Source organism: Harmonia axyridis, chromosome 2 (assembly GCF_914767665.1).
Source record: "Harmonia axyridis chromosome 2, icHarAxyr1.1, whole genome shotgun sequence".
Taxonomy (NCBI): domain Eukaryota; kingdom Metazoa; phylum Arthropoda; class Insecta; order Coleoptera; family Coccinellidae; genus Harmonia; species Harmonia axyridis.
Genome location: NC_059502.1, coordinates 28,988,480 through 29,132,658, shown reverse-complemented (window position 1 = coordinate 29,132,658; position 144,179 = coordinate 28,988,480). Strand labels below are relative to the sequence as shown.

At 32.9% G+C, this 144,179-nt stretch overlaps 9 protein-coding genes and 9 long non-coding RNA genes across 24 annotated transcripts; 14 read left to right on the top strand and 4 right to left on the bottom strand.

The window, feature by feature from the left end:
* Nucleotides 1-5,931: 5,931 nt before the first annotated feature.
* LOC123674206 lies at nt 5,932-6,979 on the bottom strand. Its single transcript, XM_045609121.1, has one exon. The coding sequence runs from the start codon at nt 6,921-6,923 to the stop codon at nt 6,315-6,317; it is 609 nt and encodes a 202-aa protein (XP_045465077.1). The 5' UTR covers nt 6,924-6,979; the 3' UTR covers nt 5,932-6,314.
* Nucleotides 6,980-23,997: 17,018 nt separating this feature from the next.
* Nucleotides 23,998-25,328, top strand: LOC123674205. Its single transcript, XR_006746608.1, has 2 exons — nt 23,998-24,356; nt 25,083-25,328. It is a non-coding gene; the product is annotated as an uncharacterized LOC123674205 (long non-coding RNA).
* A 16,689-nt stretch (nt 25,329-42,017) lies between these two features.
* Nucleotides 42,018-63,375, top strand: LOC123674201 (protein transport protein SEC9-like). 6 transcript variants are annotated; one of them, XM_045609112.1, is made up of 3 exons: nt 42,100-42,180; nt 49,179-49,229; nt 49,391-49,776. In XM_045609112.1, the coding sequence occupies exons 1-3, from the start codon at nt 42,115-42,117 to the stop codon at nt 49,739-49,741; spliced, it is 468 nt and encodes a 155-aa protein (XP_045465068.1). In that variant the 5' UTR covers nt 42,100-42,114; the 3' UTR covers nt 49,742-49,776. The 6 variants fall into 6 exon arrangements, with proteins under 6 accessions (XP_045465069.1, XP_045465070.1, XP_045465068.1 ...); XM_045609113.1 differs by lacking the exons at nt 49,179-49,229; nt 49,391-49,776 and adding an exon at nt 58,124-58,547 and having other exon boundaries at nt 42,018-42,180; XM_045609114.1 differs by lacking the exon at nt 49,179-49,229 and having other exon boundaries at nt 42,052-42,180.
* Nucleotides 53,668-54,322, top strand: LOC123674204. Its single transcript, XM_045609119.1, has 2 exons — nt 53,668-53,786; nt 53,937-54,322. Exons 1-2 carry the CDS (start codon nt 53,775-53,777, stop codon nt 54,285-54,287), a joined length of 363 nt encoding a protein of 120 aa, XP_045465075.1. The 5' UTR covers nt 53,668-53,774; the 3' UTR covers nt 54,288-54,322.
* Nucleotides 60,711-61,293, bottom strand: LOC123674203 (protein transport protein SEC9-like). The gene is made up of 2 exons (XM_045609118.1): nt 61,198-61,293; nt 60,711-61,134 (listed from the first exon to the last, which is right to left on the bottom strand). The coding sequence occupies exons 1-2, from the start codon at nt 61,207-61,209 to the stop codon at nt 60,745-60,747; spliced, it is 402 nt and encodes a 133-aa protein (XP_045465074.1). The 5' UTR covers nt 61,210-61,293; the 3' UTR covers nt 60,711-60,744.
* Nucleotides 63,376-68,545: 5,170 nt separating the features above from the next.
* LOC123674199 lies at nt 68,546-69,105 on the top strand. Its single transcript, XM_045609111.1, has 2 exons — nt 68,546-68,628; nt 68,695-69,105. The coding sequence occupies exons 1-2, from the start codon at nt 68,617-68,619 to the stop codon at nt 69,067-69,069; spliced, it is 387 nt and encodes a 128-aa protein (XP_045465067.1). The 5' UTR covers nt 68,546-68,616; the 3' UTR covers nt 69,070-69,105.
* Nucleotides 69,106-70,311: 1,206 nt separating this feature from the next.
* LOC123674200 lies at nt 70,312-73,726 on the top strand. Its single transcript, XR_006746607.1, has 2 exons — nt 70,312-70,432; nt 73,565-73,726. It is a non-coding gene; the product is annotated as an uncharacterized LOC123674200 (long non-coding RNA).
* A 1,072-nt stretch (nt 73,727-74,798) lies between these two features.
* Nucleotides 74,799-75,253, top strand: LOC123673256 (protein transport protein SEC9-like). The gene is made up of 2 exons (XM_045607729.1): nt 74,799-74,810; nt 74,879-75,253. Exons 1-2 carry the CDS (start codon nt 74,799-74,801, stop codon nt 75,251-75,253), a joined length of 387 nt encoding a protein of 128 aa, XP_045463685.1.
* Nucleotides 75,254-80,725: 5,472 nt separating this feature from the next.
* On the top strand, nt 80,726-81,337 carry LOC123674198 (velvet complex subunit B-like). Its single transcript, XM_045609110.1, has 2 exons — nt 80,726-80,858; nt 80,927-81,337. The coding sequence occupies exons 1-2, from the start codon at nt 80,847-80,849 to the stop codon at nt 81,299-81,301; spliced, it is 387 nt and encodes a 128-aa protein (XP_045465066.1). The 5' UTR covers nt 80,726-80,846; the 3' UTR covers nt 81,302-81,337.
* Nucleotides 81,338-87,483: 6,146 nt separating this feature from the next.
* On the top strand, nt 87,484-91,064 carry LOC123674197. Its single transcript, XR_006746606.1, has 2 exons — nt 87,484-88,193; nt 90,787-91,064. It is a non-coding gene; the product is annotated as an uncharacterized LOC123674197 (long non-coding RNA).
* A 3,748-nt stretch (nt 91,065-94,812) lies between these two features.
* LOC123674196 lies at nt 94,813-95,878 on the top strand. The gene is made up of 3 exons (XR_006746605.1): nt 94,813-94,827; nt 95,098-95,302; nt 95,579-95,878. It is a non-coding gene; the product is annotated as an uncharacterized LOC123674196 (long non-coding RNA).
* A 1,745-nt stretch (nt 95,879-97,623) lies between these two features.
* On the top strand, nt 97,624-98,884 carry LOC123674195. Its single transcript, XM_045609108.1, has 2 exons — nt 97,624-97,774; nt 98,567-98,884. The coding sequence occupies exons 1-2, from the start codon at nt 97,763-97,765 to the stop codon at nt 98,783-98,785; spliced, it is 231 nt and encodes a 76-aa protein (XP_045465064.1). The 5' UTR covers nt 97,624-97,762; the 3' UTR covers nt 98,786-98,884.
* Nucleotides 98,885-102,058: 3,174 nt separating this feature from the next.
* On the top strand, nt 102,059-102,898 carry LOC123674194. Its single transcript, XR_006746604.1, has 2 exons — nt 102,059-102,449; nt 102,606-102,898. It is a non-coding gene; the product is annotated as an uncharacterized LOC123674194 (long non-coding RNA).
* A 2,974-nt stretch (nt 102,899-105,872) lies between these two features.
* Nucleotides 105,873-106,589, bottom strand: LOC123674193. Its single transcript, XR_006746603.1, has 2 exons — nt 106,294-106,589; nt 105,873-106,165 (listed from the first exon to the last, which is right to left on the bottom strand). It is a non-coding gene; the product is annotated as an uncharacterized LOC123674193 (long non-coding RNA).
* A 1,612-nt stretch (nt 106,590-108,201) lies between these two features.
* Nucleotides 108,202-109,185, top strand: LOC123674190. The gene is made up of 2 exons (XR_006746601.1): nt 108,202-108,530; nt 108,880-109,185. It is a non-coding gene; the product is annotated as an uncharacterized LOC123674190 (long non-coding RNA).
* Nucleotides 109,186-112,060: 2,875 nt separating this feature from the next.
* LOC123674191 lies at nt 112,061-113,663 on the top strand. The gene is made up of 2 exons (XR_006746602.1): nt 112,061-112,318; nt 113,368-113,663. It is a non-coding gene; the product is annotated as an uncharacterized LOC123674191 (long non-coding RNA).
* Nucleotides 113,664-118,110: 4,447 nt separating this feature from the next.
* LOC123674189 lies at nt 118,111-119,424 on the top strand. Of its 2 annotated transcripts, XR_006746600.1 has the most exons (3): nt 118,111-118,125; nt 118,518-118,732; nt 119,121-119,424. It is a non-coding gene; the product is annotated as an uncharacterized LOC123674189 (long non-coding RNA). The 2 variants fall into 2 exon arrangements; XR_006746599.1 differs by lacking the exon at nt 118,111-118,125 and having other exon boundaries at nt 118,146-118,732.
* Nucleotides 119,425-132,858: 13,434 nt separating this feature from the next.
* LOC123674188 (ice-structuring protein 4-like) lies at nt 132,859-133,667 on the bottom strand. Its single transcript, XM_045609107.1, has 2 exons — nt 133,331-133,667; nt 132,859-133,200 (listed from the first exon to the last, which is right to left on the bottom strand). The coding sequence occupies exons 1-2, from the start codon at nt 133,340-133,342 to the stop codon at nt 132,892-132,894; spliced, it is 321 nt and encodes a 106-aa protein (XP_045465063.1). The 5' UTR covers nt 133,343-133,667; the 3' UTR covers nt 132,859-132,891.
* Nucleotides 133,668-144,179: the final 10,512 nt, after the last annotated feature.

Sequence of the window (144,179 nt, the reverse complement as noted above, 5' to 3'; positions counted from 1 at the left end):
TGTTTTGATTTTTTTATTTATAGTTTGGGAGAATTTTTCATATAACTTGAGAAAAAATTGCAATTCATTTTTTTCAAGTTTGTAAAAAGGGCTTAATAAAAATGGGGTTTTTCATACACCGTTGCAAAGAGGCTGCCAAGATCTTTCAAATGAAGTGTAACTCAACCCCTCTCTCATTTAATTTTGAGGGGTTGAAGCGCCCCCTCTTAGGGGGTTGCTCGTTCAAAGCCTCAAAAATACGTCAAAAGATGTCCCCAAACAAAATTATTCGAGAAATTATTTTGAGAAATTTTCCAATCACTATGTGATAAGAAATATACGGGAAGCTCCTCTGAGATGGAACACTCTGTATAAATAAATGTAAGGTCTGTAAGGATCGCTGTAAGGTAAACCATAAAGCATATTAATACATTTCCGGCTTATAATCGGTATAGTACAAACATATGAACAAAATTATAGCACCACGTATCCTAAAACAAAAGTCTAAAATTAAAAATGTTCAAACATTTTCTTTTCTATCTGGGTGCTGGGTGAGAAGCCCTATCATATTCGGTAGAATAATAATCGGGCATCTGATTGAGGGTTGAAACTGAAGCTTCCAGCAGGAATCTAAACGAGCGTTTCTTTGAACACGTGTAAAGAAATGAGGTGTGTCATAACACGAACGTGCTTATTCTGTTTACTGTATAGAAATAAATCCAGGAACATGTGTTTTTTCAAACGGAAGAGTTCGAGAAATAAGAGAGACTAGAAGCTACAATCGGAAACATTTCAAGTTCAATTTTTTTCATATTATTACCCAGAAAGAACTATTATTATATGATGAAATAATTGGCATCAATTATTTTAATTTTCTGGTTCATAAGCGAAAAAAGTTATTGATTTAATTATTTAATCTTCAGAATGATTTTCACTCAAATAAATAATTCTAATTTTGTACAATTTGCGAATAATAATTGTACAATAATATAATTCAATTAATCTTGAAAATACACCGGGTGATTTTTGAGTTAAATCATACAAAAATCTGGAAAAGGAGAGATCCTACTGAAAAATGTTTCGAATAAAAGTTTGATGGTTTTGAGGCAGGAAATCCACTTAAGCCAAAACGACTTCCATTCAATTCTTCTTCGGGGCCAACTTTGAAATTTCAAACGGGCAACTTGTTTTTTATTGCAGATTCGTATTCTACGGAAAAAAGTAACAGTTTTGTATTCGGTTTTGTACGAACAAGTTTTCACGAAACGTCTCAGATGGCTCTGTATTCGAATTTGAATTTTTCATCTGTTACATCAATCATTCATTTCATTTCATTAATCATTCATTTAAGTGTCAAAAAATTTCGATTATTGAAAGTAGTTTTATTCTGAATTCGATACGTTTGAGAAGCATATTGAAAAAAATGAAATTTCACAAATCCATTGCAAATCAAGGATTTTCTAAAAGAAACTTATTTTGTGAAGATTGCGGAAAAAAGGTCCTTCTGATTGTTCTATTGATTGTCAAAAAAAAAAAAGGTTTTTAATTAATCTTTATCTATGAAGTTTTCCAACTAATTATTAAACTCTATATGATAAAATCGCTACACGTCAAAATTGTTCTCTTCACAAGATCAAGGAAGCATTCTCCAAGGAGAACAATCCAGAAATTAATTTGACAATATCTGAAAACAAAATCATTTTTATCAATCAGAGTTATATACATATTCTTGAACGTTTGCCAAGTTTTCAGATTACCACTAAACTTGACAAGTTGCAATTTTGATAATCTCACATGGTGGTGCGAATCAGACGACACACTAAAAAAGTTTCGAGAATTTAACAATACCGGCAAAAGTTTTTTAAACTTAGAATTGCGAAAGTTGAACTACATTTTATGAAGTTGCGAGAGTAAAAACGAACGACTTCGCTAGAATTATCAATAAAGCAGGGAAATTAGTCCTTTTGAAGCTGTGAAGTTAATATTTAAGTTTGAATATCGATTATCGAGAGAAAGGATTTCTTTCAGAATACTGAGGGAGAGAAGGAATTTTATATTTTACGAACACTTGTGTTTTGTGCATGTGACTTTCAGCTTCAAAGAAGAAGGAAGACAGAGAAAGATATACGACAACTGGTATATATACGACAAATAATTTTAGGGCGCAAGTAGTAAATGTAAAGATGCCTCCGATGATTCTATGCATATGAATAGTGACTGTCGTCGTCTGAGAATATTTTGGAAGATGTTCCGCTATGGAGATAGAGGTGTATATGGCAGGGAACACTGAGTGCCATACTGAAGATTTCATCAGTATTACCTGGATGAAACACTGTAAATTTTATGTCGATCGCTTCATTGAAATGAGAGAAAATTCAAGTAGACCGAAAAATTTTACCAAATTTTTTCGTTACCACGAAACTGACGGAGTGAGGATTCTGAATGCATAATGAAATAAAAATTTCAAGCTTTTTCAAAATTTCGACATAATCACATAAATAGAATAAGACGGATTCAAGTAGGTAAAAGATTCGAAAAGAAATACCCAATATAATTTAAAAAAAAACTTGTCAGGAATGTGGACAATGCTTCATTTTTCTCACAAGTTTACTTTTGCCAACGTTTCGGAGGCGATGTCCTCGTTCTTCAGGGCTAAAAAACAAAGAGACATTTAACGAACAATAACAGGACAGCTCCTGAAACTAACCTCAAGAATATCAAGTTTTCGAGAAAACAACAATTTAGCAATATTTCACAAAATATCTAAAATATAAAATTTCAGGAGCTGTCCTTCTTATTGTTTGTTAAATGTCCTTCTGTTTTTAAGCCCCGAAGAAGGAGGAAATCGCCTCCGAAACGTTGGCAAAAGTAAACTTCTGAGAAAAATAAATCATTGGCCACATTCCTGACAAGGTTTTTTTTATATTATATTGTTTATCATGGACGAATACCAAACTGAAGTACCCAATATTTTCGTGTAATATTCGATTGTGTTTTTTCGAAAATAATAAGGAAAGCAGATAAAAAAAGGGGAACCTTGGAGTGCTCGCTCATTTATGCGCTAATTGCACATAATTAAAATACGTATCGGGTGTCCCAAATTCGTTGTCTAGTGAGGAGATCTCAGAACCCCATTGAGCTAGAAAAAAATTAATGCCACATTTACAGGCTCGATTTTTGAGTAAATTAATTCGGTGACAACCACAAATCCATAAAATTAACTGTTTTCAAGCTATAAGAGAAAATTGTTAAATGTCATGAAATGAAAAGTTCTGATAACTTCTTTCATATTGGTGCTATTAACATGGAACCAGAAAAATTGGTGTTATAATTTATTTTATTGCCATTAGATTTGAAGTTATAATACAAACTTGTGTTTTTTTAAATGTAAACCATAACAATTTCTATAACAGATAGAATTGTTAAATTTTTTCCTATTCAAAAATGTATAACATGATATATGATTTTTTTATCAAACTATAAAAATCATCAAAAGTTTCAGTTTCAGACAGTAAATCAACCAAGTGTCTATTTATAATAATCTGTTAACTTCAGATAATTAAATATTTGGTGACCACCCAGATCTCCGGATTTAATATCGTTAGATTTTTTCCTTTGGTCACATTCAAAGAACCAACATTCATCTATTCAAAAATGTTGAAATGTTGGAAAAATCTAACGGTCTTTAATCCGGAGACCTTGGTGGCCACCGAATATATAAATTATATGAAGTTCACAGCTTATTAAAGATTGGCACTTGGTTGATTCGCGGTGTAAAATTGAAACTTTTGAAGATTTTTATAGTTTGATGAGAAATTTATATATCATTTTATATATTTTTCAAAAGGGAAAAAAGCGAATTCGTTTGCTATAGAAATTATTATGGTTCACATCCAAAATGTTTGTATTATAACTTCAAAAATAATGGCAATAAAAAATAAATGATTACACCAATAGATGTTTTGTTGCATGTTGATCAAACCATGATAAAGAAATTATGAGAACATTTCACGCCATTTTGCAATTTTCCCCATTAGCTTGAAATCAGTTCAATTTTTATGAGGTTGCGGTTTCCACCAAATTAATTATCCCAAAAATAGAGACCGAAAATGTGATTCATTTTTTTCTCTAATTCTGTGGTTATTCCGTTCATTCTTCCACATCTTGTAGAACAAAATCGTGCGAGAATATATCAGAAACGCACATTTTTCATGGTAATATTTTATTATTCTATGTTGGTACTCCGAACTTTCCGCCACGGCTTTATCTGTCAATTCATCAATTTGCCTTAAAGAAATCAGTTCTGCCAACCAACATTTTTCAATGCAAAAATCACTAAAATATATTTATGGAAATATTTCATTAATTTCAATGAAAATGCAATGAATTAGAGAAAATAATGTATAATACTCGTACAGAAGGCTCATTCTACCACTCGTTCATTCCAAAACTCGCCACTTCGTGGCTCGTTTTTGAATTTTGAACTCGTGGAAGAATATCAATGCCTTCTGCACTTGTATTATAAATAACTATTCTAGCTCAAAGGAATTTCGAGATCCCCTCACTAGACAACGAATTTGGGACATCCCATACAGTGGTGGGTTGGAAACTTCTGACGGGGAAGTCCTATTTCTATACTAGATAGGCGAAAACTGATGTCGGTGTCTGAAGAAAAATTTTCATGGGAAACTCATTGATGAAAATCGCAACTCCATAGCTTTTACCGTTACATAGTTACCGGGCGTTTTTCGATAATGCTAATTTTCGAGATATTGCTGCAATTTTTCTTTTGTTAAATTGTTTTTATTTTTGTAAAAACATTCGTGTTGCAATTTTTTATGTAGAATTCAAGGTCATCAATTGAATTTCCAGCAAACTTTTTATAAGATATCGCTATGAAATTTTTTTTTCAAATGGTAAACCCCGTATATTTCTACATATTTCGATAGAGCTTAAAATAACCATTCCAAAAATATAGCATACTCGATATTTTTTTAAAGTCATGTTTAACGTCCCAATAGGTGGCCGGCTAGATCGTCTGACCTAACGTCTATGGACTTTCACCTTTGGAGAATATTAAAAGATATAATTAATAAGAAGCCGAAAAACTCTATAGAAGTACTGGAAATGGCAGTAGTTGATGATTTTGATCCTCATATTTCCTTTGAACTCATCAATTCAGAAAATGACCGTAACTAAGGGTTTCTTCATAATATTAATTGTTTGAATCTAAATTTGACAGGCAATAATCAATGTTCGCATTATTTTATTCCACTGCCGCACAGTCCGAAGCCTACTTATCCAAGAGGTAAAATTTGAAAATTTAATAACTTGAGCGAAACTTCAGAATAATATTAAGTATGCTATATTTTTGAAATTTTAAGCAATTTTAAGCTCTATTGAAATATGTTGAAATATATAGTTTTCATAGCGATATCGTATAAAATATTAGCTTGCGGAAAAACTAATTCACGTCATTGAAAGTTACGTAAAAAGTTGATGCAAGAATTTTTTTACAAAAATTCAAAAATTTCAACTGAAGAAAAGTTACAACAATATTTCGAAAATGAATAAAAAAGAAACACCCGATAACTATGTAACTGTGATAGCTATAGAGTTGCGGTTTTCGCCAATGAGTTTTATATGAAAATTGGCTCTCAGACACAGATATCAGTTTTCGACTATATCTGATATATAAATAAAACTTCCCCTTCAGAAGTTTCCATTGGCCCACCCTATAAATGTTTAGGATCCTTTTTCAACCATTGATAATTTCTATCTTATATTAGTTTATAGAGTTCATCATCAATTTTGAACCGAAGGAAAATATTTTTCATTATACTTGAATGAATCTTTAACGTGAAGAGCAGGAATGAAGAGTTTTTCAATTGAAGAAATGAGTATTTAGTTTATTTATGTTTATTTCAATAGGATATTTTCTACAAGGCACTAATTCAAAATTTCCGTTATAAACTTTCCATGTGCAGTCATTTTGTGAAATCAGTTTGTGAAAGATGAAGCCTTTAAATACTTTTCAATTGGAACTTTGAATTCGACTATTGAGAATGAGTGCTTTAAATGGAACCTTACGTCTAGTTTATAACAAAGAATCTTTATAATGTATTTTATTTACGTATAACAAATGGACATACTTTGAAGTATAGTCAGTATAAAAATGTTAATCTATATACAATGTTGATTTGAAAATTTTTTGTACAAATTTTAATATTCTAATATTATATACAAACTCATCCCCGATTCAAGAGAATTTGAATGAGATATTGCCAGTCTTATAATTCCATGAATCAATTTGATGTTATCAGTACCAAATATGATTATCTATTCAGTCCCATATAAGAAGTATTACATCCACATGTATAATAATTACTCATACACCTCTTAGGTACTCTTTGTGTTGGTAATCCTGATAGTCCTCTCACATAAGTGTAAGCAACAGGAGATCTGAGAATTTTTTTAGGGGTTGTCTTCTTTGTTGCCTTTCTTTTTACATCTTTCGAATTGCAGCTTTGCGACCTAGTGCTGAGATCCAAATTTTGAAATATATGTCGGATACTCTCTGCAGATGAAGAATGATGATGTCGATGTCTGGTTTGTTGAAAATCGCTACCAGTGTCACTAGAACTGCTGGATATGTGATTAGAAGTAACATATCGATATCCTGATGCATCTTTTTCTTGTTTTCTTGAGCATCTTCTCTCACTGGAGGTCATAGAACATGAATCTGTGCTGGATGATCTGCTGTCATCTTCGTAGTAATTCATATTCTCGTTGGAAAGTTTTCCAAGTTTGCGGCTGATTGCTCGAAAGAGCTTTATCCCTCGTGTTTCCTTGAAAAGTGTAGGAGTTACAGGTGATATGCTGCGACTGTCATCAGAGCGAACACTAAGGGTTGTCATCATGATGTTGTGGTCCGCGCAAGGCATCGTGTCACTGTTCTGATATGATTTCACTGTTATTCGCAAATCGCACAAGACCGATGTGGAAAATCTGGATGCGTTAACGATAACTGCCTGTCGCAAGCCAGCATTCGCTTTTATAGGCGCTGTTATATCTGAATGACGCGTTGGCGCAAGTCTAGGGGTTGGAATATACACGTGAAGAAATGCATAAGGCACGAATGCAATCAGGTGTCTCAATGAGATGTGAAAAACGTAAACGAGTGGAAAATTAACTCTGAGTTGGTGTAGCAGCGTCATTCACGTTTCTCTTTGTGGGGAAGATATGTTGAATTTCCATTGATGTTTGATTCTTTGTAGATTGTATTCACAACAGGAAATGATATAGATAATACTATTTCTATAATAATAAAGAATCCCAATAATCTTTCGAAAATTACTTCTTTAGCTTTTCTGTGAGGTCAATTCTCTTCGTCTAAAATTCGACTTAAGGCGAATAAAAAGTTCCACTAGTCTTTGTTCTACAATAGTCTGTGAAATTCAACATTACCGACGAAACATTGCGAAATAGTTATTCGTGCAATTAGTTTTTGTTCCATGAGCGTAGGGCGAATACGACAATTACATGAATAAAAGAAGAATTTCTCACACGTGTAACATAGGTACAATCTTTTTTTTTGGAATAATAATAACATACAGTATGTTTCGTTGGTAAATTTTTCATAACTTTCGAACCACCCATCAGTATACTCGATTGATATTTGGAACATATGATTCACTCCATTAGGTCCATCGATTAATCTTAAAACTAATTGAAAAAATCAAGTCCGTATTAGAAAAATATGGAAATTTTCACAAGCTGAGATTCAACGTATATGAGATTCAGGGTAGGTATAGAAGAGTATTGGAATTTGGTGAAAATATTCGGAAAGAGCAGAAAATTTTCAATGGGAATCAGTAGATTGAACGTTATTTAACTCATCGAAAATTTCGGCCAAAAATTTAGTTCAATAGTAGAATTTCATTAACTTCTCAGAAAAATCGTACATTGCGATTAAATTTGAATTATTTCTTGGAAAATTGTTTGAATGGAAGCATGATGGACTTCTTTTCTAATAACAGCTGAAAATGGATCGAAAGTCAATATGACAATAATTTGATAATATATGGAATATTTCATCAGGAAAACAACAATAAAAAGCAGAAAAAAAATTCTCAAGGATAAAATATGAATTCCTCGAAACATTTTTTGTTGTCATTTTCTATTCTGGAAACATGCTGACAATTGAAATTAGAGATTTTAACTACTGATTGGTTGTGTTACATTTTACTATAAAATTTTGGAATTATTAAAATCATCAAAATGTTCGTGGCTTCGTGTATTTCTTATGCGTGTAAGGGAAAGGGACGAGGCTTAGTTCACCAAAGATGGTGTGTTTAATAGGTACTCAGATTTCTGACGGTCGCTTGGCAAGTTCGGTTCATCTTGACTTCTTACAAAATATTCAACCCGGCATGCTATAAGGCATTATTACAGGAATATACTTTCAACATGATGAGGCTGGTCGTTATCTTGATTTAGAAGTGAGAAATTATCTTGATAATATTTACCCGTATAAATGATTATGTCGAGGAGGGCCCATTTCATTGTCTTCTCAATTTCCAGATCTTAACCAACTTGATTATTTCTTTTGAGGAGAATTGATAAATATGGCTAATGCTGAACATATCCATTCAAAAGACTAGTTAATTAAAATTATTGACTGTTGTGATATATTAAGAAATAAGTAAATGGTTTTCAATTCGAACAACTCTGCAAATAACTTTTACGGAGTTACAATAGAAAGAATTCTTTTTTTTTTTAAATATTTTTATGACTTATTACTGGAATTCGATGTTTTTCATTTTGTTGTTCTTTCATTATTGAATGAGTTTATTGAAGCTTCTGACCTTCTTTCATGATTTATCATGAAGAATTTTTACGTTTCATGTTCAATCACGAGGTATCTCAGTCCTGTTTATGTGAATAAATCAAATTTTTCGAACAATGTTCAATTATAAAAATTCATAGAAAAGAATTTTAGATGTGACAACTTTGAGTGATACCGCGTATTGAAACTGAATTTATGTTTTTTGCAGAAATATAAACAATCATTTATTTTCGAAATTCAAAGTGATATTTCTAACCTGAATATTTTAAATCTAAATGCGAAATAATGAGCTGATCCTGGAATATTGAAAAAATTAATGTCTTTCTGACTCGACCTCGCCATGTGTCAATCCCAAGTTTCGGTTAATTCCGCTGATAAAATTGGTTCTGATAATGGTTTCATTATTTCCATTAATATGCAAACTCACCCTGTAGCTTTTCTGAGGAGTGAGGAAAGACGGAAATAAATTTTTTGCAGTCAATCCTACCCTAACTCTCGTGAAATTATGTACATTTACTCCCGGGACACCTTGATAGCATTTCACAAAAGGATATTGTAATCCGAAGATTAGTGTGGGATCACAGAAAAGATGTCTCATGTTGCTATCTGTGCCTTTTGCCTATTCTATCCTTACTCTATTTTTAGGTATACCCGAATCTACGTTCGAAGATAGTTGAAATTTTCAAACACCTCAAGGCCTCTTTCATTTATTTTATTCGGAGGAGTTTCGCGCGATTTGCTTATAACCATTTATTTGGTCTTCTCAATTTTTATTTGGAGGCCTAGTCTTTCTCCTGTTTAAAAATGGCTTGTTTAATAATCGTTGTAGTGCTTCCGGGCTCTCTGCAATGATAACTATATCATCCGCATATCGCAGGTTGTTGATAAATTTGTCCGCTTGCCATAATACCATCATTTTCGTCATGTAGGTCCAACCTTTCCGATGTGGTGAGCTACTTTGGAAATTTGAAAAGAGACGGCGAGCTATTAGGTACCTCCACTGAGCGCTTAAAGAAAACGGAACGTTTTGGACATATTTTTCTTTTCTTTCCTATACTTAGTGGAAATGATTCTTCAAAATGCGAACAGTTTCTTGTTATTTCTTCATATTTTCCTTTTTTGACAACAGAGACAGAAGTATTGAACAGCAAATACACCTACATTTTCCGTTCAACTTCTGCGGAGAGAATTATTCTTTCCATTCTAAATAGAAATGTTTTCACCTTCTCATGACTGCTTGCCATAATAATAATTTTCTTCACAATTCTTCAGAGTCGAGTCATCTTAGTAGTTCATCTCGTAATTTGAGATACCCAGCTATAAACTTGTATTTCGACATCCTCAAAACTTATCCATGGTGGGTCAACCGTGGTCTACGCGAATGCGACTATCAAAATCTAAGGTCAAGGGTGATAATAGTAATTTACGTAACAAGTCCGGAAAATAGGGTTTTTTTGGACGAATAGACAAAATTCCAGGACGAGCGTAAGCGAGTCCTGGAAGTCTGTGAGTCCCAAAAAACCATTTTCGGGCGTGTTGCGTACAATATTTTTTCGGCAACCATGTAAAATAACACTATCGCTGCTGCTTTCCATATTATATTGCGATTGCGATAAAAAAACATGCAAATTTTTGACAACTAATTTCATATGAACTGTCAGCCGTTATCTCGGTTGCTATACAGTCTAATACGATTATGACTCAGAAAGACAAGGAAATTGCCGTGAATAACAGAGCAGTGGCGGAGACGAATGGAAGAATCAAAAATGATGTCTCTTCCGAGAGTTCCCAGTGGACTCTGGTCACATCTGGCAAGAAAAAGAAACGCAACCATCCCATTGGACCAGCTAGTCATACTACTGCTTTGGTATCCAAGAATGTTGCATCATCCAGAAGAGTATTGAAGCCAATAGTGGGTACATCAACATCTAGTAACCTAAAAGTGGTCCCTAAAGAACATGTTGCACATTTACACGTCTCGCGTCTCAGTCCTTCAACTACCAATGATGAATTGAAGGATTTCTTTGGTGAACTTATACCTAATGTGACATGTGAAAAATTAATTTCTAGAAGACCCGAGATTTACTCGTCATTCAAAGTCACTTTACCAGCTGAGCTTCTTCAAAAGGTCTTGGATCCTAACTTTTGGCCAGAAGGCGTTGCTGTAAATAAGTTTTTTATGAAGCGTCGTCAATCCAGCATAGCCCCTTAGGGAATAATTTAAAATATGTAAAGGTTCCTGAGGGTAATCCTTCACTCGACAATTTAATAATTGTTCAGTTGAATGCTCAGGGTATTTCTAATAAAATCAACCAACTCGAAGTCTTCAATGATCTCGAGAAACCTGATATTTTGTCCATTGCTGAACATTGGTGTGATAAAATAGAGATTGCTTTCATGAACCTTGAAAATTATGTTTTGGCTGCCTCATATTGTCGTCCTACAAGAATGCATGGGGGAACGGTAATTTACTTAAAAAATACACAACAATTTAAGAATATTCCTCAAATTGAAGAATTCTCGCTAGAGATGCATTGCGAGTTTTGTGCAATCAATTTAAAATATATGTCTAAAAGCATTTGTGTGGTAAGTGTCTATAGGCCTCCTACTGGTGATATTGAATTATTCTGTAAAATGTTTACTTATGTTCTTAATTATTGTTACACAGGGTCAATATCAGTTTTTATTTGTGGAGATCTTAATATCGATTACTTCAAATCCCACAAACATTTAGATTGCCTTCTCTTGGAATTTGGTCTGAGTATCAGTTCCTTGGAAGCCACTAGGATATTCACCAATATTCACGGAATAACGTCATCTTCCAAAATCGATTATATCCTGACGAATATTGATAGGGAGCTTTTGACTGATAGGGTTGTTGATGCTGGTATTGGAGATCACAAGGCTGTAATTGTGTCTGTCATCACGGACACCATGAGGGTTCCCACTACGGGCGAGATTCGCACATTCAGGTTACTTTCAGGTAATAATCTTTTTAATCTCGCCTCTATGGCCTCTTCTACGTCATTTGAAGACGTATATGATACATCTGATCCTAACGACGGTTTCAAGCGGTTCTTCGATGTTCTGGAGTTTCTGTTGAACTCAGCTTGTCCTATCAAAAAGAAAAAAATTTTGAACAACCGGAAAGCACTGTGGATAACTGAAGAGGTAAGAGTGGCAAATCGTGAATTGAAAAATTATCATTGGCTATTTCAACAATTGAAATCTGAAAGGGCTAGAGAACTTTACCTTTCAAAAAAGAGGGAGTACAAAAATTTGCTGAACCAAACCAAATTAAATTTTCATAAAGATCTTGTAGAGTGTTCTAGCAACAAAGTTAAAACAATATGGAATCTTGTTCGGAAGGAGACTGCCAGCAAGAGCTGCCATAGTAACATCAATTTAAATGTAAACGGGAGAAATTATTGTGATGAACGAGAGGTAGCTGATATTTTCGGTGAATATTTTTCCAATATTTGTTCTTCGAGTTTGAGTCAGCATTTTCAAGATAGTTTGTCTGGCTCCTGTACAACTGAGCCACTATCAGCTCGAAATTTCTTTTTTTTTCCGGTGGTTGCCGATGAAGTTTATGCCGTTATAAATAACTTTAAGAATAAAAATAGCTGCGGATTCGATATGATTTCGATTAAAGTTTTGAAAGTTCTTTCACCTCAGATCTCGGAGCATCTCGCCCACCTGATTAACTTGTCGATCACTTCGGGTAAATTTCCTAGTGTCTTGAAAATCGCGAAGGTTATCCCCGTACACAAGAAGAATGCTGTTAACGACATTTCAAATTATCGTCCCATATCTCTTTTGAGCACTTTATCGAAAGTCATAGAGAAATTGGTATTCAATAGAATGTTGGATTATTTGAACAGGTTTTCATTAATTACTGAAAGCCAACACGGCTTCCGACTCAACCGATCGACCAATACAGCTGCTTGTGATTTACTTAGTTTTGTTTACGACTGCCTTGATGGCGGATCCTATGTTGCAGGGCTCTTTTTCGATGAATCAAGAGCATTTGACTGCCTTAATTTTGAGTTCATTCTGGCTAAGTTATACAGCCTTGGATTCAGGGGTGTTTTTCTTGAGTGGGTCAAAGATTTTTTGAATAGTAGGTATTTCTATGTCCGCATAGGACAACAGGAATCTTCCAGATATCCAGTTGAATTGGGGGTCCCGCAGGGTTCTGTATTGGGACCTCTATTATTCATTCTGTTTGTCAATGATCTTCCTCTTCACGTCATGATGTATTCAGCAATGTTGGCCCATATCAAGATAGTTTTGTTTGCTGACGATACATCCTTTATAATTTCCGCATCAAGTCTGATTGAACTCACAGCCAGGTGTGAACTTTTGGTGCGCTGTTTCACTGATTGGTGTTTTCGTAACTCGATAATTCTGAATGTCAATAAAACCGATCTTTTGTACTTTCAGTCGCGGGATATGGGTCGCCAGTTAATCTTGGAGCTTCCGTCGGGTGAGTTGAAGTGTTCCGAATGTGTGAGGTTTCTTGGACTGCAGGTTGACGGTGTCCTGAGTTGGAGGAACCACGTTGACTCAGTATGTTCGAGATTGAGTAGTGCATTTTTCGCAATTAGACGTCTCAAGCAAGTCCTTTCGGAGGAATCTCTAATTTGCGTCTATTATTCTTTGGCCTACTCTCACCTTAACTACAACATCGTGTTATGGGGAGGATCCTCCTCGAGTCATCGTGCATTCATCGTACAGAAAAAAATCATGCGGCTCATTTTCGGTCTTTCACCAGTGGAGTCCTGTAGACCCTACTTCATTTCCAACAGATTGTTGAGTTTTCCCTGCGTTTTCATATTAAATTGTTTATTGCATATCAAAAAGAACTCAAGGTTGCTGAAAAAATGCTCTGATTACCATGATTACGATACAAGACATAAAGATATTCTCTGTATTCCAAAACATAGAACAACAAAATTTCAGCACTCGCCAACCTACTATGGTATCAGATTGTTCAATCATCTTCCGGAGAGACTGAAAGTTTTGGAGTACAGAAAATTTAAGAATGACATTAAGGAATTGTTGTTGATGAACTGTTTTTATAGTGTCAGCGAATACTTGGATTACTCTTTTGTTTGAGGAATTTGAATCTTTTGTAGATCAAATTTTCTGTTTCAGTTACTAATTTCTTTCTTTTTTCGTATTATTATTATTATTGTATGCATATTCATTTTGACGTTTTCTATACAGTGTACTCTGTCTTAAGGAAATAAAGAAATATTATTATTATTATTATTATTATTATGGATTCTATGATTCTTTTCCGGCCTAGTCCGGGAAGTACGTACTTTCCGGACTAGGCCGGGAAATGCTACTTTCTCAGAGAAAAAGCGTCCGGAAAGTGAGCACTTCCCGGACGGTTGCCGAAAAAATATATTTTTTTGCACATTGTTTGCAAATATCGCCTTTCCTATGAGTTTTTCGCTATTTGTATTTATTTGGGTTGGCAACTTGAGCGGCCTTGCGCAACTTTCTGTGCAGCCTGTCAAATAATTTCAGGAAGAAATGTATTTCTTTAATTTCAATTTATATTATAGAAGTGAAAACTCTAACTGAAATATGAGACTGAGCCGACTTTTTTTCTTCCAATTGTTTTTTCTCCGAATTGAAATTAATGGTGGGTTTATACACCATTCCTGAGAACTAAGACTAAACCTAAGAACTAAGAATTGAACGCTAACAAATCAATGAGGGCGTTTATACACTTTACCGAAGAACTAACACTAGCACTAGAAAGTTGACCAACTTTCAACTAACCGTTGCGGAGCGTGCGGTGTAAGGTGTAAACGGTTGATAGGTTACGTGACCACGGAGCAATAGGTGCGTACTTGATTTGCCGAACGATGACGGAGCTAACGGAGCTGATATCGAAGAATTTTTGAATGTGTTTTGTGAAAAGAAAAAAAACAATTTCGTCGATTGAAGTTATTGGAGACGGCCAGACTAGGTCTAATTTGTCTCCTCGTGATATCAGGATGTATTCTACATAATGTGTTCATCTTGAAAGAGTTGAAAGGAGATAATCCTGAGGATATTGTTGATGAACCACTTAATGAATAAGTTGGAAATTTTGTAGACATCGAAAATATGTATCATCAATCAGGGAACCAATTAGAAGAGAGTAAAAGGAATTTTATAATCTATTCTTTGAACATGGATGAATGATTTCTTCGCTGAGATACAATTATGTACTTCGTAAAATAAACCTTTATTTTTAATAATAATATTTGTTTCCTAAATGCCTTTAACATTTACAAACATAAGAAAACCTCTAAATATATAAAGAGATTTTGCATAATAAGCTTATAATTTATGAATATTGTATTTCCAAAATTCTCAGATTCGTGCATGATGTTCAAAGACAACCAATGCATGTACCTATTTTCAACCAATCCTTAATTTCTAATTTTTAGGTTCAAAGCTTAATACGATCTACCGGATTTCAAAAGAAAATTAATATAATCAAAAAAGGCTTCAATTGTAATATTTGTAATGCCCGGTTTAGTCTCCTCTACAAAAATAAATTTATTTCTTATTGTGAAGCCTCCAATTTTCATTTGTATTGTACTGAATATAAAACTTATTTGTGTTCAATATAACCTGTTGAAATCAAAAATTCCTATCCCACAGAATTTGGCGTACTTCTTTTCTTCATTTTGATGTTAATATTATTGTAATCTATGGTCCACAGTTTGCACCCTTTTCTCCGTCTACCTAGGCGGTGCGAAAGGTTAAGCACCGGTTCATTCGGTTGACATTTACCGAACGCAGAAAAGTGCAGACGGTGCGAAAGGTGTGATTTGCCGAACGCTTAGGCAGGTTACGGGGGGAATGGTGTGACATATACCGAACGCAGTACAAGAGAGTGCATAAGCGCCACTGAATTCTTAGGTTTAGTTCTTAGTTCGTAGTTCTTAGTCCTTAGTTCTTAGGAATGGTGCATAAACCCACCATAACATAGCAGTGAAATTTTTCCGTGAAGATAATGGAATAATTAACATATTTAATTTTATTAATTTATTTTCAAACTCTTATTCAATGGAAATATGACATCCAAGAAAAGTGTTGTCTAGCAAAAAGTTTCACATATTTTCAATAATAAGGTAACGCGTGAATTCTTTGGATAGTAATATTTTTACCCCTCATACATTTGATTCGAGAGTTCAGATATCTGAAACTGATTTTGAAGAGAAATCTCTATTCAAAGAGCAACCTAGAGTTTCAATACAATAGAGACTTCTTTATAGCTTATGCTTCTATTCAATACACTCACGTGCTCCTACATGAGATTGCTTATCTGAATAAATTATATTTCAATTTTCATCGTTCAGCTCATTGGAAATACACTGAAATTTTCATAAAGCTCCGAGATGAGAGGTGGTTACTAGTTGCAAAACGAATATCAAATTTTCATACCTGCATTATAATAAGATATTATGAAGGTGATGTTTATTTATTATTTAATTGAAACAAAAACGTATTGCAAGAAGTGCTTCAATCAATCAATTATAAAATCAGTATGACATTGTGTTAAAATATGATACTAAATGAAAACATTTCAAATAGTTAACTAAAGCAGATCAAACCTGAAGCAGTATTAAAAAAAAAGGACCCAAAACCAACAAAGTAACTCATTCGACTCTAGATCATATTCATCTAGAATTATATTAACATATAATTGATTAATGATGAATATAATAATTATTATATTATTACTTTCATCTAGAATTGAATAGGTGAAACTTTTTTTATATTAATGGCTCTTGATATATTTATGAATTTTGATTTGCGAATGAATTAAGTTATCTTAAAGGTTCAATAATATAATAATTGAGTGGTATATTGAATTTTTTTTCTCTAATATACTCACCGTCAAAAAAACTCGGCCACCTAGAGTTCGTTGTCCAAGAACTTTCGGAAATTTTCACCGATTTCTTTGGCTTCCATGCTAAATTCAAGATAAATTTTTTGGTATTGAAACAATCTCCATAAAAGTTTTCCAAAAATATTGATAGCTTGTTTATATAGAGTGAAAAAACCATGTGATTGTAAACCATTTTTTCAACACCCTGTGGAAGTTTGGGAAAGCTGTAGTGTTTATAACTGATTGAAAGGACCATCCTTTTCGCCATATTTTTTTATGTCACCTTGATATCTCAATTTATTTTGAAGATACACGTATTCAAATAAAAGCTTGGAATTTTATAAGGCGCCAAGCAAGACTGCATGTAGCAAATATTGTTAACCACTATTTGGATAAGGTTGCTATCTAACGATTAGAATTACCTGCTTGTGACCCGGATCTGAATCCGATCGAACATCTCTGGGATGAAATGCGTTTTTTTGCGTTGCAATCTCAATATGGCGCAATTCCTCAAGATCGAATTATTCGTCTTATCAATTCGATATCTCGGCGAATACAGTTAGGCCCGGTGCACACATCCGACTTTTGCAGCTACGACACCCGTTGCGGTGTCGTACCTATTCAATGCACACTACATACTACACCAGCGTGGTTGCGGAGCCGGATCAATTCAATGTGCACTAGTTTCCCATTCATCATCGTGAATGTAATACTTTCTGGACTTATTTGATTGATTATTTGATTTGATTTTGATTTGATTGATTTGATTATAATCAAATAAGTCCAGAAAGTATTACATTCACGATGCTGAATGGGAAACTAGTGCGCATTGTATTTGTTGGATCATAAAAATTTAAAACTTTTTCAGTTTTTCATGATTTCTACGAAACTGTCACTCATATGATCTTGAAATCTCTAGCTGTTTCAAAAATTGAATTTAAATTTTTATCAATAAGAGTTTGAATAAGACACTTTATTAATTTCGCAATAACTATAGACAATGATAAAATCGTTCGGAAGAAAATATATAGGCTACCAGCGGACTCACCGATCATGAGAAATAGAGATGAATTGTTGAAAATCCTATTGTTCGAAGAATTGATGAGAACAACATACTACTACCCAATAAATTTTTCTGATGACATCATCTCATTTTAGTTTCTTCAATGAAGAAATCGATATCCAATTCCCTCTCTGCCATTGTGCGAACTCACGACAAAAGTCGTATGTGTGCACAAGCCAATATAGAAAAGAGTACTGAGAGATCGCATGTACGACTGCGGCCCAGTTGCGGCCTAGAGGGACATGCTACGAAAAAACGATCGTATGCTGGCAGTTACGACGTCGCAACTGCACGGCGGGTAGTGTGCCGCAAGTACGACACATCAACGGTGTCGTAACTGCAAAAGTCGGATGTGTGCACCGGGCCTTATTTTCACTTTATTTACAAGAAAGGACGAAAGGTACTAACTGTCCAGTGACGGCTCGTCAGGGTCGGCAGGGTCGGCCGGGCCGACCCAAAAATTATCGGGAAATAGAAAATAATTCTAGATATTCAATTCATTCAAACTCAATCGGAGTTATCGATTTCGATATCCAAATTCCCTCGGTAATGAATATTTCCACTCAGAACAGGAAAATATAACTTATACCGGCCAATATTTTCTTTCGGACCCACCTAATATTCGATTTCCAAAGCATCCAGCGTTGTTATTCCCTTTCATAAATTGTAACAAACCACAATCGTAAATGGTTACTTTTCGTAACATCACCCCAAACAGGTTATTCCAGAATTGTACGTAACACCGTAACATTAGGTCTGAAATGTAACACAAATGTTACAATTATACAATTGCAACCCCTGGAATGTTACTGAAAGCATCTCATCACGTTAGGTCGGCCAAGAGCCGATGGCGGAACCAGCGCTACCGAGAGCGCTACGTAAAGGAAAAGATACTACGACATACGCCCAGAATACGACCACTCAATAGAACGGCACAACAACTCGATGTAAGGTCGCTTCCCAATACTCAGGGTCGGCTGGCCGGTTATCCTATTGCAGAGCGTCAAGCAGCAACTTTTCACAGTTTATTTCAAATATTTGATAATTAAATGAATGGTTAATTTATGTATTTATTTATATTTTTATTAAATTATGAGACATTATGTCTTAATCAGAAAAGAACTTATTTATGCCGTTCAATAGTAGATATTGATTTTCAGATCATGAAAATATAATTAATATATTCAAATGAATGGTTAATTATGGGATATTACGTCTTAATCAGAAAAGAACTTATTTATGCCGTTCGATAGTAGTTAGGTATTGATTGTCTGATCATGAAAATATAATTAATATATTCCTAACTTTGAAAACATCCTGATTTCAAAAGTTCTGTAATTTCGAGAGAGAAAATTCGCGAGGAAATAAATAATTCTGCGTGCTTTTCTTGGGAAATAGACGAAACAACGGATGTTAAATATTTTTGTCAGATGTCAGTTATTTTCCGCTTCGTTCGAGAAGGTAAAATATCCGAACGATTTTGGGGTTTTTTCGATGTTAGTAAAGGTCGAACCGCGAATGATATTTTCAATACCTTGTTGGACAATTTTAAAGATTTCAATTTAGCGACTAAATTAGTAGGTCAAACATATGACGGGGCAGCTGTGATGGCGGGGGAAATTAATGGGTTACAAGCGCGAATAAAAACAATTGCTCCTCAAGCACTATTCACGCACTGTTATGCACATAAATTGAGTTTAGTGTTATAAGATTCGACCAAGAAAATCAATGAGTGTCGCGTGTTTTTTTCGAATCTATCAGGATTTTCGTCGTTTTTCACTAAATCAAGTAAACGCACTAATATTCTAGACGAAATTTGCAAAAAAAGATTACCCTCTAGCTCGGAAACTCGTTGGAATTTCAAATCTCGCGCTGTAAAAATAATATTCGATAAAAGAGAAGAATTAATTGAAGTTTTTGATCATATCAGCGACAATTTAGATGAATGGGATGATATTACAATACGTGAAGCTACCGGTCTGAAGAAAATGTTGAATGATTTCGAATTTTTGTTCATTCTCCACTCTTTTAATTTGATTTTTACATACACAGATCCCGTTTTTTCTATAATCCAGCATAAGTTATCAGATATAACTTATTGCAACGCCAGAATCACTTCTTTATTATCGACTCTGAAAAAATTTCGCACAGAAGATGAGTATTTCATTCGCTTATATTCAGAAGTAGAAAAACTCCCAGTGGTGGGATTCTGTAACGGCAAAGCGAAGCGAAAACGTGACGAAACGACAGTTTTGCTCGGTTCGGTATTCTGTAAAGGGATTCGGCAATAGTCGTGTTTGCCGAAGCAAAGAACGACCTCATGACGATAACGAAACATTTTAGGTTTCGTTGTCATTACGAAAAGTCCGACGACGTTTTTGATTGGTTTACTTTTACCACGTGACCAAGTCTTAAGCGTCTTATTATGACACTTGAATGATTTCGAGGTTATAATTTTGAATGTTTTGCTTCACAATATCACAATTCTTAATATTAAGTTAAGTTCCTTTTTAATTTCGAAATATCTTCAAGTGCTTTTCTCTGTTGAACAAGGTTCCAGTCAGATTTTCTTTTTTTTTTCAACTGCACATTAATTGAGTGATATCCTTTTCTGTTCAAAAAGGAATGCTCTTCTTCTGATGGCTTCAAGATTTTTATGTGTGTACAGTCGACTGCTCCAATTATTCCTGGTATTCCACATTTTCCAAAAAAATTCCCTTTATTTTGGGTCTTCTCAGAATCATTAGGGAATTTAATTCTTCCTTGGAATACATGGTTAATCAATTTAGTCACTTCACTAACACAACGACTGACCATGGGTTGACTTACTGCTAGCAAATATTCTTGTCCAATACCGCGTTGGTAATTTCCACTGGCAAAAAATCTCAGAGTTATCAATATTCGCTGTTCAAATAGCGTTCTCGTGTTCCACCAATAATTATTCATAAATGGTTTCAATTCATCGAATAGAACGTGAACTAAATGTTTCGACAAATGGAAAACGTCTATGAATCTCTCATCCGTTAAGTTAAATGGATCACTTCTATCTCGAAGAAATCTATTCTCCTCTCTTGTAAGAGTTAGACGAACTCTTCTTGAAATTTCCTCGTCGATGATCTGAATCATTGAAAACATGATGTATATTTCTTTATACCTATACACACTATTAGTTGACTCCCCGAACTTATTTTGTAGTATGGGTAGGTTTTGTAACTGGAATAAGAATGAAGGTTTTAAATTATAATCCACTGAACGAGGTTCCCTTTCGAATTTCTTCCAGTGCTCAAATAAGACTTTTTGTAATACTCAATATTTGCATTCAGGTGCTGTATTCAATTAGCTAATTCATTCTTAATGATAAACTAAACAGTTTAAAATGGTATGAAACTCTTTGTTAAGTAACTTCCAATGCGAGTCATAAATCAAAATATAATTTCTCTAATTCTGTGGTTATTCCGTTCATTCTTCCACATCTTGTAGAACAAAATCGTGCGAGAATATATCAGAAACGCACAGTTTTCATGGTTATATTCTATTATTCTATGTTGGCACTCCGAACTTTCCGCTACGGCTTCATCTGTCAATTCATCAAATTGCCTTAAAGAAATCAGTTCTGCCAACCAACATTTTTCAATGCAAAAATCACTACATTATATTTATGGAAATATTTCATTAATTTCAATGAAAATGCAATGAATTAGAGAAAATAATGTATAATACTCGTACAGAAGGCTCATTCTACCACTCGTTCATTCCAAAACTCGCCACTTCGTGGCTCGTTTTTGAATTTTGAACTCGTGGAAGAATATCAATGCCTTCTGCACTTGTATTATAAATAACTATTCTGACAATACTCAAGTTAAATACTGTGTATTATTCAAAGGACATTACAGCTAGAGTCCATAAAAGGGACTCTTATCTCATTGCACTTATTAGGGATTATCTCAGGTACCTCATAGGTCAAAACCTGCAGAATCCTACAGTAGCTTAAATATCTACTTATTTGCAACGTTGCCAATGTTCCTTCGTGTAAAGTCGGTAAGCTCCGACAACGAAACTAAAAGCGTAAAGATAACGAAACGATAACGAAAAAGACGCTTACAGAATACCGCATTCGATTCGCTTAGCTTCGCTTCGTAACGTTATCGCTTTCGTTTGCTATGATAACGAAAGTTACAGAATCCTACCCCAGAAGTAATGCCACCGAGTGCTAGACGTCGAAAACGTAAAATAGATTCCGAAATTCAGCTCACGGATAATTCCTCAATGCAACGGCTTTTTTGTGAAATTCTGGATTTAATTATACCTCAAATTGAAATAAGGTTTAAAGACATTTCATCACTTCATTTTTTGGAACTAATGAATTTTAATAAATTTGATATATACGTTCGTAATTTTCCGGAGTGTGGCCGACCCACATCTCGAGGGCACGAGCCGTCACTGTAACTGTCTATCATCAACTAATCTGTTACCAACTGTCTATTATCAACTAATCTGTTACGAACTGGTTAAAAAAACAATGCATCTGAGTATTTATAACATTTCTTATATCTAATGCAAAAAGTGGTGTGATCCTAAGCGTCACACAAAGAATAGCTAAAAGAGCAAAAATGCATTGTAAGAACAAAGGATGTATTATAGTTACAATGGGTATTCATTCCACCCACATCATCTCGTGTTGAAATTGATGAGTTAACAATTTGTCTATCATGAAATATAAAATAACATATGAAGATTCGAAAATATGTCGTATGATCAGAATGGGGTCGTATTATGTTATTATATACAGGGTGATTACGGAGGAGATCGTCAGATTTCAGGAGAAGTCACTAGTCAAGGCAGTTTCGAAACAATGTTTGGTTTATGGTTCCCCAACCATAAACCAAACATTGTTTCGAGAATATTAAATAAATAATCTGTTACAAGAAGTGTATTTCAACATGACCCAATTATTTACTCATGCGGAATATGCAGATTTGATTTTTGTTTATGGTTTTTGTAACGGAAATGGAAATGAATTCATTTCCAAAATGCCAAATGGAAATAACAAATGAAAATGCCAAAATGGAATACCAAAGACGATTCCCCAACCGACGTCAACCCAATAAAGGTACTTTTGGACAAGTATTCCATTATTCTAAAGAACATGGGTAATATCCTAGTAAGCACATTGATAAGCCTACTCAAAATGAAATGTCCAATCAAATTGTTGAACGGGTGAAGGAGGAACCGTCTATTAGTACTCGTCAAATTAATCCCGAATTAGGAATTTTGGGGTTGAAATTAGAAGAAGAGAACACCTAGAATTTTCGAGGAATGTAATATCTCAAAGCAAAATTTATCCCTCATCGGAAGGTCAATTGGAAATTTAATAAAAAGGTCGTGAATATGTATTCAAAAAAGAGGAAATCATTTCGACCATTCTATGTAAATTTTGTGTTAATACTTAGTTTTGCTTTAAAAAATATGTTTCGAATGTTTATTCTGTATTAGTTGTTGTAGATTTTTTGGTTTACGTAGGTACGTATAAAAATATTTTCTGGATTAAATGATTTTATACATCAGAATATGAGTGATTAAGAACGAATTTCGAATTTGGAAAAACTACTTTAGAACTCAGGAAGAGCTTTGTGTCATCCGACGATACAGCTTTACTATCGAGTTCAGAATATTCTCACTGTCTTGAAGCGAAATAACGATATTGTTTATCTTTAAAATTTTTTTTCCATGGAAACTGGACGTGTGCCAAAAAAAATAAAATCGCTTCAGTAATGTACACTTATAGTAGAATCTTGAACAGGTAGTGAATTTTTGAAAACGGAATGTACAGGGTGTTTTTTCAACCTGCAAATTTAATTTGAACTTATCACAATTCCCACCCTGTATTTTTGAGGAAGTGTTGGAATTATTGAAAGTAGACAATCATATTGTTCGAGCAATACCAAAGTTATGAATAAAAGAAAAATCGGTCGAATCGGACAAATCACCCTGTAGACTCTCAATAAAGGCCCCCAACCATAAACCAAACATTGTTTCGAAACTGCCTTGACTAGTGTAAACTTCTCCTGAAATCTGACGGTCCCCTCCGGAATCACCCTGTATATACATAGAGTCTTTGAGAATTCGACGTGATCCTCAATTTAGATGTCGCACTAGAGATCATTTGCAACAAATAAGGATCAGTCCACTAGAGGGGTCGAAACATAGACAAATAAAGAGAAGACTGACGACTGCGTAGAGTCGTTTGAAATGTTGATGCTAGCGACCCGAGGGACAGGGTTAGGAACTAATGTATCGCTATTTCACACAAAAACATATTTCATCCTTCATCCTGTAAATGATGAAATGTTTTCGGCGTAAATTCCAACCTCTCTTTTGTGTTTCAGTTCTCTCCTGATTCTTATTTTCTTGCAGGTTCAAGTTTGTTAATAATAATAATAACAATCTTTATTTCAGAAGGTTCTCATTTACAAAAAAAGAACAAAGAAACAATGTCAAAAACTTTTTACTTAAAAAATCCTAAATTTTAGTGGGTTCCAGTTGAATTAAATGATCATGAGGTATGTATTTTTCGTATTTTTTGAAATTTTCCTCCGTTTGAATATTTGCTGGCAACGCATTGAAGAATCTTAGGCATATATCTTCTAGTTTTTCGTATGTATGATAATTATAAATATAAAGCACCTTTTGTCATAACTGATCAGCATTTTATCATATCATATCATGTTGCATCCAAAATTGTCAGGGGTTCAACCACGAACAAGCACTATTTTAGACCTCCAACTAGAATTTTTGAATGGGATAAAGCAATTGAAGCTGTTCTATCCAGCAAATATTAATATGAGTATGAGTAAAATATGTGGGGACCATATCAGTGTCGACAATTTTTTCAATACACCTAAAACAAGACTTTTACCTTCATCCCTGCCAGATTTTCCAAATTATGCACTGCTTTAAGATCAGAATAATTTAATTAATTGTGTGCCGAGTACTAGTTTAACAGATTCAAGTTCAGATAGGATCAGAAATAACCAACCGAATACTGATAATGTTTTCGTTTTTGTGAAGAAAAGACCAGGCATTTTAAATCAAATTAATATCAAGAAAAAGAGTAATTTAACAAAGAGAAATTTTTTTTATTAGTAGCTAATTGTCTAAGGGAGCAGTTGTGACGATTTAAGAAAACGGAGCTATATTTTCACTTCATATTGTTCTATTGCTATCACCTTATATACTTTCAATAAAAGTCTCTTCAGGATCACCATAAATTTTTCACTTTGTTCCAGGTTTCAAAAGGCTTACGTTGGAGTTTTGCCAAAGAATTGAAGATTCCATTCAATCCTTCGATTTCCTGGATATTTGTCAGTAATCACAAAAATAGTTATTTTATTGTCAATCTTCAAATGAAATGTTTCCTTCTTTAATATTTAAGTGGTACAATACGATATATATATTTTGATTCAATTATTTCATTAATTTCTGTTCACAAATTTCAATTTGTATAATTATGTGCAATAAATAGTATGTCAAAATTCGTTGAGTATTATTAATTAAGTAAAAATTAAGTTGGATGCAAAACCTCACCGAAATATTGAAAAAACTGTAATTGATATTACAGTGTTTTCACAATTTTCGGTGCAGGTTTTCATTCAAATTGTGAGTTATTTCTAATTATGAAATAATAAGGCGCCAAATGCGCAGAATCAACATCATTAGTTTCAATCCCTGCCCATAAGGTCGCCACAATCACGCTTATTTATTTTACCGCTGAGTCGTCACTCTTTTCCTCCTTTCTCTATGGGTCGAAAATGAATATTTACTGAGCTATACCTAGTGGTTTTCCGCTTTCTCAGGGAATCTCTGAGTTGTTTTGGAAAATAATTAATTGTGTAAGAACTAAGATTTCATAAATTCAATGAGGTTTTTATTTGAATACGTGTATCTTCGAAAGAAATTAAGATATCAAGATGAAATAAAAACTGAAAGATGGCGAAAGGTCTGAAAAACTGAGCGTAAACTCTACAACTTTCCCACAGCGTGTTAAGAAATTGGATTACAAATACATGTTTTTTTTCACCCTGTATAAATAAGCTACCAACATTTATGGAAAACTTTTCTGGAGTTTGCTTTAATACCAAAGAAATTATCTTCAATTTGGCGCAGAAACAATTGAAATTGATGAAAAATTACTAAAGTTCTTGGTTAACGAACTTCAGCAAAATTTTAAGCAGACGTGTTTTTTTGCTGGTTAGTATATTTTTCTCCATGAATTGCTTAAAACACTTATCACTGAAAACTGAAAATATCCTTCAATATATATATAATAATGAATTTTAAAAACATCCCAAAGAACAGGTAGATGGGAACCCTGGGTTCATCGCGATAATATTCGTTTTTTCAGATTAGGGTTCAACTATCGGAGTTCATACCGAAATACTCATTTCTTGCACACGAAAGTTCATTCTTCCATTACTTTGGAGTTCGTGTACTTCAGGAATCGAAATATAGATTTCACGTGGTGGACGAACAATGAACTTGCATCGATATAGTGGATTCAACAGCTACTCATGACTCGTAGTGCCTCTTAGCGTATTATTTTGCCCTCAAGATCGCCTTCCACACGTGAGTAATGTCGGGATCTTTATGCTGTCACAGGATTGTAGGTATTATCGTTGATAGAGATGAATTCAATGAACTTCTAGAAACAATCAAGTCAGGTGTCATTACTGGACGGGTTGAGTGAACGGTAAAAAGATCACTATCAATTTATATTAGATTTGAGTATAAAGAAATAATTGAAATATTCTTAAAATGAAGCCCACTCGTGAGTTACTCATTATTGAAAATTTGAAGATATTAAGTAATACATCTCGTTAGGTAGGTACCGGGTTTTTCACCATAATTTAATCCTCCCTTTAACTTTGTTACTAAAAGATGTACAAAAAATATTTTTTACAAAAGTTTCACGAAATCGACTAGTGTTTTTTAAAATGATTTCTCAAAAAGAAATATATACAGAGTGGGCAACATATTGATAGCAACTTCATTTTTTTAAATGGAACACCCTGTATATTTTTCTATATTTGAATAGCTCTTTCTCCCCTGATTTCAAATATATAACATATGTTTGGCCTATCTTTATTATTCTGAGTACCACAGAGTTTCAAATTTTAAGAACCACCTGGCAAGCTAAGTAATCTGTTTTCAATTGGACGGCTGCGATAATTCAGAAAGACCTTTTTTGAGTTATCTCGTCGGCTAGGATGACATGGGTAGTGCATTGCGTTCAATGATTTTACGCCTTATTCACGAGCGACGAAACGACGTATATTCGTATCGCCATAACCTATTTGGCAAATTTATGTTGTTTCTTCGTCGGCACAAAGGGATGCCGACCAGCCCTGATGACTGCACATGTCTTTCTGCGTCAATCTAGATATTTATGACTATGATGCGGCTCCTTTTTAATGGGAATTAACTTTGTCGGTATTTCTGCCTGTTGTTCATGACCGAATTAAATCTCATTCCGAATTTCTAAACATATGATTTCTGTTGATCAATCGCAAAACGTTTGTGGCTCTATTTTCATAGGACTTTTTTCATCCAAGGAATCTCACATTTTCGTTTTCTCTTGCCGTTAATATTTTCACAAAAGTTTTTGTCTGAGAATATTTTTATATAGTTAGGCTATATGCAGGGTATCTCGGGAAGAATGCGACAAATGGATACATAAATGGAGGTCATCATGGAGGACTCATATCAAGATCGCCATTTGCTTTATACAGGGTGATGTTAACCTTATAAGTGAAATTTCATAGATCGATAACTCTTTAACTAATCAACCGAATAATTTCAAATTTTGAAGTGTAGTCACTCTACTATCGCCTTCCTTCAATATTTCTGAAATCGCGAACAAATCAGGTCCGGACGTTTTCTATTTTCGGAAATATTGGATCACCACAAATAATTAATTCATAGAGAAAATTCAAAAATCATTATAGGCACTGTCATACAGGGTGATCAATAAACATGCCTTATGAGCAGAATTTCATTGTGCGATAAACTTACCAGTAGAATTGCATTCAAAATTTGCAGATCGCAATTCCTGACGTCAAAAGAAATATTTTTTTTCCTTTACCATTTTTTCCGAATCGGCTCGGTTGAAAAGATATGGGCTGTTGAAAATCCATAACAAAAATGTAATTTTTAGTTATACCTATCTCGCAAATGGAATGGAATCGGACATGTACAAGTAAAGACTCACCCTGTATAGTTGGGCTATATATTTCAGCTGACTGATGTCTGTCAGATTTTCAAACAATTTACTGATTTCCATTATTTGAAGAAAAATTAGAGAGTTATTTCTGAAAATCTGACCAGAACGAGGATACTGCACAAATGTAGCAAAAATATCTGAAGCAATTTTGGCCGAAGAAAAATGAAGGTGCACGACTAACTTTCTTCAATTTTTTTTACGGAAATGTCAGGGGCACAACTTCCCATAAGGGCAACACAAAATCGAAATACAGATGTGCTGGGATGAGTTTTTTTTTCTAAATTTTGAGTATTCCTGTGAAACCCAAAAAATTCATGACATAGGTGCTGGCCTGGCTTTTAATTGAATTTTGTGATATTTAGTACATGTACTAAACATTTATTTCATCCGTTGAAACCCAATAAACATTTTGGGAAATTTTTTCAAAGTCATATGTTACAAAAAAAAATTTTACAAAGTATCACAAACCTAGTACAGCACAATTCAGTGAAAAAAAATCTTCTTCCACTATGGTCGCTCAAAGACCACGAAACACGTTAAATATCTAACATGTTTGATATCCCATTTTACGTTCGTGACGCCTTCGAAACCGTCCGTTTCGAGAATAGTTTCACAACTCCTCCGTTGACACGAGTCGATCTCCACACATAACTAACCTCGCTTGTGCTTCACTACCCATGTCAACTAGGATAAATCGTTCATTTCGTGAATATTCGCTCGACTTTTCCTTTGACACGGGTCGTTTTCCATGTATTCTTGAACCACAGCTGTAAGCCACTAGCCATGTCAACCTAGCTTTAGGCTATCCAGCGATCTCTGCCTAAGACACTTCTCACACCATTCATTGAAGAAATTTCTTCATGAAATCGCATTCAAAACTCTTGGGAAAGTGAAAAAACACACCAACATATTAGTCAGAGAATCCCTCAACTACGACTAATTTTACACCAGATAGAAGCGCCCAAAGCTTGCACTTCAAATCGAATCTTTCGATGACTGTCAGTAAATGGTCCACTGTATCTATCACTCAATTTTTCAACTGTTAATTCTAGCCTTTCTGAACAAAAAACCAATTTCCTGTCAAATTGAAACTAACGAGTTGGTTATTGAATAGTCTGGAAATGATATTCATAAAAACCATATCAAAATGTAATAATATGCTTCTTGGTCTCCCTATAAAAATGAAATTTCCAATTGTTCTCTTCTCCTCATTTCTGATTATAATAAAATGTTATTATGGACTGTAGCCATTGTCATATTTTATTTTCGATTTATTTCAACGATAACGTGAAATTCAGTTAAAAATCGAAACATTCATACCTACGAATTGAAATCGGGGTTCAGAAACCCCGAGAAGGGTAACTCATTTTGAGTTATCTCCCATATCGTTGTGAATCGTTGCTATCTGTAGCGGTGAAATTAACAGATTCGATTGAACCGTGAAATAACGTAATTGACGAAACCTTTGAGTAGCATCTCAAAGTAATATGAAGCACTCATGGATATTCTTATGATCTCGTGTTACCATAAACAGTTCTTTGATCTTGGGAGGTGAACGACCAATAAAATGAATGAAATGCATGGATCCTGACAACTGATTCGCACTTGTGGAACAGTATAATATGCAATGACTATTGAAGTGAAACAAGGGTACTTACATAAATTCTTGTTTGATTCGATACAAATAACAATGCTGACTTCGGAAATGAGAATAACGTTGCTCAACTGCATAAAATTATGGCAATCAATTCTGATAACAGATAATTTATTATTCATTCGACATGATTTATGAAGGACCGCCGCCAGACATTTTGGCGCCCCGGAAAAATAAAATTTCGCCACCCTAATTCCCTAATTGTCAACCTTCATTGACTGCTATTAAATTGATATGTTTTGTTATTTTCCAGAAAAACAACTATTTTCGGCAGCTGAGGACACTGTAGAACAACCATTCATTACTAAATATTTTTCGATCTAATGTAGAGTTCTCAAAGATAATTATCTTTCACAGGCCAACAAAATGAAAAAAAAAATTTGGTGCCAGAAATCTAACATCTGATTTTAGATGTTTTTAATGTGCTGATTCCAAAAATGCCACCAGATTTTTTCTATCAGCTCTAGTTTATGAGATACACGTTACAGGTTAAATGATATATAATCTTATAAGAGACCTGAATCTCTCAAAGGAATCCGCTGAATTACTTGCATCCAGATTAAAAGAAAAAAATCTACTTTGTCGAGGTACTAATATTACATTTTATCGTAACAGAGATAAGGATCTGCTGCCTTTTTTCACTCAGGAAAATGACTTGGTATTCTGTAACAATATAAAAGGGCTCTTAGAAAAAATGGGTTTGCCTGAATACACTCCAGATGATTGGCGCCTTTTTATTGACAGTTCAAAACGTAGTTTAAAAAGTGTTCTTTTATATAACGGTAACAAATATGGCTCAATTCCTATTGGTCATTCTACTACCATGAAGGAAGAATATGAAACAATAGCATTAGTTTTGAGAAAAATTAAATACGAAGAACATCAGTGGTCATTTTGTGTTGATTTAAAAATGGTTAACTTCCTCCTTGGACAGCAGAGTGGTTATACAAAATATCCTTGTTTTTTGTGCCTTTGGGACAGCAGAGCTAAAAATGAGCACTGGGTTAACAAAAATTGGCCTTCAAGAGATGTCATGATTCAAGGAATACAAAACGTGATCAACGAACCTTTGGTTTCAAGAGAAAAAATCTTACTTCCGCCCTTGCATATCAAGCTAGGCCTAATGAAGCAATTTGTGAAGGCCTTAAATCGAGATGGAAATTGTTTTGTGTATTTGTCACGTAAATTTCCTGGCATTAGCACGGAAAAACTAAAAGCTGGTATATTTGATGGTCCTCAAATAAGGCAACTTGTTAAAGATCCACAATTCACCACATCAATGAACGAGACTGAATCTAACGCTTGAAGTTCATTTGTTCAAGTAGTACAAAATTTTCTTGGCAATCATAAAGCAGAGAATTACGTAGAATTAGTGGAAACTATGCTTTCAAATTTTAATATTCTCGGCTGTAACATGAGTATAAAAGTTCACTACCTCCACAGCCACCTAGATCGTTTTCCAGAAAACTTAGGTGATTGTAGGGAAGAACAGGGGGAAAGATTCCACCAGGATATTAAAGCTATGGAAGATCGTTATCAAGGACGATGGGATAGCCACATGATGGTGGACTACTGCTGGAGCCTTCAGCGAGACTGCCCTAGTAAACTCCATTCTAGAAAATCGTATAAAAGAAAATTTTTATGTGATTAGTGACTAATGTAATTATGTAAATTAAGTTTTTGCAATAAATACTTAAATCCATGTGTCTTTGTTTTTTTTAACTGTCAATAGTAATATTATATATTATAACAGTTATAACGTAAATTATATACACAATTTTTTGAAAAATCTCAAAAACTAGATCTGATAGACAAAATCTGAGAACTTTTTTTACATTCTGCATCCAAAAATTACTCAGGAGCAGTTAAAAAATCGCAGGCACCAAAATGTGTGTTGGCCTGTGAATTAAAGAGTCATCGGTACTTAGCTCCGTTCTTCTAGTACTCATTTTCAAAATCTCATTCAAATAAATGGGTTCAAAGTTATTGGGTTTTCCAAAGACACTTCAATTTATGAAAAATCTGAAAATATTAGGTTTGCATATGAAACTTCGAACAAAATTGGACTCATTCACTCCATTCCATCTGAAAATACAATTAAAAAGATGGTGTTTCCTAAGAAAAATTATGGTCATTACCACTTTTTTAGTACAATTTGCGTATTTCCAAACAATTTGATAATGTAGCTCTAATGAAGCCTCATGGTACTGTGTCGAAAAATAAAATTCGAGAATTTCAGCCCTTTTTGAACTCAAAACCCCTTTACAAATTTATCAAAGGATTTTTGTCGATTTCATCGAAAACTCTCTTAATTGTTCGAAAGTAGGATGCTAGTAAAAGTAGGATGATAGTAAAAAGACTTCCTTCCTTCCTAAAGGTGCATTTTAGTATCTATTTATTTGTATTTTCATATCTAGTTTAGAACGCCTATTCGATTTCTTCAATTAAATTGGCGCTAGGCAATTTTTATATATTACTACAAATAGTAGTATCACTGAGAAAACATTTTTGTGTACAAAATTATGTATTGTGTTGTTAACTGATTTTGCGCCCCTATAATTTGGTGCCCCGGCAAAATGGCCGATATGCCGCTCCTGGCGGCGGCCCTAAATCGACCTACCTATAAATGTTTTTATCTTTAGAGTATCTGTTCTGTTTCTGAGCGCTCGTACATGAAATGTCAAATTCAGTTATCAAAACATCGAATTGGAATTTTAGTTGTTTTCTGTATTTTTCGCATTTTACAGACTATGTACTCCACAGGATCAGAAATTGCTTTATTCCTTTTTTCCCGATAACTCTTGAAGTTTTCATTTTAGGTATAAGGGTTTGCTTAAGTAAGCCCCTGTTTTTATACATAGAATTATCTGAAAGAATACAAAATATAGGTTGTAATTGGAGATTCTTGAGTTTGGATGAATTTAAGTTGTCCAAGTTAAGGATCTTCTCATAACCACCCTATACATTTTTGGTCGAAACTGCAAGAGTCTTATTAAACTTTGTATTGGAGGGATCGGAAATTGAAAAGGTTTTTTTCTGCAGAAATATTTAAAAAAATAACACTTATTTCATGAGAATCCTATTAACTCATGAACCATTACCCGAGTTATGGCACATATTTCTGAAATCATCATCAAATAAGCTATTTAATGATGTAATAATATACTGGATGTGTCATTTTAAATAAGAGAGTAGTGGTCTGTTTCCGTTCTAGAGATCTGTAGGATGAAATATAATTTTCTCAAACCCCAACATACTGATTTTCAGCATAAAAGTATGATTAGTTTTCTATAAACGTCTAATAAGCCATCATGGTCAATCACCCTGTAGCGTGCTACATTTCAAATTTTATATATTCAACTGAGTCAGACAGTTGATGGAAATCTGGGCGTACGCCAATGCGTATCTTCGTGCATATGTACTCGATACTTCGAAATTATGATATCATTTTCTTTTCTAGTTTCTTCGAACGTACATATATCGATAATTATCGCTGCAAAATAGTTATAATTGTTTTTCTCTAGTTCATTCATAAAACCCTGAAAAAAGGGGTAAGTTGTATATTTTTCTTATCGTCATTATTTGATTGTTGTATACGTAATATATATGAAAATTTTTGATATTCAGATTTAATTTGATAAAGGAATGCATCCGCCATTTTAACATTTCATCATTTTACGTGAAATGAAAATTTTTATTCTTTATTTAAATATAATTTATTATAATCAAATATTTTTTAATACCTATTATTGATGTTTAAATGTAACTTCGTTTTAACTATCGTGAATTTTTATCTTAAATGAAGCATAATAAGTTATAACTCAGTTTATGAGTATTTTCACAAAACTTTTATGTAGAGGATGTTTTTCGTATCTATTATTTTTTACATTTTTCGTTTGTTACATTTTTGAAAGAGATCTTTTCTGGAACAATCTACATATGATTGCCTTGAGATCATCCTTTTAGTTTCTTATCTCATTTGGCAGTCATTTTGTTCAAGCGATAAAATAAGTACATGAGTATTAATATCTTTTATGTAAACTTTGGTTGTTTCAGAAACAGAAAAGCCATCACCTTAATTTGGCTTCTTATTAATTTCTGTTCTCTGATTTTCAGTTTTTTTTGGTATATTTTCTTTGCTGAATTCCTGATTGGTTCTTGATAAACGTTGAAAGTTGGATAATTACATTGAGAGTTCTTCGTCTAAAGACAGCCCATCATTGTCAATTGTCAACTTACAAGTCAAATTATTTACTCTCCTTACAATTGAAGAACTGCCAGACCTAAGTTCTTATCAACTTCGGTGGAGGAAGATTGGCTCAGTATAGAGCTAGGACTTTTACCTCTTCAGGAAAGTAATTTAGGATCTTAGAAAATTTCATTCTTTTTTTATACAATTATAAATTTCGGATTCACTTGTATATATTTTCATTTTATAAATATTGTATGTAAATTTTTCTGGTACCAGATATTTTAAAGATTCGGATTGTGAAATACTTATGTAATTATAAGAGGTGTTTGATCGACCTGGGTTTTTGTCCCTTCCATTTGGTAGATTCGGGGATCTGAACCACGACTCAAACAAACGACTGTTCTCGGGCATTTTGAGTTGTAACGAAGAGGTTACAACTCTTGACCCTGTATACAGGGTGTTTACCTTTCGAGATACAGGGCGGTTTTCAAAATAAATCGTTTATTATTAATATCTGCAGAACCACTTCAGATATTTTAATGAAACTTGTCATACATGAACAGTTAAGAGGCATTTTTTTAATGTATCACTTTTTTTTCCACCAGTGGCGTTCTTACGTGATTTGACCTGCCTATTTTGGCAGACATTGATGGTACGCCACAGATTTTTCCTGAAAAAAAAATTATTTTTGAAATTCATTTCTTACCGAAGTTGATCACTTGACTTTTTTTTTCAATCTGATGCACGGTTTCCGCTTAAAAAAATAAAAACCGTTTCTCTGCATAAAAATAATATGTCGTTAATACATAGGTACTTATGACAAAATCACCATGCAGAGACGTACGAAGATTTTATTTTTTTAGATGAATTCCGTGCGTCGGACTTAAAAAAATCAAGAGATCGAATTTGCTCATACCTTTTGAGATACAGGGTGGTAAAGTTTTCAAAAATAAAAACAAAATGAAATCTTATTCAATAATAAGATTTCATTTTGTTTTTATTTTTGAAAACTTTACCACCCTGTATCTCAAAAGGTAAGTCATTTAGGACATATGTTCATATGAAGTTTTGTTCTTAAAATGGGCCCAAAAATGATCCCCCTAAATATTGACATTCGATTAGGAAACACCCTGTATATGCTTATACACAGTTGTCACCAATGGCGCAATTGACAAATGAATGATTAGCGCTTAAAAGCACATCATGGCTTTCCTCATTTTTTTCTAATAATGTTAAATGAGGTGGATATGTTTGCATTGAAAAATCCTGTGGTTGCTCTTTTTATTTCAGTTATGTATTTCAATTCTTTTCTTCAACTCGCTTGAAATTATACCTGTGTAATCTATAATTTCCACCTAATTCGTGCATAGTTACATTTCAAGATACGTTTCTGAACTTATGGTCTGCAAAAAATATACTAGTGAAAAAAATTGAAAGATCAAAATAAAATTAGAAATTTTTAGCGGTTTTTCAAATGGCTGTATTTTTGATAACAATAGTCGTATCTCAATTTGAAAAAAAACTTTTCGAAGCTTGAAGTTTATACATAGTTTAGAGATCTCATGATGAAAAAATTTTTCGAGCAACGTGTACCGCTCAATCCTAATGAATACAGTATCTAAATTTTTTTTTTTCATTTTTGGCATACACACTTGGAAATTTTTTTGACAACTTAACCACTATATGGATGATATAACTTGTTCATTCAGCTTCAATATCCGTTATCCAACATTTCGATGCGAGCACTTCTCGCTGAAATATCGAACTTTGAATAGAAAAGGAACTTTTTGTCTTTAACCATCAATATCTCACCAATCAATGATTGCACAGAAAATTTAAGGGATGTTTTGAGATCTCGAATGAATTTTCTAAAATACAGCCATTTGAAAAACCGCTGAAATTTTCAAATTTTATTTTGATACTCTTTGTTTGAGGATTCTGACATTTCCTTCACTTTTTATTTATGAGTGCCTTAAGTATGTTCATGTAAACAAAAATACCTTCAACTGCAATATAGATTTTCATGATCACAATACTAGAAGAGCTAATGATATAAGATCCGATTATGTGAGACTGAAGAAGTCGCACGTCGGCCCAGCTTTCTTAGGCCATAAACTTTTCAATAAATTATCGTCGTCAACTCGAAATCTACCTGAAAAGATGTTTCTGAGAACTACCAGAGAATTCTTGATTGAGGAAGCCTTTTATAGCATAGAATCATTTCTTTCTGCCACTATTGAGCTGTGAATTCTGACTTTTATCTAACACATGACATATGTATATATATATTTTTTGTATGTTTGTCGTATAATTATGTTGTTGTAGTTTTCAATCACTTTTTTGTCATTTGTTATTTTGCTATTTTATTTTGACGTGTGTAATATACCTGTAGAGTATAAAAGGCACGAAATAAATTACTTACTTACTTACTTACTACTTACTTACTTATTTATTCCACTAGTGTATATGAATTGAATGAATATCATTCTTGGAATGCAATGTTATAATTCCAAAAAAGAATATTGAATGTCAGTAGTTATATAAGTAAAGAGAAAATAACGTAATAAAAATATTGCAGTGTCAATATGTCTATCTGAAGACTAAAAACTATTATCGCGTAAGAGACAAATGTGAAAAAGGGGTTCAACGTAATTGATCATCTATCTAAAAAACAAACGAGCTAATGTGAATGACACAATCCGTAGCAATGTCTTGAACTTATTAACTGATTTCGATCGAAGAAAGTGAAAATGACCTGAAGATAGAATCCTTGAACCTCTGATATCAAAAGAAGTGATCTGTATTTACCCCCATTCAATAAACGTCGCGTTTCACATCGAATTACGACTTGTTTCAGGGGATGACTCTCTCAGGAATACAAATGAGGTCGTCAATACATAAGATTCTTGTATCTGTCGAATGCAATGAAGTTCACTCACCCTATTCGTAATCATACCGTATCTCAATATCCTGTGAAGATGTTCATTGGGGATTTTCTTGTCCTACAACGAATTTTTTTGAGGCTAAAACTATTGTAGGCACGTTAAGCTCTATTTAGATGATTAAAAATGAGGACAGCACTAACATGGAGTCAGGAGATTTTCAGCAGCTCATTTGCCAATTACACTTTTTGAAGACCACAAAACTGAGCCTGGTATAGCCTGGAATATACACTGTGTCCGTAAAGTATGGAACAAATTCATTTTTAGCTAAACAGACCATTTCAAGAAATAATCCTGAAATACGTCGATTTTTTATTTTAATTTACCGTATTTTAAAATAATAATCTAATATACAGGGTGAATTACGAGTAATGACGTCACCGTCATTTATTTTGAATGAAACACCCCCATTTTGTCTCAATTTTCCGATTACGCTAGCTGAGCTGATGTATAACATTTTGATTCCAATTGGTACAGGGTGGACAAAAATACAATAGTTCTGTGTGTGCTCATAAAGTAACGCGTAACATTCTTTATTAGTTAAATTAACAATCTAACATTATCAAAAATACTTATTGTCTAGCGGCAATTGGTTTGAATTGAACACCCTGTAGTTTGTTACATTTTTAGATTAATAAAAATGAGCTATTTGGTCTTGTGGTCTAGCAGACAGAATATGAAAGAAATTATTTCTTATCGATTAAAAAAAAAACCTTTAGTCGTCTAGTTTTTTGTGAAATGTAATAATTTGTTCAGTAATTTATTGGTGTTCAATGTCAGTTTAGTACTACAATATTTTTGGCATTCGTGAATGTTTTAATTTTTGTTTAGAGTTAATTTATTATTTTTGTCCACCCTGTACCAATTGGAATTAACATGTGATACATTTTTGGAATCAGCTCAGGTAGAGTAATCGGAAAATTGAGACAAAATGGAGGTGTTCCATTTAAAAAAAAATTCTGTGACGTCATTACTCGAAAGTTATTCACCCTGTATATTAGATTATTATTTTAAAATAAGGTAAGTTGAAATAAAAAATCGACGTGTTTCAGGATTATTTCTTGAAATGGTGTGTTTAACTAAAAATGAATTTGTTTCATACTTTACGGACACAGTGTATATATATTATATAATATATTTGGCAGAGAACATCTCCAACTAAAAAATTCGAGAAGAAAATCGAATAGCAAAAGAGGGAAGTTATCAAAATAATGTGCGTTCATTTAAATTCGTGGTCAAGAGTGCTGAAGATTCTGTGATTACAAGTAGCTCTTAGCTTGTACCATATCACTAACGTTTGTTCACTTACTTCGAATCTGTAAACTATAGAGTACAAGCTTAAGAACTACTGGTAATTACAGAAAATCAACTCATATTTCGTCACAGCACTGTTGACCACGAATTTAAATAAATGCATGTTACTACGAAATGGCGAATGCGCTGGTAATGCGGACCAAATGAACGAAATAAAAAGAGTCTGAGTTTTTTCGTTTTATTCATGGATAAATAAACTGAACGATAGCATTTTCAGACATTTTTTTTGCCAAATGTTGTCAAGCACTTGTACTTTGGATAAACATAGAACCGTGTTTTACATCCGTAAACTAAAGGAATCAACTAATTGATTGTTGTGTTTCGTCCTAATAAAAATAAATGGGAGAAAATTTGATCGAGAAAGTTTGAACAATGTCGTCGGAATATGCTGGGATTTGAAAAGTTCTAACACGTAACTTTGAAATAGAGAATTTGAGTGTCAAAACTTCGAATTAACGAGTGCATTGACCATTTCATAGTAAGTAAGTAAGTTTATTCATGCTTTACAATCAATTGCTTGCACACGTCATATAAAATTCAAATAATTTAACGAATAGATTATTTATAAAATTATATATCATACATATACATATAAAACATTCAATAAATTTAATATCACACCCCACAAGGCTGAAGTCTAAAAATTCCTCGATACTATAGAATGTATTCTTTGCTAAACATTTTTAATTCTTTTCTTGAAACTATTTACAGGCAAGTTCTTTGTTTGAAACTGATTTTATTATATAGTTCAATCGACATATGAAATGGTCCTTTTTGAGATGAAGTTAATCTGCTGAAATTTGCCCTGATGAGATCCCTTCCCCTAGTAGGATACACATGGTAACTTCCATTCTGATTATAATTATTTAAAAGACAATTGAATTGTCTGATAGAAAATTGATATTGATTTTTTTTTCTGCCGACGGCGATTCCATTCAACTTATTATTATTTGATAATTTTTCTATATTACTCACACCTGTAATTGGGCATGTGCCTGTTGGATGTACTACATTTAAATAAATAAATAATTATTCTGAGGACTTTCAGTGAGTGAAAAAAGATATTTAGCAAACTTAGACGGCATATTTTAAGGGTCGACATATAAGATATTATAAAAAATTAGTTCAAAAAATCATGGTGACAAACTTTGGCACAGGTTTTGCACTTCACGATGTTTCTCATTATAGATCGTTTACGCCATTCAGGAATTGATATAGCAAGTCGATAATAGAGATTCGGTAATTCACACTTTCTTGCTCAACGACATATTGATGAAATATTAATATTATTGACGTTTCACAAAATTGTGAAACGTCAATTCAAGTGTTTTATTTTATTTTCTTTTATTAATATTGAAATTATGTTTCACCAAGCGTTATACGAGGAATCAATTTCGATTATTGATGAAATATTTGAAATAGTTTGCCAATAAACATATTCCTGCTGTTTTTTTCATCCCTTGATGGGTGAAAAATTAACAGATATGTGCCTGGATGTGCAAAGTCCTTTGGAGTAACCTTGTTTCAAAGAATGGAGGTCGACTGTTTGACCGAATTTCTTTTATTTTCGAATTTCAACTGAAAATGGTCTCAAACTATCGGATTTTGAATCACTGATTGAGTACTTCTGGTCGGTTAACGATATCTCTCGAAAGGAAGGTGCTAGAGTCTAGAAATTGTCAAGGTAGCGTCTGAATGTTTTGCGAGACTTCGTTAACGTTAGATGGTTTCGGAGTTACACTACACTTATATCTTATATAATTTTTTAATATACATACATAGTTTATTGTACTTCGATCAGATAGATCATTAGCACATTCAATATTTTCTTATATTGTTTTCTTAATGATTGATAAAAAATATTCATCGGTTCAAACTGAATTTTGGAAATAAAATTAGTCACAATTAGTTAAACGAATGTTTATGCATAATTAGTATCTTTGAATATTTTTTTGTTTAATTCTAGTATCTCAGAATCTATCCGTTAAATTTTTGTGGGAAGAGTTCTTTGAATAATATCGAATAATATTGAATCTATTTGTTGATAGTACTCTGTACCTACTCACAATAACCGTTTGGAAGACGAAATGATTAGTTTCGAAGTTTTTTTTGGTTTCAAGAAATGTCAAGATAGTAGAAGAATAGAAAATTCAGCAAATATGGCATTTTAGTCTTGTTTATGCCAAAAAAAAAACTACACTATTCGGTTTGAAGAATCAAACCTTCCAAGCGAGCATTAGATAATTATTTTATATGATTTTCAATTTACTCATGAAATTTTTTTCAAAATTCAAAAATGTGATAAATTACACAGTCTTGAAAGTATTGTACAGGGTGATCCATTTGAAAAGATCCACTGAAATAACTCATTTCAAGAGCCTCTGGACCAAAAAATATTTCAAATGAAGTTTCTTAATCTTCAGGGTGATTTCGTATCCAGACACCAATGTGACCTTGTTGTTTGGTTTAGAGGTCATTTCAAGGTCAAGTTGATTTTTTGAATATACATATTTTGTCGCAGAATATCATTCTAGTGAAAAACAAAGAAAATTTTGCTTCCTCAGTTTTTTCCATAAAATTAATTCCTTTGGAATAATAAATTGTGTCATGTTTGAGGCCGTGTGAAGTATTTCAAAATTTTTTTTCACAGAATAATTTGATTCTTCATTTCGTATGAACATCTCATCTCATTCTGAATTGCTATCACTGCAAACAGATACATCAGAACATTATTGTAAATTTTAGATTGTACGTAATTTCAGACAATTTTCTTCAGTAATATTCTTTTCTTTATAATTCATTTCTTTTATTATGTTTTCTCCTTAACTGAAGTTTTTATAAACCGTTTGAATTAATGCACAGAGAATAGTACTTCGCAGTGTTAATCATGTGGAAACTTTTGAACATTCAATTAGGTGAAATGTGCTATTAATTAAATTTTTGTTTTTATCTTTTAATTGAAAACTTAATTTTTTGATGTGTCTCTTCATGAATACTTCTTCGTCGAATATGCTCAGTAGTTTGAGTGTAGAAGATTCTCATCATAACCATTCTAAGCATAAAACATTTCATATTCCCAATAATTTCATCGAAAAAAGAGTATCGAATATTTCTAGAAGGATAAGATTGACCTTGGAAATCAAACTCCAAAGATACATAGCATAGAAATGAATAGTGTAGAAGATTCTCATCATAACCATTCTAAGCATAAAACACTACATATCCCCAATAATTACATCGAAAAAATAGTATCAAATATTTCTAGAAGGATAAGATCGACCTTGAAATCAAACTCCAAAGATACATAGAATATCGTGCGATGTTCCCCTGAAGAAAACGAAGTTTACATTTGAAAAATTGTTAAATTATTATTTCAGTGGATCTTAAAAAAATAGGTCTCCATGTCTATTGATTTAAGCAAAAATATTTTACTTCATTGAAAATTGAAATTTCATATTATTACGAATTTTAACAAGTGCATAAAAGCTCCTGACTTATGTCAGTGCTTTTCTAATGTTTGGATGATGATTTTCTTTGAATACAAATTCATTATGCTGACCTAATGATTTGGAACTGAAATGAGTCATTAAAAAATGTTTTTGTGAAATTTGTGATGTATATTTGTCAGTTTAGGGAAAAAACACAAAACTTGTCAGAAATACTTGATATTAGAATCAGCGAGATTCAATGATGCAATATTTTCGACTATTGAATTTCTTTTCCAGCTATCATACACCTAAAAGATGGTGTAATTCTGTAAAATATTACAATACGAATATAGGATTCTTCTAGATTTTGAGTTATTTCTGTTCTAGTATCGGTGCGTGCATATCAGTATTTCTCGTGTTAGTTTCTAATAATGTGTAATTATGAAATAACTTTTCGGAATATCGACATACAGTGGAAGTGAGAGTGAATATTGAAATTCTATCAGTTCGGAATGTTCATTTTTGAAAGTGAAGTTGATGTGAAATTTGGCATGGAATATAATATAGTGTTACATTGGGTGAGTTTTTAGAATTTTATATGTTTTGAAATCCTCCAAATGGATGTAGAATATACGCATTTCCATATTACATATTATTATTTAGGGAAATATTAAGAACTAAGATAAAATCCTCCAGTTGGTCGCATTTTCAAAAAACTTATTTCAAAAATATTTCAACAACAACAAATCCAACAATATCAACTGTCCTTGAATCTAAACCTGATGAAAGGTAGATCAATGGAACAACCTTCTGTCGAATGCCTTATTTTTCTAGCAGGATTGATTAACAATTTTCATGACACTGCTTGGGCGGCGTTCGAAAACTGGATCTCAATATACTAGTTTTAGTTGTCCTTGATCTATAACAAAGACTCGTAGGATGAAATAATTGGAATCGATAATAATCTGAGAGTTCTTAACCGGTTGATGTCCCTTGCTGAACAGCTTCCAGGATATTTTTTCATTCAGCTTTGTTCGACTGCGAGGTAATGTTATAGCAATTTTTTTCAAACTGTAACTTGATTCCTTGGGAACATACATGTTTAATGCTGTCCTTTGTTTCTTATTGTGGTATATGCAGTGCCGATAAAAAAAAATCAAAGTAAGCTTATATCCAGAAAATCCTGTGGCATGAATCGTTGAGAGACAAGAATGCTTGCGAACACTTAGATGTTGCCTCATCTTTTCTGAATATTTTTTTTTTTTAGAAATAGCGATATCTTAATTTTCAGAGAAATTACTGCACTGTGAATCGTTTCAATACACTGAAAAAAATTGTTCATTGTATTAAAGAATGCCAATCATCAAGTGGATATTAGAATTCTATATTAAGTTTGAATATTGACTATCGTTATGCTGTACTATGTAATATTACAGATCAAGTACAGGCTCACGCCTCCGTGATTAGTGTTTATACCTGTAGTTTACAGAATAAACTATATTATTATTATTATTATTATTTGTCTATTCCCATCAAATCAATCTTTTTATTGGAATGTATAAACTGTTTGTGAATAAATGTTACGTTTTCTGCCATTAATTTCTTGCATTTTAGCATTTCTACGACTCAGTGGCGACGCCAGTTTTCATAAACAGGAGTAGCCTAGGGGCTCCCGTTTTTTTTTTTAGGGGGGGGGTGCTAAAGTAAAGCGAAATTATATCTTGTAATTATTTTAGCCTTAGTATGTCAAATTTTAGGGGGGCCAGTGAAATTTTGGGGGGGGGGACCAAAAAAAATTCGGAGCCAACCAGTTTTGGGGTTCGCAGGGTATCAGATCTGAAATAATATCTAATATTTTCATGAAATTTCCAATGACCTTTCGGTGCTTTCACAATATTCCACCCGGAATGGGAGTTATCAAATAAATTACTCCAGAGTCTAGAGTCTAGATCAAATATAGAAAGTACACTAAAAATTTGATATCTAGTATATTACAATCGGGAATAATATGAATTTATTCATTATACGATAAATGAAAATTAAAATATTATCAAATGTTTGATGAATTTGATTCATTCGAATATAATTTTGAGAATTTGTCTGATCAATTATGGCTCCAAATTGAAAATTATGTGAATAAAAATAAAATTGAGCATTCAATTCTGCATTCCAAATTCTCAAGATATTAGAATCAAACTGTTGTTATTGTTCACACAAAATATATAAAACGATTTCATTGATAGTGAATCTATCTCACGCTCTTGTTAAATCAATCAGGAGCTCTAGTTAATTTAGAGTTATCGATAATCCAATCATGACTCTTAACCCTGATTGTTCAGCTAGCTCAACGATAATAAGGTATAAATAATTATCATGATTTCAGATTTATTACCTTTAATTCTATTCATAAAAAGTTCTAAAAAAAATCCACTCTTGATTGAACTTGTTTCATAAGTGTGTCTTTGATTTCATAGCTGCTTGCTTGGAAAAAAGCAACTCAGTTTCGTTATTACTGCTGAAAATACATATACATATTCAATAATTTTTATTTTTTATTTCATTTATAATAAATAGGAATACATACATGATAGTCCCAGAAACTGTATTCGCTCAAATAATATTCCATATCATGCAAAAAACAACCCCAAAACCTCAAATAACATTAAAAAAAAAGACACAATATAGGTTATCAACATAAATATCAATTCGAAAGTCAACAACAAGAGCACAAGAAAATCAAGTCATAATTAATTCACTAATTCATGAGAGATTCCTCTTGAGCACCCTTCTGAGCGTCGAGAAAAAATATTGAAAAAGGTCCAAGCCATCAAAAAATGATGGATTATACGATTCAGAGGAGAATTTTGTGAGTACCTACCGCAACTTTGCGTCGGCTTGAAAGCAACAAAAGTCCAAAATTTTTCCTTATCTGCAAGTAATCGTGATCAAGTATCGTAATAGAATTCATTTTATGATCATTCTTGAAGAATATCTTACTTACTTACTATTACCGCACATAAAAAAAGCCAAAGCTTTCGAAACGAAATGAACACTTATTCATAGACTTCTATAAAGAATGTTGTCTTATTCAGAACACTACGGTCTACGGATATAGATTAACACTAAAAATATAGAAATTTGAAAACTTCGTATAACACTTTTTGGTTTTAATTAATAGCCAAAGCACTATGATAGTTTCTGTGACCGGGCAATTTTAAATTGTGTAGAACCGAATAATTTGTACTTCTTCTGAACCAATAAATCAAAAATTTAATTTTTTTCATAGGACCCCTAATTTTCGGGTAAACTGTAATATTTGTCACATAATAATCTCCTTCGTTGTTTTATTCATATACATTATTTAAATGCTATTATTGGTAGACTTATGAGATATTTCAAAGATTTATTATCGTTATCGAAAATAATAATAAAATGGGCTTTGGGAAATACCAAAAAATTGTAGTCCTCCTCAGATTCGAACTTGAAACTTTTTTTTTTCGGTTGTTAGACTGTTTAGATTATATTGGGAGAATATTATTCAAGAATTAATAGTTCCCAACTTTGAGGACTTGGATCCTGGATCCTAGATACACATTTGAAATACATGATTCTGTGTATTCATTTGTCAATGACAATTATTTCGTAATATTTAGATCCAGAACAATCGATCTATTATGAAAATAATATGGGATACCACATTATATCTTTCACGATTAACATAAGAATCAATTTGCATTTTCAAAACAGGTAATATAAAATTTATGATTTTCAACGCAAAATAATCTACATAAAATACGAATAATGAAAATATCAACACAAAATTTGGGATAATATGTTTGATATTCGGCCAAGAACTGGAAATTACTGATTACACTAGATTTATGCAAAAATAAACAAGTTCCTCTCAAAATTTGATATTCAAATCTTCTAACGACTAATCAAAATTCATTGTGGTGAAGGAGAATTAGATACTTCTGATTTTACCGTACCCTAGATTATGATTGGTTTCAATTTTGACAGTTTTAAAATATTGAACGGATTATCAACATTGCCTCCAAAATTCATGAGAAATATTCTAACAATTAAATTTGACTCTTTTTAGGGTTGTATTATAAATTTACATCTCAACTATTCTTTTGTTATCTATGTAAAACATTTTTTTGGTGAATAAACTTATTATTATTATTATTATTAAATACTACTCCACTCACTGAATGGAATATTAAAAGTGAGTTTATAATGGTTTTTATAATATAGTAGATCATTTTGAACAATAATTACATTAATGGTATATGTTATGGTTGGAAAACTTAAGTGTGCAGGTTTCGAAGGGCGGCATAGTTCATTATGAAAATTTAAATTGGCTATATATTTTCATCAAGGCCGAATCGGAAAATATTCTAAAAGAAGAAAGTGTTCATTTTGACCTCAAGAATATAAATATATGTAGGAGTCGAAGACTCACCATGTATCATTTTACACAAGAATCGAAATAATTAAATATTGAGAGAAATATTGTTCTGAAAATGAATAATTATATATCTGTGTAACTATGGCAGAATTAGAATTTCTGTAATCAGTTTTGAACAATTTTTTCAAGAAAAATGGCAGTATGAATTTAGTTGAAAGTGAATATACTTTCAGTAGAACTGACATATTTAATATGTTTTATTATGTTTCTCCATCCAGACATTTTTACGAAATGATGAAGCGATCTTCTCGAGTAAAGACCGTTCAAAAACAAACGGGTACTTATTCAATGAAAACAAAAAGCAACAACCTTCTCCTACAATTGATGTTGTTAAATAAATTGAAATTCACAAGAAGATAATGTGAATAATTTGAATTTGTAACCTGATGTATGGATACCGATTACGAATTTTTTTTCTGAAAAAACCAACTTATATTTTGAAATGTCCACATATTCTAGTAGCAGGACCACCATTGCTGAGTTACAGATAACATTTTATTGAGATCAATGGTAAAACTTCATCCGAATCTTATATTTTTTTCGATATAAAACAAAATAACCAATTTTATTTGCGAACATTTGGGCATTTCTATCTATTCTATAAACATGGATTATTTTTGCTTTGTTGACATTCTTCTATATTGAATTTAAGAAATAAAGAATCATTATCATTATTAAACGGATCCATTGTGACAAAAATATGTCATCCAGAAATATATATCCATCAAATATCTATCACTGAAAATTTCTGATATGTTCAGTTCGAATGTTAGACTAATAATTTTTGATGATTAATGTTCCCTATTGAACACTTTGGAATTATTCATGACCGTCTCTAGATGAAACAAATTAATAAATACCTTTATATTTGTGGTCGATTATTTGACGAATTTATGGGACAAACTATACTTTCGCGTATGTTTATGCAAAAATCTGGTTGGAATTTTGTGATCGCCCAAGTTTTTTTTAATTTATAGTCGTGGAACATATGAGTTACATAACTCAAACAGGATCTCAAGGTATATCAAGAATGACAATATTTATAGATTCTATAGATACGTTTCTTTAGGTGATTAGCGAATAATCACAATTCTATATTTTACATATCTAAATCCTAATAGTTTTCAAATTGAAGAGTACAAATTATTGTGACCTGTAGGTCACGAGGTCGCAAGTATAAAAATATAGTTTGCTCCGGATACTCAACAATTTGAGCATCTTCTGCAGAAACTTGATTCTCATTCAAAGTTATTACTGACCAATTGTAATCACAATTAGGTTGAATCTTATCTCTTGTTTGTGCCTTTCCAAATTAAATTGTTGGGTTTATTAATAAATGCGTTCATTTCATATGCTATTTGAAATTGATTGGTATCGGGTGTTTTTTTAGAGTGTTAGCCATATTGTTTGGACATTTCTCTTCAGTAAGCATTGACAAATTATCATAGAAAGATACACACCGCAATATCGTTTATAAATTGTTGAAATTTATTTTCAAAATCAGTGTTCTAGTCGCCAAACTTTTTATCGAAAAATTGTGTTTAGTGATGAAGCTCATTTCTGGTTGAACGGCTACGTAAACAAGCAAAATTGCCATATGGAGTGAAAACAATCCACAAGAAGTTGTGCAGGTTCCATCGCATCCTGAAAAATGCTCTGTATGGTGTGGTTTACACGCTGGAGGCATCATCGGTCTATAATTCTTTAAAAAAGATGATGGCGCTAATGTTACAGTGAATGGTGCTCGTTACAGATCGATGATTAATGATTATTTGTTTCAAAATTTGAATGGTATCGAGCCAGAAGTGTTTTGGTTTCAACAAGATAGTGCTACACCTCATACTGCTACCGTAACAATTGATTTATAGAAAGAAAGATTTGGCGATAAGTTTATTTCGAGAAATGGTCCAATTAATTGGCCTCCCAGATCATGCGACATAACTCCACTGGATTATTTTCTTTGGGATTATGTCAAGTCATTGGTTTATGTCGATAAACCAGAAACAATAGACGCTTTGGAAGCCATCATAACTCGTGTTATTAGTGAAATAAAGCCTGAATTACTTGAAAAAGTGGTCCAAAATTGGTCTGGTCGAATGCGGTTCCTCAGAGCTAGTCGTGATGGACATATGCCGGAAATTATTTTCAAAACATAACTGTCATAAAATTATCTTTCAAATGAAAAAAAAATTGGAGGAATTGAGCTTCATAAAAAATGGCACAAAAATCTAGTATTCCTATTTGAAAAACCATAACTTTGGGTCATAGCTTCGTAATCAAGAACACTGTTAAAAAGACGAACACGCCACTGGATTCTACATAATAAAGTGCTTCTATGTTATTTTAATTTCAGAGCTCTATCATTAGTATTAGCGGAGATATACATTTTTTTCGTTTAAAAGTTGTAGTGCTAAAACATCGATATTTGCCCACCCTGTATATATTAATGAAGAAAATATTACAAAATAAAATAAAAAATATTCCGTCGAATTCACCTTTCTGGACCAATTCAACAACATAAACTAATGTTTTTTAACATACATCCTGTATATCAACGAATGCAATTGTCATTGCAATATCAAGCAATACAATTATTGATTTTATGTAGGTATCTTAGGAGGAAATGTGAAATAACCGCAAATAATGTAGATGTCTACAATCCCCCATTTATTTTTGTTAGCAGCAATATCTAATATTTTGTTTGTTTACTTTGAGTTACTCTTATATTTGCGCTTTTTTAACGTAATAGTTCATAAAAAGAGCTTAATAATTATTCGTTAAATTATGAGTTAAAAAAAGTAAAAAGCAGGAATCGTGGATTATTTTTTATCCAATCGAATTGATAAAACATTAAAAGGTAGGTACAATATTCATTTCAATGAAATCTATATATTCATGAAAAATTTGCTAGTATTGAGAACCAAATCCTTCATTAATTGAAGAAAAAATATGAAAGATGGTAGTGATGAACTCTCAACTTTTGACAATGAATAAAATTGACGAAAAAATCCAACAAATCATTTGAAACGCATAAATTGATCTTGTTCCTTCTCATTTGTAATTCAGATCAACCAGCTGCTCTACTATAAATACGATTTTTTTCAGCAACACCAACAGAAACGAATTCGTTCAAGATTCATCATCATGTGCAAATTGGTAATTATTTCTTCCTCTACACTATATTGATTGTACTCACATCAACTGCCATTTGTTTAATTTGTTGTAAATAATTTCTACAATTATTTGTGGAAATTATTTTGTTTTATTTTATTTGATAATGAATTTTTATTAAATATGAACCGAATCCATTGTTGTAGGTTTGGTTCTTCGCTCTCTTGGCTGTTGCCTTTGCTGAACCTGCTCCTAAAGCAGGGCTCATTGCCTCAGCTCCAGCAGTAGCAGCAGTGGTACCACATACTGCAGCTTATGTTGCTCCATACGCTAGTACCTACGCAGGACCATACGCCACTGCCTACGCTGGACCTTATGCTACTGCCTACTCCGGAGCTCTTAACTATGGATACAACTCCATCTACAACCACCCCTACAATGCTGTTCACAGTTATGCTCCTTATGCTAACTACTACAACTCCATGTACAGATCTGCTTTCGACTACCCTCACATCGCCTCCACCTATGCTGCACATCCATACAATTATGTATATTAAAATCTTAGTGAATAATAAAGTAAATTTTTAATTAATTTGTGCCTTTCATTTTGAGTAATATAAAATGCCATCCTGAAAATTCTGAATGAATTTTGATATTATGTGAGCTACTATCACTCTTCTACGTGAAAAATATAAATAAAATCTGTTTTCATGTTGGTAACTTATTTTGTTCAGGGAATAAAATGAAACATATTTTTCCTCTTCATGATTTATTCTGTTTAGGTATAAACGATCGCTGTAACATATTCTTAAAGCAATAAATTTTGATATTCATAACGCTATTCTGGGATCACATCAGACATCCCACGCATATGTATCTGAACCAAATGCCATGGTTTTTCAGCATCTTCATTGCAGTATTGATGGAAGTCTTAATAAGAAAGCACTTCCCATTTCTAAAGTTAACAATGCAGTGTAGTGGTTTTCCTCATATTCTCTAATTGGATTTGAACCATTCAAAAAAAAATAATTCAATATTTTGAAGTGTCTGTTGTTTACTAAATTATTCAGGAGTTCTTCAAGGATCATGTCGAGTATCTCCTGTTTTGTTTATCTCGTAAATGAAATATTCTCAATGTTCGCATTTCGATGATCTGAAGTTTTTCCGAATTTAATCTATAGTATTAAAGGCAGTTATTGATTGTTGGACAGTGTGTACGAAACGAAATTGAAATTAATGTCAATGAGCATCGTATTATGCGCTTTTTCCGAATTGAGGGACATTATGCAATATGATGGTTGTATAAACACTATTTTATGCTGTACTTACATGCTATCAAGCCGTTGAAATGAGCAAATTGTTGATGTGGATAATATTAACAGTATTGGGTATTCTGAATATCTCGTATATAAAAATATTCAAAACAGATTGTTATTTAGCTCTCTTGAATTATATATTTATCTTTTTACATCCAGCAGGCAAATGGCCTTATGACAGTTGTAAACATATAACAAATACATACATTTAGGTACATATACGTATGTATGACAATGCCTCTAGCCGTTGTCAGCTGAGGTTATTTAGCCAACTAAGCAAAAAACAGTTAGTTCCTAATCAACAAATTCAACTTTTTCTAAAACTGACCAATTCAACGAAAAAATACATCAACTGAGGGTAAATCGTGAAAGCTTCTACAGATGGATGCCACCGGACTGTGAAGATGGTGTTGAGTATTGCAGATGCAGACACTGATTATCTGTAACGACTGTTAAATTTGTTATTGATAAAATAAGAGCAAAGTTATATTGAATCGGCTTGACCATTAACCAATCTGTGAAAAAATATTGTAATATTTAATTTAATTTAATTTATCTATCATGTTGATCGATCAAACAAAACTATAAAAAATTCGAACAGTATAACAAAAAAAAAACTACCGAATACGACGGGGTTTACACTTTGGGATTTTTTAAGACATATTGAATTAAAGCTCCGTGCGAAAGTTCAAGTTGAACATAACCAGAGAAAATTTAAAAAAAATCTTGCAAAATGAATATCAGATATTTTTCGATCGGGTTCAGATTTTTCCTGTAATATATCATTTCGAACCAAGTGCTTAATATTTAAGTTGAAAGAGTAATCAGAACTATTGAGACCTCAAGCAGAATATCGAAAAATCCTAATATTTCAAAGGTTTTTGATTTTTCGAATTCATTTTTCTAATGAGATACCTAATATCTGAATATTTTTCGGGATTTAATTCATTTTGCATATATCAAGTCAAATATGGGGTGACCCATCTTAAAAACAGCATCCTCCTCTGTTATGAGCATCGTATTATATAGGGATTACTAAAAAAAAACTTTTTTGAATTTCTCGAATATTTCAAACAGATTCCATGATATAGCGAAATATTTAAAACAGTCAGTTCCAGGAACATCCTGTTTTCAGTTCTGTGAAAACACTCTTGTACCAACTTTTCAAATAGACTACGGATTTTCTTCATACTATTAACTGTTTGAATCGAACTTTGACAGCCATCAATCAATGTTCGCAATATGTTATTATCACCACTGCACAGTTTGAGGATTACTTATTCAAGAGATAAAGTTTCTAAGAGATGAAGTTTAAAAATTCAATAACTTGAACATAATCTCGGAAAAATATCAAGTATGCTATATTTTTGGAATGGTTATTTTCAGCTCGAAATATGTAGGAATATACGGGGTATCCCATTTGAAAGATATAATTTCATAGTAAAAGTTCATAACATTATCAGTTTGCGGAAAATTGAATTAACGTATTTGATTTGAATTCTACATAAAAACGAATGTTTTTACAAAAATGCAAAATTTTCAACAGAATAAAAGTTACAGCAATATTTTGAAAATGACCATTTTCGAAAAACACCCGGTAACAATGTAACGGTGATAGCTATGGAGTTGCGGTTTTCGCCAATGAGTTTCTCATGAAAACTGGTCCTTGGACACCGACATCAGTTTTTGTCTATTATAGATATAGGACTTCAAAAGTGTCCAATTTGGCCCACCCTGTACACGATGACACTCGAAATTAATGTACTGAATACTTTGTCAGAGTATCTCCAGGGTTCAAATGTATCGTTACATATTAGCAAATTTCGCATCATGGTTTTGAAGTTATACTCATAGGAAATTTTCTTTATCTTATGTGATAATCTTCTTAACAACATAATATCTTTCAGAGAATGGATTTATTTGTTTGGAATGTACTTATTCATTTGCAAGGAACGTAAAACTAATGTCTATACCTATACGAGGGATTCTAAACTTAAATAGATTTTGATAAAATTATGGTAGTATGGTGTACCTACCATACTCTGAAATTTGTAGTAAATCCTGTTAATAATAACACACTGAAAATGCTAACTCGAGTGTATAATATGTTGATATACAGGGTGTAATACAAAATTTAAAAAGGTTTCTAGGAATCGATGAAATGTTTTAAATTATGTTTAGTTGCACCTGAGGTACATAACATGATTTATTATAAACTAATATAATTTTTGATAATATGATATCTATTTTTATTATTGAAAATTTAATTGCTTGTTTTTGAAATTTGAATCAGACTTGGTTTCTAATCACGATAAAAATGTTGGAATTCAAACTTGGCATTATATATTTTTTTGTTAATGAAATAATAATTTAACTCATCTTCTAATAGTTTAAACTTTCCTTGAATTTTTTTTGAGTTACAGTATATTTCGATGAATCATTCAATCTATTCTCTCCACCAAATCGAATCACCTGAGTTGTACTTTTTGTACCTGGATCACCAAAACTCACCAATTTTCTTTTATATCATCTAATGGAAACCCTTTGCTCCAGCAATATTATCCAGAAACTGATTGAATATTTTGTAGTCTATCATTTTTTCTTCAGTTTCCTAATTCAATACCACTTTCAGTGGTTCAATTCTAGAGCTTGTTTTAGACACTCATCAACTAATATATTTTTCTCTATTTTGCTTTTTGCAAATTTCTATTACTATTGTAGGTACCTCAAATGTAATTGTAAAATATTCTTAAAAACTATTGATGCCTACACCTACAAACACTCTTTTATTTTATATTAAGAAGGTAATTGTTGTCTTGGTAGCAGTTATATCTAATATTTTGTTTGTTTATATTGAGTTACTTCTATATTTCCGCCTTTCTTACGTAATAGTTAAATTAAATAGTTTAAAACATAAAATTTTATTCGTTAAATTACAAGTTAACGAAAAGTAAATAGCAGGGATTGTGAATTATTTCTGATTCGATACGATTGATGAGAAATACAATATTCATTCGAATGAAATTTATGGAAAATTTGCGATGATTGAGAACCAACCTTCTATTGATAGAAGAAAGATTTGAAATACTGTAGTGGTGAACTCTCAACTTTTGACGATGAATTAAATTGACGAGAAAAGTCAACACATCTCTTAAAACGCATAAATTGATCTTGTTCTTTCTCATTTGAAATTCAGATCAACCGGCTGCTTAACTATAAATGCGATTTTTTTGAGCAACATCAACAGAAACGAATTCGTTTGAGATTCATCAAGATGTGTAAATTGGTAAGTATTTCTTAACTATATTTGTTCCTCATATATTAATTGTAATGTGATGACGTTGTTGTAAATAACATAGATTTTCATAATTATTTGGTTTTATCATGTGATATTGAATTTTTATCACAAACGAATCCATTGAATACTTTGTTATAGGTTTGGTTCTTCGCTCTCTTGGCTGTTGCCGTTGCTGAACCTGCTCCTAAAGCAGGGCTCATTGCCACAGCTCCAGCAGTAGCAGCAGTGGTACCACATACTGCAGCTTATGTTGCTCCATACGCTAGTACCTACGCAGGACCATACGCCACTGCATACGCTGGACCTTATGCTACTGCCTACTCCGGAGCTCTTAACTATGGATACAACTCCATCTACAACCACCCCTACAATGCTGTTCACAGTTATGCTCCTTATGCTAACTACTACAACTCCATGTACAGATCTGCTTTCGACTACCCTCACATCGCCTCCACCTATGCCGCACATCCATACAATTATGTATATTAAAATTTTAGTGAATAATAAAGTTAATTTTTAATTAATTCGTGCTTTTCATTTTGAGTATTATAAAATGCCATCCTGAAAATTCTGAATGAATTTTGATGTTATGTGAGCTACTATCACTCTTCTACGTGAAAAATATAAATAAAATTTGTTTTCATGTTGGAAGGAAGAATTTGAGTTGTCCAAATACATGATCCCTGATGGACACCCTGTGCTCAAGTACCTTGAGCTTGACTTGATATCAACTCAAGTTCAAGTCGAGTAGTAGTTTTTCAATGTCGAGTCAAGTATTCATTTATTAAGTACTTGACTTAACATTGAAAAACTACTACTCGATTTGAACTTGAGTTGATTTCAAGTCAAGCTCAAACTACTTGAGCTTGAGCTTGAGCCAAGTAGATTGAATATCAAGCCAAGCCGTGAGTTCCTATGTACATTTTTGATCCAAACTGTAAAAGTCTCATTATACTACGAATTTGCCGAATCGAAAATGAAAAAGGTTTTCTCGAAAACAAAATTTCTGTAGAAATATTAAAAAAAATGTGAGTCCTCGCCTCCACAATTCTTCTTATTAAAATCCCATTAAATCATGAACCATTAATTTGTTTTTCAAGGTAAGGCATATCGCCGAAATTGTCATCAAAAAAGCTATCTAATGATGCAATAATATACTGGGTGTGCAATTTGAAATAAGGGAGTAGTAGTAAATTTCCGGTATAACTGGAAGTTGTAAAGATCTGAAAATATTTTAGGGCGAAAGATCATTGTCTCAAACCCCAACATGCAAATTTTCAGCACAAAATGATTAGTTTTTCATAAAACTCTAATAGGCCATCGCGGTGAATCACCCTGTATTTCAAAAATATTGATTTCTTCGAATCCATTTTTCTAATGAGATACTTAATATCTGAATGTTTATTTCGAGATTCAATTCATTTTGTGTATAACAAGTCAAATAAGGGGTGAACCATCTAAACTCAACTCTTCTCTATATTTGTAAAACGATTATTTATTTCTATGATCTGTTATGAGTGTCATATTACATAGGGATTACTAAAAAAAAACGTTTTAGAATTTCTGGAATAAAACCAAGATATAGCGAAATATTTAAAACAGTCAGTTCCAGAAACAGTTCAGTTCTGTGAAAACATTCTTGTACCAACTTTTTAAATAGACTACGGATTTTCTTCATACTATTAACTGTTTGAATCAAACTTTGACAGCCACCAATCAATGTTCACATTATTTTACTTTCACCGCTATACAGTTGGAAGCCTACTCATCCAAGAGATAAAGTTTAAAAATTCAATAACTTGAACATAACCTTAGAAAAATATCAAGTATGCCATATTTGTGGACTGGTAATTTTCAGCTCGAAATATGTAGGAATATTCGGGGTGTCCCATTTTAAAAAATAATTTCATAGCAAAAGCTCAAAACATATCAGAAAATTAAAGTAACGTCATTGAATTCTACATAAAAACGAATGTTTTTACAAGAATGAAAAATAATTTCACCAGAATAAAAGCGAGAATAAAAGTCACCGCTATATATCGAAAATGAACATTTTCGAAAAATACCCTGCAACTATATAACGATTATAGCTATGGAGTAGTGGTTTTCGCCAATGGGTTTCTCAAGAGAATTCGCCCGACATCAGTTTCGTCTATCTAATTAAGAAATAGGACTTCCTCTTCAATTTGGTGCAATTTGGTCCACCTTGTACAAGGCAACACTCGAAATGAACGTACTGAACAGTGAACACTTTTTCAGAGCATGTTCAGGGTTCAAATGAATCGTTTGAGTTCGTTTATAAGCAAATTTTGTCTCATGGTTCTGAAGTTATACTCATCAGAAATTTTCTATATTTTATCTGATAATCTTTCAAACAACATAATATCTTTCAGATAATGGATTGATTTGTTTGGGATGTACTTATTCAATTGCGAGGAATGTAAAACAAATGTCTATACCTATACGAGGGATCCTAAGTTTCGATAAATTTTGATAAAACGTATGGTAGTATGGTGTACCTACCATACTCTGAAATTTGTAGTGAATCCTATTAATAATAACACACCTGAGAATGCCAAATCAATTGCTTAATATGTTGATATACAGGGTGTAATACAAAATTTAAGAAGGTTTCTAGGAATCCATAAAATGTTCTAAATTATGTTTAGTTGTACCTTAGGTACATAACATCAATAATTATAAACTGATATAATTTCTGATAATATAATATCTATCTCTATTATTTTCTAGTCACAACAAAAAAATTTTGAAATTCAAACTTAGAATTATATATTTTTTTGTTAATACAACAATGACTTAACTTATCTTCTAATAGTTATCTTAAAATTCTTGTTCAAACTCACGTCGAATTTTATAAGTTACAGTATATTTCGATTTCATTCAATGTATCCACTACACCAAATCGAATCACCTGAGTGGTACTTTCTGTACTTGGACCACTACAGCTCACCAAATTTTTTATATCATCTAATGGAAAACCCTCTGCTTTAGTAATATTGTCCAGAAACTGATTGAATGTTTTGTAGTCTATGGTTTTTTCTTCAGAGTTTTTATTCAATACCAGTTTCGTCGTTATGCAATTGTAAAATATTCCTAAATACTTTTGATGTCTATACCTAGAAACACTCTGTTATTTCATATTATGAAGGTAATTGTTGTCTTTGTAGCAGCTGATATTTTGTTTGTTCTGCTACCAATTTCGAGAAAAAAAATTTAAACAATTTTCTAGTACCTATTCCTCAGGAAAATCCAAATTAGTATAAAGATCCAGTTAGTAAGCTGCGATAAATAAATTAGTTTTACGTTTGGGTACTTCATTACCCAACCTGTAGCGAAGATTAATAGAGATCGGATAAACATAACAAAAAAGTAGCGGGTCCATGTATTTAGGGCTTCTTTTTCTTTTAAGGTATATCTAATATTTCTTTGTACCTCCAATTTAGGAACACCCTGTAAAAAAACTAATTCCAAGTTCGTGAAAATTTCATATTTAAGTAGAATATCTACAAAAAAGAAAAGCACTGATGTTAAGTCGAGAGGGAGTATATTTGACCGTACTTTCATTCATAAGCCAATTGTGTTACTTTTATCCAGTTCTTGATTGTCTCTGAGGTTCAATTGGAATATAAATAACCGAGTGCTAAAAAGTTCCTGACATCATGTCAGTGTTTTTTTAATTTTTTTTCTTGTTGCAATAGGCATTACGAGTATAAAGACATTCCTGAATAGATGTAACCTCAGATGTAACTGTAAAATATCCTCGAATGCTAATGATGCTTAAAAAACACCCTTTTATTTTCTATTAGGAAAACAATTGGTAAGTAGATATTATATTTGCGCCTTTCTAATTTGAAATCGAGGATCAAAAGTACCGAACCAAATAGTATCCGATTTTTTTAACCAAGAGTAGTTTGAAATCGAGAAAATAAGGGAGAAAAATTTTCAATGGCATTTTCACAAAGATCGAGAATGAACTCCTTGAAAGGAATATATGAAATATGGTAGTGATGAACAATTAACCTTGAAAGGAATATATGAAATATGGTAGTGATGAACCATTAGCTTTTAAAGATGAATAGAATTGACGGAAACATTCAAAATATTTCTTATATTGCATAAATTGATCTTGTTCTTACTCATTTGAAATTCAAATCAGCCGGCTTCTCCACTATAAATGCGATTCTTTTGAGCAAAATCAACAGAAACGAATTCGTTTAAGATTTATCAAGATGTGTAAATTGGTAAGTATTTGCAAACTTCATTAGTTAATTTACAGCAACTTATATGTGATTATTTTATTTTAGGTTTGGTTCTTCGCCCTCTTGGCTATTGCCTTTGCTGAACCTGCCCCTAAAGCAGGATTCATTGCCTCAGCTCCAGCAGTAGCTGCAGTGGTACCACATACAGCAGCCTATGTTGCTCCATACAGCACTGCATACTCAGGTCTATACGCTTCTTCCTACGCCAGACCATACGCCACAGCATACGCCAAACCCTACACCACTGCCTACGCTGGACCTTATGCCACTGCCTATTCCGGAGCTCTCAACTATGGATACAACTCCATCTACAATTACCCTTATAATGCTGTTCGCGGATATGTTCCATATGCTAACTCCATGTATAGATCCGCTTATAACTACCCTCAGATTACATCTACATATGCAGCACATCCCTACAATTATGTTTATTAAGTTCTTAGTTGATAATAAAAATATTTGTTATTGATTTATCTGTTTTTATTCTTGGTAGCAAATCTTGTTTAGTGTTTATTTGAGCATATTTTGAGCTGGGAATGATCTCAAATGATGAAATTAGACTCACTCATAATTAATCTGTCCTCAAAGGTTTTGGTCGAATGCGCCGTTAGTTCGTTAATGGGCAAAATTCGACTAAGGGTTCCGTTTGAAATTTTGTTTTCCTGTTAGTACCAAAATACTGATTTTATGGGAATGAAAATTTCAATTTGGGATTGGAATTAAAATTAAATCAAAGTGTTGAATTTCATGTTGATCGAGTAACTGGAACCATAGAAAATGCAAGAAGAATATCTAAAAAATAACATGTGATCACACGACAGCGAAATAACAATTTAAAAATCCAAATTTTAAGGTACTTTCGTTCGGTAGTTTTACAGCAAGCCGGACGGAGAGAATGAAATTCGAGCAGGGATGAATCATCAGCCAATAGAACCTTTTTTTTGAGACCATTCTTGGCTCAGATATAAATTCGACGTTCAGTTCTATAAACCAACAATTTTTCAATGCAAAAATCACTAAATGATGTTTATTGAAATATTTATCAACAATATAATACTACTACATAAGGCTTATCCTAACATTCCTAACACTATTTCATTCCAAAACTAGATTGATTCTTAAATCTGATTAATGATGAATAATAATGATGCCTTCTGCTTTTGTACTAAAAATAACCTCTTCTTGAAATGATGGTTTCTGCGTATTCGAGTATTGCAATTGAAACCGGCTTACATTTTGGAAAACTGAAACGTTCATTGCATAAGCTTTCTGTGCTATTTTTATGAACTTCTCTTTTTGTTTAATTTCAAGTCCTAAGAAATAATCAGCAATTTTAAACTCTGATTCCAACATGACTTACTTTTGGGAATCTGTTGAAACTAAAATACCATCATCCAAATAAATTACGGAAATAAGTTTTTGGGTTGAGTTAATATTGGTCAGCATCACTGACCTTGGATCCATGTCATTCCAAAACTACTCTAAGAAGTTTATACCAGCATCATCATTGAGTAGGGTAGTGAACAAAAGATCTGCATGGTCGCAGTTCCCGGAAGGCTTACCGAAGCAAAACGACCCCAGTTCAAATAATAATAATACCAGCATCTAGGTGCTTGCTTGAGGCCATAGAGACTTTTTCCAATTGGCATACTTTCCTGGTTCTGTACCCTTACGATTGTCTCATGTACACTATTTCTTCTAGCTCCCCATAAATAAAAGCTGTTGATACTTCGAATTGTTTTAAATACATTTCCACTAGCTGGAATGCTGAGAATTGAATAAAATGCATCCATCTTCATCACTGGATTGAAACTGTACAGACAGCCTTCGCATCTGGTGGTAGTTCTGTTAAAATCCAGGTCTGATTCTCTTTCAGAGGGTCATTTCACGTTTCATGGATTAGTTCTATTTGGCTGAATACTCGCTAATCAAGGCCTCTTCAAAGGTTCAATCTCTGCATAATTCCGTTTTCTGAAGGATGCACTTGACCTCTTTACAATCGAATTCTCATTTATTGTCATCGAGCAGTTCGAATTTTGTGTTCGATTTTTTTTACGAGAGCTAAAAACTGTTTCAACACAACATGGACATTTGATTTGAATGCGATTACAAAGCCATAATGGCATTTCATGTGGTTCTTTGAACACAACTAAAAAAACTTTTCTTGTTAAAAGACTAGCAAAATGGACCTACAATATCAGTGGAAAAAAGTTCACCAGGTTTCGTTGCTTTCACTCTAGACCAAATGGTAAACTATTTGCTTTGCCAAAAATACATACTTTTGAGTTTTTACAATCATCAGATTGGATTCTCGATTGCGTTCTCGTGAAATACATTTTGGTGAATGACGATAATTTTTGTTTTCATAAGATTTAGAAGGAACAAAGCCTGAATCTGAATCCAGGATGAGATTGTAACTATGGCCACCAAAAGATAATCCAGAGATTAACCAGACATACCTAATCAAATTTGAGGACGTCAGTGAGTCGAAACTTATCGTTCTAGACCATTACGGCTCAAAATTCAAACTTAGAGACTTTGTGATGGAACGATAGAATCTTCTGTTTAGAGTACCATCGTTCAACAATACAGGATTGGGAATTATGGATAACTTACAATATGTTCGAAAAAATCAAAAACAAATAATTTTATTATCAACTAAGAACTTAATAAACATAATTGTAGGGATGTGCTGCATATGTAGATGTAATCTGAGGGTAGTTATAAGCGGATCTATACATGGAGTTAGCATATGGAACATATCCGCGAACAGCATTATAAGGGTAATTGTAGATGGAGTTGTATCCATAGTTGAGAGCTCCGGAATAGGCAGTGGCATAAGGTCCAGCGTAGGCAGTGGTGTAGGGTTTGGCGTATGCTGTGGCGTATGGTCTGGCGTAGGAAGAAGCGTATAGACCTGAGTATGCAGTGCTGTATGGAGCAACATAGGCTGCTGTATGTGGTACCACTGCTGCTACTGCTGGAGCTGAGGCGATGAATCCTGCTTTAGGGGCAGGTTCAGCAAAGGCAATAGCCAAAAGGGCGAAAAACCAAACCTATAACGAAATAGTCACATAGAAGTTTTTGTAAGTTAACAAATATAGTGTGCGAATACTAACCAATTTACACATCTTGATAAATCTCAAACGAATCCGTTTCTGTTGATTTTGCTCAAAAGAATCGCATTTATAGTGGAGGAGCCGGCTGATTTGAATTTCAAATGAGTAAGAACAAGATCAATTTATGCAATATAAGAGATATTTTGAATGTTTTCGTCAATTCTATTCATCTTTAATCAGAAGTTAATGGTTCATCACTACCACATTTCACATACATATTTCTTGAATTAATGGAGGAGTTGATTCTCAATCCTCGAAAAGTCTTCACGAATTTAAAAGAATCTGTCACTAGCGACATTATTCCTCTATTTTTAGTCGATAAAAATAAACTACTCTAATCTATAATATTGTATAATTTTCAGTTAATTTGATCGAATTAGAAATAAACATCTCCTGCTTTTCACTTTCTTCAACACGAGATGTAACGAATAGAACAGTAATGTTCTTGTTTTGTGTTCTTCTATTATTGATATAATACAAAAGTATTTAGGAACACATAATTCTGTTAAGTGCGAGAATAAATTATTGAACACATTTTATTGCAGTATGTAGGATATATCTCTTTGAGCATATGTTTTAGCTGAAATATGATTTATATACATAAATAATTCTCCAGGTTTCTCGAAATCGAATAATTTTCCTTTCAATTCAATCATCTACTTGGTGTCAGGCAACCCAAAATACATCCTTCGAAGTGTCAAGTTATACTCTATGATTGTTCGCTCGGTCGGAGGGAAAAGGAAAGCCTTTTCCGTGTGATTTATTCGGAAAATTTTGTTTTAATAAACCTCCTTTTGAAAGTAAAGAACACCAAAAAAAGAATTATCCAATTTGGTGCAATCGTTTGAATGTGATGCCCATACATAATAGCCATAGATCCTCTTTTACATATCGTCGGCTAAGAGTGTAAATCTGCTATGTCCATAATGAACAATTTTACAGGAGACCAAAAAAACCGTACGGTAAGTGTTATAATAATAATAATAAGATAGTTTATTCATGAAAATACATTCAATAGAGTTTATTGAATGTATTTTCATGAATAAACTCTCTTGAATGTATTTTCATGAATAAACTCTCTTATTATTATTATTATAACACTTACTGTACGGTTTTTTTGGTCTCCTGTAAAATTGTTCATTATGGACATAGCAAATTTACACTCTTAGCCGACGATATATAGATTATTATTATTAAAAAAGGGAATACTGACGTGTTTGGAACTTTTGAGTGATCGACCATACTACCGCTCTGTAGTTTTCAAGAATTGAATTTGCTCATGTACAAACGAGAACGTTTGAAAGCTCGTTTTTTCCTAATTTTTTTATATATAATTACTACTTCCAGAAAATATTTTGTGCATGTGTCGGTTTCGAAGTATACATTATAATAACGAAGAAGTCCCAGACATAATGAAGGAAACGGCTTTGATTGAATTGAATGATTACATGTATTAGAACTTCGAATTCATAGAAATTCATTTCAATACCCTTTGATATACTCATATACTCATTTAAAGGAATAATGAATTGCGGCCAATCATTGACTTTAAACTATAAATAAAATTGATGAGAATATTAAAAATCTTCACGATATTGCATAAATTGATCTTGTTCGTCTTCATTTGAAATTCAAATCAGGCAGCTGTTCAATTATAAAAGCAAATTTTTTCGACGATACTGACAGAAACAGATTTGTGGAAGAGTTATCAACATGTTCAAATCGGTGAGTGCCTTTTCATGAAGATTTAATTTTTTAAAATTCTTACCCTATAATGTGTGATTTTATTATAGATTTGGTTCTTCGCTCTCTTGGCTGTTGCCTTTGCTGAACCTGCTCCTAAAGCAGGGCTCATTGCCACAGCTCCAGCAGTAGCAGCAGTGGTACCACATACTGCAGCTTATGTTGCTCCATACGCTAGTACCTACGCAGGACCATACGCCACTGCATACGCTGGACCTTATGCTACTGCCTACTCCGGAGCTCTTAACTATGGATACAACTCCATCTACAACCACCCCTACAATGCTGTTCACAGTTATGCTCCTTATTCTAACTACTACAACTCCATGTACAGATCTGCTTTCGACTACCCTCACATCGCCTCCACCTATGCTGCACATCCATACAATTATGTATATTAAAAATCTAGTTGAAAATAAACTGTTAAAAACTTAAGAAATTATTATGTTTATACCATTATCATTATAACATAATCTACCAAACCATGATCAACCAAACCTTGGTTTTGGAAAAAAATCTCCCTAGAAAACTTGTGGTTAGCATCAACCGCTGCAGAAATAACCACTATAATTTAGCTTCGTCTTTAGCAAGGTTGGAATTATAGAAGGCCCATCGTGTTCTTGTGGTTATGATGAACAAAACCTAGAACACATATTATGGCAATGTCCTTTGTATAACAATCAAAGATCTGTACTTTACGAAAATTAAGCAAGGTACAAACAGTTCCCACCCTTCATTTCTGATTCATTTTTATCAGAATTGCAAATTAGTCATATAATTTTGATTATTAATATTTTCAAGATTGTGAATTGAACATTTAGATATTTCAAAATTTTTAATTGTTGAATCGAATCTGAAATTGTTATTATTCAGCTGTATAGTCCCATCGGGACTTTGGTAAGCTTAATAAAAAAAAAATAAAAATAATCTACCTTGAACTGAAAAATTCAATGAATTCAACTGTATGTCTACTGAATATTCAAAGACTGAGCTATCGCATATTAGAGCCAAACCGAAGAAAAAGAGATGCAATGAAGAGTGCCCCTCTATATGTCACAGGCGCTGATCCAGGGGGGGGGGGGAACTGGGGGAACGTTCCCCCCCCCCCCCCCAAATGGCCCGAGCACCACTTAAATTTTGCCGGCCTTCCTAGAATTTGACATACTAAGGCACAAATAATTACAAGATCAGCATTAATTTCACCTTCAGTACATTTTGTGAAAACCCCTATTAATAAACGGCAAAAAAATGACGTCCCAAAATGGCGGAAGTGTCTGGGGTCCATATTTTCAGTATTTTGAGTATCTAAAAGTTCCCCCCCCCCCAAAAGAGGGTCCTGGATCCGCGCCTGATATGTCATCAGTTCGATCATGAACATACACAGAACACAAGCAGCCATGGGCGCCCGCAGGGGGGGGCCAGGGGGGGCCATGGCCCCCCCTGAGATTTTGGATGCCTCATTTTTCAGCAAAACACCTTCAATATTACTTTCTCAATCCAAAGGGCAAGGAAAAAAGGAAAGTAATAGATTCACAACTATTTTCCGGTTTTCAATGGAATTACATACTATACATATAATCCATAATCGGCAGAGGTATTTTTTGAATTAAAAACTTTTTTAGGCTCGTTGAGCACTTCTTGGGTGAAGAAAAATCATGGAACCGAAAGCACTCCATGCGTGTCAATTTGTTTATAAATTCATCTTATACACTGCGTCCGTAACCGTTAAGTATGGAACAGAATTCATTTTCAGCTAAACAGACCATTTTAAGAAATAATCCTGAAACATGTCGATTCTTTATTTTAATTTACCGTACTTTAAAATAATAATCTAATGTACAGGGTGAATTACTTTCGAGTAATGACGTCAGCGTCATTTTTTTTTAATGGAATACCCCCATTTTGACTCAATTTTCCGATTACTCTGGCTGAGCAGATTCCAAAAATGTATGACTTGTTGATTCCAATTGGTACAGGGTGGACAAAAATACAATAGTTTTGTGTGTGCTCATAAAGTGACGCGTAACATTCTTTATTAGTTAAATTAACAATATTATCAAAAATACGGCAATTGGTTTGAATATAACACCCTGTAGTTTGTTACATTTTTAGATTGATAAAAATGTATAAAAATAAGAAATAATTTCTTTCATATTCTGTCTGCTAGACCAAAAGTACCAAACATGTTTGGAAACAGCTCATTTTTATTAATCTAAAAATGTAACAAACTACAGGGTGTTACATTCAAACCAATTAGCGCTAGACAATAAGTATTTTTGATAATATTGTTAATTTAACTAATACAGAATATTATGCGTTATTTTATGAGCACACACGAAACTATTGTATTTTTGTCCACCCTGTACCACTTTTAGTGATTTTTTGAAATTCAGAGTAGACGCTGGTGATAAATATAAATACAGAAATAGAAAGAAACGGAATACTGATGTCGCCTACGACAATCATGGATGCCCTATTGTTTTTCAATTATTTTCATTTTGCCCCCCCTGAGAAAAATTTCTGCGGGCGCCCATGCAAGCAGCTCTCCTAACTCCCACAAGCTTTGAGTTTCTGTGGCCAAGAGAGAGTTGAGATAACAACATAAAACTAAAATCGATATTTACTTACCATAAGGAATTACTTCACTAGTTTCTCCTCTATTTTAGTTATGTTTAGGAAGGGGAATCATCTACTTTTATAGTTATTATTTAGTACATAAAATACTAATCAATTACAATTACAACTTACAATCCGGTTCTCAAGAATGCTACCTTATTAATGTCACCAGATTTTTATGTCTCAGCGTTTCGGTTAGTTTGAAACTTCAAATTTCCTATGTTCCTATAATTATACTATTGATAGTACTCATTCGGCTTATTGTTGGACACCAACAATTACCATCTAGAAAAACATTTAAAGAGGACTGAAGAGCCGGCAAGAGTAGTCCTACTAGCGTGGTTTTGAAAATAGTGTTTCTCTAATTCTGTGGTTATTCCGTTCATTCTTCCACATCTTGTAGAACAAAATCGTGCGAGAATATATCAGAAACGCACAGTTTTCATGGTTATATTTTATTATTCTATGTTGGTACTCCGAACTTTCCGCCACGGCTTTATCTGTCAATTCATCAATTTGCCTTAAAGAAATCAGTTCTGCCAACCAACATTTTTCAATGCAAAAATCACTAAAATATATTTATGGAAATATTTCATTAATTTCAAAGAAAATGCAATGAATTAGAGAAAATAATGTATAATACTCGTACAGAAGGCTCATTCTACCACTCGTTCATTCCAAAACTCGCCACTTCGTGGCTCGTTTTTGAATTTTGAACACGTGGAAGAATATCGATGCCTTCTGCACTTGTATTATAAATAACTATTTTAAATTGACGAAACAGATAAGGATATCATACATAGGTTGGTACTTCTTGATTAGTATAGAAGAATGCCCTTATAATTTTTGAAAATGAATTTTCGGAAATTCAATATTTGGATTTCGAAATAAATTAACTCAATTAAAGTTCCGCAACTGAATATTGGTTTATAATTTATTACCATGTCTTTATACAATTTTGATTTTGAGCCTCCATTGTTATCAAGTGATTAGATTCCACTTATTGATGAAGAATTCGGGGTCGAAATTGATTCTGTCTGTTCGTCTAACCGGCCTATAGCCGTGTATGATATAAGATGACTTAACTATAGACTTGACATTTTCAAAGAAGAAGCAAGGGTCGTAAACCTCCCTGAGAATAGATAAAGAGTGAAATTCGGTTGATAGTTACGGAAGATGAAATTTTGTCTTTCAATAATTTAAGAAATACCCATCTGTTCGGACGGAAATTTAGAAATCAGTTGCTACAGGGCTGTAAACGCGAAGATTAGCGAGGATCATATTTATGACTGGATTTATAGTTATGTCGAGGGTAGAGATGCATCTGTTAGAGCAGAATCAACAGTTCTTACTGCAGTTGCCATGATATTTGGTTGGCCCCAAGGCTCTATATTGGGACCACTTCCATGTTTGTTGTTCATCAATGATTCAGTTCAGCAGCATTCAATCAGTTTTTCAGCGTGGAACCTTGGTAACAACAATTGGCATAAACAGTGCACAAGGAAATACGATTATTCATCTTTCCTATAGCTAAATTTCACGACGCATTGATGAACGGTGAATCACCAGGAAGTATTGGATTCTGAATGGTTCAAATAGTGGCTCGATCACAGCACATTTCTTCTTGAAGATTTTGCGACATGTAGTGAATCATACGAAATGTACCAAACAAGATCAAGTTATCATCATTATGGACAACCGAGATACCGAGTGTAGTGGTTGATGAAGTTGAACACCAAAATTTGTCCATAAATAATTAAAAATGGCACATTAGAAGTAACAGAAAAAAATACAGAAGTTTGAATTTCCTCCTGTGGATGACGTCAGCAGGATGGAGTTAGAGGAGGTAGTTCGAAAATAACAACATCCTGCTACCGACAAAGTTACCGAAAGAAAATCATCTTTGCTTTATTTTTTTATTTCAATCATACCCGATGCGATAAACGATAGTTATTTCTGAACACAGATATCTTTTGTGTATTATTTGACTGAAAAAAATGATGTTTCAATGTTTTATACCTTGTGTACAAACCTACTCGTAAATATCACAACTTTTCAATTATAACACCAAGATTTTCAGGTCAAGAATAAACTTTTTTGCTGAAAATGGTCCAAAATTTAAAGAGAAATTATAAAGCGAAGTCACTGATTGCTTTACTGCCATTGAAGCAATAAGAGAGGCTTTTATTGAAAATTTGTTGAAAGGTACCCTCATCTCCTCTACTACAGTTATATGCTTATAAATGTAGGTAAATATAAAAGTGTAGTTCGATGTTTAACTATGATACTCGAAATATTAACATTTGTTATCCTAATCATAGACTCAATGTTACTGAGAAACACCCATCTTATACATGTATTAGGTTATTCAATAAACTTCTAGAAAAAATGTATCTACGAAAATTAAAATTTTCAAAAAGAACATAAAGCAATATCAATGAAGGAACAGTCTTACTGTATCGAGGATAACCTAAATAGATATGATTATATTTTCATTTAGTGTACGCTCACTATAGGGTATTGTGACATTCTCTGAAATAAATAAAACTATTATCAAATATAGAATTTTTTAAAAGGTATGTTAATTTATCGGAGCAATTTGTATAGATAATAATATAGATCGAATTCGTATTTTTCCAAAATGAATGGAGAATGAAATACAAAATATTTAAATTTTTTTAGGACGCTCTGATTTTTTTTGCGTTGGTAGCAAATAGTGTATAAAACTAAAAATATATTCCTGTATATTTAAGGAAGCATAATTATATTATTATGATGTTAGTCGTATAAGGATGAAAATATTTTTGAATCAAATAATACAAAACTGAAAATACTGAAAGCATAGAAAAATTTTCTCACTCAACATTTCTAGAATCCGAACTCATTATCACTAATTAATAAATTGGAAGAATTCATTCAAAATATTCTGAATATCTGTGATTTTGCATGAATTGATTTTATTCTATCTCATTTGAAATTCAAATAAGCTGACTTCTGAACTATAAAGGCGATTCTTTTCGGTAGCATTGTCAGAAACAGATTTGTTTAAGAGTTAGCAAGATGTGTAAATTGGTGAGTACTTCTTGATCTTAACTTTTTTATGCTCACATATCAACTGTTTTGATGTTATTGTTTTAGGTTTGGTTTTTCGCTCTTCTGGCTGTTGCCTTCGCAGAACCTGCCCCTAAAGCAGGTCTCATTGCCTCAGCTCCAGCAGTGGCAGCAGTTGTACCACATACTGCAGCTTATGTTGCTCCATACAGTGCTGCATACTCTGGTCTATATGCTTCTGCCTACGCTAGACCCTACGCCACTGCCTATGCAGGACCTTATGCCACTGCCTACTCCGGAGCACTTAACTATGGATACAACTCCATCTACAACCACCCCTACAATGCTGTTCAGGGTTATGCTCCTTATTCTAACTACTATAACTCCATCTACAGATCATCATTCGATTACCCTCATGTAACATCCACCTATGCTGCACACCCTTACAATTATGTATATTAAGAGCCTTTTTAATAATAAAATAAGAAAAATTTTCTACTCTCGAGTTTTTTTCGCAATTTCCTCAATATTTATATTGAGCTCTTTGTGTATACACGCTTTTTTTCTACATGAAACGGTACATTATGATGATTAGGAAATTGATTAGAATGTTTTTGAACGTGGGAAAATTGTAAGCTACTTGGGTGTCATTTAAACAAATTACAAATGTTTTTTTAGATGGGAATGCCTAATTTTATATCATAACCATAATTGACACTGCACAAGATTGCCTGAATCTTCAAACTGATACCGATCGTGTCTATACCACCGGAGTGTCAAAAATGATTTACCCCTCAATAACTCGAAATGTGTCGTCTTATTCTGCATCAGAAAAAAGGAAATGGTACAGCATCGATACAACATGGATGGAGAAGAGTAAATAAAATCAAAGATTTGGTCATAGAGTATAAAAACATACTCTATTTCAAGGGCCACATCGACATCAATAAAGGCTTACCGCATTTTGGGATTTGTAATGAGACATTGCAGGGATTTTAGAAATTTGGACACTTGAATATTGCTCGAATGTGTGGCATCCTACACCTCTACTGTACAAGTCAACACTAGAAAAAGTCCAACACAGGTTTCTAAGATTTTCATATTATAAGAAATATAGGATATATGCAGATTATAATACTGTGAGATCAGATTAAGTAGATTTGTATAATCTCATCATTTGAAACTGTATGTGTGGAAATTATACTGCCATCCCCCGTACAGAACATTCAATATGAAGCATTTTCAAAACTATTCATTTTAGGCACAACATGTCTCAACAAATTTTATACAATGAATTTTTCGAAAAACATTGATGTAGGTAATTTTTTGATTGCTTGAAAATCCTAAGGGATTAATTTTTTTTCACCTAAGCCACAAAGATTTTGTAATTTTGCATTTTGTAATTACCATAATTATAGGTGTTGTAGTCGAAATTAAAAATGATAAATAAATAATTTCTAAAGTAATTTTAAGCACAGCCCATCGAAATGTTGACAATATAATTTGCTGATCGGATTCGAAGATGAACTAGTCTAAATTAAACCGTGCTTACTTCCCCAGGCTCAAATGACTAAGTATCTACAGTCTACAAATATTCTCTCACTAATAAATCAAACGTGAAACCATAAAGTCCAAAAAAACCTATTATCATTAACCTATTAACATTAACTTTATGTCCATATCCTTTAAATTGGATTGAGAAATAAACCCTATATTGAATTAAAAACCCAATCACCAATTCTCAAGCAATAAAGCAAAATCGTTCAATCAAAATATTTTGATTTTCATAAGAACTTCCGTAGATTGCAGTATGAGGTTACATACCGTAAGTGAAATATCTATCATACTTACACCAGAAGATAATTACTCCATTGAATATTATTATCTTCTTTTTTTTTTTGGTTTCATGAATGAAATACCGAAACATTTTCAATAGTTTATTTGTACATGAGTTCTCATCACTACCTACCCCTTTTTGAACGTTCATCCCTGAACAGATAATTTTATTATTCCTTCAGAATGTCTGCTATTTTCTAAATTCTGATGGAAAGTTGTGGTTCGAAATTTTGTTTTTTGGTAATTCCAAATCTGCAAAATCTGTATAGACAACATTCTGCATTTGGATGTGAAATAACAATTTCAAGCTGAATCCTTAATTTCATATCGATGGTGTCCGCCGGGTCAGCTATTGTTCAAAAATAATATACGAAAAAGATCTAATGTTGAGCTAGTTTCCACAGCCCTAGGGTATCAAGCAAAATATCAAATACAGGATCCTAAATTTTCCAGTGATCCGATCAAGTTGAGATTCTGCTTGCTGCATCAGAATTAATCATCAGTCGTGATCTGTACTAACAAAAAAGGACAAGACTATGACATTTTTGAAAAAATAATTGAATTACCTTTAAAACAAGGTGTCACTCTTCCCATTTAAGATTTTAGGGGTTGCTGTCATTAACCCTGGATCTATAACAATCTGTGAACTTCAGATAATTAAAAAATTCGGTGACCACCAAGGTGTCCAGATTTTCTCCTTTGGTCTCCTTCAAAGAACAACATTTATTGATTTGGAAATGTTTAAAAAACTGACGATGTTGAATCCGGAAACCTTGGTAGCCACCGAATATATTTATTATCTGAAGTTCACAGATTATTATAGATAGGCACTTGGTTGATTTGCCGTGTGAAACTGAAATTTTTAATCATTTTCATGGTTTGATAAGAAATTTATATCATGATATATATTTCTGAAAAGAGAAAAATTAAGCAATTTTTTTTGTTATAGAGATTGTTATGGTTCACATTTTAAAAACATAACTTTGTATTTTAATTTCAAAACTAATGGCAATAAAAGATAAATTATTACACCAATGGATTCTACTAAAAGAAGTGCCTGCAGGATAATTTTGTTTCATATTAATAGCACCAATATTGAATAAGTTATGAGAACTTTTCATTTCACGCCATTTCCCAATTTTCTTTTATGACTTCAAAAAAAAGTTGAACTCAGAAGGTTGCGGTTTTAATCAAATTAATTCTCTAAAAAATCGGGACTGAAAATGTGCCACTCATTCAATGGGATTCTGAGATCCTCTCACTAGACAACGAATTTGGGACACCCGATACATCTGCAACAAAAGATCTGACTCAGTTCAATTTTCGTTTGTATAATTAAAATAATCATTTGAATCTTCATCCCAAATTTTGGGAAGATCGATTCATCAGAACCTCTTATTTAGATAAACTAATTGATAAAAATGACATTATGATTAATCCCATCTCATTTACAGTGTGGTCCGACGAATACTTAACACCTCGATTTCCGGCTTTCAAATGAAAATGTGGTAAATTGCTGGGACCCGTCAATTTCTGATTCGAGAGGGAACAACTTTTCAGCTTTTCGCATCCACGTAACTACAACCCCTTAATTTTGAATAGGGATGTGGGGTGTTGCGATACCTCATCTTGAAGATCTTATCGAGTATTATCTGATCCTGAAATTTCGTTCCAAAATTTTCATCGATAACGAAATGATAAGCAAAATAGTGGAAGAGTACTTACCACTAAATATAGGGTGTTTTTTTCGAAGAATATAATTTTAAGTTGGCATTATTGTTCAAGATGGCGACTGATTTAACAGCTGTCAAGTGATTTATTCTCAGTTTGGTTTGGTAATTCATCATGAATAGACTCACGCCTGAAAAACGCTTGCAAATAGTGCAATTTATTTCGAAAATAATGGTTCTGTGCGGAATACGTATCGCGCACTACGTCCATTAGCGATGAAGCGCACTTCTGGTTGAATGGCTAAGTCAACAAACAAAACTGCCGCATTTGGAGTGGAGCTAATTCTCAAGTGTTTGTCGTTATATCCAGAAAAACTGACTGTTTGGTGCGCTTTATGCGCTGGTGGAATCATTGGTCCGTACTTCTTCAAACACGATGATGGCCAGAACGTTACAGTTAATGGTGATCGGTATAGAGCCATGATTACTAACTTTTTCATTCCTGAATTGAACAACCATGATATCCAGAAGCTGTGGTTCCAACAAGACGGCGCAACATGTCACACAGCTCGTGCCACAATCGATTTATTGAAAGAAACGTTTGGTGACCGCCTAATTTCACGTTTTGGATCTGTGAATTGGCCTCCAAGATCTTGTGATTTACCACAGCTAGACTACTTTCTGTGGGACTATGTAAAGTCATTGGTCTATGCGGATAAGCCACAAACCCTTGACCATTTGGAAGACAACATTCGCCGTGTTATTGCCGATATACGGCCACAAATGTTGGAAAAAGTCATCGAAAACTGGACGTCCAGATTGGACTACATCCGAGCCAGCCGTGGCGGTCATATGCCAGAAATCATATTTAAAAAGTAATGCCAAAAAATTATCTTGCGGATAAATAAAATTAATGTCAATCGAATAATCCATCGTTGTTTTATTGCAATTTAAAGTTCTATATCTCTAAAAAAAAACACCCTTTACCTTTGAAATGGAGTCGGATACGAATAATATTCTCGAGATTCTCGGGAATTCCACATTGGCTCTTTCACTATTGTCTTTGTATGTCTTTGTTATTTCATTATCGATGGATATATTGGTGCGACATTTTAAGATCAGATATAACTGAGACGATCTTCAAAATCAGTTATCGCAACACCCCTCATCCCTATTCAAAATCAAGGTGTTGTGCTCACCTCATTTAGGGTGTTGAAGTTACGGGTAATGAAAAAATCTGTAAAGTTGTTTCTTCTTAATCAAAAATTGACGAGTTCGAGCGATTTTCCACATTTTCACATTTTCAAAGTCGGAAAATAGAGGTGTTAAGTTTTCGTGTACACATATATACAGTTATGGGATCTCTAAGGGGAAAACATTGCTTTTATCGATTTTTTCAAATTACATATAAGTATCTTGAAATATATGAAACTTTTCACAATTTGTTTCAGACATGGCTCTTGATAGCGTTGAATTTTTTAAAGGAATATGGAGTTGAAGCTCGATTTATCCAGAACCGAGTATGTGGATTATTTGGTTTAATATGTTTTGAGAATAATATACCTGTGACTTATGCTAGCGATAATATTAATAAAATTATTATAGACTACTAACCACATCAGAATTTAATATGATGTAACAATAACATTTGGAAATCGAGTCCCTCAGAAATTAATTTTCTATTCATGTTGAAATATTAATTAATTGAATCTTAATCATATATTCAAAATTTGATCAACTTTACTTATTCTAACAGAAAGTATGTTATGTGTCCATTGGTGTGGCGAAATAAAGATCCATACATCTCAGTTTACTAGCTTTTTATTATGTGACATTGTTGACATGTCCTATACATTATAATATGTCTTGGAGCACGGGCGTAGTAGCCAGGGGGGAGGTTTTGGGGGTTTTTCTTTGAATAACAAATGACTTGTGTGATACCTCTTTGAAATCACTATAAAATAGACAATTTATTGGTGTAATGTGCAGCAGTAGCTCGGTACATTTTTTTTCCACTACGATGGGCTAAACTTCATGAACAAAATAATCCACTACCAAAATTTCCAATAAAAAGATTTCTCATAGCCCCCCTTTAAAATTTTCGGAGGATGTTTTTAATGTAAACGTTAAAATCATTCTTCAGCAATATTTTACAGAAAAAATTAACCAGAAAGATGTAAAATTGTACCAACCGTAAGGGCAAAACTATTGAAATGGGCAAAAATTCATTATTTTCAAAAAAAAAAAAATATCTCGAAAACGGTAAGACTTTTATAATGGGAATTTTGTCATAGCAGGTGGGTTATCCTTCGATCTACATTCTCCCTCGGTTTGACGTGGTCTTTAGGGACACCCTGTATATTATAATAACAAAAAAGTTCCAGACGTGAAAAAGGAACCGGCTTTGATTAAATTGAATGATTACATATCTTAGAACTTCGAATTCATACAAATTCATTTAAATACCATAAGATAAAGATCTCATTTAGCGAAATATTGAATTGCAGTCAATCATTGACTTTAAACAATGAATAAAATTGACGAGAATATTCAAATTCTTCACGATATTGCATAAATTCATCTTGTTCGTCCTCATTTGAAATTCAGATCAGCCAGCTGTTAAATTATAAAAGCAAATTTTTTCAACGATGCTGTCAGAAACAGATTAGTGGAAGAGTTATTAACATGTTTAAATCGGTGAGTGCCTTTTCATGAAGATCTAATATGTCAAACTTCTAACCCTATAATGTGTAATTTTGTTTTAGATTTGTTTATTCGCTCTCTTGGCTGTTGCCTTTGCTGAACCTGCCCCCAAAGCAGGTCTCATTGACTCAGCTCCAGCAGTAGCAACAGTTGTACCACATACTGCAGCTTATGTTGCTCCATACTCTGGTCTATATGCTTCTGCCTACGCTAGACCCTATGCCAATGCCTACGCTGGACCTTATGCCAGTGCCTACTCCGCACCACTTAACTATGGATACAACTCCATCTACAACCACCCCTACAATGCTGTTCACAGTTATGCTCCTTATGCTAACTACTATAACTCCATGTACAGATCTGCCTTCGACTACCCTCACATTACTTCCACCTATGCTGCACATCCATTCAATTATGTATATCAGAAATCTAGTTGAAAATGAAATTTTAACATATTATTTTTATATTATTATCGCTATTTTCGAATCAATCATATCATAATCCACCTTGGACTAAAATATTCAATGAATTCAACTCTATGTCCTAGAATAGGTCGACCGAATTTTCGAAGACTAAGCTATCGGATATTAGACCCAAGGGAAAGGCATAATATAGAAGAAGAGATCCAATGATAGCTTATTGAAGGTACCCTATGAAATTTCGTAGTTGACTCTCATTAATATTGGTGCAGTTGCGATTCTTATGTGATAGGTGTGGTGTGATATTTCATAAGTTCGATCACGAACATACACATAACACAAACGGCTCTCTTAACTCCCATAAGCACTCTTAACTCCCAGAAGCTTTGAGTTTCTGAGGCCAAAGAGAGTTGATATAAAAATATAAAACAAACATTGATATTTACTTAACATAAGAAATGACTTCATTAGTTTCTCCTCAATTATTTATGTTTAGGAAAGGAAGTCATCCACTTTTATAGTTATTATTCAAGACATAAGATACTAATCAATTACAATCATTTTTCAACAGGTTTTCAAGAATGCCAAATTTCTAATGTCACCAGAATTGTATGTCAGTGTTTCGGTTAGCTGAAAGCCATAAATTCCCTATGTCCCTATAAGGTATGGTACTCATTTGGATTATTGTTGGTCACCAACAATTACCATCTAGAAAAAACATTTGAAGAGTCACTACAACTTTAAAAGCAGAGGAGCAGGATTGACGGAAGGCCACTGCTCGATTTTTCTGTGCTAATCATCAGTTGACACCATAGAAATATTGGGGCTCTTAGATAAAGAAGTTTTTTGACCATTTTCTATTATTTATATTGATACAAACCATACGATGTCATATATTTTTAAAATCAGGAAATATAAGCACAGAAATCTAGTGTTCCCATTTGAAAAAACATATCTTTGGGTCAAAGCTTCTTCATGAAAAATCCAGTTAAAAAAAACGAGCACGCCATTGGATTCTTCCTTTTAATTTCAGAGCTCTATCATCAGTATTAGCGCATATATAAATGTTTTTCGATATCGCCATTTTTCCAATTCTCGTTTATAACTCAAAAACAAAAGAAGTTGGCAAAAAATGAATAATAATAATAATAATAATAATAATAATAATAATAATGATCTTTATTCCGAAAGAATGCCCAATATAATACATTACATACAATACAGTACATTAGATGGAATAGTGTCAACTAACAGAATTGTTAAATCCTAACTTCTTTGATGTTGTATTCATGAATGGAATAAGGTTCCATGTTAATGAGTATATTTCTTACATCATTTTTAAACTTATTGAGTGTTGTACTTTTTTTTATATCATCTGGTAATTGGTTGAAAAATTTTATTGCGGCATATGTTGGATGTTTCTCATATTTGACTAATCTATGTTCAGGATAAAGAATATTTACATGTCTAGTACTATAATCATGGACGGAACTACTGTATACAAACTTATTTCTATTCTTGAATAAATAAACTAAACATTCATATATATACAATGCAAATACTGTCATAATCTGATTTTTCCTAAATAAACCTCTACATGATTCTCTGTATTTGAGTCCAAATATAGTTCTTATGACTCTCTTTTGTATACGGAAAATCTCCAACACTCCTGAATCCGATCCGTAGAAAATCAAACCGAACCTCATTACACTTTCAAAATTAGTGAAATAAAAAATTTTTAAACAATTTTCATTTAAATATTTACTAATTATTCTTATACTATAGCTGACTGAATTTAGTTTTTTTCCTGTACTTATAATGTGGTTGTTCCAGTTTAGATGTTCATCAATTTGCATACCAAGAAATTTAGTACAATGTTCAGGTGTGATGCTCAAATTTGACAGTTGTATCTGAGATGGTGTTGTGATATTCTGTTGTTTGGTTCTAAAGAGAATAGTGGTTGTTTTCTCCTGACTCAAAAGAAGACCATTCCTTTCAATCCAGTTTTCGATTTGATCATAAGAAGTACTGGCTTCATTTATTAAGTTTGGGTAGGTAGATCCAGCAACCAACAAATTTGTATCATCTGCATAATTGGTGAGAAGACTCGAATCGGATATCAATGCTCGTTTCATATCATTTGTGAACAAAATGAACAAAATAGGGCCCAATATGCTTCCTTGAGGTACACCGGTATAATTGGGTTTTATGTCAGATTTTGTAGTTTTTCCGTTTTTCATAACTTTAACCCTTTGCTTTCTATTATTCAGATATGATTCGAACCATCTCAAAGCAGTTCCCCTTATTCCATAAGCTTCGATTTTTGCCAACAAAAGTGGTCGATTTAGGCAGTCAAACGCTTTTGATAGATCCAAAAATATTCCTAGAAGTATATCATTATTTTCGAACGATTTGATTATATTTTCAGTGAATTGAATAGTGGCTGTCATTATCGATCTTCCCTTTATATATCCATGTTGGTTATCATTTAGTATATCGTTCACCAATAGAAAGTTAACTAGACGGTTGCACATTGCCATTTCAAAAAATTTTGAGAAACTTGGTAGTACACTGATGGGTCTGTAGTTCCCAAGCGACTCGCGATCACCTTTTTTATAAATTGGTGTAATTACAGATATCTTCAATTGACTAGGAAAAATACCATATGTGAGGGAATTGTTAATTATGTAGCATAGTACTTCTGCTAAATTTTGTATACAAAATTTTATCAAACTGATAGGTATATCATCATCTCCACTAGAATGTTTATTTTTAATTTGTTTATTCAGTTCTTCTATTTCTTTAGGTGTAACAGGTGTCAAAAATATCGATCGTGAAGCTCTTGGGATATCACATGATGATATGTTTACGGGCAAAATAGGTACATTTACTTTATCTCTACCCGTAATTTCATTGAAAATATTCCACATTGTTTTCATTTTATCATCAGATTGGGATATACTGATTTCATATTTTTCAGTTCTCTTCTTTGCCAGTAATTTTTGATAGTTTTTCTTGGTATTATTATAAAGTGGTTTTAGTTCAGGATGATAATGCATAATAATCCCTAATATACTCAATCTATTTTTGAATTCCAGTATTTCCTGATCGGGTTTAAATTTTAATGATTTTCCGGTGACACACTTTTTTTTGAGTGGAAAGCATTCATCAAAATGCATTTTGAAGGTATTGACAAAAAGGTTCCATTGTTCGTCTACTTCACTTGCAGCGATGTTATATATGTTGGACCAATCTTGTTCTGCTATTTGTTTTTTGAATGCAATTTTATTTTCTTCGGAGAATAATCTGATGTTTTTATATATTTTATTTTGTCTTGTATTTGTTGAGAAATTTATTTTGACTCCCATATGGTCAGAGATATTAGTCTGCATAATATTCACTTCATCTATGTTAATACAGTTAGTAAAAACATTATCTAAACATGACTTACTTTTATCAGCAATTCTTGTGTACTCATTCACTAGAAAAGTAAATGAATATCCATTTAATAACAGGTTCATTCTGTGAATATTCACAGCATCGCCTTTTAGATCGACATTGAAGTCACCAGCAATGAGGATGATTTTCTTCTCATTCACTAACAGTTCTAGTAATGTCTCTAGCTTTTGGTAAAACTCGTTTAAGTTTTCTCTTATTGGTGAACGATATACACTCACGATGATATAGTTCTCAATGCCAATTTTGCATTCAACACCTGCACATTCAAATACCTTCTTTTTAGAGATTTTATTGATTTCATATTTCACATTGAATTCGAATCCATTTCTGATGTAGATTCCAACACCACCATGTTCATTTTTTTCCCTACAAAAATATGCTGCCAATTTGAAGTTGGGGATAATATATGCCTTCAATTGATATTCCGTTTGCCAGTGCTCAGTAACTGCAAATGCAACACAGTCTGCATTATCAGATAATAAGACACCTACCTCATCTATACAATTTGCAATTGACTGTAAGTTTTGAAGTATCAGGCTAGATGATATATTCGTATTTTGTCTTTTTGTTGTTGTAACCGTTGGAGCTTTTTTCTTTATAAAAAATGTGCACTTTGTCCATTGAGAAATTGACGATGACGCTCAAAGTCGAACCGCTTCACAGCAACGTATTTAGGCCAAAATTCCGGTTTGTACATTTCATCCTTCTTTTCAAGAGGAGCCGTAACAACGAATCGCTTCAGTTGATTTTCGTCACTTGGAATTTCTTTGACCGTGATTAAATCTCCATGGAATCCGGGTTTTTTCGAAAGATAATCCTTAATATGAGTTTCATTTGCGACTCTTTTCACACGATAGACGTATAGCCACACTTTCCGTTCACCTCCAGAGAAGCCAGTTTTATTTGCTTCATCCGAAACTTCAGCAGTTCCCAGATTTTTTATGTTTTTTCTTTGGTATTTCATTCTATTATTTCTACGACGATTGACTTCAGTGAATTCTTCTCTTTCATTCCGGTTGTTTTGTACTGTTCCCTTTATAATGTTTGTTGTGTTTTGATTATTAAAATTGGAGGTTAGATTGTCATTTTCATTTGCGATTGATGTTTCCGTATTCAAAGGTCTATGATTCGAAATTTTTCTTGCTTGCAGGTTTTCTTGTGGAGCCCTCTGTTGTCCAGTAGCTGATCTAGTCGCTCTTGCATATGTATAGGTTTCTGTTGTTCCTGTATTTGGTGTTTGCGTTTTCGACTCATCCTCTGTTAACCTTATTAATGGTATTTTTTCATTGATGTTTACCTTTGTTTTTATGTTTTCAAGAGTTTTAATTTTGTCTATGAGTAGAGAATTGTTGAACTTCAATATTTCATTCTTATCCCTTGATTCTTTCAGCAATTCCTTAAGATATATTATCTCCATTGCGTTGTTATCTGATTTCATCTCCTCAGTTTGTTTTTCTTTAGTTTCACTTGATCCGTAGCAACAAATCACTTTATTTCCCGTTAGATATTTCAAATTTGGGTTCTTTTTCGCACAGGCTTGATGGAATATCGCGAAACACTGTATGCACACTTTAAATTTGCAGTTTTTGGTAGCACAACATTTAAAATATTGTAAATCTCTATCATTTTTATCGGAGACATCCGACAACACATCTTCTTCGTCCGCCATATTTATTTGAATAATAATCTTGTTAGTTTCCCAGAAAAAGAGAACGAGAGTGGGGTATTAGATTTGCCTCCTCTCGATTCAAAGTTGTGCTATAAAATCGAAATTTGTCCACCCTGTACAAAACTTGAAATATAATATAATAATATTATTACTATCATATAAATATATTAAAGAAAGCATGTTATTTATTATGATGTTAGTCGTATGGAGGATGGAAGGGTTGTTGAATCAAATGATATAAAACTGAAAATACTCAAAGCATAGAAAATTTTTTTCAGCCAACATAGGTATCTAGAAACCAAACTCATTATCACTAATTAATAAATTGGAAGAATTCGTTCAAAATATTTTGAGTATCTGTAATTTTGCATAAATTGATTTTATTCTATCTCATTTGAAATTCAAATGAGGCGGCTCCTGAACTATAAAGGCGATTCTTTTCGGTAGCATTGTCAGAAACAGATTTGTTAAAGAGTAAGCAAGATGTGTAAATTGGTGAGTACTTCTTGACTTCAATTTTTTTTGATGCAGTCATATCAACTGCTATGATATTATTGTTTTAGGTTTGGTTCTTCGCTCTTCTGGCTGTTGCCTTTGCTGAACCTGCCCCTAAAGCAGGTCTCATTGCCTCAGCTCCAGCAGTGGCAGCAGTTGTACCACATACTGCAGCTTATGTTGCTCCATATAGTGCTGCATACTCTGGTCTATATGCTTCTGCCTACGCTAGACCCTACGCCACTGCCTATGCTGGACCTTATGCCACTGCTTACTCTGGAGCTCTCAACTATGGATACAACTCCATCTACAACCACCCCTATAATGCTGTTCACAGTTATGCTCCTTATTCTAACTACTATAACTCCATCTACAGATCTTCATTCGATTACCCTCATGTTACATCCACCTATGCCGCACACCCTTACAATTATGTATACTAAGACCCTTATTAATAATAAAATCAAAAATATTCTCTACTCTTGAGTTTTTTCTCAATATTTATATTTAGCTGTTTGTATATACATGCTACACGGGTAATTCGAAATCAGAATTTCATGGAGATTATGAGTATGATATCAAAATTGTTAATTCTTATTCAAAAAAACAGGGGGATTTTTGTGTTAAACTACTTTCGGAACAGTTTGTATAGTCAAAAATAATTTTAGCTTTGGTGCTGAGTGCTGTCGATTCCGTCAAATTCTCAATCATTCTCCTAGCCCAAAATTTACAAGAGTTATCGACCGATAGAGCACTATTGACTCACTCTGTATATTTGTTGCTTATCAATCAGGACTTCCACATATGGGCAATTTGGACGTTGACAACGAAACATCAATTCCCGAAACTGAATATATAAAATATCTAGGAGTTACAATTGATAGACATCTAAAATGGGACAAGCATATAGATATCTTGGTGATCAAACTGAGATGTTAACTTACCAAGTTTAGATATCTCAGGAAGTACTTGGATACAAAAAGCTTGATGATGGTATACTCAGCTTTATGTCAATCCCAAATGGCATATGGGATAATAGGTTGGGGTGGAGCGTATAGTTGTCATATGAGGAGGGTTGAGGTGATCCAGAAATGGTTGCTACGAATTATCTACGGAAAGCCTCTTCTGTATCCATCAGATGAATTGTTTACTGTTTCCAGGGTCATGAATCCCCACCAATTATTTGTACAGCAGATTTTAAATGGCATAAGTGAAAAGAAGATTCAACTCCAACTAACTAAGTGTGAATATGAAACACGGAACAAGACGAATCAATACCTTACTCCAAGAGCAGGAAAACGTATAGGCCAAAGATGCTTTGCCTATCTGGCCCCAAGAATATATGCCGCTGTTCCAAAAGAATTGAAGAACATCACAACACTCATTAAGAAGAGAAAAAGATTGAAAAATTGGGTAATTGACAAGGGCAGAAGATATTTTAATTCAATAATAAATCCCCAATAACGCTCACCATTTTTCACTGATTTTTGCTAGAAGAGAAATGAATAAATTACTTACTGGATTCAACCTTCCTCCATATAAGTATATTGATGTAACTTGAAATAGAGAATGAGCTTTTTGATGCAGTGTTATTTGATGACCGAGTAGCTGATAGTGGACATGACCGAATGAATGCGCCCCTGAGTTTATGATATAATATATGTATATAATTATATGTATAGAATGGGCACTTATCTATGATCATTACTGTGCTATTGAGTTTTTGTTGATTTTTATATTTTTATTGAAATATGTTAAAAGAATTTGATCTTGATTTGTGAATTTATTTGAATACTGGCTACTGCATTATATTTTGTTTATTTAGAAGTCACGTACAGGCTCACGCCTCTGTGACTATATGTTTATACCCTGTAGCTTACAGAATAAACCATTTTATTATATTCGACTTTTGCCTATACGCGTAGGATTTTCCTCGCCGTCGGCTTCTCACTCCTCGCTAAGAGGAACATTCACTCAATCCCAGATATTTAAAATATCAGAAGGGCAGAGCTCGGTCGTGTCCGGTCCTTGTGGTCCCCCTGGTTCTCGTCGAACTTCTGGTCCTCTTACACGTGATCCTTGGACCTGTCCTTCGCTTCCTAGGAATTTTCTCACCGTCCTTGCAGTACCTAAAAGAACAGCTTTTTGCATTATATTACATATATACTCACTAAGTCCTAGTTGCTTGATATTTCTCTTGAGATTTTTGGGTACTATTCCTGTTGTTGAGATGATAATTGGAATAGTTCTCGTTGATATCATTCCCCACTGGCGCTTTATCTGAAATTCGAGGTCCCTATATTTTGAAATTTTTTCGACCTCTTTTTGACGCATGTTGTTGTTATTAGGTATTGCTACGTCGATGAGTATTGCTGCCTTTTGTTGTTTATCAACTAGCAATATATCTGGCCTGTTGTGAGGGACTGTTTTATCAGTCAAAACTGTACGATCACAGTACAGTTTATAGCGTTCGTTTTCCAGGATGGTTTCCGGTCGGTACTTGTAGTATGGCACTTTTTCAGAATTAATTAGTGTTAATTTAGTTGCCATTTCTTGGTGTAGTATCTTTCCTACTGCATCGTGCCTCTCTTTATATTCATTTCCTGCAAACATTTGACATCCTCCCGTGATATGTTGGATTGTCTCGTTCGTTGGACACCCATAACGGCATCGATCGTCAGTAATAGTTCGATCCTTTATGATATGTTTGCAGTAATTTTTTGTTGAGATCACTTGATCTTGGATGGCTAAAAGAAATCCTTCCGTTTCTGGATACATCGCACCTGATGTGAGCCAATAGTTCGACGCTTCAATGTCGACATGATCCTGGTTCACCTCGTTGAAATGTCGTCCATGTAGGGGCTTTTCTCTCCATCTTTGCAGTTTTTCTTGGATTGTCTGGTGGTTGTATGACAATTGCTCCTTGTGTAGTTGTAAAGGTGTTGATTCGTCTGCTTCACACAGTACTTTGTAGATCTCTGACGTGCCTGATTTGTCTTTGAAGTATGTTCGTAGGCATTCAATTTGAGCATGGGCAAGTTCCATGAGGTCTAGCAGACCTCTGCCTCCTTTATTCCTCGGCAGTGTCGTCCTCTCAATGCTACTTTTCGGATGGTGCTTGTGTGCTTTCGTCATCAAGGTTCTCATTTTGCGTTGCAGGTTTTCCATATCTGTTTTGGTCCATGGAATGATACCGAAAGAGTATGTAAGAATTGAACATGCATATGTATTGATAGCTCTCGTCATGTTCTTGCTGTTGAGGTTTGTTTTCAAAATTTTGTTGATTCTCCTAATGAACTCAGTTGTTAAGTCTTCCTTCATTCTTTGATGGTTTATTCGTCGGTTTTGTTTCATTCCTAGGTATTTATAAAGATCGTCCGATTTCATTGCTTCTATCTCCTGTCCATTGGAGAGAGCTATCGGTTCATCTTGAATTTTTCCACGCACTACGCTAATAGTACGACACTTGTCCAATCCGAATTTCATCCCCACGTCTTCCGAAAAATTTTCCACCAGTTTGACCATAATTTGCAAGTGGTTTTTGTTGCCTGTTATAAGTTTGAGGTCATCCATGTATAGCAAATGATTGAGTGCAATATTATTTCTGTTTCCTTTCACATTGAAACCTTTTTCAGTAGCATTCAGTTGTTTAGAAAGGGGGTTCAGCGCCAAGCAGAACCATAAGGGACTCAACGAATCTCCTTGGAAAATTCCCCTTTTTATTGGAATATCTTTAGTAGTTATGTTCGCTGTAGAGAGTTCGATATTCGTTCTCCAGTTGCACATTGCATACTTCAGAAAGTTTATTGTAATTGGATCGATCTTGTATATTTCCAAAATTTTTGTCAGCCACCCATGTGGAATAGAGTCGAAGGCCTTCTTATAGTCAAAATATGTCATAAAAAGATTTCTGTGTTTTTTGAAGGCTTGGTTGCATATGATGGAATCTATTATCAGCAGTTCTTTCGATCCTAGTGCATTCTTGGAACATCTTTTCTGCTGTGCTGTCATTATATTATTTGTCTCGCAATGTTTGTAGATACGAGATGCTATACATGATGTGATGATTTTATATATTGTTGGTAGACATTATTATATTATTATTATTATTATTATATGCAAGTAATAATAATTCGACATGTGTGCATTGGGTAAAAGAAGAATGTGCAATGCAATGGTATTTATATTCAATGTTTTGAATAATATGCGTAACCAAGTTTATAATTTCATTTATTTTATTGATTTTAATATTCTCAATTTAAAATTTAAGGATAAACACTCTGTTAAACCAGGTGGTTCATCTGATACGAACAATATGGTTTCATATTCACAGATGATATATATAGAGCGTTGGATAACAACAAGTTGACAGTTCTTGTAATGCTTGATTACTCCAGAGCATTTGACACTTTGAATCATGAGGTTTTGCTATCAATTCTTCATTTCAGTGGGTTCACTGAAGGAGCGATTAAACTTATTGCAAGCTATTTGAGTGAAAGGTGTCAGGCTGTAAAGTGCTCTGGCAAGGTCTCGGATTTCATAGATATTTTTCAGGGAGTTCCCCAGGGTTCCATTCTGGGACCACTTTTGTTCAGTATTTATATTTCTCAATTTCCATTCAAGTTTCTCTCTTGCCTACAACATTACTATGCAGATGATACGCAGGTATATTTATCTTTTAGTTTAGATGAGGCGGAGCAAGCCATCGCAGCTCTTAACTACGACCTTTATAATATGTCGGTTTTTTCAAAATCACATTGCCTACAACTAAACGCGAACAAAACAAAGGCAATATTATTTGCTTCTCGGATTAACAGAGATGCATTTCTCAATAAACTCGGCAATGCAATCAAACTTGAATCTGATGTGGTACCTTTTACTGACAAAGTGAAGAACTTGGGACTCTGGATGGATCAAAATCTAAAATATTCGCATCATCTTAGCGTATCATTACAGAAAGCATATGCTACCTTGAGGATGATTTTCCAGCATAGATCGGTGCTGTGGCGGACAGCAAAGTCAATGCTCTGTGATTCGTTGGTACTTTCCCATGTGAACTACTGCGATGTGGTATATGACCCTCGTATAAGTTTTGTGGATGCGAAGCGGATCCAAAAGCTTCAAAATTGTTGCTTGAGGTTAATATTCGGGATAAGAAGGCGTCAACCAATTTCTCATACCCTGAGATTAAATGAATGGATTAATATGAAAAACCGAAGGTATGTGCATCGTGCTTGTCTATATCATAAAATTTTGAAAACTCGGAAGCCTCCTTACCTGTATAACAAAATAACTTTTCGTACAGACGTTCATAACATCAACGTAAGATTTAAAAGCGCCCTCACTCCTCCTATGCACTCGACTGAGATGTACAAGTCTTCTTTCACATATCAGATTACTCGAGTTATGAACACCCTGCCTAGTAATGTCGTGCATTCTTCCTCAGCCAGGCTCAAATCTTATTTGTTTAAAAAGCTCATGAATGATCAATAGGCATATATATATATACTATCATTAAAGGTGAATTCTTCCATTGAATTTAATTTAAGTTTCTTTTTTTTCTTATTTTCTGATTGCCACTCTCGAATTTTGGGTTAGGTGTAAGAACAGGTGGGGGTTGTACAGAAATGTGCAATTACCCACACTGAACCTCGCCCTATTTGTTTGTATGATATATTTTCTGTAACTAATGTCTAAATAATAAAGACCTTTATTATTATTATATAATGAATTTTTCGAAAAAAAATTATATACTCCGAATTATACTGCTCCACAAGAGTTAGGGATATTATATTCAATCGTTATGAAAAGCATGTAATCTTCGAGAAAATCGCTGTAAAATCATTTAAAACTCAAAAACAACTTGAATTGATCCAATAGAAATCAGTATGAGACATTTCGTCAATCTGGTCGCCTTTTTTCTGAAGTTTGTTTCTTTGCATATTATTATGCTTCATGAATGTTCTTATTTTGAAATGGAGTCAGTTTATCAACGGCTTCGATTTGAAATGAGTTTTCTGAAAATGCCAAGACGTAAATTAACAAACGCTGATGCTAATAGGGCTATCGGAATGCTACAGGGTGGCCTAACACAGGTTGTTGTAGCGGAAAGGCTCCAAGTCAGCCAAAGTGTGATATCTCGACTTTGGAATAGGTTCAGGGAGACAGGTTCCGTGTTGGAAAGACCAATGCTTGGTGGGCGACGAAGTTTCCATCTTCTCTCCATGGGGTCCAAGTTTCCATCGAAACCATCAGACGACGTTTGAGAGAGGTGAATATATGTTCTAGACGTCCATTAAGAGGAGTTCTATCAACACGTGACCATAAGCGTCAAAGACTGGAATGGGCAAGGCAACATATCAATTGGAACGATCATTGGCGTAGTATCCCTTTCACTAATGAATCCAGATATGGACGATTTTCAGATTCTCGAAGAATAAGGGTAAGGACAATCTCACGCATACCCCGTAATCGTCGCTATGTCCAAGAAGTCCATCCATTCCGAGGGGGTAGATATATGGTATCGGCCGAGATATGTTTCAACGGGCGCAATGATTTATCCTGAGAATATGACCGCCTCACACTATAGGAAGCATGTCATTGACAATGAATCCTTAAATGATCTGAGAGAGCTTCTGCCCTGTTTATGGAACCAAATTCCTCAAGAAATGTTCAACAACCTCGTGTGTAGTATGCAAAGAAGATGTCAAGCTGTTATTGATGCCCGTGGAGGCCATACATTGTATTTTTAGTCTTAAAATGTTTGAATTCTCTGAGAATTAAATTTCGTTATTTTACTCGATTTTTCTTAACCACCCTGTATACGCTGCAGACCTACAGGCTAAAATTAATTTTATTTCCTGCAACTTGAAATCATCTTAATATGAATTTTCATCACAAAAATCATTTCAGCTAAGTCACAAAGTTTTTCTAAATTTGCATTTTTAATGATCATAATTATTGGTGTTGATGAAATAAAATATAAATGAATGAAAAAATTTCAAGAGTAATTTTGAGGACAGCACATCGAAATGTTTCCACAATAATTCGCTGGTCGGATTCGAAAATGGACTAGTCTCAATTAAACAGTGCTTACTTCCCTAGGCGCAAAAGTGTCTTTTATTGTTAAATCAAACGTGAAACCATAAAGTCGAAAATACCTTTTATCAGTTCGTTATCTTTTTGTCCATATATATTGAATTGGATTGAGCATTAAAATCTATATTGAATTAAAAATCCAATCACGTATACTCAAGCAATAAAGCGAAAACGTTCATTCTAAATAATTTGATTTTCATAAGAACTTCCATAGATTGCAATATGAGGTTACATATCGTAAGTAAAATATCTATCATACTTACAGCAGAAGATAATTATTCCATTGACGATTATTTTCTTTTTTGGTTTCATGAATGAAATACCGAAACATTTTCAATAGTTTATTTGTACATGAGTTCTCATCACTACCCCTTTTTGAACGTTCATCCCTGAACAGATCCTTTTATTATACCGTCAGAATGTCTACTATTTTCTAAATTTTGAACAAATGTTGTGGTTCGAATTTTTTTTTTCTGGTCATTCTAAATCTGTAAATTCGATAGACACAACATTTTGCATTTAGATGTAAATTAAGAGTTTCAAGCTCAATGCTTAATTTCATATCGATGGTGTCACCCGAGTCAGAAATAATATACGAAGAAGATCTCATGTTGAGCGTGTTTCCACAACCATAGGGGTTCAATGGATTGATGAGAACCAACCGTGAAAAATATCCCCCCTACGAATCAAAGTTATTTTTCTCCATTCATATTCTGTAACATATCCCCAAAATCGTCGAAACCAGCAATACTTTCATCTGTTTTTGCATTTGAGGCTGAGAAATTAAGAATGGTACCATTTCAAATTGACACACTGTAGGTTTTTATAGAATATCCACAACAAACTGATCAACAGAAAGATCTTCTTCAGCGTAAAAGCGAATTTCAACCTATCTGGTAGGTATGTCTCAAGAATGTTTGAATACTCTCGCCATTGGAGCAGAGTAGTGCAAAAAATTAGAATTTAAAATGGTGTTGCTAAAGTTAACATTAGAAATTGCAATCGAAAACCATTAACATCATGATGATTAAAATTTTTTATCTACCTGGTAAAAATTTCAAATTCAGAAAATTCAATTTTCGCTATCTACCAAAAATATTCAATTAATATTGTGAAAACTTGAATTGTTAAATTTTTGTGCCATTCAGTTGCATCAAGTTATTTGCGTCAGGTACTGCATAGAAAATTCAGATAGGATATCAAAACTGAATTTGATATTTCGGTGACAACATATCCGACCAAATTGAAATTTTATATTTGTATGTAAAATAACGATTTCAAGCTGTGCATATCTGTACAGAAGATCTGACTCAGTTCAATTTTCGTTTGTATAAATAAAATAATCATTCGAATCTTCATGCCAAATTTTGGGGAGACCGTATCATCAGAATTTCTTATTCAGATAAACTAATTGATAACAATGACATTTTGATAAATCCCATCTCATATATACCTAGGGGAAATGCGGACAAAACGATATATGCCGACAAAATGAACTTTAAGATTTTTTCAAAAGTGGCACCGTATAGCTCGAGCTCTTACAGTGATTCAGTTTCTGCTAGTGATGATGGCAATCCTGCGAAGAAATTGACATCCTACACTCCTACAGTCTGTTTCACTGGTGCAATAGCTACAAATGTGTTTGGGTCGGTTGAATTTTTTTTTTGTTCACTTGGCTTCTGGATTGCTTCTGGAGAGTGTCATTACAATATTCGTTGTTTTTTTAATGTATTCTTGTTGGTACTGTTATGGCGTAATGATATGTATAAGTTTTGAGATGAATATTAATTTTTTTTTTGAAATTATGCCTCAATATCATAAAAAGTATGTATCGGACAAAATGACATACTATCCTGATGGAGAAAACGACATAGTATGTCATTTTGTCCGATACATGTCAAGAAAATATATTTTTGGAAATAATATGGAATTTTGTTGATTGATTTCCACATGAAACTAATGAGCTCATTTTCATGTTGTTTTGTACTCATTTTGCACGTACCATACGCGATATAACCGGAAATTCTGCTATGTATCTTGTAAAAACTACGATATCCTTTCCTATTGAAATTCTTTCACCACTTCCTCAGTGACAAGGCATAAGAAAGCCAAAAGCTCACAAATGCACGTTAACGCCTTATTTTGACAAAACCAAGGCTAAATCTGCTGCAACTAATCCAACCAAGAAGAAGAAACACGAAATTACTGAAACATTATTCAATGATAAAAAAAATCCTGTGGTAAAAAAACAAAGCCATTGAGAAATAAAAAGTCGATGAAGAATTCGACACTGAACCGTTTCAAATTAACAATAAAAATGAAGATGTCGATGACTACCCCTGCATTTATTGCAATGACGTTTTTTTTTTCGTTTCATACTTGGTGAGCAGTGGCTGCGTTGCATTCCGTATTTTCACTGGTCTTATACATCGTGCTACTGTCTCGAGAACCAAAACCTTCATATTTTCGAACTCTGCATTCAAATATTATGTTTGTCATTATGTTATTACTAGTATGTTATTTTGTCCTTAGTGTACGGACATAATTTCTTATATCTTTTATTTTTGTAGTTTAATTCAATTTTCAGCTTATAATACTTAAAAACAATTAACCAGAGTTAGTATTTAGCACTAAAATGGAAGTATTGTTGCAATAACTAAAAACATATGATTGAAAAACAAAACCGTATGTCATTTTGCCCGCATTTCCCCTATATACAATTATGGGGTCTCTAAAGGGAAAATTTCACCAAGATATTGCGTTTCTCGATTTCGTTCGAATCACATATGAGTATCTTAAAATATATAAAACTTTTCACAATTTGTTTCAGACATGGCTCTTGATAACGTTGAATTTTTTAATGAAATTTGGAGTTGGTGACCCGCCGAAATGTGGATATTTTGGTTTCGCTAACCCGTCTGTCCAGGCCCGGGTCGACCGGTCGGCAACCGCAGATCCAGAGGGGCCTCCTTCCCAAGGGAACCTCCGGCCCGAAGGGGGCGTCTGGACCAAGGAGGCCAAGGAGGTCGGAGGCTCCATTGGGCCTCCGGTCGAAAAGTGGCACTAGCCGAACAAAACTCAAATAAACAAATAAATATTTGAAAAATATGCTTTTTGTCAAGATTATTTCATTTTAGCGTTTTATAATGAACATCAGAAGAAAATAGCGGCAAGTTTCAGTAATGACATTTTTGTCAATATATAGTTAATAAAAAAGATTGCTTCGATTTAAACGCAATACAGGGAGTATACTTTTAAAACGGCCTAACTTCAAGGGAAGATTATACAAATGGTTCGCAACAAAAAATGTCATATAACACATGGTCGAAGTGTTGGTGGTTAATATTCAATTTAACATTTTTTGATTTCACGGAATTTATCACTTTTTTCCATGAAACCAATTATATCTTATTCATTTCAGCATCCTCATCGAATTTGATCATATATTCCGAAAGTTCATTCAAATTGCCTTAATATGAGCAGTCATCAGTGGCAAAAAATTTTTACTGACGAGTATGGTGAAGTAGTGAATACAAATATTTGGAAGAGAGCGAAATAAGTCGTATCTTTCCAATCGTTTTATGAATGAAAAACTATAAATGAGAATATGTTTCATTTGCAGTAAAAAATTTTCCATTTTGCAGGCTTTCGAATGGCATATCAATTTTTGTGCTATAGCTACTTTCCTTCTGCTGTAATATCATGTCTAATGTGATGACAATGACGAAAATAATCAAATTTTTCTTTGCTCTATTTCGGAGCTGCTTACGATTGGATATTGAAATAATTCTTATGGAAATACTTATTTCTATCAAACTCAATATTTTATAAATAAATGAATTAAATTCTAGTTATTTTTACCGAATAAAATGATTAAACCAAATAAGTTCAATTACCACCTTCTACTCGAAATAGCCATTTATGGAAAAGGGAAAACACACATGCGACTGTTGTTACCCATTTTCAACATGAGTTAAGGATAAAGGTATGGTTGGGACTGATGAGTGGCGAACTTTTTGGTCCAGTTTTTCTTACAGATCTTCTCAATTCTGAAGAAATAAAAAATATTATCATAGAGAACCTACCAAGTATATTAGACCAAATGCCTCTGGCTACCAGACAAAATGTTTGGTTTCAGATGGATGGCTGCCCGGCCCATAATAGTCGGAATGTAGCGGAATTAACAAACATTATGGAATGAGGTGGATCGGAAGATACGATCCAGTTAGATGGCCACCCAGGAGCCCCGATCTAACCCCTTTAGATTTTTATGTGTGGAACACTTTAAAGAGAAAATGTACAAAATTTGCGTTCAGGCTCAAGAAGATTTATTGAAAGAATCCACTCGTTGTGTGAACGAAAGCGTCAAAAACGTAGTGAACATCCAAGAGTGTTGAATTCAACAAGAAAAATATGTGGCAAATGTATTGAACGAAGGAGAGGACATTTTGAACAATTATTTTAATGTTTTCATCTGTTCCACTCATTTTTTGTATTCAATAATCAAATTTGGTTATCTTTTTAAAATAGGTACCTGTTTGTTTTATATGAAATATTAAGTTTAGTAGAAATTTATAATTTCCATGAGAATTATCTCACTATCAAATCGAAAAAGGCTCTGAAATAGAGCGAAGGAAAGTTTGAGTATTTTCGTCTTTTTCATTGTCATCATGTTAGCCATGATATTACAGCAGAAGGAAAGTAGCTAGCACAAAACTTGATATGTCGTTCGAAAACCTGCTAAATGGATAAGTTTTTACTGCAAAAGAAAACATATTCTCATTCCTAGTTTTTCACCTATACTTACAGAAACTATGTAATATATTCATTTACGCAGATGTAGGTACCTAAGAGATTATAATATTACTATTAATAGTGCAGACCATCCGAAAGAACAATGTGATTTAGAAAAAAAAGCCTTCAAACATCTGTTGCATAATTTTAGGTTTGTTAATGTCTGTACAAATAGTTAATTCCAATGTGATGACGATCCTTTAAGGTGCTCTAATTCAGATAGACTAGAAACTGAACATTCTCTACTACAACCACAGTTCTCTTAACAAATGTTTTTATAACTCTGAGAGATATTTTTTTCAAACGATCTTACTGACCGATTCTTAAGATTGAAGTGGTAATAATGTAGTAATGTAATAATGAGCACTTAAGATGAGTATGTACACAAAGAATGGAAAAAACAAAATAGGTCCCAAGACTGCATTCTGGGCCATGAAAGTCATGAAAGATACCACCAAAACTGAAATGTTCTGTACTTTCAACGTTATAGTTTAATAAGTACCTATTCAAACTTGGTAACCGATTGGATAATAGTTATTCGTGCAATCAGTTGGGAAAAGCATAATTTTTCGTAACGAACGTATTTCTGCATAAGAACACAAGTTATGGAAAATGGTGTTTTCGGACGTGTTTCAGACAACATTTTTTCTGATTTTAAATAGGATGTGGATTGTGATTTGTGGGTAGTCTCGAAGAAATTCTCCTCGTACGTTCCTTTTGAATCATTGAGTGAATTCGATGATACTTTTTTGTTACTTCGTTGTTATGGAAGCAAGTATTGTTTAGTATTATGTTTCGTGTGATGACCTGTGGCATCCAAGAGTGCTTCTGACTTGACTTTAGTGCTTTTTATATTATGCTTGAATTTTATATGGTTTTTATGCCGCTATCAATTGGAAATATTGCACGAAGATATTCTTTATAAGTAGGCACAGAAAATTTCAATTCGGTATGATCTGCATTGAAATTATATATTTTTTTTGTTCTATCGTATTTTCTATGGTTCTGAATATGCTATTCAAAATTTTTCACGAAGCTTAAAATACTCTATATACTCTCTATACTTTATATACTAGCAAAATTCCAACCCGATCGAATATATGATCACGCAAATATCGGTGCTGAGTATTTTTACCCATTATTCTTCTTGAATTTCCTATGGATTATATGATATCATTAGCTTTTTTATTCTCAGTCCGATTCCAAAGGTTCATTAATGAAAAAAGTTGAATAAAATTGCTCATCATGGGAAACACTATTGCTTTGAATGTTTCAAAGAGTAAGTTCCAAATTCGAATCTGTGATCCTAACTCGAAGCACTGACTTCCTCAGATGTCCCAAAGAGGCATAGAAAAATTGAAATAATTATCATTGGTAATCGAAATTGATTCTCCGCTTATCACTTGGTGAAACCCTCTGTCTACATTTTTAACATTTGTCACCTAGTAATCTATAGGTACTTGTGTACCTGTACTATTTTATATTAAATTTTGATAATGGGATGAAACCCAAAACATGCATGTCAACATGATTTTATATATTTTCATTAAAAATTGTGAAACGGATAGTTAAGTGCCTTGTATTTTTATTTTTATTAATATTAAGATATCATTGGAATAATCAAATAGGAAAAACTCAAATATTGAATTATTGTCTAATTTGACACTACACACCTACCCGTAGAAGGCTCTGTTTGCTTTAAGATTTAATTGAAACCGTTTAAACATGCATTTCATTTTATTCATAGTCTTCAGTTTGTATACCTATGTACAATATTGCATTGAACTTACATGACCCCGTATTAGTCCTATTGAACTTGATCTTGAGATCAGAACCAGTTCAGTCTGCTCAACCACAGGTGGTTCGCTTTAGATTCGTTTGATATAAATTATAATGTTATTGCCTTGGTTAATTCATAAATATATTGATTTTAATTCATATGCAAGAATCGTTAGTGGTTCGAACCTTAGAGATTATGTGTGTTGTTGTTGTATTCATCTGATAAATAAAGATATTAAAAAGTCGATTTCTGCACATCCATGCTTTCATTCATTTGTTTTCCACCAAAAACAGTAAGGTTAGTATTGATATTGTTAGATTGGTTATAACATGAAGAAAATGAATACTAATAACTGGTGTAGAAAAACTATCAAAAAAATCTCTATAAGTTCAAGGCCTCATTTTTTCTTTTGTTTTCTACTAGACTTAAATACTTCGTTTCGGCAAAATATATTGAAAAAAAACCGTTAAATATTACTCAACTATGCAAAATGATATAATGACGCCTCAAATGAAAATAAAAATCAGTGCTCATGTTTATTCGTCTGCTTCTTGTTTCACATTCCAGAACTGGTTGGATTGAGAATTAAATTTTTATAATGGGGTGACCAGTTGAGTGTACAGAGTTCTTCTAGATTTTTATTTCAAGTAATTGAAAATGTCTCCTGACCACACCTTTCCATATGCAGTTTGGGAGTATATAAGTTGAAACAGTATTCAGAAGAATCATAGTTCGGTTATACCTTACAAACATCATCAACATGTTGAAACTGGTAAGAAACACGAAACATTGTTCTTACTTCATTGAAAAAATAGATAGAACCTATTTCAGTTTTTTGAATAATCATTATTCTTCACATATTTTTCTACTTGGCATCGAATATCCTAGTAGAAGGTTGAAATTCAGAAAAACATATCAAATCATATAATTGCAAAGTTCTTTTAGCGTCCTATTATTAGTCGATATTTTGATATTTTTTATGCATTTCGATTCATCAACAATTTTTTTAGGTCAATTCATTTAATTTTTCTTCACTTTATTGTTTCAGATCGCTTTGTTCGCCCTCATGGTCTGCGCATTGGCTGCACCTAAACCAAAACCACAGCTGCCAATAATTTCAGAATATAATCCATTGATCTACCCCTCACCCAACCCAATAGGATATAATTTGGGTTTCAATAATCTTGGATATTCATATGGTTATACTCCTTATGCACCAAATTTCTACTATAATGGTTTGAACAACTTGGGCTATGGATTATACCTCTGAAAGATGATCATTAGATTTGTAAAATTCTTATTAGGAACCCATGCTAAATTCGATTTGAATAAACATTTCAATATTTAATGAGTTTTTAATTCGAAAAGTAGCATTCTTAAGAAGCTATATTACCCATCAATTAAAATTCAGTGATTGTCATCACCCATGGTTCATACCTCCATTGTGTATGAAACCCACAACACATATACAGGGTCTTTCACGAGGAACCTCACCCATATTTATACGGGAAACTACTGAACGTATTTTCATGAAATTCAGCACTTATAAGTATTTCACGATGCTGATGAAATCTAAAATATTTTCAAGGCATGAGCACCTCCGGTTTTTCCGGAAATGACGTCAACTTCCGTTTTTCAAATTAGAACAGCATTTTTTTATTGCAGAAATAGATTCCTTAGAAAATTTCGAGTTATTTTGATGTAACATTTTTCAGTTTTGGTTGGAAAATTCTCTCTGAGCGGGAAAATTCGAAAAAAAAATCGAAAATAGAGCTCCGCTGAAACAAGAATAACTTCGAGGTTTTTGGATGAAAAATTTTCATTTTTGGGATTTTTCAAGATGTAAGATTGATGTATCCATTTTAAAAATCGAAAGACCAATTACAGGGAACCCTTGACGCTAGAACTGCCAGAAATAGCATATTCTCAAGAACTTGGTGGGAAGCATGCAAATAAGATGCCTAACAGTAGTCATACTTCTTGGAGAATACAAATTATATATATACAGAATATAAATTTTAATGCTCCCAGAATTCGAATTTTTCCATACTTTTTCGAATGTAAATGTGTAATATTTTTTGAATGAATTCTATATATTTTTCCTATTTCTAATATTCTATTTTTGCGAGTCTTTTAATATCTAATAAAAATATTAATTAATTTCAATGGTTTTTCAAACCTATATTTTCAATGTGGCTTCAGCCTTCAGATTCCTGGAACTACCCAAATTTATTCAATAGATTTCATAGAAATGTGAGAAAACTACTGATGAAGTAACACTAGCGAATACTTCTGTCTCTTGGTGCTCGAGGAATCCCCTTATGGTGTTTAAGAGCGCACGAGATTGCAGAAATATATGCCGTGCGACGCGTGCATATCAAGTTCAAGTAATATCAAGTAGCTTGATATCAAGTCAAGCATAAATATCTGAAATCAAGTCAAGTCAAACTCAAGTATGTAATTTTTCACAAGTTTGATTTTCAAGTCAAGTAGTTGGTTAAAATGTCAAGCTACTTGGCTTGATGAATCCCTAACCCCTTGGGACATAAACCCAACCGTTTTACGTCACCAGACTCCGCTATGGAAGTGAGAGATGTATACGGTAGGAACTACTTGATTCCATCCAGTAGTTATGGGATGGAACGCCAAAATTCCCTGAGATAAAATTAGTTGAGAACGTCTCACCAGAAAACCATTATGACATCCTATCAAGTTAATCATCTTTATAAAAACGAAAATTCTGATTGATTGATATTTCTCAAGAAAAATTACACACATTTACACTTATTTAAAATTTCATCAAGATACCCACGACTAGTGGCTGCTCCCTCGGATGCATTTTCAAAAATATCATAGACAATACTTATTTAAAGATGTACTACAAAAAATTCCATTGAAAACCAATACATAAATGGCGAAATGAATTAATCAGACAGATGACTCGAATTCACAAGAAGGAAAATGAGATCATCAAATAAACAATGGCAAAAAACTAGTTTGATACTTAGGGAACCAGGAACTGATTTACCTACAATTATTGATAAACAACAATCAATCGGACCGATTAAGATTTACGAGTCTTTCAAGTGGGCGTTGGTCCAATTCTGAATTCAAAAATGGGTGATCATATATGCAAGTGACGCCCAGGATTCTTATCGGCATTCGTATAAAAGCTGAGAAAGAATAGACTTGATCATAGTTTGATTCGAACCGATCAAATATTACGACTAAAATGTTTGCCAAAGTGAGTATTAATGTGTTCGATTTTTGAATCATTTGACATCATAAAATTAAAAAACCACCTATGTCTAGAAATAAAACTGTGTAAATTTTATAGAATACATCATAGACTATGTAACCAGGAACTAAAATTTTTTGTAATGGAAATAGGTATATTACTGATAAAAGACAAATGAAATAATTTTCAATGCATCGTAGGACATCGAAAGGTTTGAATGTTGATTGTAATTATTTCAAATATTTTTTTTGAACCTTGGAAATGGTGAATTTTCACAACAAATGCCCTTTATTTCAAAAATATTTGCAATTGGTTATAAATACTTGATTCATCAATTTCATTTCAATTGACTTACAGGCATTTTCATTCGAGAACAAAATTAATTTTTCGAAATTCACAATTTACAATTACCAGAAATATGACTGATTTTGTTGTATTTAATTCGAAAATTTTATTAATGGAAATATTCTGTCAGGTTTCTTCATTTCCGCTATATTGAGATGAATATACATATAAAAAAACCTCAATTTTTTCAGTTGTTTTATATGGAAAGAGAGAATGAACTAATGAAAATGTGCGATATCTCACAAATTGAAACACAGTGAATTAAAAGCAATGAGTTGGACAATAATTTCCTTCGTGAAATATTAACCTACCCAAGCAATTTTTGAAAAGTAAGATTGCTACTCTGTGACACATCCATTCTATGTTAGATATATTTGAATTGCATTCAAAAATAAGTTTGGATACTGACCAATAATAATTTTATTCAGCAATTAAAAATTAATTTTTTTACAGATCGTCCTCATTGCCTTCGCTCTCTTCGCAGTAGCATTCGCTGCACCAGAACCAAGGCCCCAATTTGTTGTTCCAGCCGCCGCCGCTTACAGCGCATACTCCTCGGCATACTCAGCACCTTTGGCCTACTCTCCTTACTCCGCTTTGCCTTACTCAGGTTACTCTGGTGTCTACCCAAGCGTTTATGGAGCTATTCAACCTGGTGCTGTGATTGTTTGAATGTCTAAATGAATTGTTACTGATACGTATTAAGTTTTACGAAAATTATGTTTCTTCCTATGTAAATTTCTTTTTTGCGGAATAAATTCATAAACACAATATATTTTTTTTTTCAGTATACAGGGTGTCCCAAAAAGACTACGTCGAACGAATACGGAATGTAGATCAGAATGTGCTCGATCTGATGTTAAAAAAATTGTTCACATGAATGTCTTACAGTTTTCGAGATATTCGATATTTTATGAAAATGTTGAATTTTTTCACTTCAAATAATTTCTCTCATGCCGTAGGTACAATTAAATACTTTTCGGAACAGTTTTTTCCGTGAATATTGTTGAATGATGGCTTCAATTGATGCACTAAAAAATAGCACAAAATATGCAGGGATTCTGAAAAAAAAATGTTTAAAATTCACGTTTTGCTTTTTGCACACCCGGCTGAAAATAATCAATCAGTTCATTAATTAAATATTATTCAGTTTTGAATTCACTAACTGAGTTGATATAAGTTACTATTTGTGAGCTAAAATACCTAGAAAAAGCAATGAAAACGTCTTAATATAAAATTAATCAGAAAAAATTCCTGTTATAGTGTAACAACTAAAGGCACCAACTATTTGTATTTTTCGAGAAACAATGTACCCTTACTCTTGGAAGATGTACCATTGGAAATTTGACTTAATCTGTAGTTCCAACACGACGGTTGCCCACCACACTTTAGTTGTCATGTTAGGGAATATTTGCACCACACATATTCTCACTTGGAAGGGTTGGGTTTTTTGCTTTTCTCCATAATAACTCATGCTTCTTTTACACCAGTCAGAAACTTCAGAGTTTGTGCTGTTGTCAATTTACCTCAATCTCGAAGCTACTCTTTAAAGATTTTGAAGCAATTTCCAATAGTTACGTCGTATTGATGAGTAGTTATACCCTTGACGACGTGGTATAATCGTTTTGGTGTTTCGCCTCCTGCCATATTGGGATCATTTCCATGGTAACATTCTTGGACGTTCGCCAAAATAATAAAAGTCAAGGTCATTGAAATGTCATTGAATTATCAAAATGCAGTGCTTTGGTTATAGTTATTGAAGTTATTCGTTATATAATCGGAACGAATACTAACTCGAGCATAGACAATATATTTCGATTATATGAATCTCTTCACTAGACGTAGTTCGCAAATACCACTCGAGTTGCGCTCTCATAATAATAATAATAAAGTTTATTTTCCGTTAAATAAACATATTATAACTGAATATCAATGCAGCGTGAAAATATCCGGGTATTTGCACGTGTGCTTCAAGTGAATATTTTGTGACATTTTAAATCATCGAAAAAATATTGGTTGACAGAGCTTTTCATTCAAAATTAATAATTTTTCGTTTTGTAATATTTCAGCCCTACAATTAAAATTGAGTGAAATTCTTTTCGGGAAATAGTCGTTCATATACCCCTCGTGCTTGCCAAATGATCGAATATTTGGCAAGCACTCAGGATATAACTACTGAATATTTTTTCTATTTCATTTTCGATAATGATGAAGAATTCAGCTAGTAATCACCGACAGTAGTTTTGATATTTATATGCTTTCTTCTATTATCGCTTTTTATTTCAATTTGTACAAGAGTTCCCATTTAACTTATCATTTTCATCCGAATAAATAAATTATATTAATCTGTAAACGTTCAAACGTCAAACATTGAAAGTTCAGATTCACAGAACACTCTAATTAACACAAAATTCTCTTCAGAATAATAAGTTGAATCTACATAGATATACTATATATGTGATGAAGTCTCAGAGTAATAAACATAGAAAGAGGGGGCATATGTCATTTTTAGAAAGCAAATTTGGTCCCCAACATCAAAGACATGGAAGCTCGCGGACATGAAAACATATCAGTGATACGATATTTCACTCGATTCACGGGTTTCTTCACAAAGAACGCACTTCTTATGTCCCATAGTGAATCAACGTTTCATATCAACTCAAAATATATTGAAATGAATACCTAAATATATGAGAAATTCAGAACGCAATTTTCAAGCGCGCAAGCTCGCCAAACGACGTAAATCAACCGATGACACAAGGAGAGCAAAAGTTGCCAAATCTTGGATTTCAGCATGTAGATCCAAAATATTAATAAATATTCTGCTAATTATAAATTTGACAATTAGGAAAAATATCGCATTCCAAATGTTCAATGATATAGGAAAATTGTGGATTTGAAAATATATCACGATCCGACAACGTAATCTAACCATGTTGGGGACACGTAAAAATTGCGTATACTTCTTCTATCTATGTTCATTACCCAATGGATGCAGTGAACTCAAAAGACCTGGAATGGCCCCTTCGCTTAGCTCGGGCGCATATTAGCACGCAGCCCAATGCTAAAATCCAAGAAAACGACAAAAAGTATATCAAATTTAGAGAAATTGCGTCAACCCATCTCTTTTTAGAGTGTTTTTGTTAACGTTATTATAACCTAGTTCTAAATGGCGTTTTTTATATGATTTCAAACCTTTCGTGAAGAAATTTCAATTGAACAATTTCTCCATTCTTTCCTTACAAATATAATACAAATATTATGAAGGATTACATGAAAAATAAATGATAATAATAAATAATTAATTCGCCATAAATGTGTCAGATAACTCAGATAAGAGAAATCTTGTTGGAGTTGTGTCAATCACTTTCAATCCTTAGTGGTAAAAGTACCATTTTTGTTCAATTAGGGATTAATTCTACTAATTCAATCTCTGAGGTACATAAATGAATAAATTAACAAGAATTAGGAAAAATCATGCAGAATATAAGAAAAAATACGAAGAAAGCACTGACGGGCAGTCAGGAACTTCAAAACGCTTTTTCATTCATGCACCAATTCCACCTATAGAGAATACATAAGTATATACAATTATGTAGTTTGCAAAGGAGCAACGGGCGTATAAATGAATTAGCTCTCAAATGCTCCCGAATCCCGATATCACGTCAGTATTCGATTTAGTTTTAATCGATTAAGGCATTTAATTGGCAGTACAGTGGAAAACTTAATCTTCATATGGCTTTAGTTGCTAACTGTGCTGACTGCTCACACTGACGAAATTTCGGAAAGATAATTCATTAGAGACAGCGTCTCTCAGTTTATTTATTTATATTTTTCATGTAATTTTATCACTTTTTTCCAGAAAACACTTTTTCTCACTTCATAGAACGGAGTTGAATGTTTCTTGAAATACTAACAACATAGAAATATCATTCAGACAAGATAATTAAAGCTTGATTTCTGCATTGAATATGACGAGCTATTCTTTGATTTTTTTCTCGATATTTTCTTTTCTTGACTGCAATCAAATGAAGACAATTTCAATTAACCTTTTTCAGATACTGATCGTATTCCAAATTTAGCAATGAGAAAAATCCTTTGAATCGCACTATTTATATCCCATCAACAAAGACTTGAAGCAATCCCGACAAACCGGAATGAGTACCAGATGACTGAAAAAACGATCTGATCCCTAGGCATTGGCTTGTATCAAGAATAATGTAATTACAGCTGACTCCGTATACATTGTGGGATTGCATATATAAGCTGGAATCAACATGTCAAAGGCATCATTTGAATCACACAGATCAAATACCTATACAAGATGTTCGCTAAAGTGAGTATAATCTAAAACGCAAACCCAGTATTAATCTCATCTCATTTTTGATGAGAAAAATTAAATAACAATATGATTTCAGTTCAGTTTGTATAAAGTATAAAAATCCCTGCATCATACTAAATATGATTTTAACCATAATTGTTTCTTCTTCAGATCATCCTCCTTGCCTTCGCTCTCTTCGCATTAGCATTCGCTGCACCAGAACCAAGGCCCCAATTTATTGTTCCAGCCGCCAACGCTTACAACGCATACTCAGCACCTTTGGCCTACTCTCCTTACTCTGCTTTGCCTTACTCAGGTTACGCTGGTGTTTATGGAGCTGTCCAACCTGGTGCTGTTATTGTTTGAACGACTGAATATGTAAACAAAGATATAGATTTCAATGAAAATAATAGTTTGGTAATATCATTAGAAAATTTCATACAATAAATTCAATATAATACAAAGTTGGTATCGAATTCATTATTCAATAGAATGTATCACTCCTGCCCCTCAAATAACCTGGGTACGTAACGGTGAAATGATAATTTAGTTCTTTGGTTGGTTTGTATGAAAGCCCCAACTCTCTTAGAACTCTGTGAAAAATCTAACAAGCTCAGAGCTTTAGCGAGTTAGAAAAGTCCCTTTTGTGTTTTTACAAAAATCAATTTTTCAGATTTTTCCATTAGTGATAAAAGGAAGTACAAAAATTTCCATAGTTCGCCATAACGCCTTCAGATGGCATTCAATTGAACATTTAAAAAAGAACAAACAATAAAAATATTCACAAGTTTTTTTTATTGCTTGATCTTATTTTGATTTTATTGTTTTTTCTTTTTGAAATGTTGAAATGAATGCCAACTGAAAGCGTTATACGAGTAATACACTATGGATATTTTTGTACTTTCATTTATCACTAGTGGAAAGACAATTCAAGAGACCTTTGTATCTAATAAAAGCTGTATTTATTTCAGAAAATTTCATCAAAACAATGAATGTAAAATAATACTAGAGTTTCAAGTGAAAAACTGATACACCTTGTATCTCTAAAACGAAGCTTGTTAGGATATATGTTTATAGGAACTTTTTTCATGAGAAGTGTTGTTTTATCCGAAGCGAATTTTATTGAACTTTACCTAATCTGGACCACACTCCAGTTATCCTTTTAGCCTCATCAGATTTGATCACATATCTCAGAAGAGTATAATATATCACAAGAATATTTTCGTCCAAAAAATTCTTGTGTGCATTGATTGAATATATAAAAAAAAGGATATTCCGTAAAAACAGAGAATGTTGAATTGAAGACCTATCGCCAAAATTTCACCCATGTGTTATATGACATTTTTTGTTGAAAATCGCATGTAGAATCTAGCCTTGAAGTTTTGGACTTTTTAAACAAGACACTCTGTATTATGATGTTTAGTCAGACCAAAACAAAATAACATCTTGAGCATGATTCTGGTGGATAAAATTAATCAATTTTGTAAAGCAGTTGTGAAAGTAACGTTGACTTTCCACAGCTTCACTTGTAACTTGTCCCACATATAGCCTCTAAACAGTGTTGAATCCAGCAAAGCAATAACCCTCGGAGCATGACCGATACCCCTCCGAAAAAAACTATTTCTCAGAATCAAAACGAATTCTTGCCTATCCCCCTAGATGTTAAAATTTCCTCACGGAGAAAATTTTCTGGATTTAATAGTGCCTCTGAATCCCAGCAGAAATTGAACTAGCATTCATTAGCAAATTTGGACTTTTGCTTGAATTTCACATTGTCTGGACAATTTTCGATATTGTCGGTGTAAAATTCGTCGTTTTTTGTAATTTCGTGTTTACTCAGAGTGAAGTATTTTTCATCATTCATGACGATGACCTTGTTATTTGCAAAATAAATGCGCCATAGAGCACGGTGATATCTCCGTTTTCGAGCTTATTGAATTGGCTTATATTTTGGACATTTTTTGCTCTTACGATATTCTACACCTCTTTTCTTCAGTTATCTGTAAATTGTATTCTTGACACTTTCGATTAACTAATTCGCTTTATATCCAATTAACAGTCTAGGATCGAGTCTAGGTCTTTTCGGAAAATATAGATATGGACGATATAGTTAACCTTCATCACATTCTGCTATTGCACGATATTTCGTTCTCCGCGAAACATTTTTTGATTTTCAACAAGTCGAACTACTTGAGATTTGAGCATCTGCTCAACCAAATTTATTAACACTTTTTCTAAGCTCCAATTCATAATCCATTCTTTACAAAGCCGACTCGACATTTTGAATTCTTATAGAGTTGAAATTTGTGCCAAAACTTTTGAAATTAACATTTAAAATCATTAAATCACTGTTCTTTTCAAAGCTGACTCGACATTTTGAATTTTAAATATTTTTTCATAGAGTTGAAGATTTGTGCCAGAATTTTTGATATCCGTGCCAGAATTTTTGATATTAACATAAAAAATCGTTGAACGACTGTTTTTTTCAAAGCCGACTCGACATTTTGAATTGTAAATTTTTTTTTCAAATTTGTGATTTGTGCCAAAAATTTTGAAATAGCTTGTTTCTATTTACCTCAAAATGTCGTTTCCGTTCATCCCTTGATATTAACACCTTTGGTATTGCTTCGGTGTTTCCTAATAATTTGAGGTAAAATGATGATGAATAAGCACGTGGTCCAACTTTAAGTTCAATAACGTTCGCGTCGGATAAAACAACACTTTTCATGAAAAAAGTTCTTATAAACATATATCCTAACAAGATACAAAGTGTTAAAGTTAAAGTTTGGAGGAAAAAATCAGTTTTGAACTCGAAACTATAGTATTATTACATTCATTGTGTTGATTTTAAGGTGCGATGATCCTTTTCCTATTGGAAATCTACACCACGGCTTTTTTTTTCGAGAAAATTATTTCATTTCTGAAATCAATAGAGCTTTCATAAGAGATAAAGGTCTCTTAAATTATTTTTCCACTAGTGATAAATGAAAGTACAAAAATGTTCATAGTGTATTACTCGTATAACGCTTTCAGATGGCATTCATTTCAACATTTCAAAATGAAAAAACAATAAAATCAAATTAAGATCAAACAATAAAAAAAATTGTGAATATTTTTATTGTTTGAGTGCCTGACAAATTTTTGTTTTGAAATGTTCAATTGAATGTCATCTGAAAGCGTTATGAAGAACTATGGAAATTTTTGTACTTTCTTTCATCACTAATGGAAAAATCTGAAAAATTGATTTTTGTAGAAACACAAAAGAGACTTTTCTAACTCGCTAAAGCTCTGAGCTTGTTTGATTTTTCACAGAGTTTTAAGAGAGTTGGGGCTTTTATGCAAAACCAAAGAACTAAATTATCATTTCACTGTTACGTATCCAGGTTATTTGAAGGGCAGGAGTGATACAGTCTATTGAATAATGAATTCGATACCAACTTTGTATTATATTGAATTTATTGTATGAAATTTTCAAATGACATTACCAAACCATTATTTTCATTGAAATCTATATCTTTGTTTACATATTCAGTCGTTTAAACAAAAACAGCATCAGTTTGGACAGCTCCATAAACACCAGCGTAACCTGAGTAAGGCAAAGCAGAGTAAGGAGAGTAGGCCAAAGGTGCTGAGTATGCGCTGTAAGCGTTGGCGGCTGGAACAATAAATTGGGGCCTTGGTTCTGGTGCAGCGAATGCTACTACGAAGAGAGCGAAGGCAAGGAGGATGATCTGAAGAAGAAACAATTATGGTTAAAATCGCATTATTCAAACTGAACTGAAATCATATTGTTATTTGATTTTTCTCATCAAAAATGGGATGAGATTACTACTGGGTTTGCGTTTTAGATTATACTCACTTTAGCGAACATCTTGTATAGGTATTTGATCTGTGTGATTCAAATGATGCCTTTGACATGTTGGTTCCAGCTTTTATATGCAATCCCACAATGTATACGGAGTCAGCTGTAATTACATGATTCTTGATACAAGCCAACGCCTAGGGATCAGATCGTTTTTTCTGTCATCTGATACTCATTCCGGTTTGTCGGGATTGCTCCAAGTCTTTGTTGATGTGATATAAATGGTACGATTCGAAGTATTTTTCTTATTGCTAAATTTGGAACACGATCAGTATCTGAAAAAGGTTAATTGAAGTTGTTTGATTGAATTCAAGAAAAGAAAATATCGAGAAAAATATCAATAAATTGCTCGTCATATTCAATGCAGAAATCAAGCTTTAATTATCTTTTCTAAATGGTATTTCCATTTGTTAGTATTTCAAGAAATATTCAATTCCGTTCTATGCAATGAGAAGGAAGGTTTTCTGAAAAAAAGTGATAAAATTACATGAATGAACACTTCTGTTATCCTTGTAGCCTCATCGAATGTGATCACATATCTCAGAAGAGTACAAAATTGGCTATAACACAAGAATCTTTTCGTCCCAAAAAATTCCTTCTGCGGGCGTAGTGAGCACACACGTGGTGAACTATTCTTAGGTGATCAATATGAATCATAATTTTTCCAATGGGTTTATCGATGAGAATTGAATGTTTGTGAACAAGTTTTCTTTTTAGCGAGAACTACTCCATTTAGTGATATTTCGAATAACATATCAACTTTTGAGCTAGCTGCTTGTTTTCTGGCTTATTGAAATGGCTAATATGATAACAACGAAAAATAAGCAATTATTCAAACCCGATTTTACTTTATTTTGATGCTTAATTATTCAATCAGTTGTTTTCTCTTATTGAACATTGGAAGACTCTCACTAGAACTGTTGATTTATCTGATTATGAGGTTCATATCAACCATAAAAGTTACCGAAAAAAACGTTTTGAAATTTATATGTATTATATAATATGTTTTTTTATTTCATTTATATTTATATAGCAAAATATTTGAGAAGGTCATTTTTCGCCCTGTAACTTGAGAACGTATCAAGATATCTATGATCTGCCTTCTGTATTCTTACTATTTCGAAAAAAAAAATTGGGGATGAGATTTTTTCTCAAAGTTCTCGAGATGCTTTCAGGGAGCTTCGATTTCAGGGCAGAACCTTTATCCAGAAGAGTTGAATTTGGCATGGAAGGTATATAGTGGTGAAACAGAATTATCATACCAAATTTCAATAGGATCGATGAGAATTGCAGAATTCAAATCTTTATTTGTGGACATAGGTATATACATACACCCATACATTCGAAAACTCAAAATCATTCTTGTTGCATCGAAGCAGATATTCAATCAATCAAACTCTTCCAGAAAATCTCCAAAAAAAAACTGGTTGGAAATATTTCATAATAATTAGAGATTCGGGGATATTTGTTTGCTCCACAATGTCGGTAGTTTTAAAATTTTGAGCCGAGAATGGTTTCAAAGCATCAAATTTGACTTTGTCTAGCCGTCCGTTCCTAAGCAGGATAACTTCCGAACGAAAGGACCTATAATCTGGAAAATTGCATATTTGGTTCAAATTTTTAATTCCGCGATTGATTTTGGTAATGAGAAATATCCGTCAAGGGTTTTCGTAAATATGGCAGTTCGAAATTTGGTTTTCTGTTAATTTCAGAATCACAAATTCGATCAACATGAAAATCTTAATTTGGACGTAAAATATAAATTCAAAGCCTATAGTACAAAATTTTATGTTAATCAAATCATCAAAGCCATAGAGAATTCGAAAAGAATTACAAAATATTTTTCGTAAAAAAAAAACGATAGCCTTCGACAAAAAACCAAATAAATTAACAACAATATATGTGATTATAATACGGTTTGTATTTCCGGAAAACCATGAAGTAATCATCTTCAGTTTGGTTTTTATTTTGAACAACAAACTAGTCTATCGAGCTTGAATTGCATTGATCAATGGACTTAAGAGAGAAGTGATCCTATCAAACCGGAATTCTTTCTGAATTGAAAGAATTGGCGTGATCTTGAAAATGACTTGGGCGTGCCCGAAATAAAAATTTGCATATAATTGACAACATCCAGATACTGAAATCGGTATATAAGCCGAGAAGTTTCGGGTCCAAAGCATCATTTGATTCAGATAGATCAAATAAAATTTACAAGCAAAATGTTCGCTAAAGTAAGTATAATATTTTATTACCTAAATATATTTTTAATGGTTTTTGTGTAGTTGAATGATTGAAAAGAATTTTTATGAGAACAATAGTGATTTTGAAACGAAATTTATATAATGTTATATAATGAGCTGTAAAATTATCAGGTATTGTTAAAGTTGGTTTTTGTTCTGTTTTTTTGTTTTCCTCCATAATTACTCATGCGTCTCTTACACCAGTCAGAAGCTTCAGAGTTTGTGCTGTTTTCAATTTACCTCAATCTCGAAGCTACTCTATAAAGAATAAAATTTACTAATTATCAATATCAAATAATATTAGACATTGATGTGTTTTATATATGATTATTTTTTACAGATCATCCTCATTGCCTTCGCTCTCTTCGCAGTAGCATTCGCTGCACCAGAACCAAGGCCTCAATTTATTGTTCCAGCCGCCACCGCTTACAGCGCATACTCAGCACCTTTGGCCTACTCTCCTTACTCTGCTTTGCCTTACTCAGCTTACTCTGGTGTCTACCCAAGCGTTTATGGAGCTGTCCAACCTGGAGCTGTGATTGTTTGAATGCCGAATTGAATTGTTACTGATATGTCTTAAGTTTTTACGAAAATTATGTTTCTTCCTATGTAAATTTTTTTTTGCGGAATAAATTCATAAACACAATATATTTTTTATATTTAGTATACAGGGTCCCAAAAAGACTACGTCAAACGAAAACGGAATGTAGATCAGAATGTGCTCGATCTGATGTTAAAAAAATTGTTTATATGAATGTCTCACAGTTTTCGAGATATTCGAGGTTTTATGAAAATTATGAATTTTTTCACTTCAAATAATTTCTCTCCTGCCTTAGGAACAGTTCTTTTCGTGAATATTGTTGAATGATGGCTTCAATTAATGCACTGAAAAATAGCCAAAAATATCATACAGGAGTTCTGAAATAAAAATGTTTCAAATTCACGTTCTGCTTTTTGCACACCCTCTCCTGAAAATATGTTATTTAGTTGTCAATTCATTTACTGAGTTGATATCAGTCACTATTTGTGAGCTCAAATACCTAGAAAAAGCAATGGAAACGTCATAATCAAAAATTAATCAGAAAAAAATTGCTGCCCTAACTAAACGGCTCCAACTATTTAAATTTTTCGAGGAACAATGTACTCTTGAAAGATGTACCATTGGAAATGTGACTTGATCTGTAGTTTCAACACGACGGGTGCCCAACACACTTTAGTTGTGTTAGGTTAGGAAATATTTGCACTACACATATTCTCACTCGGAAGGGGCGGTCAAATTTTGTGGCCTTCCCGTTCACCAGACATGAATATTCTGTATTTTTTGGGGTTGGTTGATAAATGAAATTTATTCCAATCCTATAAAAGATGAAGCGGAACTAGTGGACCGTGAACCTCATTCGTCAGCAGCCAAAATAGCAGAAAGAAATTTGGATACTTGATCATTTTGAACATTTTTCCTGATAATAATTGTGAATTATCTCTTTCACCGCATTGTTGACTTTGTAGACTTGTTGATATTGAAGCTCCTATGCGCATATAATGAATAATTTTACTTTATAAGTAATTTAAGAAGTAACTAACATTTTTCAATAGAATTATTCAATAAGTTACACCAGAATGTGCACAATGAAAGATTTTTTGGGAAAAGTAACAAAGTAACAAAGAAAATCTAATTAGATTTTCTCAGAATTTTTTTTTTCAATAAACATTTGAATATATTTTTTTCTGAATAAGGTTATCACCTGAATTCAACCTTTTCAAAATCATCAGAAAATAGGCAACTTTTCAACATAATATACAGAAAATATCGAATTAGGTACAAAAAAACTCTTTTTCCAAAACGTAATTTTAATAAATTTTTTTCAGAATCCCTGTATGATATTTTGTGCTATTTTTCAGTGCATAAATTGAAGCAATCATTCAACAATATCAACGGAAAAAAATGATGATACTTCTTTGACGTGTATATATATTCAAACCGAAGATACCTGAGGCCAATGGAAACACTTTTTTCCCTTAACATTTTTTCCGATTCGGCTTGGTTGAGGGAAGTAGGTTATTGAAAGTCCATAAAAAATGAACGTTTTAGTTATATTGCGCAAATGGAAAGGAATTGAAGGTAACGATTTTCGAAATATAGATTTTTATTGATGTGATGAATCTTTTCCGAACATAAAATTCTATCGTCTGGGCAACTCCAAAATGCCCGCTATAAAAAGTGGAAAAAATAGAAAAGGAAAAATGTGTTTCTTTTGACCTCAGAAATCTTCCGTAGAAATAAATGTACAAGTCAAAGACTCACCCTGTATAAAAAACCATAAGAAAACGGAATACATTTTCACGGCCTAGGCCGGAAAGGCAACTTTTCCGGAAAGGAAAATTCCTTTCATCTTGCATAGCGACACATCACTGGATTATCGTAGATTCTCAAGAAATATTCCTATTGAAAAATGAACTTCAATTTCTTTCTGTTCAATGCTTTCCATAGTGAAATATAGAAATGAAAATAGAAAAGGAACCAGTGCTTAGAATATTTTTATATTGCCTCAAATTACAAGCATACAAAAACTATTCAAAATCACTTTATTATCTTCACAACAAAATTGAATGGGTTCAGTATGTCCTCCGGGAAGCTCTATATTATCTCTATTTCTATCTAATATTTCTGTAGTTATGAATCTAAATATGTCATTCTTATTTAGAAAACCGCTAATGACCTTGATGTCGAAGCGGAAAACTAATAAATAAAAAAAAAATGATTTAGGAATGAATGTCTACAGGATCGGAGGTATTTTCTGCTTTTTCCGAGAAATCTCGATTCCAAAGTGATTTTTTTTACTAAGGTTGTTGGATTAATAACTTAGATTTTTTCAATGCTGATTGGAAATTGAAATATTATTTAAAATTTTATAAATCAATTATATTTTAAAATCAAGTTATCAAAGCTGTCAAAATTTTTCAGAAACTTGGTACGATACTTTGTCAGGCGAAAATATGCTAGGTACAATTCTAAAAATTTTGAAATTTTGTTTTCGGTTGTAGGCATAAGAGCGATATTAACGGAACTGAAATAGGTATCTTTCGAATATTTCCCATAGATTTCATTTCCACATTATTAACATTTTGAAAACGTTACGGACCAGGACGTGCCTTTATAAGATAACCTCCTTTCTTCTTTCAGTTGCTGAAATCAAGGGTAGATTTTTGTGACCTAATACAGGCATACTATGATACGGGTTTACGAATAATTCATGGAAAAAAGCAAATATATTCAAGAAATGGAATTTCTATTTTTTCTGTTCATCAATTTTTATCAATTCCTTTAGTCGTTCATTAATTAATAATATATTCTAATTAAATTCAAATCCATGAAAAATAATAAACCCAATACATTTTCCTTCCCTAAAAAATGTTTAACTTCTTATAAAAAAATCTCACCCCGAACTTGTATTTTTGCCGGGGCGGCAGAAACGCTAGAGCGGACCCTGCAAATCGAGCTGGAGTTTCATTTTAATCCACAGAAGGGTCTTATGTTGTCGGAATTGCAATAATGGATGGATGTCAGATAGAAGAGATCCAGAAAAACCGGAATTATTACCGAATGGTAATTGGCGTGATCTTGAAAATGACCAAGGCGTTGCCTGAAGTTAATTTACATATAATTGATCGAAGCTCCATTAGTCATACTGAATTCAGTATATAAGTTGGGGCGTTTCGGTTCTAAAGCATCATTTGATTCAGAGATATCAAATACAATCCACAACAAAATGTTCGCTAAAGTAAGTATACCATATTGCTTCTAAAATATATATGTTCATTGATACTATTATTATAGTGCTACATAGTCGAGATAAAGTCTCATTTGAACGCTAGTCCTTTCAAAAACACTGCCAATATTTCACTATGGTTTATTATTTCCATGTAGAATATCCATATCAAATCATAGAAAACAGAGATTTATAGTATGGAAAGCTGAAGAAAGCATTGACTTGAAGTGGGGAGCTTTTCAGCGATTGTTTATTTATGCGCCAATTGCATCTTTGAAGACCTCTAAGGGAATAATTTGCGCATAAATGATAAGCACTCAAAGCTTTTGACTTGAATTCAGTGCTTTTTTAGATATTATTCTTGAATTTGTTATAGTGCTGATAAAGCAATCAATACAAAATTTGCACGAAGCTTGACATTCCCAGTCTATACATCCATATATGCACAATATTAACCTTAACCTAACCTAACCTATCCTAACGTTATCGAAAACATAATCACGGAGATATGGAGTATTTCTTTCCCGATATTTTTCTTAAATTATAGTTTTGATGATGTGATCAGTTTAAAATTATTATTTTACGTCAACACTCAATCTCAACTCTGTCGATTCTGAGTTCTAACAGAAAAAATACCAAATTTCATGTATCCTATTTTAGAACCATAAGTTATAGCAATTGATTTTCAAATCAAATTTCATGCAATTAAGAAAATTTCGAGTTGGATTTTAATTTTTTTTGTCGAATGTATTCTCGTACCTTCGTATATAATAAGAAAACAAGAGCAGTACCTGTCAATTCTACAGAAAGTCCTTCTAATAATGAATTGATTGATTCGAATGCTGAAGATAAGTCCAAGGTCCACAGCAATTCAGTCAGTATTGAATATCGAGTCAATCATTTCTTGAGTATTCCATTATATGAGTTTATGAAAGAAATGTATATATTTTTCATTTTCACATCTAAAAGGCAGAACATGTATTTGAGAAACATTTGAAAGACACTTAAAAATAATGATTTTTCAAATTCAAAATGATAATATTTTCATTAATTTTTTTCAGATCATCCTCCTTGCCTTCGCTCTCTTCGCAGTAGCATTCGCTGCCCCAGAACCAAGGCCTCAATTTATTGTTCCAGCCGCCAACGCTTACAACGCATACTCAGCACCTTTGGCTTACTCTCCTTACTCTGCTTTGCCTGTCTCAGCTTACTCTGGTGTCTACCCAAGCGTTTATGGAGCTGGAGCTGTGATTGTTTGAATGCCGAATTGTATCAATATGGATAAGTCTTAAATTTCACAAACATTGTGTTTTCTCCTATGTAAATTTCTTTTTTGCGGAATAAATTCATAAATAAATTTTTTCAATGTACATAAGACCCCGCTTCCACTTCATTAACCCATATGTCGAAAACAAGTTAAATTGAACGTTCCTTGAGTTATAACAGCAGCTGCTAGAAGGGCGAAAAGTTATTGAAATTTCGCAAAATTCAAGAGCCTAGATACTACTGAGTATTCTTCTAAACAAAATCTCATTTTGTATGAAAGATTTTCAAACGAAATCTGGGTGTATCTCAGAATTCTACAAAATGTTTACTAAGTCCGCAGAGTACTCTAGACAACATGGAACATGGAAATAGTATTTCGTCCTTTAAATAAAAGTCATCGAGGTGTTTGAATCATATCTAAAAACATTACAATAAAATTATTCAAGATTTGAGAAGAGAAAAGTGGTAAATGTTTGATTTCTTCGGTAGCGCACTAATACTTTTGATATTTTTCTCATGAAAAATACTCAATCAAATAAAAATAGGTGAAAGTCAATTTCGAGCTCTGTCCGTCCAACCGGTCGGGCCGTAACTCTAAAACAAAAAAAACCTAAAAACTTCAAAAACTTTGATTAAGTTCGTTGATGGAAATAAATCCGACTAGGAGTTCCGGTGGACAGGGAGAGAGTGCAACGTGTTCAGAAATCATGTTTACGATTGATTCATAGCATTCGTCGAAGGGAACCTATACAATACCTCCTAGACTACGGAGGTTTTCACGGAGGTATTGACCTACAGGGTGTGCCGTAAAGACCACGTCAAACCGAGGAAGAATGTAGATCGAAGGGTAACCCACCTGCTATGACAAAATTCCTCTTATAAAAGTCTTACCGTTTTCGAGATATTTATTTTTTTTTGAAAATAATGAATTTTTGCCCCTTTCAATAGTTTTGTCTTCACGGTTGGTACAATTTTACACCTTTTTGGTTAATTTTTTCAGTAAAATATTGCTGAAGAATGATTTTAACGTTTACATTAAAAACATACTCCGAACATTTTGAAGGGGGGCTGTGAGAAATATTTTTATTGAAAATTTTGGTAGTGGATTATTTTGTTCATGAAGTTTAGCCCATCGTAGTGGAAAAAAAATGTACCGAGCTACTGCTGCACATTAGACCAATAAATTGCCTATTTTATAGTGATTTCAAAAAGGTACCACACAAGTCATTTGTTATTCAAAGAAAAGAGATATGGCTGTTTTTATCCACATGGGTACGTTTCTGATTATAATCTGACGGTTATTATTTAGGGTAGGTACTAATATTTTTAATGAAATGAAAAGCTTATATAAGCACTGACTTCTAATGGGTGAGGAGGATAATGAGTGACTATAATATTAAAATTTCAATTTTGGAGTCTTTAGCGTGTGCAATTTGTTTTTTGGCTCTGTTGTCATTAGGTAGGGACTAATGTAGTAGTTTTTTTTTTTGTAAGAGCGGGTTGAACTCGAATCTCTTTTAATTGCCTCCAACCTCGTTTCTACCTATTGTCAGAACGTAGATTCAATTGTAATTATTTATAGCAAATAAATGTTATATTATTATTATTATATCATAACGACAGATCCAACTGGGTTAGGATTTTGTATGCTTAGCTACATAAAATAATCACTCTAATTTTCATGACGAATTATATCATATCAACGAGACCTCTCGTTCAAATAAACTAACAATTAGGTATGACATCATAATATCATATATTGTGTGCACTTCGCCAAAAATGATATTGTTGAGGTCAAGAAAATAATTACAATCCGGAATTAATGAAATTGATTCATTTATTTATTCATTCATCTATTTATTTATTCTTTTATTCATTTATTTATTTTTTTATTCATTTATTCATCTATTTTTTTATTTATTCATTTATATAGTTATTCATTGATTAATTTATTTATTTATTTATTTATTGATTTATTCATTGATTTATTTATTCATTCATTCATTCATTTATTTATTTATTCATTAATTAATTAATTTATTCATCAATTTATTCATTTGTTCATCAATTCATCAATTAATTAATTAATTAATCAATTAATTAATTGATTCATTTGATCATTTATTCATTTATTTATTCATTTATTTATTTATTCATTTATTTATTTATTCATTTATCCATCTACTCATTCATTCATTCATTTATTTATTCAGTCATCCATTCATTTATTCATTATTTCATTCATTTATTTATTGATTTATTCATTCATCTATTTATCCATATACTTATGTATGTATTCATTTATTTATTTATTTATTCATTTATTTATTTATGAATCTATTTATTTTTATTCATTTATTCATTCACTTATTTATTAATGATTATTATTCATTAAAAAATGCATCGTGGATTCGTGAAGAATATCGCAAGTTTGGGAAACCAATTAACAACGCTCAGAAATGAACTTTTTTGACATTTTCGTGGAATAAATTTCAAACTACTTAATATAATTTAAAGAAAATTTGTATGATGAACAGTAGTAAAGACCTCTTAAAATATTGCCTTAAATTTAAATTAGCTCTTTTATTTTACCAGGGGCGGACTAGGTTGTACATTTTAATGCTTACATTTTCAATACCCTGTATGATAAGGAGTAGAAAAAAAAACAAATTTGAAAAGCTTGAGTATTAACCTTAAGAAAAGGAGCTCTTGTTTATCGTCGATAAAATGAACCGTTCTCGAAAAACAAAATAACAAAGGAATTAATTTTTCTATTCCTGTTGAAAAAAACCATGAATTCTAATTTTTTTTGTCTGCAACAAAGTGTGATACAAAAGTCATTCAAGAAACAAGAAAGTTCTAATGTTATTGAATCCGACAAAATTACAAAGTTTCTTAACTATGCAGTTTTGGCACAGAAAGGCACGTGAACAACCTAGTCCGCCCCTGGTAAACTAAAAGAGCTGATTTAAATTTAAGGGCAGTATTTTGAGAGGTCCTTGCTACTGTTTATCATATCAAATTTTCTTTAAATTATATTAAGTAGTTTGAATTTTATCCCACTAAAATGGATTTCCAGTGACGTCATTTAGGAGGACGTATCTGCGTAGGGAGGGCCGCTAGGAAAAAAAATGATAGGTACTTGTCATCTTATTTTTTATGTTTTATTTGAATCCGAGAGATTTTCCACATTTTCCCGGACATCCTGCATATTATATGAATTTAGTGGATTGATGAAATAATATCTTTTTGATGCAGTGTTATGTGGTCTTCTAAGAAAATAAATGAATGACGATATCTTGAAAGCTTTCCACGCTAAGTTATTCTCAATTTTTTCTATGGAGCAGATAAATGCAAAAATATTGAAAAAGAGAAAGAGACATCAGCAAACCACTCCGATCATTACTGATATAGCATAGCACTTACCTCTTATATAAGTGATCGAAGTAAAGCAACCATTTTTACTATTTTTTTATTGATATACTGTGAACCCTCAAATACTGTAAAATTTATTCAAATGTATGTGTTGATTATGAAAATATCAAGAAATTGTCAATGAAACTTTCACAACCTGTAAGATCTATGGGGAAAAATTTTTTCAGCCATGGTTTAAATGAACTAAAATTGAAAGTATTTTTGCTTCAATGTATAGCAAAATGATTGAATCGTTTCTTTCAACTCTCGCAAACTCTGAGCTTCAGATAGTTTGCTGTAGACCGAAATTAGGTTTATATCAGAGGCTAGCTGAAAATTGCAGAATTACGTGGATATATTGTGCTAATAAGATTCCCGTTTGATCTATCTCTAATAGTCTAATGTAAAGTGTGTTGCAAAATAAGATCAAATATATATATAATAATAATATACATGAATATACAGAATGAGATTTCAGATTGAGGGTGCGAATCCCCAGGTGATTTTGAGAAGAAAGGTTTTTATAAACCTATGTTCTAAGCCCCTCAACTTTTTATATACAGGGATTAAAAGATTGAAGAAAAAATCATTTCAAATAATCTCACACAACTTCATAGATATTTTTATGAGAGTTGACATTCGCCTTAAAGTCATTATCTTAATGTGAAAGTTTTTTTAATTTTTCATCTTGTGAAATTCGTACAAATGTAGAGTAAATATTTTCCAAAAAGAATGCAAATTTTAGATCTTGTATTTCCTGATAAATAATAAAAAGCACTATATCTATAAGTATCTTGTTCTTTGCCTGTGAAAATTCCTTTAAAAAGCGGAAAGGCCATAAAATAGGTCTCAAAAATAAACAAGTAGTTTTGACATATTCAATAACACAATATGAAAATATCGTTAGGTGGTTGAAGTTACGTGAAAGAAACTTGTTCTTCTTGCAGTCTTCTGTATAATATGAGATCTTTTTGTTAATTTCTTACTGCATTTGCTAGGGGGTAAGCAGGCCGCCAAAATTCAGGGGCGGCATTTCAAGCTTGATCAACAAAAATGTCATGTCTTGAAGTTCGAAGTACCCAATGAGAATGTATTTCAGTCAGAAACAACAGGAAGTTGTTTAACAAAAACCATCAAAGGTGCTGCATTGTACATTTTACTCATTAATATCTCAGATGACGCGTAAGCCCCTTCACAGTACTTTTTTCGAGTTATTAACGCTAAAACTTTGCCGACTTTTATTTCGTTTTTGGGGCAGCTCCTTTATGTTTAGGAATAATTTTCATTACTGATTAATTAATCAATTTTAATTATGCAAAGTGAATATTGTCATATTCTTACTTCGTCAATTAGGGAAAAGTTAATAAAATTCGAATAGTTAAATTTGTACAAAGATAACCTCCGAATGGAGATATAATCATAGGAAAACAAAGAAATTTTTTACTTTTCCGGAATATATCCGAAATCCAGCTGTGAGTTTATTTATGGTCTCATGTTACAACTATTATCAGCATAATCGAATGAATTTCAGACAAAGGTGATCCTAATAAACCGGAATTATTACTGAATGGAAAAAATAGCATGATGAACTTTAAAATGACTTGGGCGTTGCCTGAAATGTAAATTCACAAATTGATTGTTGAAGCGGGAAACTGAATTCTGTATATAAGTCAGGGAATCTCTGTTCAGAAGCATCATTTGATACAAAGAGATCAAATACAATCCACAAGCAAAATGTTCGCTAAAGTGAGTACAATTTCTGATTTTTATAACTTATTTTTTTATTCATTAATTGGTGAGTTCTCGACACACTTTGTCGGAAATTTTAGCGGTTTCGTGAACACTCTTGCTTCCTATAACATAAAAAATAAATTTGTTATCAAGAATAATGAATAGTCAGCTTCTGAGGTATTTTTTTCGATTCAATGAATTCTTTGAGTATAATAATTACCCAAATCTATCCACATGAAAAAAATCGTGTTCAAAGTTTCATAAATTATACAGCTTTGGTTTTTTCGAATAATTCAATTGAATTCGTCGAAAACATCGAGGTATTATTACACTCATTTATATTTTCTTTGAGAAAAACGTGAAAGAATTCAAAATGATAATATTTTCATTAAATTTTTTTCAGATCATCCTCCTTGCCTTCGCTCTCTTCGCAGTAGCATTCGCTGCCCCAGAACCAAGGCCCCAATTTATTGTTCCAGCCGCCACCGGTTACAGCGCATACTCAGCACCATTGGCCTACTCTCCTTATTCTGCTTTGCCTTACTCAGCTTACTCTGGTGTCTACCCAAGCGTTTATGGAGCTGTTCAACCTGGTGCTGTGATTGTTTGAATGTCTAATTGAATTGTTACGGATAAGACTTGAGTTTCAAAAAATTATGTTTCCTTCTATGTAAATTTCCTTTTTGCGGAATAAATTCATAAACAAATATTTTTTTTTTATATATAGGATATCCCACCCTCTTTCGGTTGAAGAAACAATTCGATAATATCGAAGAAACAAATGTTTACTTCAACACTGAATGATGAAGTTTGGAAATTTCAGCATTTCAAAATATAATTTCTTTTTATTTCAAAGTATTTTAACTTGAAATTTTGAACTTTTTTAATAATTCATGTTATCAAACTGCAATAATCTACTTAAATTTTCTATTGTTCTCACATCGCAATCAACACAAATTCAGAACGAATGTTGAAATTGTTATTTTATATCTTCTTTCAAAATCACAACTGAGTCAGTTTGTTATCATTGAAAAATTGAGTCTTTTCATGATATTCGGCTTGAATTACTTCTGGATCATAATGCGACTAGAGCTTGAAATTGTTGTTTGCATTAATTTCATCTTAATTGATTCCCTAGCTTCGAAATCATTTAGCAATCAACTAGCCGCGCCATTGAAGACCCAAATCTGCGCTGAATCTTTCTCGTTTTCAAGTTCTACTGTTCGGCAGTTATTGTGTTTATCATTGTTCGGTACTGTGTGATTGGCAACATCGCATCGAATATATCGCTGAAGTACCACTTGAGAAGGTTCGACCCCAAGCAACAAACACCCCATGCGAGAGACAGTTTCTACCGTAATCTCGAGTCATCCACCCACAGTCTAACGAAACAAACCCAATTAATACTCTCTACTCAATTCTATCCATATATAGAAGCGTCAGGCTGGTGCAACTTGTATGTGATCTGTGCATCAATAAACACCTATTCATAAAATTAGAATTTGTGTTTCAAAATAACCACACCCCAATTCAATGATTACCGGTCAAACATTGAATTGAATATGATCAGAGATTTGTTATAGGTGATTCCGGCTGAAAATTCAAAAATACATACTTCATGCCGAAATGATAGAGCCTTGTGCTTGGCAAACAAGCGCTTAAAAATGGAGGGAAGAATCTTACCGTTTGAGACCCTTTCCGACTGAAATTTCAAAAATTACAATCATCATGACGAAATAGAGAATAGAGCGTTGTGCTCGGTAATTAAAAATGAGAAGAGTATTGACGTGGAGAGTTGCATTGATCTTGTACCTTCTGAAATTTTGGCATTTCTTCAACACATATCATAAACAATCGAAACAAGTCAATACGTTTTCCGAAAGTGATATTCAATTCAGAGGGATATCAGATTAGAAAAATTATATTAAAATATTAATATCTTTATAATAACTTAATTAACTTAACTTAATTAACGGAAATTAATAACTTAATTAACGGAAAATAACAGGAGGAAGCTCGAAGCGACTGAGATGGATGTTTTTAGACGATCTGTAAGAGTATCCCGAAGAGATAGGGTCAGAAACGAAGACATCAGGCGGCGTATGGGAGTGGATGGATCATTAGCAACAGATATTGAAAGAAAACAGCTAGTGTGGTATGGACATGTACAGAGGATGAATGTGGACAGACTGCCAAGGATGACCATGCACTGGATACCACCAAACCGCAGGAAGCGAGGAAGACCCAAGAAATCATGGAAGGAAGGAATAACCAAGGCTATGAGTGATAGGAATCTAAGAGAGGACCAATGGAACGATAGGAACGAGTGGAAGTTAGGCATCGGACAACGTCGCCGGACGTTTTAAAACCGATTATATATATATATAATAACTTAATGGATAAGGGTGAATAGGTAGATTGTGAGATTATAGTGATTTTACAAAAATAAAGAAAAAAATAAATGAATTTCGTAATTTTAGCGATTGCCATCAAAATTCTCATGAATATTCCTTCAACATTTTGCAACAAATGGGAATGATCGGAAGGGTATTTTTAAAATATTGAGACAAAAATCTCCAATGGTTGTTAGACCTTCACCCTAAAACCTCAATTTCGTTAGATGGCATTACCCGAAAATTTTGAAGAAATTATACCTCGCACACACATTCTATAATTGTATAATGAATAATATTCAGGGTGAGTCTTTGACTTCTTCATACAGGGTGTCCCGTAAAGACCATGTCAAACCAAGGGAGAATGTAGATCAAAGGATAACCCACCTGCTATGACAAAATTCCCATTACCGTTTTCGAGATATTTTTTTTTTTTGAGAATAATGAATTTCTGCCCCTTTCAATAGTTTTGCCCTTACGGTTGGTACAATTTTACATCTGTCTGGTTAATTTTTTCAGTAAAATATTGCTGAAGAATGATTTTAACAAATACATTAAAAACATCCTCCGAAAATTTTAAAGGGGGGCTATGAGAAATATTTTTATTGGAAATTTTGGTAGTGGATTATTTTGTTTATGAAGTTTAACCCATCGTAGTGGAAAAAATGTACCGAGCTACTGCTGCACATTACACCAATAAATTGTATATTTCATAGTGATTTAAAATTTTCGGAGGATGTTTTTGATGTAAACGTTAAAATCATTCTTCAGCAATATTTTACTGAAAAAATTAACCAGAAAGATGTCAAATTGTACCAACCGTAAGGGCAAAACTATTGAAAGCGGCAAAAATTCATTATTTTCAAAAAAAAAAATATCTCGAAAACGGTAAGACTTTTATAATGGGAATTTTGTCATAGCAAGTGGGATATCCTCTGATCTACATTCTCCCTCGGTTTGACGTGGTCTTTACGGGACACCCTGTATATTTCAACTGAAAAAGGAAAAAGTGTTTCCTATGGCCTCGGGAATTTTCGGTTGGAATATGTATATGTAGGTACAAGTCAAAGACTCACTCTGTATCTGAACATCACCATTTATTGTCAAATGAGGCTTTTAGTGTCCCTAGGTTGTCCATAAGGGTGGCGTCACCCTTCTATTCACCGTGTATGAGGTGACCGAAATTTTTGAGAGAAATATTTTTTTTATTGATCCCGATGTTTGTGAAATATGTCAATGTTTAATTTGTCATTTACACTTGTATTTATTTGGTATCAGCATTGATGTTTCGTGTATGTTTATATGATGAATAAATGAATATTATTATTATTACCAACGCCTCTTACTAATTTGCGCAAACATTATTATCAGTATTATCAGTGTATGTTACTGTATGTGTAAAAGTGCTGATGGACTGGGTGTGGATATGTTTGGTTAGGTTTTGGAAGTATACTTTTCTTCAGTTATTTGTGGAATTGTCAACATGTATGTGGCCGAATTACTGTTTCGTTTATTTCGCTCAATGATTGTTTCACGTATGATGACAATATGTAGGTAAATATTTTCTGGAACTTGGTACCCTGTAATTGAGATATTCCTGTTGGATACAATAAGGGATAATTATTATTATTATTGGTACTGTAAGGAACCGCCTCTTTGGTATTTACGACGGGTAAGAAAAGTTGTGCTCAAGATATAGGATATAGTGAATTCCCTGTTTCTGAAAAAAATAAATATGTGCTAAGAGGTTCGCTTTCAAGAACTGAATTATATAGAATGAACAATTTTTTTTTGAATTTTTAACTCACAGATGATTACTTTGATCTCAAATTCAATTCTGTCCATCCCACCGTCAGAATACAAAATTTGAATTTTCAGAGTGGGTTCAGATCCGAACTTTGTGGTGTTCGTTATTGCATGTTTAGACGTAAAATGAAAATTTCAAGCTTCGTGTATAGCTCTACAAAAACTGAGCATTCTTGTTGAATCCAAAAACAAAAATTATTTTAATCGAGATTGTAGGGAACTTATCTGTTCCAATCATTCACATGAAGTTCTGACGTTTTTGTTTTCTGTACCTATATGAACTGTCATTAGTCATTTGGCAAAATGTTTTCTTCTTCTTGTTTCTGGTTAATTAATTTAAAAATCTAATTCAATGAAAAGTATTCACAACAGCCAGAACAAATATCGATATTCAAAATACCCAATAACAGTACATCATCGAAACGTCAGAATTTTATGTGAATGTGGAACGAATGAATCATGGTCGTTTTAACCGAAAATTCGAATTTGATTTCAGAGCTATCTTGTGAAGTTTCGGGAAAAATTGTTAATATAATAGTTTATATAATATTTATTGTATAAGTGTTTTAGATACCTTTTTATTTGCGCAAGAATGTTTAAACGCGAGAGCGAAGCTCGAGCGTTTAAATTTCTTAAGCAAATAAAATGTATCTAAAACACGCATGCAATACAAGGTTTTATTCACAATCACATCACTTAGAATCAGAATCGCGGAAATTTTTCATCACAAAATGATTTGACGTTTTGCTCTAACAGCGGCTGTCACCTCAAAAATCATTGAAATAACATACAAAAATATCGGGAGGTGTTGAATGGTTGCTATGTATTTTCGATTGTTTATCGACTCCATTTCTAAAAATTTGCGAAGTTGGTGAAAAATGCAAGAAAATAATTCTGTTCCTGATATATTCCTTGAGGAAGCTGAAGAAGCAACACGCCAATTATTGCCTGCCAAGTCCAGGGAATATTATGAAAAATTATTTTCCGAATTGAATGAATGGAAAGAAAAACGGAGGGTAATAGCGATAATTTAAGAAGTCATGCTATCGTATTTTTTAAATTTGAAGAAGTATGCAATTTCATTCATGTGGTCGAAGTACTCGATGACAACTACAAGCTTGTTATTAATGGAAACGAAGTGAATTATGATAAAATGAAGAACGAAATGTCTATTAATATAAATGTTAATGTCAATATTAATAATAAATAAGTAAAATGTGATTATTCAAGATTGTATTTTTCATTATTCCACTAGTGGAATAAAGTAATTTCATTATTCCACTAGTGGATAAAATGGTACTTTATACGGTTCATAAGTGTGGATAAAACTTCAATTATAAGGTGATTGTGGATAAAATATTTATATTTTTTGCCGTAGTATACCAATCTGCGATGAAAAACAGGATTATATACCTATTGCAAATTCCAAAGTTCTCCCACGAATTTGAAGGAAATGGAAGAGGTTGTAACATTAATGAATTTCCCCTTCAAAACCATCCACTTTCGATTCAACTTCAGCTGGTATAACAACCTTAAAACAATTGTTGTCATAATATTATTCATATGATATAATCAGAATCTGATCTACATAAAATAAACAGTCCAAGAATAGTTATGACCTTGGCCTTTATAAGTTGAGATTTGAGAATGGGAGTTTTTTATTCAGATCCATTTCACGTTAATTCAATTTGTCAATTTGTTTACGAACACGTCATTAATTTATCAGTGGGTTTTTTGAATAACCTGTAATTAGGGGTACTCCACTGACTATGTCAAATCAAATTGAATCATGATAATTATCATAAACAATATCAGAGATTGAAATTTCTGAGAAAATATTTTTCCATAATTTTTAGGTTTTGAATTCATGAATCGTCTTTTTGAGCTGAAAGGATGGACTGAAAAAATGAAGGTTATGAGTTGTAATCTGAAAATCTTGAGTTTTGATGAAAAAGAGATGTCCCAGTTCATGATCTCCTCATGAACTGTACATTTTTGTTCCAAACCGCAAACAGTTTACAAGACTGGTTTCACGAAAAGAACTTTTTCTGCAGAAATATAAGAAAAAAAGGTAGTCCTCGTTGTCATCAATTCTATTTACTAATTTTTACCCAAGTTATGGCATATTACTGAAATGGTCATAAAATCTAATGATTCAATAGTATACTAGGTGTGCCATTTGAAGAAAGAAAGTAGTAGTCTTTTTCCGGTATAACTGGAATTTGAAGAACTTTGAAAATATTTTAGGGAGAAAGATTATTGATCAACGTCCAAATATTCATATAAAATTAGGAATAGTTTTCCATAAACGTCTAATAGTCCATCGCGGTGGATCACCCTGTATTTCTTAGAATAGAACCCAAATATTCTGGCAGGAATAATACTTGGTTCGAAAGTTATTGCAACTTTCAACAACTTTTGATTTCTTATTTTCATGACTGTGAACTTATCACGCCAAATTGATTATTTACCAGTACACTATGAAAATTCCATATGAACTTTCAATTGATGACTTATTATGCAAAATGATACTAACTATAAAAACAGTTTGAATTTGAATAGAATATGTACTGTTCATTTTATAACGTTCATTCGTTGAAAATAAACATAATTTTTAAAAATGTACTACATCAATACTGCAGTAGTTTGGAATAATATTGTCATTGTACAAAAATCAAGACAAAAAGTGTATTGTTGAATAACGTAGAAATAGATACAAACGTATAAATTTTTTTTCCGTGAAGTTTGTGTAGGTACCTGCTACTTGAAAAAGTACAAATTATTGACAAAATTCACCCTACTGAGCCAGTTATATCACGTTTTGTGATTATCGACCTTACTGGATAATTTGGTATTAAAATCATTTTTGCAAACTGCCTTTGTACAATAGTTCATTCATTTTGATGATTGTCTAATTCAAATTTTCGAGCTTTTATTCAATTATTAGGATTTAGATGAAATAATTCCTATATTTGTGTACTCCAAACTCTTCTGCAAAGATTCTGTTTTAAAAAGGACAATATATTTAAATTCACTTTTCCAACTAGACAATGGCAAAGAAACTTCTTCAGCTTTGAGATTACCTTGAACTTCTGGAATCATTGATCTCATAGATCGACAAGTAATTGAAATTTTCAAATGAAGCAACAGGATCTTATAAACTGGACCGCCCATACTAGTCAAGATGCGAGTCCTCCAGTTGGCCTTGTTGTCCTGAAACTGGCTCAAACAACCTTACACCTCGCAATATTTAAAAAATTGATTCTGGTTATTTAAGTCCGATTCTATTGTTATTAAAAGGAGCCTGATGAAGACAACAAAAACTGAGAGGGAGACTTGACGATATTTGAGCTACATCGTTCGGAAGTTGAAGTGAAGGTCGCCATTAGATATTATGATATTGACAGCTACACCGGGTGAATTTTTTAAATTGAATTAAATTTAGTTGAAAATCTCGACAAAGGGGCAACTTATAAAATAATATGTAGAATAAAAGTTAATGGTTTTCAGTGGAAATTTCACTTATGCTACAAACTCTTCCATTACCTTCTACCTTGTGGGGAAAGGGGGGTCAACTTTAGAATACGATAGATATTCAAAGTAAAAAGTTATAAACCAAAAACTACATAAACAAATAATGTCGCTATTTCCAAATAATCAATGACAGTGCATGTACTGAAAATAATCAATTCAGCAGGAATTGTTGAGCCATCTGTGATCAATTTTTGACAAATTCCCCCGGTATATAACAATTTTATGGAATATATAGAATATTGAATGGGATAGAAAAAAATATAATGAGTTCATCAGAGTTTTCTTATAAAAATTTATAATGTGTAAGATGCATCACCTGCAGGTTTAAGTCATTCAAAATGTAGCATATGGAGAAGCTATACAGTGTACCGAAACAATTGTTATTCACATGATAAAAATGGAAATAGAATAACTGTGATTTGATTAAATTTTGATCTTCAAATGTATCAAAATCATCAGAAGCGGAAAAATTTTCAATTTCAAGATTCAGATTAAGTTTTATTCGAAAAACGTTTCCCATTTTCTATTCTGCAAATAAGTAGTATTATAAACCTGTTCACGATTTGGACCAAAATTGTACAGGGTATTTATCAGATCATAAACTTGGACAACTCAAATATATCAAAACTCAAGATTTTCAAATTAGAACCTTAATTTTTCTTTATTTCAGTGGATTCTACGTATAAAAAGAGTGAGGGTTACTTAAGCAAACCCTATACCTAAAATGAATTCTTTAAGAGTTATCGAGGAAGAATTTCAAATGGGGGAAAATTTTCAACTGTATGTAGTCTGTGACTTCTGGAAAACACAGAAATAAACTAAAATTCGATGTTTGGATAACTAAATTTGACTACTAAATTTAACTGATAGCTCTGCTAATAGCACATCTAACTGAAAATCTCTCGTTCGATGCTAAAGCGTTTTAGCACTGCTGTGATTCGACAAAAATTCGAATTAATTCGCACTGGTGCGGTCAGTCGAATACGCTATCATTTTTCTTTGGCATTGTTTAGAACCCATAAGCCAATAAAATTTTCATTCACGAATAATTGATTACAATTCTTGAAATGTCAAATTTAGTTATCCGAATATCGAATTTTAGTTTCTTTCTGTGTTTTACGAAAAGCACAGACACACAATAACTCTTGAAGTATTCATTTTAGATATAAGGTTTGCTTGAGTAGGCTCCACTCTTTTCGTACGTAGAATCAACTGAAATAAAAAAAAATATAGGTTCTAATTTGAAAATCTTGAGTTTTGATGAATTTGAGTTGTCCAAATTCATGATCTTCTGATGTTTTTGATCCAAACTGCAAACAGTTTTATAAAACTACGTATTTTCAGAATCGAAAATAACAAAGTTTTGTCTGCAGAAATATCCAGAAAAATGTGAGTAGGTACCCGTCGCCACCATTTCCTTCATAAGAATCCCATTAACTCATGGACCGTTGAGATTTTACCCAAGGTATGGCATATTGCTGAAATTATCATCAAAAAAGCTACTTAATGATGAAATAATATTCTGGGTTTGTCATTAGAAATAAGGAAGTAGTAGTATGTTTCTCGTATAACCGGAAGTTGTAGAGATCAAAAAATATTTTAGGCAGGAAGATCATCTCAAACCCCAAAATTCAAATTTTTAGCAAAAAATTAGATATGATTAGTTTTCCATAAACTGTATTATAAGAATAAATTTCATGGATTGGGATTTCGAGCTGAAAGCCTCAATTTGATACGATACAGCATATTTCGTATAAAATTTAATGCATGCATAACTAATAAATTACTTGAATATTGTTTGAAGTCCATTTTACTGAACCCGATGTCTGAAAAAATCAGTTACAATATAACAAAACCCGTTATATTTCAAATCTTAATAAATTTAAATCAACATTTGGGTGTGTGCATTACTGCATTAATTAATCAATGGATTTATATCAAGTAGATAATGGTAAGATGCCTTGCCTAGACATCATCTTAGGTAAAGACCAACACAATTTGAAGTACAATATTATTTAGTATTGACGTCTTCAAAAGCTGGTAAATAAAAAATGTTTATGCAGAAATATAAGTATACGTTCGCTATTTCTTTTGAGTGTTCATTTGCGAACAGAAAAAAAATGTACACTCTCTGTGAAAGAATGGAACCTCCAACAAGAGGATTAATGTGAAAATTATATTATTTTTAGATTTGGAATCTCTCATTGTGTGTTCTGACACGTAATATAAAACTCTTCGTTTCAAGCGAGTAATATGATGAATGAATGATACTTCTATAAGGAAGAAATGTAATATCTAGATCTCAATGAAACTCATTTGAAACCCATCAGACAACCGACTTAGGTTCTCACTCTAACCAGAGAATATACCAAATGAAAGACGAATTTGGAAATATTCCAAGCGAAAAAGGAAAAGTGAGTTATTACATTTCAATCTTGGCTGGTGCCCCAAATCTCTTCCTTACGGGTGGAGTTCGTTGAACTTTAACTTTCGGCGCATTTTATTTATATTGGATTTTGTGAATCTCCAGAAGCCGTATGATCTACAATACGTTCGAAGGGGAAGTATTATCTGCAAAAGTTGATTGAACTGACAATAGTAACCGAATCGTGTTCTCTTGTAGATTAAAAAATTCAATGTGTTTGAGAGTATCGGTGAGATACCTATCAATAACCAGGAAGAGGAAACTGAAAGTTTTTATTCGAGTTCATGGACTTTTTTTGTATTTAACGATGAACATAGAGAAAATATTGCCAAAGAAATGTAGTAATGCCTATAAGCATCAAGAAGGTATGCATTCGTATGAAATTCATTTCCACGAAGAAAGTGCTATCACGATAGCACTATCGTGATAGTGACTATCGCAGGAACTAACATCTTATAAACTACTCGATACTATCGCACTATCACGTTGTGCTAGATGTAGATGTTTCATATTACTATCACAATAGTTCCGGGAAGCATTTTTCCGTTCCTATAGGACTAGCGCAATCAGTTTGCTCTAATCCATTAAGCTAGGTTGACATGGGTAGTGCATTGCGTTCAATGATTTTACGCTCAGCTAGAGTAATCAGAAAATTGAGACAAAATGGGGAGGTTTCATTAAAAAAAAATGACGGTGACGTCATTACTCGAAAGTCATTCACCCTGTATATTAGATTATTGTTTTAAAATACAGTAAAGTAAAATAAAAAATCGACGTGTTTCAGGATTATTTCTTAAAATGGTCTGTTTAGCTAAAAATGAATTTGTTCCATACTTTACGGACACAGTGTAGGTCTAATGCATTAGAGTACGGAGACGCGCGAGACAACTCTGTTCCCTATGTGGTTAGCGTAACTCTCGGCGAATGTTACACTACACCTTTTTCAATTGTAATTCAGAAAACGTAAAATATAATTCAGAAAAGTAAATTGAATTTCAGAATATGGAAATTGTAATTCAGAATAGTAAATTGAATTTCAGAAGATGGAAATTGTAATTCAGAATAAGAACTTTATATTCAGAAACGGTAATTTGAATTTCAGAATAGTGATATGTAATTCAGAAAGGGTAAATTTGATTTCAGAAAATATAAATTGGAATTCAGATTTGGTGATTTCAAATTCAGAAATAGGAAATTGTAATTCAGAAAAAGGGAATTGTAATTCAGAAATAAGAAATTGTAATTCAGAATTTCAAAGGAAACGAAGAGACTAACACACTTGTAGCCAGAAAAGGAGCTCAAACGCCACTTACTGTCCTAGAACCTTTCTGTGGTGTAGGCGAATGCACCTATAAGAAAGAGTTTCTGGAGAAGGAAGAAACTGAAAGAGAAGCACTCTGGAGGAATCTTCCGTGAATGATTCATTCCAAAAAGTTCCTTCGGAACTTTAAAACTGCAAGGTCCAAAAGGTAAATTGAATTGATAACTTCTGAAATACAATTTTTCTTTTCTGAAATACAATTTTCCTTTTCTGAATTTCAATTCACTATTCTGAATTTCAATTTCGTTTATCTGAAATTAAATTAACTATTCTGAAATTCAATTTCTCTTTTCTGAAATTCAATTTCTCTTTTCTGAATTACATATTCCTATTCTGAAATACATGTTCCCGTTTCTGAAATTGATTTTCTGAATTACAACTGAAAAAGGTGTAGTTGCCCGAGACGAGGCAGACGAAGTGTCTGATAAGACACCTCATATGAAAGCAAAAGCATCGGTTTTTCAAAAATATAACCCGTTTTAGAGATATTGAGTTTAATTAAATCAAGTGAAAAGCGATGCTTTTCAAAAAAATTGAGGTAAAAACTGCGTTAAAAAATATAGGTCACTCTCCCCTATACTATCTATAAAACGGTAATTGATTTCTATTATCTAGTATAAGTAGGTACCATATAAATTTATTTATTAGCATGTGAAAAAATAGGCCCTCTTATAGTTCTCGAAATGCTTTCAGTTAGAATCGAATTTGGGACATCCTGTACATTCGAAATAAACACACCGATAAAAGTCATGGCATTGTTACGGAAAAGACTACATATTTATCAAAAAAATTAAGTCAAAATGTGTTTGCAACTTTACTTCAGTCGAAAGGTATTGGGTTTTATAATTGCACAGTATAAGAAGATTTTTCTATTTGTAAAAAACATTCAATAATATTATTTCAACAATGCTAGGGATTCTTTATTTTGATATATTTTTTCGAATTAAACTTTTTGTATAGATGCGTGAATTATCTGATTTATACTTATTAGTAAATCAGTATTTTAAAGCCTCAAAGTTCAGAGGACTTAAATTTAATTTAGGGAAAATATATGTACCTTTATGATAATTTTTGTCAGAATCCAATAATTTTATGGTGAATAACGATAATTATCACAGTAATGATGCCCTTCGACAACACGGGTTGTTGATATTTGCTCTGTGTACGTTTTCAATGTTTAACTTTGCAAAAAATGGGGTAACGATTTGATATACTAAAATTTTAGAGGAATACTGAAGGTTCTTATGCTCATGGCAAAAAAAAAACGAATATAGAAACAGAGTAAAGAGGAACCGTGCTAAAGAGCGAAGAATTCGACAGACAATCAGAAGCATTTCTGGGAATTCAGTAAAAAATGAATCGTACAATTATCCTGAACAGTTTTCAAGATATAATCTTTAGTTAAAATCATTATGTTCATAAAAATTGTCCATAAAAGTTGCCTACGTCAAAAAGTAGGACTACAAAATAGAGGTTGACAAGGGGGGTATTTCGAACTCAGAATTTCATGGAGAGTATGAGTATAAGATATAAAAATTGGGCATTTTCATTTCTGTTGTCAGTGAATTACTTTAAGTTTTTTTTTTCAATATTGTTCAAGAATTTTCTATGGAAATTTCATATCAATACCTAAAGTCTCTTGTCGGTTCAGTTGTTCCGAAACTATAGGATACTCATGTTATGTAGGTACTAGAACAAGCACAATACATTTAAGTTTTCGTTTTTGTTATAAAAATTCTAGTAGAGTTGTTCCTATACGCCCTGTATTCATGGAATTATTTTCAGAATGAAAAATTCTTCATTTTTCTGTATAAATATTATTATAAAATGAAGTTCTACATATCACTAAATCCGATTAAAAACTGAAACTGTTGTATAAGATAAAAAACCTTCAAATCTTCAAATGAAGGACTCAGGAGTTCCTCTGATGAAAAAATCTTTCCTCTGTTGTTCTTTTAGAAGACATCTTCTCTTTCTTTCCCTTTCTCTCCTTATTTTCTCTTTCAATTCGAAAGCTTTCTGCTTCGCACCTCCATAAAAGATACCAGCTACGAGTAGAGCGTATCGGGCAAATTTGATAAGAGGATGAACCTTAACTGGATTTGGTAACTTGGAAATGTCCATGTATAGCAATTCAAAATATAATTATAAAATTAATACCATTTCAATAAAATGACTTCTGAAATCAAAACTTGTCACAGGCTATGTTTCTATGTCCTATCACCGAGTACTATACTGATTAATGAATAAGGGGTATATGCTTTCATTAAAGTATTTCAATGTCTAAACAATTGAATTTTCAATATCATTTTACGACAAACGAATAAGCGAAAGAAACTGAATGTTGGAAATTCTTTTCACTTTGGAAATATGAACGAAAATTGTAATTTTTCGTTTTCATCCGACTCCTAACATTCTTGATGCTAGCGCTATGAAGCAAACCATTATTTGGGTAGATTTTCCATAAAACCTGACAGTTTTTGATTTATAATATAAACTTATGTTTGTGTGGAAACATGTGGGAAACTTGCAGTATAACAACCAGATTATATTCAAAATATCTCTTCATAGCTGTAGTTCTTGAGATTGATTCCACATCGTTTTCAAACCACTCTGTAATCATGTAGAGGGTAAATTTTTGCAGATCGATAAAAAAAGTCAGTTTTAACAATCAATTATTTTTTATTAAGTTAATTCAAACTACAACAGTTGGAGTGTAAGCAGCATATGGTGAAGCAACATATTGTGAATAAGCATATGCTGCAGCGTAGGGAGATACAACAGGGGCACTGTAAGCCAATGGAGCACTGTATGCACTATAAGCCAATGGAGCACTGTATGCACTATAAGCCAATGGAGCAGTATACGCAGCACTGTAAGCTAGAGCTGGAGCAGAAATAGGAGCAATAATGCTTGGTTTGGGTTCTGCTTTAGCTTCAGGAGTAGCCTTGGCTTCTGGCTCAGGATTGGCCAAAGCACACCCAACGATAATGAAGAGAGCGAACTGAAAATGAAAATTCGAAAAATAAGCATGATATGATAAAATACAATGAAAATCATCAAAAATAAAAGTCAACTGTTATCGATTGAAAATTTAATTCATGAAGTGATATAAATAAATAGGTAGTACTTACATATTTGAACATGATTGTAGTTTTTCTGAAGATAGAAATGAATTGATACCTTCGAAATGAAAAATTTCGTTTTTATAGGTACTCCGTCAAAGAAGAAGTAGAAATACGAATGGGAACGATGTTAAGCATTAGTATTCAAGAGGGTTCTTTCACATTGCATCGATCTGAATAGGAAAACGTGGTATTGACAAAGCTCGAAGATGGTTTTGATTGATTTTCTGTACTTGATATCATAGTTATGTAAGTAATTGGAATTACCGCAAATAAACCTGAAAATGTTATTTCAGTGCATTTCGTTCGTTCTAAATTTAGATAACTAATTGCTGAAAATACGTAGGAGTGATCTGAAAACAGTTATTATGAGATTATCGCTTCATTATTATGTCTCAAAATAAATATCTAAAATGTGAAATTCTAACGGTTGGTTCGAAATGTATTTTTATTTCTTTGGAAATCTGAATATCTATTTTAGGTATTACTTGAATCATAATTTTTGACTTTCGGTTCTGCTAACCCATCATGTTGTCACAATGTCTGTATTTTTCTAATTTTCAGCCGGAAATGATCTCAACTGATGACGAATCTTTCCTCAAATTCGATTCTGTCAGTCCGTCCGTAATTGGATTTTCCGAACCTAGAAACTCGAAAAATTCATGGTAGGTTCGTATCTCGTAATTCGCGGTTGAGTTGATAGCAAAAATCCGACTAAAAATTGAGTAAATATGGCCGTTCGAAATGTTGTATTCTTATTAGTTTCGAAACTGTAGGTCAAATCAGGATAAAAATTTGCATTTGAATGTAGAATGACAATTTGAAGCTTTATGTCAAATTTCAAGTTGATCACCTGATCAGAACTAAGAAAATTCAAGAAGAATAAAAAATTTAGGCAAAATTTTTCGTGACTCAAAAACCGACAAGTTTGAATATGAGGAATAGGTGTTCATATTGTCAAATAAATAATAAATACTTACCCAATAATTATGTGATCGCAGATCCAATCGAGTTGAGATTTTCTCTTTACCTAAATGAAGAATAACTATTTGAAGCTTCCTGCTTAATTGTACTGATAGCGTAACCAGAAATATAGAAAATTCAAGATGGATATCGAAAAGAAATTTCTTAATATAGCCGTGAACACAAAACCGATGAAGTTGAGGTTTTGGATGTAGATAAATATGAAATACCTATCAATTCCAAGATCGCGAGATGCTTCAAGTGAGCACCAAATTTGGAACAACCTGTACAACATAAACTTTTGCATGGAACTTGAAATTTTTTATGTATCAATTCAGTAATTTCAAAATTAACAGGATGAATTCATCATCAGTGAATCGAACCTTATCGTTTTAGACCATTTTTGAGTCAAAATTCGAAAATTACAGACATTGTGACGAAACTATAAAACGATATTCGGAGAAGAACAGAAAAAATCAATTAATATGTAATAGAATAATTGAAATATATTGATGTTACCCCACATTCAAGTCCACAGAATCCTCTGATAATGACCTCTGAAAAAATAAACGAAAAAAATCTACATTTTTGTGAGGATATGGAAATGTTCTTCAAAGAATTTTCAAATCGATGAAATTTACATATTACCTATATTCAATGCAATCGAAGGAATAAATCTATATGATATACCTCTGACCAATGGATTTTTTTTTTCAAAAATCAAATTACATCTTCGGGACACCCGTTTTCAGTTGATCAAGAACATAAGACAATTCAAGATAATTGGTTATACGCATTCTATTTTGAATGCGTTTAGAAACATTTCAATTCTTCTGATGATTTTACTTTGAAGAGTGCTCATTTGCTTTATATTATGTAACTAACAAGATACGCCATATCTGATGGAGAACCTAAAAATCTTCTTTAAATTTTTTCATTCCTATAAATTCATATTTCAGGATTCTGATATCGATCTAAATCACCTCGCTATCCATTCACAATCACTCTCTGAAAATCAAGGAATTCGATGAAAAGATTTTCACAAAAATTATTTCAATTTATTTATACATTCTGTAAAAGAGGTCGTTAATAAATAAATAATTCAAATTACTTTATCTTTTTTTTACATCCAAATTTCACAATGACATACTGGTGTTTATTTTTAATTCATGTACTGCATTTGACATTCTAGATGGAATCATCCATAGATGTGCAACTATACAATTAATGTCCACGATGTGAATATCAAAACGGTCTATTGACCTACGAATTAGAAGATATGGTTTGCCATTGAACATTGTGAAACTTTTCATTGAATCATTGAAGCATAGTCTATATGGTCATCATCATTTAAAAACTACATATGTACCGGGTTTTTCACTATAATTTGACCCCCCTTCAACTTTGTTTCTGAAAAGGGGTACAAAAAAATGTTTTCTACAAAAGTTTCACGAAATCGACTAGTGTTTTTCAAAATGATTTCACAAAATGAAATATATACAGAGTGTCCAACATATTGATTGCAACTTCATTTTTTCAAAAGGAACACCCTGTATATTATTCTATATTGGGCTAGCTCTTTTTCCCCTGATTATGAATATATAACAAATGTTTGGTCTATCTCTCTCATTCTGAGTATCACAGAGTTTCAAATTTAAAGAACCACCTGGCAAGCTAAGTAACCAGTTTTCAAGTGGTAGGCTGCGAAAACTCAAAATGACCTTTTTCGAATTATCTCGTTGGCAACGATATATGAAACTGTTCATCGAATATACACTACACAGAAGCAGAAAAATTCGAAATATTTTCACTTTTTGTGAAGAACAATAAAAATACGAACGTTACAAGGAGAGAATATATGGAGTTGCATCCTAATCATCGAATTGGTGAAAAACGAATGACATTCGTTTTTCACTATAAATTGTACTTCTTCTTCTTCTCCTCTCTCTTCCACCGCCATGCTGGTCTCCGACGTCGAAAACACCGTTCTTGAAGTGTTGAAACCACTCTCGACACGTTCTTTCACTGATAGCGGCATCACCATATGTATTCGAGAGCAGTCGATGAGCTTCAGTTGCAGATTTCTTCATATTAAAGAAGAAAATTGAAAACTCCCGCCAATGACGAGAATTTGGCTCGAAAGCTGACATTTTTAATCAATAATACCTTTATGATGCAGACACAAGTCGACTAATATTTCGATGGCGTTATGTTCACAAATATTGTATAACATCTACGATCTACGATCTATTTATTTCGACTACCATCTTACCGTTAGATTAGAGATTAGATTTAATTAAGGAGGTTACGTTTCACTGCGACCTGATGGTCTATTGTGCCGCCCATCAGAGCTATTCTCTCCATAACGTGATCTACAGCTCGCCTTCCAGTTCCAGAGTTCTGATGAACTCCAATATCTGGGATGGCTTCAAGGAGGCTAATTCCTCACTTCTATAAGTTTCGTGTTCAAGACAGGTTTTGCGTTGGCTAGCGATGGCGAGGCATTCCGTCACCAAGTGATCCGGAGTGTCTTCATCCTACCCACAGAATCTGCACTCGTCATTTTCTGTTAGACCCATTCTCATGAGGTTGTAGGGAATCTATCGATTCCTCCGAGAACTGAAGAATTCGGTATACAAACTTAGGATTATCAAAGCCACACCCCTAAGGGATCCGTAGAAAGGCTTTACTAACGGTCGAATGGAAAACAGCCTGAATGCCCATAAAACACGGCATTTCAGAGCAAATGATCGAATTGAGTTGAGACCAGTCTACAACTACAACATATGTTCAACATTTGCACCGACAACGAGAAGATTGAAGATTTTCACATCTGTTCCCGAAACCGACGAGAAGGTACCTGCAACAATCAAGTGAGCATCGACCCTAAGACTCGATTAGACAAATTATCATCTTCTTCACACATTTTTAGTGGGTTGGAAATAAATTGAATAAGTGTTTTATCCCGTTCTTTTATATCTTTAAATTGTCCTTGGCCGTGAACTACTTTAGTCATAGTATAAGGACCACAACCCACAAGGTGTTTCCTAAGGCGGCAATGCCCTGTGGGGAATCCAGTGAGGTGGTGTAGCATATTCTTACTAAGATAGTTCTTGGATCTTGTAGATTCAAAGTTTCGAAGAAACTTTTTGGAGTGATCCAGACCAGGAAGATTCCACCAGAGTTTTTCTCTTTCGGTTACATCTTTCTTGTAGGTGCATTTGTCTATGCCACAGAAAGGTTCCGGTCCGATGAAAGGACTTTGTGCTCTTTTTCTGGCAGGTGTGTTGGCCTCCTCATTCCGTCTGATTCTCGATTGGCCGGGAACCCAGACTAAAAAGGCCCTGTTATTCTTACCCATTTCATTAAGTCTTCTTCGGCTCTCCAATACCATCTTACAATCGATGGTATGGGAGCTCATTGCTTGAATTGCAGCCTGTCTATCGGAATGCATCGCTATGTCACATTTCCGATAGTTTCTTGCTATGTTGATTTCTACACATCTTTCTATTGCAAGTATCTCTGTCTGAAAGACACTTAGACAGTGGCCTAGCGATATTGAGCATTTGGTATCAGAGAATACTCCAGCGCCAGTTCCCGTCGTGGTTTTGGAACCATCTGTATACCATTTGATGGTATTCTTTTCAAGAACTGGGATTGTGGACTCCTTTTTCCAATCATCTTTTCGACTTAGTATCGTAATGAAAGTTTTTTCGATGCTAATTTTCTTTATCATCCCATCACTAGGAAGGTTCGCTGATGGTATTTAATTATCACTAGATGAAGAGGTGTGAGATCTGTGATGATCTACAATGCCCTAGTTGGGCACGTTCTCATAGCTCCAGTGATGCAAACACAGTTTAACTTTTATTATTTTACCGTTACAACCATCTATTGCAAAACGACGCCGGAAGAAAAGTTGTACACCTAATAGGTACTATACATGTGATTTTAGTTGATCAAGCTTGAAAATGTCACCCTTGAATTTTGTCGCCTAGGCGACTGCCCACCCTGTTTCCCCCCTAGCGACTGCCCTGGCAAACTCCATTACTGACAAAGGTTTTCTGCTCAATTTACATAATTTAAAATTTGATGACGCTTCCTCAAAATGCCTACCACAATGATATTTATTGATCCACGGATAATGAGACACAATTTAAAAATTGTCTAGCTTGAGCCTTGAAGGTTTCATATTTCAGAGTTTTTATGCTTTTAAAATTAATGATAAATCATTAATATATTATGTTAACTGAAACTTCTACAAAACTTTCATCGGCCAATAAACTTGTTCTTTGTGTAGTTGAGATACGATATAATTATGTTTTCCGTATCTTAAAGTCTGTTTTTAAAAAAGATTTATTCTATTTTGAATTAAGAATTACAACACTTGGATAAATAATTAATAATTCTACAGATTAAGATTTGGGAAAAACGTGAGTTACAAAACGAAGCTTGATGTTCTAAATCTGATTCATAACTAACTAAAGTCTGTCCTGAAATCTACAAAGAAAGCTTTATGAGTTCACAGAGAGAATTTGCACTTCAGCACTATCGCGTACATTTCCAAGAACGGCGTTGGCCGAGCTTCTTCTATTATGTTGACTTGTGCTGTTTCGGTCGATGTGGATCTCATAATACCTCCCCCCTTAGTTCAGATAACGTCCTCGTTATCAGTGGGATCACCTGGGTTGTTCTCGAGGTCGATGCGAATGATTTTCCTCGGATTGTATAACAGGTCTCTAATTCTTACTCTGTTTATCATGACAGTGATTGTTCCAATGATTATGAAACAGAGTAAAATTCCGCTTATGGTATAATGCGTGAGCTGAGTTATTGGGTGTAGATAAATTGGTTGATTTTGAAGTTTCTCAGCTTCTTGCAGGATTGATGTAGGTTCTCTTAAGTGTTTTAACTGAAGTTCCATTTTATAATCGTAACTCAATGGGAGTTTCGAAATGTTTTCAAATTTCATCTCAAAAATTGGTTCAGTGTTTTCAAATATTGAATTGTCGATGATGATGGTACAATCTGAATGTAGCAGGTTTATTCCTTGTATGGATTTTTTCATAATTATACCATGGCAATCTTCTAGTATTGTCTGCGTATTCTTAAACAGGGTGAGAAGTTGTTTGTTCTGAAGTGTATGGATTATCTTATAGTTGTTTTTGATGAGCACTTTTTGACACTGGTCTGGTGATGACAGGATGCAGGCTTCTTTGACTGGTGGTTGAAGACATAAGACAATGGAACTGCCTAATGTGGAAATACAGGCTTCATTGGTCCAGTATTCTTCGTAGTTGATTCTGACCAAATACTTTTTCGGAGGTATTACAGCAATATCTTGGTGGTTAGGTAGAGGGTACACTCGGGAATAGTTTGTGGTGATCTGTTTGAGAATAGGAATTTTGAGGAGAAAGGTGATGGATTCATCCGTTCCTATGACAGATATTTTAGCAAACTCTATAGTTTTATAGAGATGAACGTGATCGATTGGAGATAATTGTTGTGGTTAATAAATTTTTTCGAGATACTTTCCAATCAAAAGAAGTTCATCGATTTTTATGAGTTCTAAATTTGGTATTCCTTTCATTGCAAAACTGATAGTTCTTTCAAGCATCAAGAAAGTATTCAATAGATCTTCTGCTTGAAGTATTTGATATTCAACAGTCATTCTGAATTGTTCCGTTGATTTTATGTTTTGAAAAAGTAATTTAGTATGTTGAATATTATCATTCAATAAAGCTAAATCTTCTGAGTACCTTTGTGTTAAATGATTTGCAAAAGAAGTTAATTTATTAATTCTTTCAATTTCAGAGTTTTTAATTTGATGGAGACTTTCTATGTTCTCGTTAATAGTTTTCAGATCATCGTCGTGTAGATTTCCTGTGATAAATTTTATGCCTTTGCCAATAAAATTAGCCAAACCTCTTTTAACTTTTTTGTTAATGAATTTATGTAGTATTTGTTCAATTTGGGCTAAATTCGATTTTAATTGAAGGTAAATTCTATGAGATAATTCATCAATAGTTCGATTTTTCTGCAGTGCATTAAAGTTGTAATTAAGTTGATCATAATTGATTTGTAAATTCGTGATGTTTATAAAAAAGAGAAAATTATGGTAATGATCAAGAATTTTGGCCTGACTTAAGGGTTCTTCAAAGTATCCATTACTGATTATTTTGTTGACCTGAAGGGCCTGGTTGATTTGGGTCTGTATCAGGAGGATCATTGGTATCCTGAAAAGAACAAACATTTTTTCTTAGTCGTTTGACTTTTTTTATATGAGCTGTGGTTTCTCTAGATTTTTGAGTTAAACCACTAATTTTATTTTGTTGTTGTCGTTCAACTGTAACTTTTTCAAAAGGCGGGTCAGTTTTTCTGGGTCTATTTCTTTCAACGTAGACTTCTCTTTGTGCTAGATTTGGGGGATCGTTTCTATTCTCATTCATTCTATTCATATTTTTCTGCCCTTTTTCTTTATTCCGTTCGTAAATATGGTCAAAAAATGGTAATATTTCTTTCTTTCTTTTTTCGTTGTATTGCTCGTAAACTGTCATGTTCAAGTCAAATTCTGGTAATTTGTCGTACGGACCGTAAAGTAAATGAAATGGAGAATATCCGGTCGTTGAATGTATTGATTGATTATAGATCAAAGTTGCAGTGATCATAAGATTTGAAGGATTTTCATTTGGATTTTTCAATTTCAAAATTCTGAGTTTTTCTAATAGTGTTGAATGAAATCTCTCAATAGGAGAGTTTGAATTTGGGTTATTCACAGTAGTAAAGTGTAAATCAATTTTATTCAACTTACAATACTCTAAAAAGGTTTTATTATGAAATTCTCTTCCTTCGTCACAAACAATTTTTTGAGGAATATTATGATGTGCCAAATAATGGCGTAATTTGTTGAGGATTGTTAATGCTGTACCATCTTTAACGAGATACGACTGGGCGTATTTAGAAAAGAGGTCTATTATTGTCAAAAATTTGGAATTAAGAAAAGAAAAAGTATCGATGTGTATTACTTCAAATGGTCTCTTTGCAAGAAGAGGGCCAGAAAATTTCAATCTATAAGGGTGTCTTTCGTATTTTGACTGAAGACATAGTTCACATTTATTTATGATTTCAGTGATTTTGTTTTTCATTTTCGGCCAATAATACTTTTTTGATAAAAATTTGTGACTTTCTGAAATTCCATTATGATTTTTGTCGTGATATTCGGAAATAATTTCTTTTTGATTTTCCTCGCAAATTACATCCAATAAGTAGATATTGCTAATAAAAAGTTTGGCAGAGTAGTTAAATGATTCTTTACAGAATCTAACGAGAGGTAAACGCAGCTTATTGTCTCTAAAATAAATTCCGTAAGATTCATTTGGTCTGAGAATTTCTTTGAAAAGTTTAGAAAAATCATCTGTAATACAATTTTGTCGTATTGATACGCTATACGTGTTTCTTCCGAAGGGTTTACTAAATTTCAAATTGAATTGTTCACCGATGTTTAAAATTACTCGATTGGGATAGATATTGACTGATTTTTCTGTAATTGGAATGGCTTTTCCATTATCTTCTTGGGTAGAATGAATGGTAGCATCAGTATCAGAATTTTGATCATCATTTAAATTTTGTTGTTCACTATTATTTGGAATAGATAATTCATCGTTTTGGGGATTGAGAATATTTTCTAATTCTTCATCGCTTAATTCAGGGAGTTCACTCACATTTGGTAAAATAGAGGATAGTTCTACATTTAAATCAACATCAGATAGAAGTGGTTCATTTTCTCGATTATGTATTTCTATACGAGAAAGAGCATCGGCAACTTTATTTTCTTTGCCTTTGGTGTGAATGATTTTAAAATCAAATGCTTCTAATTTCAGTTTCCAACGTATGAGTCGAGAATTTGGTTCTTTGATTTTAGAGAGCCATACGAGGGGATTATGATCGGTTTCAATTGTGAAATGTTGTCCATAAAGATAAGGCCTAAAATGTTTTGTAGAATCTAGGATTGAAAGTAATTCTTTTTCGATAGTCGAATAATTTCTTTCAGCTGAATTTAGAGTTCTTGAATAGTAAGCTACAGGTCGATTTGATTGTGATAAAACACTTCCAATAGCAACATTTGAAGCATCGGTGGTTAACTTAAATGGTTTCTCGAAATCTGGATATACTAAAATTGGGGCATTTGTCAATAATTCTTTGCATAAGTGGAATGCATGTACGTAATCGGGATCATCAGGGTTTATTTTTGCGCCTTTTCTCAAACATTTAGTAAAAGGTGAGACAATATGTGCGAAATTTTGAATAAATCTGCGGTAGTAACCTACCAAACCTAGAAATGATTTGATTTCTTTCACTGTACGAGGTATTGGGTAATTTTCTATAGTGTTTAATTTTGAGGGGTTGGGGGATACTCCTTCCGGGGTTATCACATGTCCCAAAAATTCTACATTTTTGCTTAAAAATTCGCATTTGTCAAGTTCGATTTTTAGGTTGAATTCTTTTATTTTTTGAAATATTAATTTTAAGTGATTAATGTGTTCTTGTAAGGATTTGGAAAATACGACAATGTCGTCCATGTATACAAAACAGAATTTATGGAGATATTCTTTGAGTACGTTATCCATACAACGTTGAAATGTACTTGGGCCGTTTTTCAAACCATAAGGCATTCTAACATATTCAAAGTGGCCATTATTCACTGTAAACGCGGTTTTTTCGATCGATTCGGGGTCCATTTCAATTTGATGAAATGCTTTTGCCATGTCGATTGTTGTGAAATAACAACTTTTTCCTAAGTTATCTAAAATTTCTTCGATACGCGGTAAAGGGTATTTATCTTCTACGGTTTTTTCATTAAGACGTCGATAATCAATGACCATTCTGTATTTCTTTTGTCCAGATGCGTCTTTTTTCTTATCAACAATCCAAACTGGGGCACTGTAGGGTGAAATCGATGGACGTATAATTTTGTCATCTAATAATTTTTGAATTTGTTCCTGAATAATTTTTTTCATGTGATGGGGGTGTCTAAAAGATTTAACATAAACTGGTTCTTCATCTTTTGTTCGAATTTTGTGTTTTACATTATTGCTGAATGAAAGATCGGAATTTTCATTATAAAAAATATTTTTGAATTTACTACAGAGTTTCAAAATTTCTCGTTTTTCTTCAGAATTCATGTGTGAGGTTCTAATATTTTTAGCAATTCTAAAATTTTGGCTTTCTAATGGAGGTGTAGATATTTCAGTCTCTGAAAGAGATGTCACAGGTATTCTTTCAGAAAAATTTATTTCTATGTTATTTTGATTTGGTTTTGAAGTTGGTATAAAACAAAATCCGTTTTTCGCATGAGCAATGCATTCTGGAGTTGAAAATTCTTGAAAATTTAATTCTGGTAATAAAACATCACCGTTTTCTATAGTGACAGGTACTTTAACAAAATTATTTGCTTCGAATTTTTTCGGTTTTAATTTTGTGGAAGAATATGCAAGGTTGAATGGAATTTTCATGTTATTAATTTCTAAAGTATGTGTTTTATAGTCGATGTTTGCACCTAATTTTTGTAGATCTGATGTACCTAATAAAGCGTCGAATTTCTGATGCCAATCAACTACATGTAGATGGATATTATCGAAGATTCCTAGTTCGTATAAAAGTGGAATGCTCAAATTATTGTCAGCTTTAATAGTATTTCCTAAGCCTGAAACACTGAATTCTTCTTTGTATAAATATTCAAAAAATTTTTCGAAGGCAGGTTTCGAATTAATGACGGAGTTTGTTACTCCCGAATCAATTAAAATTTTAAGATCAATTTTGGGTAGATAGATATAGGGCAATTTTGACTTAATTTTTACACAATTTAAGTCTAAATTTCTTGGGATTCCGAGGCATT

Coding starts and splice junctions, on each gene's coding strand:
- LOC123674201 (XM_045609112.1), top strand. CDS start 42,115: ATGTTCATTTTTGAAAGTGAAGTTGATGTGAAATTTGGCATGGAATAT. Junction 42,181..49,178: donor ATAATATAGTGTTACATTGG/GTGAGTTTTTAG, acceptor GATTTTTTTCAG/CAACACCAACAGAAACGAAT. Junction 49,230..49,390: donor TCATCATCATGTGCAAATTG/GTAATTATTTCT, acceptor CCATTGTTGTAG/GTTTGGTTCTTCGCTCTCTT.
- LOC123674206 (XM_045609121.1), bottom strand. CDS start 6,923: ATGCCTTGCGCGGACCACAACATCATGATGACAACCCTTAGTGTTCGC.